Below are 144,179 nucleotides of genomic sequence, written 5' to 3' on the forward strand. Positions count from 1 at the left end.
CTTGCATATGCTCCATAAATAATTTAAGGTTTGAGGCTGTGCTTCCATTGTATCAAAGCTGGACACCTAGAATGCTTCCTACTGACCCATGTTTCTTAAACTCAGCATATTTATGGCTGGATTCCACCAATTTTAGCTGAAGTGCCAGAAAATGTCCAGTCACAACAGGATTGAGTTTAGCACTGGCAAATTTTCCTGGCCACTCATTAATTTACTCTGGGCATGAACTCTGTGCTAGAGCTCACTCTGATGTATTTCTGCAGCTCTCCTTGATCATGCACAGTAAAATATTGCTATGATACAACAGCATCATTGTAGTGCAGGCTAAGGACATAAAAGATCAGAACAGTGGCGCAGTTTCAGACTAAAATTTCACCTTGCCTGGTTGTCTGCAGCAGTGACCAGAAGTGGATGCCTAATGAATTTACAAATAGGGCAGGTACATGGGAATACTTTGCCCAAACCCTCTTGATAGCTTTTCAATAGCTTGCAGCTCAGAGGCAATCAAAGCTGAGATGACTTCTACTATTTAATTACCTTTTGGGGTTTCTCTTTCATTAGGTTGTACAGTCTCTCCTCAAACTTACATAAACTTTGGTATCTGCTGCATCCTTTGTCAGAGTACTCACATTTTTGGGCCCTCCTGAGTCTGACATGACTAATGTTTCTTTATATGGAAAGAACTGAGTATAGAGTCAATTTATGCATAGTATGGCTTTGTACATTTCTGGTGTCCTCAACTATGATGTATTTGAATGTTAATTATAGCTGTGATCAATAAATGATCAAATGCATTTAATGCATTAAAAAATGTGTGCTGTGTTTTTTTTTTTTATTCCTGTTCAACTACATCCTATTGGCCAATGACAGCACCAGAAAGCAATGAAAATAAATAGAAAATAACAGCAACTCAATTTGCTTAGTTATTTGGTCGCTTGTTGCATAGTGGCCAGAGAATTTTTCCTTTTCTGTTTAGGAGGGAAATAATGGTTAATATTTTAAATGACAATTAAAAAAATGAAAAATTTGTAATTGCTGAATGATAGTATCTGAAGTTCTGTCTGGTAGTAGTTGGAATGATGTAATGGGAGAGAGAGAGAGGGGAGTTTGTCTGTGTCTAAGCACAGCTCAGGCTTGAACAAGCTGAATTCATTTTTTCACATCTGAAAGTGACTGTTATTCTGGTTGTAAATTATGGGAGAAAGCCAAGAAACCTATTGCCGCTGTCAAAACCAATTGTGTGTGTTATTGTGGCCACTGTATTGGCAAAGTAAATATATTTACACATATAATGGAAAATATGATTGTGAGTCAGCATCAGGAGAACTATGTCGAGAATTTCTCAGCACAACTTTTTATTCAGTGCTTTTGTTTTGGTATTTGTGGCAGTTTCTCATTAGTCTGGCTCTATTTTATTTTTTGCATGCCTATCATTATGATTTTAGCTGTAATCAGTGTCAAAAGTGTCCAATAATAAATTATCAAATAGCATTTGTGTGCTTCTGATGTAAAAAGCTGGGATCAAAATGTCCACAGGCCAGTTTCTTTTTAGCATTCACAGGTTTTATTCCTGACTATTGTCCTCAAAGCTATTTGACGTATCACAGCACAGAATTGCACCTGCACACAAGGAACTGTCCTCAAGAGTAATCCCTTTTATGATTGCAAATCTGATGAAAGGAGATGGGTTGTGTTGCACATCAATCTTTTTCATTTTTAATTCCAGAATGAATGTGTAAATGTAAAAACAATTAAAATAGAGGAATGTTCCCTAGGTTTTTTGTTGCAGCTATAAGTTCATACCTGGAGCATGGAATTACAGAATGGTTTGTGTTGGAAGGAGCCTTGAAGACCACCTGGCTTCAATCCTGCTGCCATGGACAGGGACCTTTCACAAGGACAGTTTGCTCAAAGCTCCATCCAACCAAACCTTGGATATGTATCGATAATGAGGAGGTATTAAAGGATTTCTGGGATCTATTTAAATTTCTCACTCCAGATATATTTTCTGTTAGCAATTCATCCATGACTTTTTTGAGATTCCTTTAGAACTCCAAGAGTATTTCTAGATGCTGATTAGTTCAAAATTTCTGCTCTGATGGGATGATCTAGGTAAGCTTTTGCTACTGGATGACATTTTTATTCGATTCCCTGATGAGTTGCTTCATGTTGAGCTGTGTGGAGGGGTTGCAGCAAATTCTGGGATGCCAAGTGTAGTGAAATGGAGTGGCTTTTGCAGTGGGTCCATGACACCTTTGACTGTGTGCCCAAAGCTTGGCTGGCTCTTTGGGCTTGAGCTGTGAGCTCCGTGAGAAATGAAAGCTGGGGAAAAATAAAAATCGTAAGAAATGTTGTATAATGGGTGAAGAAGAGTAGGTAACTGGCTTGTCTGACATATCACAGCACTGAATATTTTGGATGTCATCTGAATTAGTCTTGCAGAGTAGTGAGCATTATAAAATCTGAAGGTATTTTTTTTCTGCAGTAGTGGAAGTACAAAGGTCATCTTGAGTGCATGTCAACTTGAATGTGGAGAGAGTGGCAAAACATGAGTTAAGCACTTAAATATGCAAATTACCAAGATGAGCTCAGCTTGATGTGCTGTTTTCCAGGTGCAGTTCAGGTTGACAAGATGCCTCCTTAGGTGAGTGTGAGATAATTTTTAAGATTTTCCCACTTTATTCCCTTTAGGCTTGGGAAAGGGCAAGAAACATCAATAAAGGGGCCACAGACACCTAGTCTGACTAGGGAAGGATTTTTCTAGTACCAGCAGTGTGAAATGCTTGTTTAAACATTCATAGGACAGCTTCATAGCAGACATTGGAGCATTCACCTGAAAGATGTAGATTCAAATTTATTCAGGCAGTAGGGGTTGTTTCACAGATGGGTTCAAGGCTCTGACTAATGTGTAACTTCATGAGAAAGATGGAGGAAGAAACAATACCATGGCAATATGGCCAGTATTTCCAAAAACTTACTGAAAAATAAATTCTCAAAAGTCTGTCCCTATATGTACAGATGATGTCTCCAAGACTAATTTCTATATTACTTGAGTATTGAATTTAGTTTGCAACACTTAAATACCCTATTAAGTAACGGTATAAAAATCAAACATTAGAAAAAGAATTAAATTCAATTCCCACTGTTCTTTCCTCTGCTGTGTGCCAAAGGGGTTCTCTGTTTGAAAGGTGAATATCAATCAGGGAGCAGAACAAATATTAGCTTCCTTTCTGCTTTGTTTTTGTGTGCTGGAAGAAATTGCCTTCTAAACTGCAGCATATAAACATGGTAGAGATGACTGTTCCTCAGGGATTCAATATAATACAGAATATACATAAAGAGGTAATATATAACACACTGTGCTTTGGCTGGTTATGTTCTTGTGGACTTTATGCCTTGCTAAATGATGGAATGTGCCAAGAGTGCTCAGACTGCTATGGCATTCACACAAGGTGCCTTTTCCAAATTGGCTGCTTCACTAGACTGGTAGACAGAGACTAACAAGGATTTTTTTAAATATAGGATGAGCATCTATAATTGAAACTTCTCTCCCATCCCTATACAGCTATTATGTCATAGTAGACTCCATGTAAGTCATTAAAAAAAGTAGTTGTATATACAAATGTTGTTTAAGAAAATCTTTGTTGGCTCAAAGACATGGTGCCAAAACAGTTGCTGCAGATGTATTGGGTGACTGAAGCTGTAGTTCATTTACGGTATTATGTCCCTTCACTTCTGTGTGGCCTTGGAAATGAGCCCACTCCATTTCAAGGGGTGCCCTTGGTAAATTATTCACTTATTCTGTTTCTATGTATTCACTCAGATCTATTATGAGAGGGAATGGAAAGTAATGTAGGCATTTAAGAGATGAAACATAACATGGAATTTACTGATTAGGCCCCTGTAATTACAGTTTATGCAGGAAGAAGCACTCCCAGGAGATTCCTGCAGATAAGCAGCAGGAGTGATGGTGCCTTTCCACTGCATTGCTGAAATGTGACTTTCCCCAGATGCTTCTGGGTTTCAGATAAAGAATCTGGAGGCTGCCTGTACCACCTGCACTGGCTGCTGCAGGGCAGCTCCAAGGGGCTCCCATTATCTCTCCTGTCTGTTAGCTGCTCTCCATTGCTGCAGTTCCCAAAGCTTCTGGCTTAGGCAGGAGCCCTGCTCTCATGGTGGGCAGCAGTATGGCATTTCAAAAGGGACTGTCCCGTGAATTTAAATGTGCTTGGCCTTGGTTTTTACCACTTTGACATAAGAATGACTCGGGTGAATTTGAAACAGGTGAATCAATGCCCATGTGCAGACCAGTTAATGTACAACTTCAACAGAAAATTACTGTGCTCATCACTCTGAAGTGTGATGTGCCAATCTCACCTGGGGAAAATGTCTTTAGTAGCTTTTTCTGTCTTTATTACTAACCCTGAAATCTGTAAAATTGGAGGGTGGAATGAAATCAGAGGTGAAATCCTGCTTCTTTGTGCTAATTTTTCCAGTGGTACATCAGCTGTGAAACCAATGGAGACTTACAGTGCAGTAGAGACCTGCCTGCCAGTGAGTAGGGGCTTCTCTGCTTAACCTCCTGAAAGAGTGGGGGATAATGGAAAATCCAAAGTCATTATGCCTTCACATGGGTCTTGGAATAGGTCTTGATTAATTTTAAAAAATTTCTCTAATTAATTTTTGCTGTTAGGTTAGACATTGTGGTAAATCACATTTTGCTGCTTACTCTGGGCAAAGGGCAACAATAATCCAAGAGTGGAAAATGCAAGAGTATTCCAGAATCTTTTTTGCTGCTCTCTGGATTTGATCTAACAAAATCATGACATTTGAAATATAAGGAGTAGTTTTGCTTGGGGGTATTATCTGATTCCTGTTGATCTTTCCCTGTATAATAATTCTCTCCAAAGATCCTTTTTACCATCATTTTTGAGACTTCTTTAATTTGGCACAGACAGGCAACTCTAGTTCAGCCCTGTCCATATAATGGCTGCTAGCTAAATCTTCCCTTTCCCCCTTACCTAATGAACATTTTTCATATTCTGCCATCACAAAATCAATTATACTTTCCTGTTACTTTGCAAGAAAAGATTTAATTTGTGAACTGATCTTCCACTGAACCAAAGGGAAAACAGCTGTGCTTATTTCATTTGGAATGACCGGCATATTGGGGGCAGAAGGTTTTACCTTTTCACCTGTAAGTGCTGTTTGGCATGCAGAAGCTGGAAGCCTTATCCAAAATCAGTGCTCATGCAGCAGTAATTAACCATCCAGCTGTTTTGTAGCTGTGATTTCCTCCCCCCACCTTCCAGGAAATTGAAAATTCATGTTGTAAAGGTTTGAATTTGCAGGCTTAGATCTTTAACTGAAGTGGTTGAAGTATATTTAGTTACTGGTATGGTCAGTGCAGTGTGTGTTCCATTTTTTTTAGAGACAATTTAGTTAGCCATGTGCTTGTGTTAGGCCTTAGAGCTGGAGTAGGACTGTGTAACAGTGCTAATTGTTTTGTTCCTGATGTTCCCAGCAGCTCTTCTGATGAGGAAGAAAAGTATTGGAATACAGAACCTTTGTGCTGGTACTAATGCCTGTCTCTGCCCAGGTCTTATTTATGGAAAATAAGAATAAAACCCCTTCTTAGTCTGCAGCATTTCCACTACACATACAGCAACACAAGTCTATTTATTTTTGTACTGGTTCCTGCCCCTCTTGTTGCCAGAAATAAATTAACAGTCTGTGCTGGGCCATCTGATGCTCACTGTGTATTACAGGCCATGAATCTGTTTTTTTCTTTATAACTACCAGTCCAAAATATTTATTCTTCAATGCTAATTGTACATTCATCATAGTTTACTGGTGGCTTTTTGTTAAATACTTCAATGCATTCTGTTGCCAGGGTTGAGACTTTTGCTTACTGCTCAGCTTAGTAAAGGTTCAAGGGAGGTGAGGTACAGTGAGATGGACTAGTGCAATTCAAAGTCATACTTTGGACCTCTTGAAATCATTCCTAGAGATTTGTGATCAAAACCCAATGCTCATCTCTTTTGGTTGGTCCCTGAAATTAATTTAGAGCAGGAGAATATTACAGATTAGAATTTTGGTGAACTTCTAAGATATGTTTAAATGTAAAATATGATTAAAGAACTATAAGAGAAAAGAAGTCTATGGAATGCACACTTACAATTGAAAGATAAGGAATATTCTGTAAAAATTAACTTAAAACTTAAGGAAGCCTTCAAAAATATAATGAAAAATTTAAATACATTGAAACAGTTTTATGGAAGAAAACAAAAAATATTTTGCATTTCAAAAGCCAATAAAATAAAAATTCTCTTTACAGATGCTCAGAGGGCTCTACAATAGGACCATGCATACCATACTACTAAAATTAAAACATTGCTGATCACACATTGATCAAGGCATTTAAATGCATGTGACTGTTACCAGACTACAGATAGAGGGAATGTGAAGTCAATGCTGAAATATATAGCCCAATGAACCAAATTCTTGGTGTTCTATGAGTGAAAAGCTATTAGATAGTGCAACTGCAGTGTTCACCTCTTTCCACTAAAATGTAATGTTTTTCCTGGAAGGGGAGGTATTGGAATAGATGTGAATGCCAACAGGCCAGTGATTTTGGCACTCTGATATAATTCCTAGAAGTACTGAGCTTTGGAACTTTTACTAGACTCTCTCATACCCATGTTTTTCTTCCCCTTTCTGGTGGCAGTGCTGCAGCAGGTGAAAACTCTCTCCTCTGTGATTCTCAATACCATCAGCTCTTGGGAATGAGGGGTGGATCCCAGTTCAGTCATTTCACTTGATCCCATGAAATGGACTGGGATTTGGCTGTGTCTCTGCTAACAGCTGTAGTCTCTAGCTACACACAGTGCCCAGAGTCCTTTAGTCAGACCCTTCATGATTTCTCTAGGTTACCTCAGAAATTAAACTGTATTCAAGTTGAAAATGACATCATAGGCTTTGGAGGAACTTCCTTCAATCCTTTTTTTTTTTTTGTATTTGGCTCCAGTGCTGCTGAGGGATGAGTGCAAGTGAGCATCTGTGAGCATTGTGCTCCCTGTGTTGTGTGCTGGGCACACAGCAGCAGCTCTGGGGCTGCCTGTCTGGCCGTGGCTTGTTGCCTGGTGGGCTCAGGCATGGGCAGCTCTCCATGTGCCTGCCCAGTGTGGGCAATCCAACTCTGCCTCTGCAGTCAAGGGAGTTGAGGCTGTCTGGCTTGTGATATTTTCCTGCTGTTTTGTGGTGGAGACCTCTGATCTGCTTTGTTAGAATTCTGGAAGATGTCCTCACTGCCCTTTCTGTTGGAGTTGCAAGTTTTCCCTTTCCTACTAAGAAGTTATCTCAGATTATCTTTATTTGTAAAGTAATGGTTTGTCAGCCAGGCCTTTTGGTTTTGTGTGAAAGGCTGTGTCTGGGATACCAGCAGCATACATTGTACAACTTAAGATCATCACACATTCTGAGTTAGTTTCAGAGCCTCCATGTGTTAAAGTATTTCAGTAGGAAGAGGATAAAAATGCTGTGGAATTGCCTTTGAATCAGTCTGTGACACTAGAGAAGGATTTCTCTTCTCTGTTTATTGTGACTCAATTGCTGTCTTGGGAGCCTTAGTAGACAGCACCTCTCTAGAGACCTTTAGAAGGTGGTAAAATGTGGAGTTGGGGTGAGTGTGGGTCATCAACCAGAGCAGACTGAATTGGAAAGCCTACCAAAGGAGCATTGAGAGGGAGTGTGGTGTCTGTACTTAGGACTAGAAAAAAGGGATTTTTTTTTTTTTTTCTTCTGGGGAATGTAACATTTATCAGGTATTTGAAAGATAAGGATATTTTTAGTGGATGAGCAACTAGAATTCAGATGCTATCTCATAGGGAAAGGTATTTCATTTTAGGTCTTAGAGTAACAAAATATAAAGTATTTCTTATCAACAATAACTAAGGGAAATAATAATGTTTAGGCTTATTCTGAGTTTTTAACAAATGGGTTTGGTGAACTGTCCCTCCCAGTGACCCCTTAGTTAGGGAACTGGAATCTATCTGCACTGTCCTCCCTCCATCTTACACTCCAGCCATGGAAAGGAGTTATTTAATTATACACGGGATTTTAAAAAAATCTCACTGCATGGCTTTGAAATGTTGCCCATAATGACATTCCTGAATAATATTATTACTGCTTTAGAGAGAATAAGTACTGGAGTGCCAGCAGATACCTTTTCATTTCTCTGACTGGCAGAAGCTGTTTCAACTAGGTAGAATGCAGTGAGAAATCAGTGTGCTGCATCTAAAATGCTTTTTTTGACCTGAATAACACTCTGTTGGTAAACAACAAAACATTGCATCTGGAATTGCCTGTGGCACTTCAAGTAGCCATAATCTTGCTTCTGTTGGTATCTGTTGTGCATCCCCCAGGTCCTGTGTTTGGGGACAGTGATACAGTACCACTGGCATAGTAATTCTTTTAGTGACTAGCTCTCCAGGCACAGAGGAGCAGGTGCAAGCAGGATTTTGGTACCTGATACAGACAGAAGGTATCCTGTGTGACCAAGTTCCTTGAATGTTCCCCTCTGCACCATCATGTTTGGTATGGGTTATTCTATCCTAAAATCTCTTATCCATAGAAGAAATCCTCTGTTATTCCAGTAATGTTGCTTCTGAATTGTGCCCATGGGTTTTATAAAATTACAGCTTTAGTTTCATAGTAGGTGATTCCCCCCTCCTCTTAATGTACTCATCAGAAAATAATCAGTGTTGGTTCACATAAAATTCTCCTTAGACTGTTCTAATCCAGGAAGGTGTTGCAGTTAAAGAAAAACAAGTCAGGACTGAGTGCTGATTAGAGAGCCAGCTCAGATGGGTATCAGTGAGATACTGCTAATGCATCCTTCCATCCCTAGGAACTGTAGACTCCTGGATGCAATACTGGAATATGGTGTAGGATACCTGGGCCTAGATTCTTCTGTGCTTGCTTGAGCATGGAACTGTGAGCTTGGATTTCCTGTGACAACTGTGATGGTTGCAACCAGTGGCAAATTGTTTTTTTTGAAGAGTTTAGCTCCTTAACTTTTATTAAAAATCCCCTGACTGCTGTAACTTCCATTCCTCTGTCCCTCCCCTCAATCCAACAAAAACCCCTAATCCCGAGTGAAACAAATTTTTATGTAGGAAAAGAGGTTGGGGTCTCTTAAGCTGAAAGAAATGTTCATCTTGCATGACATTTAGGATAAATGAAGTTAGGGTAAATGAAGGGACTGATGTGAAATACTTCTGGTTCTTCATCCGGTGAGCCATGACATCAATTATTCACACAGGGGTTTTTATTTGTGCTGTGTTAGAAGGCAAGCATTTTATGGGAAGTTTTATGTTAACTTTCAGCTTCTGAGAACTGTGGACAAGAATGGAGTCTACCTGATCTCTCTCTGGCAGAGACCAGAAACAATTTATGCACAATGAAAAGCCATAGAAGAGGTAAGTGCCTCTCCTTCCCAGCCTGTCTCTGCTGTGCCTGCCTGTCAGGAGATGTTGGTATGGATTGACTGAGGTTTGAGTGGGGAAGAGGGTCTTTCTTTTATGTTTGTACACAAGAGAGCAGGCGCTTTAGAGGATGTGAATGACCCCTAGGAATGGTAGTTGTGCATCCATCAATTTCCCAGGGTGAAAGGAGGAGGAAACACTTGAAAAACTTGGCAGTTGCAGCAGTCAGAGGGCAGCTGAGCTTTATTCCTTGAAGTGTATTTAAATTGTATCCAGAAAGCCCTTCCCTCACCCTGGTAGCTGTGCATATCTGGAGGAAAATTTGCTCATGTTTTAATCAACTTTAATCAAGACTCCCCTTTGTGTCCTTAGAAAGTGGATGTATGATTTCAGAACTAAAAAGAATTAATATCTTCTTCAATGTGTATATGGGATTAATTATGTGAATCTCAGATTTTTTTTTCCCAGATCTGAATAGAAAAAAATTTCAGTTTGGTCAGGTGGTAGTTTGGTCCTAGTGCTTGTGCAGTTTTCCATGCTGGATCCCATGATGTGACCTATGTTCTATTGTAACTACAGAGCAGGCAGGATCTCTGCCTCTGTTTTATAAACCTTTCTTCTTGTTCAGCTCCTCAGGTTGGCTAGGAAAGTGCCTGTTAATATGGTGATCTGATTCCCATGCCTCCTCAGTACATTTCCAGCAGCTCTGCAGCAAGCAGGAAACTTTAGCTGTGTACAGCCTTCCTGTCAAGGGGCCACTGAGGGGGGGAATGCCAAAACATTTTTTCTGCTTTCCATGTGAATGCAGGGTCTTTTACTGGATTCCACAGCAGTCTCGTGTGTTATTCTCCATGAAATCACTGAATTACAGGTCTGACAAAATACACTTCCATCTGTGACTGTGTGTTGAGAAACTGGATGACTTGCTGGATACTGTAACATAGGAAACACCCATATAAATGGACTTACTGACTGGTGAGAACATAGCAAATGCTGCCTTTTTAAAAAATATTTCACACTTAACTTTGCCATTCTAGATGCAGTTTATCTAATCCACAGAATTTTGCTAGAAGTCATTAAGTTGAGCGTTTGTGATGGTGATTGGTGATTTGCAATCAGTGATCAGCCCTGCTGAATTTTCCATGATATGTATGATGAATTTTTATACCATTCCCATTAATAATTTTCCAGTTAGCTTGTGTTCTTGTTGTGTTTATCTACATGTTTGGAAAGTTATGCATAATTTATAATTGTTATACTAAGAGAAATAAGCTTAGTGGGCTTTGAAAAAGGGTTAAGCATTTACAAGTGTAATAAGATAACCTAGAGTTAAGTTAGAAAGGATGAGATATAAATCCCTATGCCTCAGGGTATAATTGATGGAGTTTAAAGAAGAATTTCCCTGATGGGTAAATTAGTCTATAATTGCCCCCATAGGGACTCCCTCCTTAAACATCTGATACTGGTGTCAGTCAATACCATGCTTGATGGGCCTTCAAACTAATTCAGGATGGCAATTCTCATAGTAACTGACACAGTACTGGGGTGTATATCATGTTCCTTCCTGGCTTTGTAAACCAGTATTAACTGTTTAGCAGTAGTGTGTTATAGTAATATGTTGCATCTCATGTGATATATCACAGTAATAAATGGTAAATGTAATTGCTGGTACTATGTATTGACTCTGATTTGCCCTTCACAAGAAGTGAAGTCTCTCTCCTACAGTGGAATTAAGTGACATTTCAGAAGAAAATTCTTTCTATTTTAGAGTTTTAAGCAATAGTAAAGGGGCTCTGAGTCCTAACCACCTGTGGAGTCCATGAAAAGACAAACTAAGGACAGCATTCCTCTTGTTCCCACTCTGACTCACATGAAATTTCCATGGGTTTTGTGACAGGGCCTCAGGCTAAAAAGCAACTTAAATATGTAGGTAGGTAGGGCCTGAACCCCTCACTCATTTCTGAGGCATTTTGGATATGTTGGAGAAAAGGGATCACAGGTCTGAGACTCCATGGATTAGACCCAAGCCATTTCTCAGGAGACTTGTGTAACTCCAGAAGAGTGACAGTGGCAGCTGAGTAAAATATTTAGAGAACAGAAGAGGTTTTTCCTTTGTGTTCAGTGATCTGAGAAGTCATCTGCTAGAAGCTCCTCCTGCTGCTTTTGAGAAATGACTGTCAGTGTGGAAAAACTGTTGTCTTTTGAGTATGTGGTATTCTTAGTGAGAGTTATGGTACTGCACTGGAGCTACTCATAAGTAATAAATCCTCAGATTTGATGTGTGTTAATGACAAACCAACACTACCACTAAAAGACCACAAAACAGCCTACCACATACACCAATAACAAAAAAAAGTCACTCAGACTTCCCCTGCCTGCAGATTCAGTTCCCCATACAGTGCATGGAATCATGTTATTGCTGGAGTTTTGACCAATTCTCATGCTAATTGTGTATTGCACATTTAGGAGTCAAATTCTCTGTGGGCAGAGGACCGTTAGATGTGAACTGGCAGGGGCTGTGGCTTGAGGCCCCTGCTTCACAGCCCCTCTGCTGTGGAGAGGCAATAGAGACCATGTTTTAGAGCATTTACATCTTTTGTAAATGATGTCAAATCCATACCTTGATTTTTTTACTTTTAGTTTAGCTACATCTGATATTTTTAAGGAATGGACTTGGTTAATTCCCATGTATGTGATCACTGTAGGCTTGAGCACAGTCAGGTAGAACTGTGCTCTTGCAGCCTTTAATTACAGGCTAGATGGTGTTTTGGGCTGCTTGACTAAATATTCATACCCAGATTCAACAATGATGTAAAAAATGAGAGTAGAAGCCTTGCTCTAGTAGAAGCCTGGGTTAAGATAGGTAAGTAAAAACACTGCTCCTAAAAACATCCCAATTTCATGCTAAGCAGTTCCCTTTGCTCCGAGGGAGTAATTGAAGAGACATTTGGATTCATTCTTCAGAACAGATTAATTCTACTAAAAAAAAATAAAAGCACTATAGTGGAATGAATAGGCACTTCAGAAGCAGCACTAGCTGTTGTTTGGACCATGACAGTGTGTGGTGGCAGGACACACACCTCTATTGCTCTGCTGGGCAAATACCAGATGGGGCAAGTAGGAGAATATCATTGCCTTGGATGATGGAGCCCCAGCCAGGTGGTGCAAGAAGCTTGAAGGTGAAAGGAGATAAAAGGAATGAGGATTAGGCATCAGGGGATGGGTGAGTAGCTTGGATGGATGGTGGAAGAACCCTGGAGACTAAGATAGCTCAGAACATAATCAGAACCAAATATGTATAGTTCCTGTAAAAACAGTGGCTTTTGTATCCTCTTATTTTCAGCATTCGTGGTTCTTGTTTAATATTTACATAATAATGCTTGCTTTTGCATTCACTTAATAAACTATTGTCCTATGGGAATTTTGTATATGAATTTTCTTTCCAATTAACAAACTGCACAATATATTTGCTCCTCAAGTTTTTAGATACGAAAATGATGCAACAATCTCTGAAAGTTCTCACAAGTGCATTTTCACATTCACACATGAATTCATGGAAGTGTGAAATGTGTGCTACTGAGTTTTTGCTACAGACATGAGAAACAAAAGCCAGGTTTGAGTGGCCTGCCAGGGTTCAGGAACTTTGTTTATTCTGTGAGTTGCCTTTGTCAGCCAACAGTCTGCACAGGGACAATCATTGAGTCAGGTATTGTTGAATGCTGGTTGTACCTGGCTCAAAGCATAAGACTTGCTGAGTGCCAGAGGAAAACTCATTGGTGGTGTCAAGCAACTTTTGTCTCTGGACATGAATTCTCATGAATATAGAATTCTGAGAAGCAGGAAAAAGTCTTTTTTTTACCTAGATTTTTGAGTCTGACAGCTGGAAGATAACATAGAGTCAGTTGAAATGAAGAGAATGGGTGTATCTACAGCTGGTCTGGTGCTTTCTGCTTTTGGTGTTTCCTCCTTTCACTGCTTCCATTGATCATGACTTTATATAAGAGTGGTGTTGGTTTCTCAGGCTACTGTTACTCATCAACTTGTCAGCCTGACAAACTGTGTCATCTGCCAGATTCACTTCTGAATTCTCCTGGACTTGCTGGTCTTGTCAAACTTCTGTGCCTATGCAAGACCCCTTGGATTGGTCTGGTTGTCTTGAAATGAGAAAAATTTCTTGCTGATTTCACTGATAAAAAAGGATCAAACTTTATTTTTGTAACTCTTGACTGAAGTGTTAATTAAGTCTTTAAGAAGTAAACATAAGTTGCTATACTGGCATGTTTGGGGAAACAAAAAGTTGAAAATAAGCTCAATTATTTAGTTTGTCTGGTAGATTTCACATCTGGCACCTAAACAGTTCTTTTGGCTGCAGTCATGTTTTTAGTAGATATGAAAGCTGTCTCTGACGTAGTCAGTAATTTTGAGCAGATTATTTAGGGTTTGACATGGTAACAGTGGTGTCAGGCAGAACTTTAATCTTATTTCTGATATGAAAATCCCCCAGTGGGCTCTGTAATGAACACCAATGAAAAGACTATCATTGTCTTCTGCTTCAGTGCTATCTTAAATACTTTCACTGTGATTATCTCGTGACCTTGCCAAGTATTGGAGAATTTCTACTTACAGTATTTCACTGGAGGAAAAAAACCCCTCAACTGAAACAAAATCAGCTTTCTCTAATTGATATGCTTTTAGCATGTAGCTTCTCAATGCTGTGTGGCCCTCAGTGCAGCATGTTAGTCTGTGTGTTGTTTTCTACAGGTCAGAATGTCTTTTGAGAGATCTTTTTTGCTTCTAAGTTAAGATTGGTTTAATTCTTCTACCCAACTATTTTTAAACCTTTTAAAAAAATATTTGTTGTTTATTCTGAATCCTATATTGTTCTGTGAAAGGCAATCAGGAGATTGATCTTTCCAACTGGTGTAGGAACACCTGTAAGTTCTCTGTAGGAACACCTGTTTAAATGCTATAGTATAAACCCAGAAAAAATCAATAATTCATGCTACCTGTAGCCTCTAGAGATTGGTCAACCATTTACCAATTTACAAATTCATTTAATTTCCTTACAACGATCTTCACTCCTTTTTAGGCCATGATCTTGTTGATTTGATGAGTGTTTTATAGGCTGTGTGTCTTTGATAGTACAATGGTATGCTGGATGTGTGTAGTAACATATTGCTTGAGTGAGATTCACTTCTTCTGTGCCCTGACTCTCCCACAACTCTCCATGTGTTTTAATTCCCCTCTTCCCTCAAATGTTAGTAAAATTTTGTTGTTGACAAGAAGGTTTCCTGAAATAATGGCCAGCTCATTCTCTGGCCCCAGTTTGCCCTTTCAAGGTTTGCTTTATAACTTCTAGGTTTACCACCTCATAGAACTTTTTTCTTTTGCTAAGAAAATAGTTTTCTCCATTCTAGCTTATGTTTTTTGCATATGAGTTTAGAGGTGATTTTTTGTAAGCTGAACTTGTTGCAGTTCTTTTTTTTTAAATCTTTAATTTTCCATAGTTGCTTATCCCCTTTGTCATCCAGCCTTCCCTGGGCCTGTGCATTCCTCTTGTCTGGGGCATTACATGAGCACAAGTGAAGCGTGAATTTGGTACCTTATGTGAGTTGTATTTGACTCACTAAGTATCTAGGTGGGAATTTATGCAGCATCAAACCAGCTGTGCTCTTGATCAAGTAAATCAAAGAGTTTTCTGGTTAGGACAGTCTGGTGTAGAGCCTTATAAAGAAGGGTGTGATAAGGTTTGAGTATTTACTTTTCACAGGGTAAATTAGTATTTTTTTAAAGTGGGTTACTTTACCAATATTATAAAGGAAGCTCAAACACAGGCTGCTTGGTCTTGATGAGAATGTAAATTGACTTGTTCTGCTTGGTGGAAAAGCCCCCTGACCCAAAACATGTCATTCCATCTGTCAGCATGTAGGCACCAGAGGAAAAGAAAAATGAATGCTGTGGCTTTAGAGGAGTTACTTTTTGAATCATTTATGTAGCACTTAATCTGTACCATGGTTTAAAAGATAAACAGATTTTTACTTTGCATCAGAGGTAAATATTTTCTTAAGTCAAAAGTAGGTCAATAAAATGTTATAGAAAACTACCTTGATTCTATTTTTATTTCTATTCTGTAAATTATCAAAGGCAGAATAACAAAATAGTATTATACTTTGATTCATTATACATCATTGTCTTTCATCTTTCAATGGAGCTAAAATGGATCAGCTTTACACTGCTGGTTCCAGAGTGACACTGGTGGTGTTCAGTGTTGACTGTTTACCTGATGCATCCTACCATTTGTTCCAGGGATTTTATTTCCTTTTAAATAAAGGCATGGAATAAATCAGAAAAAAAGCCATTTAGGAAATACCTCGAATATATTCTACTGCACTTAGTGAAAACATTGAACAAACACTTGGATGAAATATCACCTCTGTCATGAAGAATTTATTTGTACAGAAATGAGAATTTAAATATATTATTTATAAAATGTATAAATAACATTTTTCTTGCTTTTTTTGTGACAAACTTCCACAGAAGAGAGAGAAATGTGTTCAGTTCTGGTGCAGTTTCTCAAAACAGCTGAATCTCAATGTGCACAATTTCCTCTATTAATTCCTGTTATTACACAAAAATAGTCATCCAAAATGGTTTAACTTAACCACTTTGTACAAACATTTATCTTGGTGAGATTTTGTCCTGCAGGTTATGTAATGTCATAGGCATTCATGGCCATTTACAGGACAAACATGGTGTCATTCTATCCTTGGAGGCTAAACCCTAATATTTACACAAACTGTGCTGGAATAATGAACATAGGTATAGCTCATTTTAGAGGAGAATAGCATACCAGCTGTGGCTTTGAGATTTACAGCTTAATCCTGCCATCTTCTTACAGTTCAACTCCAGTTTAAAACACAGTGTATCTTCTAAAGGGTTGTTTGGAAGGAGATTCAGGTTTGAATTATCAAGCTACAAGCCTAGAAGAATGTTGGTGGGTCGATTGTGGAGGTTTTCTTAGCACGTGTTCAGAACTAGGCTAAAATATTCAACAGTAATTTTGCAGCCTTGGCAGAACTTTTGTTTTGGCCTGCCTGCAGCTACATAAAACTTTGTTACAGAGTTCTATCTTACAAGACCTACAAGCTGCATCTTCAGGTATACTTCAGGGTAGCACTTTGGTGTGGAGATTTTGTTTAACAACTTAGCTGGCTTTTGACAGTTGTTTAGTGGCTTTCAATAGAAGTATTGATGCTTCCTTACACTTAACTCAATATTACAGTTTTTGCATCACCTGGTAGAGAGATATTATGAAAACAGTTCAAGGGAGGAAGTGTAGCTGCTGGTTTAACAGGCAGTTCTAAGAGGAAAAACATGTAACTCTATAATCTATGTTCATATGCTATGAGCTGTGCAACAAAGACATGTTATTGGAGTTGGATGGATGGATTTTACTGTTGTCTCTAAAAGGGTCTGAACAAGACTCTTATTCCAGAGCTTTTGAAGCAGTTATAGGAGCTTCTGTTACTTGTTATACCTCTTGCAAAGACTTCAAGCATCTTATTCCAAGTGATAATAGAACCATTCACTAATATGCCTTTGCAAATGAGTAAAAAAGTTAACTGGATATTTGTGAAAAATATTATAGTTTAGAGGGCTTCACGGTCAATTTTAATATTCCTTTAGTTCTTCTCTTAATGTATCAAGCTTGCAGAATTTCTGAAATACAATCACCTGCTTTCTGAAGTATTTTCTCAACTCTTTCTAATACCTTTTTGCATTTAAATATGTTCATGTATATGAATTAATTGAAAGTTTTATACCCTCATATTGCTAAGTTTCCATTCCTCCAATGAATAAACTTCAGAATTTGCCTGGATAACTTCACAGATTATATTCAGGAAAATTTGATTTAAAATCTTAGTCTAAGCTAGAAATTTGAAAATAATCTGTACAGTTCTTCTCTTGCTGCATGCTTACATTTACTTTCATCACTTGTGCAGGTCTTTGCTATTCAGTGAAGCATGTTGAGCATGCTAGAGGTTAACCCCAGGAATAAATGTGTTGCTGAATAAGGGAGATGATCTGAACTGCTGCCAGAACTTTGTAATTTGCAAATCCACCCTTTACCTGTAGTACTGATTTTATCATATGATAGAACTAAAAATATCTCCCTCAGAAGGGAATATCTACTCTTTCATCTGCTCTAATGTAATTGCTTCAAGAACAAGTGCTGCTTCCTGCAAGCTGATGACCATCCCACAGGTAATTGATAGTGACTTCAATCCCTACTGGGCACCTAAGGCTTCCACAGAAGAACCACAGGATATTCTAATGGGCACCCAGAGGCCACTATTCACTGGGCACTAAAACTCTGAAATGGTTTGATCCTTTCTCTCCATGTTTGTAAGCAGCTTGTGATGACTGTGCTCCTTTTGTCGTCAAGTAGCATTTCTTGTCATAGGAGTTTGGAGTTTAAACTTGTTATTAAAAGGATAGAGAAGAAAACATGACTTATAAGGCCACAGTTATTCCCTGTCTATCACAGCAAACTAATGAGCATATTTCCATCCCTTTCAGAATGTGCTGTTCAGGTGATTTTTTTTGCCTTGTGAAATAATTATTTTCATGAATATGCAGGGTTTGGTCTGTAACTCCTGAGGCCCCATTACAAAGTTCAGATACCTTTTCAGTCTAAATATCCATTTTGCTTATCAACATCTCATATGCAATTTGTCAGTTCATACTATTCATCAACCAAATTTGCATATGATATTAGTTCAAAAAGCCTGCAACAAGAATTCTCCTAGGATTCTCACCTGAATATTAAAGCAAATGTAATGCATCTAAGAGGATGCATTTTGAAGTGGTAAAGGCTAATTTTAATTAGAGTAAGTGTATCCTGATATTTTTTCCCGCTTGGACTTGATATGTGTTTATAAAATGTGAAATAGTGGTTTAAAGTAGGCACATAGGTTTCTACCTTGACAAAATAAGGGTAAATGTAGTTATTCCATGTATGCAGATACCTCTAGTAAATAGGAATTTTCTTCCTTGTGCTCTGAAATTGACTTAGATTATTTCTGATATGTGCTGGGAATTCTCTTCGGAAGATGGAGCAAAACCAGAGCTGCCTTGGTGACCCAGCAACATTTTAAGCAAGACAATGGAAAGAGCCTATCCTAGACCCCCTACAGGCTGCAGCCTGGTTCTTGAAATTTTCTCTGTGAGTAGTGAGATCAAAGATTATTCATGACCTTCCACAGAGACCAAAAAGCAGTCTGTGTCTGGCAACATCAGTGTCAAACAGGCTCAAACTGAAGTTCAAAAGCTAAGATGGCACCCTATCTGCAGTGTTTTCTGCTTTAGCTAGAAGAGAAAGAAGCTGAAAAATTGTGCTTCTCTTGCTTCCTGTGTAGGAAACCTAGGGGGACAACTTGGGGAGGAGTTTTCCTTTGTCACAAATAGCAGAAAAAAAGGACTAAATATCTTTCTAACCTCTGCAGTCAGTGACCTCAAGGTTTATTTTACATTATATCATAGGTTCATGGTGAATTCTGTCCATGCCAGGTGTATCTTTCCAGTGCTGTCTTTGTGATATTGGGTTTTGTTTGGTCTAGAATCTTTACTAACAAAGGAATAGTGTAACAAATACTTAGAATTTTTGCCCCTGCTGTTTACTAGATTATTTTTTTATTGAGTCTCCAGACACATCCCTCTAGCTCTGCTAAAGTGCAGTGTTTATAGTAGGGCTGCAATTCTCATATTCTTGTGGCTTCTGTTTTGCAAATAGGGTGACACTGGTAGCTCATATGCAGTTTTCAAGTAATAATGTTACTCTGTGTGCATTCCAGCAAGTCTGGCCAAGTGTATTTCCTCTGTGAGATCACAGACTACTGTGCACAGCCTTCACTTCCTCACTCAAATTGCTTTTCTTTCTTTCTTTGTCACTCCTATTTTTAAAATTACTTTGTGAATTGTATTTTAGTTTCTTAATTACTGATGATCACCACTTTTTTTTCTGCTGCAGACAAAACTAAATATCAATTGCTGCAGATGTTGCTTCCTTCTGGAATAACTTTGAGTAGTGACTGTCTCTTTACTGCCCTAGATGTATGAGCCAAAAACTGACAGTTCTGAAAAATGCTTTTTTTTTCCCCCTTCCCCTGGATAAAAGTACTAGAATCAAACTGAAAAGCAAAAGTGCTTGATCAACATTTTATTTTGTTGATCAGTGAAATTTCCATAGTGTTTTATTCTTCTGGTTTTGGAAAAAAAACATTTGACTTCTATTTTTTGATAGCCAGATACTTTTTTTTTTCTGTGTGTGTTTTTTCTCTCATTTCACTTAAGCAGTGTGTGTTGGGAGAGAAACAGTGGCATATTATCATTATTCAGGAGAATTCCTAATATGTCATGCTTTCAATTTTGCAAAAATATTTTTCATTTTGGATGTTTTTCTCTGAAAGCCAATTTGCTCTATGTCTGAAAGCACAGTAAAGTGTCCTTGTTGTGTGAAGTTAACAAAGGAATTGTTTTTACCTACATTGAAAAATACTATGGTTTATGCAAGATCTTAGATGTATGGCCTAGTGTTTAAGAACTGGCTGAAGATTTGAGATAAGGTGGATCAATTTACCTCTTGAGTGTGGATTTCCTGTTTGGATGAGGGCTGCTTCTGGTTCATTTCCTTACTGCAATGTGTTTACAGTTACACAGGGTGCTGTGATTAATGTTTGCCAGGTGCTCTAATACTGCTCTGAAGGGAGACATCTAAATATTAGCAGTATCCAACAGAGTACCAGTGTACCACATTTGATAAACTTACTCCCTCAAAAATGAGATTTCATCGTATTTAAAAGGTGATGGCAACTGTGCTTATCTACATCATCTCTGTCTTCATAATTCCCAATAATCTCTTGGTCTGAAGTTAATCTGCAGATGGCAAACAAAGATACACCTCAGTCTAGGTGAACACTGGCCATGAGACTTGAGCAAAAGGAGCCTGTATCCTTCATTCTTATTTGTGCCCCTGTCACATCTTCTGCTCCTTTGTGTGGTCCCCAGCTGTATATAGGGCCTGGTGATATTGGCCTCAGGTAAGTGATGAAGTGAAGGTCATTCTCCTGCTCCTGTCTCAGAGTCCTCTATGTACAGATACCAGTAGAATATAGGAGACCCTTTTCCCAACCTAGAACATGTCATTGCTCTAGAACACAGGTTTGCTTAGGTTTGTTATATGTTGTAGAAATTATTGGAGTGCATTTCTTATAAAAAATGCAATTTTTCTATGTAAGGTCTGCCTTCTGGACCAGGAAATCATTACAACTTTGAGGAAGCAAAATGGGCTCCTAGTATGTGTTTAAAAGAAACCAAAAGATACATTGATAGCTCTGGCAACACCTGTGTCTTAGTAATTAGCTCAAAATATTCCTGTGAATATTAACTGTAGCAGAGACTTGCCAGATTAAATCTGAATTGTTAAAATGCCCTGGAAAACAGAGGGGGGGAAAAGGCTGTTGTTTTAACATGCCCTTGGATGGATTTAACAGCTTCTACTGTTGTGAATTGCTTCTAGAAGGCCAAATGACAGGCCCAGGTATTTCTTTAAGAACTTCTTCAGTTTCCTGAGTCTGGTATTTTAGAGTAGCACTGCTCCAAGCATTTAATTGGTCTCCATTGTATATCTGGCAATTGTGTCTGTAAGTTCAAACTTTTTGTTTGCATTACCTCACACTCTCAGTAACAGGAGATGTATACCTGCAAATGCTTTTATTTTTTAATTTTATTTTTGTTTTTACTCCATTCTTGCATGTTAAACTACTTGTGAAACTCCCAGAGCCAGTCAGGCCTTTTCTATGCCCTGGTGCTAGCTAATCTTGTGCTCTTTGGCTGTGAAAACTTCACGTTTGGGCAGAATAATTTGGCAGAATTTTCAAGCATTTTTCCTGTGCTCATATTCAACTGTGGAATTAATCTCACACGGGGAGCATGGTTTCATGTCTGCTCTGGGACCTGGAACTATCAGCACCTGTTTATACCTATGGAAAAACTTGTTATGGTCTGCTCTGTTCTTCATGGGCTCAGTGTTAAATCCTGTGGTGGCAATGCCCAAAACTGCAACTTTGAACACAACCTTTTCTCTGAAAATGCTTCTCAGATTTGTTCCTCATTAATGTCTTCAAAGTTTAAGTTTGTCAGTTTCTCAGTGAGCTTGTTTTGCTTGAGTCTGCCGCTTAGCTCAGTAACATTAAACGCTGCTGTCAAAAGCTGATTGATTGCTGCTTTCCATGAAGTTGGATACAGGCCACCCAGTGGGTGATACTTTTGCATTTGGTGCACTTTTCCATGTTGCTCTATTTCTGGCTCCTTGATGATAATTTCTTGCTTTCTTGTCTACTTCTCTAGGTCTGTGTGGAGCTACACAGATTAAACCCTCATTAGATTGCCTCCCTTATATTCCTCACCTCTGGATCCTTCTAAACTTTTTTGTACTCTGCATTTCCTAAAGGTTTGTTTTTCTCCTTTTTATTTTAGCCACAGTATTTTGCAAATTTGTACAGCAGAAAAGAAATATGATGCCAACTGGAATGCAATGCTATGTAAATGCACAGAGAAAGTGGGAACTGGGGGGTCTCACATGCCTTTCTGCAAAACAGCAGCAGCAATCAGGGATGTCCTGCAGCTTCTTCCAGCTTCTCTGGGGATGGTCTATGAGCTTTCCATCTAAAAGGCTTTTTTTCCAAACTTTCTGTTACAATTTTTTCTCAAACAGTATGTCTGTACGATAAAAAGGAGGATGGATTGTCTTTACCTGTCATGGAGCTGTTTATAAAGGAACAACTTTCTGCCTGTAAGGGAGAAGTTCCATATGGATGGTGGGATCAGTTAGAGATTGTTTATTTGCATGCTAGAAATCAGTTTCACTGACTATTTTACTGTCCATCTTTTTATTCCAGCAAGAATAGGAGATTTATAAAGGTTCTGTCTCTTAGTGTGTGAACAAGCAGGATGCCACATGGATGTTGATTTAAAAATATCTGCACAGACTTCAAACAAAAACTTAGATTCTTTACCCTGAGTTCCAAAGACCATGTCTTTTATTAGAAGGCCCAGAGGACACTCCTATCAGTAGAGGCTGTAAACTTAACAAATTTATTCAGATGTGCATAGGAACAAAACAGCACCAGAAAGCTGTAAATTCATGAGTTTAGAGAACTCACTACATTGAGGGTGGAAGTGATCAGTGATCCTGGTAAACTACATCTGAGTGCAGTATTCTGTTTCTACTCCTTTAAATTGACTTGGCAAAGATATGTGATATTCACTATTAGGATAAAATTATGTGAAGCAGCTGCACTGACAGAAGATTAATTATCCTTTACACTGCTGACATTAACCCTACCTGTCATCAGGGCAATGGGAAGAGTTGCCTGCTCATCAGGTCATTTTGTGAACACATTTACTACCACTATGTTATTTTAAATTATCATAAAACATGAGTGAAAATAGAGACTGTCAGTTGTGGTTTTCTATCAACACCTTATGATAAAATCTCTTAGATTTTTAAAACACAGAGGGAAAAGGCTAGCAGTCATTAGGTAGACTTTGGGGTTCCCACAGGGCATGTACACCTTTGATACCCTTGTAAGTGACTTACTGTGGTGAATCTGAGATTGTGTCATAAAAAAATCCCCAAGACCAGAAAGGTAATTCTGCTTTCTATAGAAAGAAATAACTGGTGTGCCTTAAAGGAACAGGATGTCTTGCTGGTTTCATTGAAAAGGCTACTCTAGTTTTGTTTTTCTATATATCTGTTCTGATAATTATGATGAGGCAAATACTTACCCCCAGGGCTGGACTGCAGTGACAGAAACCAGGACCTGGCCCAAGGTGAGGCTGCCCAGTGGGTCTGTTGTCATGCACCCAGGTGAGATGAGTGTCTGTCACTCTCTGGCTGTGCTGTCTGGCTCCAGAGCTCTGAGAAAGATGTGTGGGTTGAGGGAGCTCTGCTAGTGAAAGGTGTCATGCTGGCAGCCTGGGGGTGGAGAGCCCTGGGCCTCTGCCAGCCTGGTGACATAATATATTGAGGAATGTTACTCTGATTCTTTGACTCTCCAGGGCATATCTCCAGATACAGGGAGTGAGGAGGCCAAAGAGGGCTCTCTAGGCTTTGTTGAGACCTCCATTGCAGGTCACAGTCTTTGCTTTGAGAAGTGAACACAAATTTCTAGAGCTCAACACACTGGAAGGGTGGAATTCCATCCTGGGGCACTTAAGCTTGATTGGTGGGTCTGTGCAAACCTCCTGAAGTTCAACAAGGCCCAGGGCAAGGTCTGGCAACCGGGTGGAGGCAGTCTTAAGCACCAATAGAGGCTGGGTAGAGCAGGGATTGAGAGCAGCCCTGGGGGAAGAACTTGAGAGTGTTGATTGATGAGAAAGTCAAGATGACCTGGCAATGTGTCCTTGCAGCCCACAAAGCCAACAAAACAGTCTTACCAGCAGATCAAGGGAGGAGATTCTGCTGCTCTTGTCTTGTGAGCCCCAACCTGGAGTTCTGCATCCAGATCTGGCAGGGAGAAGCTGGGTTACAAGGATGGGGACCTGTTAGAATGGGGTCCCCACTCTAACTCCTGGAGAGGAGGATCAGGAAGGTGCTCAGAGTGCTGGAACACCTCTTCTATGAAGGCAGGCTGGGGGAGTCAAAATTGTTCAGCCTGGAGAAGATGAGGCTCTTAGAGAACCTTCCAGTATCTAAAAGGGCTTCCAAAAGAGCTGGAGAGGGACTTTTCATATGGCCACTTAGTGACAGGACTTAAGCTGATAGAGGGTAGATTTAGGTTAGATATTAGCTAGAAACCTCTACTGTGAGGATAGAGACACTGGCACAAGTTACCCAGAGGAGCTGTGGGTACCCCATCCCAAGAAGTGTTCAAGGCCAGATTGGATGGGGCTTTGAACAGCTTGGCCTTCTGCAAGTTGCCCCTTCCATTAACAAGGGGCTTGGAACTAGCTGATCTTTGAATCCTCTTCCAACTCAAACCATTCTACGAACTTTTTGTAATCCCATAGGATTCCCAATAGGAAGTGGGAAAATGGCAGTATTTAATATGACATTAACCCATAAGCTCTCTATATAAAAGTAATGCTAAATTTTCACCTCTTCTACAAATTCTAACATGAGTTTGGGGTATTTTTTACTGTTAAGTCTTCATGTTTAGGGATGTTAGAAAAGTCGTGGGCTTTCAAATTTGTGCGCTGAAGCTTTTCCCTGTAAATAGATGTTAATGTTTGTAGAGGAGTAGCATTTGTAACTTCTTATAGGCTGGAGTAGCCCATTCCCTAGTTTGCAACAGTGAGCTAATTAGAATATGGAAACCATGAAGAAATATAAAGTGTTAACTTGATTAAATTGGAAATGGGGCTGCCCACCTGTTCATCTAAATATAAATGACTCTGCAACATGACCCGACAGTCGTCAGAGGTGGGTAAAGCCAGCAGGAGCTTCCACTGAGCCCTGGCTTGGGCTGGGCTCTCTGTCCATGAATGAGGGCAAGCCAAGCAAAGGAGAAGCCTGAAAGAATGTCTTGGCACTGCTTCCTGGCTCCCACAGTGACCTTAGATACATATCACTTTATGTAATATTTTTTTCAAATGTGTGTAGTCAGCTCTAACAGCTTGTTGATCCCAGCTAAGCTCTTTGGCTTGGCTCTGCTGTCAAGTGTTCTTGTTTGCCTGGGTCTGCTAAGCTGTGTGGCTTGAAGCTAAGGGAGCTTCCTAAATATTATGGAAATAAACTCAAAAGCTCCATTGTGATCACTTGTTGAAACAGTGCTCTTAGTGCACCAGGATTCCCTGATGCTGAGGAGCTCAATGGCTTTGACTTGGTGCAAAACCTTGCCAAACAAATCTGCCTCCAGATCTTAGTGAGAAGGAGGTGTCTTAGAGAAGTTCCTTTAAACAACTTGACACCATCCTTCTCAACAGAATTGCATCTGCATAATCTTGAATCTTTTGACTTGGACATTGAGTCTCGGTGCTTCTCTTCTTAGTGGGTGACAGTCACCATCCCAGTACTACTAATTAGCTCTTTATTTAGATGAGTCTGGACACTAAACTTCTGTGGATGACATATCTGCCAATTGCATCTCAAAGCAAAGCTTTGAAGTGCTCTTGCTAATTCCACACATTCCTCTCAGCCACATTTACTGCACTGCTGTCCTGCAGGTAGCTTCCTCTGCTCTGCTGCTTGTTCCCTGAAATTCAGGCTTATTTGTTCTTCTGCCTAACACATGCATTTTTTTTGTAGGGCTACCCAGTGTTAAATATCTGCTTTGGTGAATTAATGTTATGTTCCTGCTGTAACTCTGCCTCACTGCAGTGATCCTCCTTTGGTTGATCTTAAGCCCATTGGGGTGCACTGGCCAGCAGCTTCTTTTCTGAGTATGCGTTATTTCCTTTCCCAGGAGTACTAATTTGAAGAAGCAGCCCACCTTCTAATGATAATATAGAGCTTGACTGCTGCTTGCAATTTGTGTGTTGACATTGAAAATCTGTCTTCACTCCAATTTTATGCATTTTATTTATACACATTGTATATTGCATTTGTTGCTGAATTAAAAACTGTATTCCTAATGACTTCCATGGCAATTTTGAAATAGCTGCCTATATTGCATAAATAACGAGCTTTTCAGCTCAGAAGTGATTTACATCTTCCCAAGTTGCATGATTTCTTTGTTAGGCTTATTAGAAATTCTCAAAGGGCACTTTATTTTTACCTCCCTTCCCTTTCCCTGCCATTGTATCTGTAATTCAGTGCTCTCAGAAGCCACAGGGGAATGGCAACCCTTCACAAGCAGCCAGGCTCACAATAAGTAGTGCTGGCTCCAAGTCCTACTCCTGTGCCTTTGCCACAATTGCACCTTGCCTCTGCTCTTGCTTGTTTGTTCCTGGACCTCTTCTAAACAGGAATTGAGGGCATAAACATGAATTGTGCAAGAACTCTCATTTATGGTGATTTTATGCTGTGGGGAATTCTATTACAGATTAGCTTTTTGGGCCATAAAACTTTCAAATATCTTTTAAGCTGGATGTGAATTCCAGTTTCCTGAGGTAAATAAATACAACTTTCCAATCCTGGTCTGTCCACCTGCCAAAATCGGGTCTATAAGGGCAGCCAAAATCTATTATTGGTTTACACTGGTGTGAATCTTCTGACGTTAAAGGTTGAATCTGTGTAACTGAGAGTGGAATTTGGCTTGTGGCCTTGGTATCTTACATGGCATGGGTGAAAGCATACAGTTCAGAGCAGATATAACAAGGGGGGGCTGGTGGGGGCAAATGATGGTAAAAAAAGGGTACTAAAAAAGTCTCTATACAGGCATGTGAGCATAGGAGTTTGTGTAAATGCTCTGATTGCTTATTTCTCCTTTGTTTATTAATAAACCTGCATGAACACCTTATATTAAATAAAATAAATATGTATTTTTAGGTTTTGAGTTATCAATTCCTTCCATCAGGATAACAACACTTTTTTGGAAGTCTTTGTCATTATCTGCATGAAAATCGGTGTGTTAATATTTTTCTGTAACGTGGTGAATGTTTAGTTGTCAACTTTGCCAGATTGTGCAGCAGGTATCCCCATTTGGTAGTGATTAGAACTGAGGTTCTGCTATAATATAGAATTGTGAGAAGTTTCTTTTATTTTTTGCTAGATTTTGTTTCTATGTTCCCTTTTTTATTTTTACTATGAGATCTTTAGATGCTGTCATCTTTTCAGTAGAAAAGATGTTCCACTAAGAAAATCTGGTAGCTTTTTTTTTTTCAGGTAGCTTTACATGATGTTAGATGCTATAAGCTTGAAAAAATCAATTAAGCAAAAATTATTTTGGCTATGGGAAGGACACTTGTATATAGAAACAATTAAAAAAAGTAATACTGCTTTATTCTGGAAAAAATAGAGAATAATAAGAATGGCCACCTAATGATAATTTTAGAGCAGTAAATTCACTTTCCACTTGCACTATTTCAAGTATGATGCAACTCCAAATTGAACCAAAATTGAGGTTTATATGCTGACAGTCTCTTTGCTGTTGCCTTTCTTTACATGTGTTGACTGGTGATTTTGTCAGAAAGGTCAGCAATTTTAAATGAAGTCCATGGGAAGAGAGGGTTCTTCTAAACTTTGAGAATATCAGAGGGCATCCAGGGCCAAAGTGGTTATCTGTGTGTTGAGTACTGTCTGTCCGAGCACCAAAGTTCCATGATAGGCAGGAGAGTGATAGCTAATATAGTAACTGGAGCAGGCTCCTGCCCAGGGGAGGAAGGGCTGCATTGTGCATGTGGAAGTCACTTGAAATCTGTGGAGTCTTTCACAAATGCAACTGAAAACCATTTCTCTCACCCTCTTTGTCCAGTATTGAAGATTAGTCAGTCTCAAGGTGTTAAAAATATGAATAGTGATTTCACATGGTGTCTTGGTGTGATTAAATGTCAGTGGATCAACGCATGCTTTTGTTTTGGCCCTGAATTTTTGTTGTTTGGTATTTGAAAAGTAAATGCTTTCATTAAGGTTATTTTCTGAATCTTGTGCCTGGTACCAAAATGTATCTTTAAGTCTGAAATTCATTTCCTCAAAAATGTTATCAGGGTGTTTCTGGATTTGTGGGTGTTTAGGTTAGATTGTTAATAAATTTGCCTTCGAGGCTGTTTTACATTCCTTTGGGACTTCAGAATTTGAGATTGTTATTAGATATTTCCTGTCTGACTTTGAAAGAGGGAAGGAAGCTGAAAACAGAAGGGTACTTCTTGAGGGAACAGCTGTCCTGATGGTCCCAGGGGATTCTCTGAAAACCTGGCTGTCCAGAGTCTGGGGTGGATGAACATCTTCTGTCATCTGAGCCTGCTTAACAAATATGGTAAGCTGTGTTGGGAAACAGCCAGAGCTGGATAATTTTGCTAGGAATGAGGAAGAAGAGAAAAAGGCCAGGTCAGAGCATCAAAGCTGGCTTCAACTCTGCTTTTCAGTGGCTACTGTGCAAAGACTTTCTAAAGTTCTGCTTCCAGTCCCTGGTGTGTTACAGGACATGTGAGAGAAGAGTGCCTTTTTCTGTTGGTTTGGTTTATTTTTTTTTTTGGTGTGAACTTTTCTGCAAATTTTATGCAGTGCCTAATCCTGTACTTTGTGAGGAGAAAGTTCACATTTCAATGGACACAAAGCTATAGGGTAGGCAAAGGCCTGACTGCATTAGAGATTAAACTATTGTGACCTTGATTTTATTTCTTGATAGACATAAAAAATTAAAAGAATACAAGAGTGACTTCTGCATGTGTTATCCCTCTCCTTATCTGTGAGGCTGATGTCAAGACCTAACCATTCTGTAATGTTGTATAGCATACTTGGACTTTTTTCCTTCTGTTTTTTCTTCAGCACGAGTTTTGTCTTAGGTGTGTGATGAGGTATGAAATAAGGAGATAGGAGGAATGATGTGCATTTGATCAGCACGTGGCAAATAATGAATCTGGCTTATGCTAGGGAGCAGGGTGACAAAATGGCCCTAACTGGCATGAGAAATCCTATCCTGGGAAAGCTGGTGTCTCTGCAGCCCCAGGCTCCAGCCCAGGGAAGGTGAGGGGCAGTGGGGTAAGAAGGGGATGAGGGAAGGTGCTGATCCCAGGCTAGGCTTGGGCTGGTGGCACACAGCAGTAACTTGATCTCTGGAGAGTGGGGCTTGTTTGAGAGCTGGCACTACTGAAAACTTGCTGCTTTAGCTGGAAAAATGTGATATCAAGACACTCATACAGTAATGATCACTAGAAAAACTTTACGTTCACCCACATGCTGGTTTATGCAGAAGATTTGGTGTTCCTAAAACAAAAAAAAATGTTTCTGGAGATATGGGAGATCTTGTTTCAAAATCTACTGAATAATCATCACCCTATAACTTATTGTGGGAGTTTCAAGACCTATGTTTATGGACGAGATGAAGAGCAGCAGAGGTAGAACGAAGTGTTACCATGTTTTGAATTGTCTATCTAGTATAGATTTTTAGTTTTTATTCTTAAGTGATGATTTCTTTGGTATTAAGGCTCAATTTAAATATGGTGTATTGTCTAAGTCATTTAAGAAAATCAGGAGATTATATAACCTCTAAGTTTATATAGGAGGAAGTGCAAAACAATGAAGTATGACTGATTATACTCTGAAGATTCTGGTGTGTATTTAATGATGAGTAGGACAACATGGGAATCAGGAGAATGAACTCCAAGCAGCCGGTGATCTTAATGGAAAAACTGTGGGGCATGTGCAACATTACTCACAGGTTTCCTTTGTTATGCTTTGTATTGTAATGGATATCTGGTGCCAGGGAAACTGGTTACTGCTGCCTTCACACGATCAGCTCCCAGTAAATAAGGCCCCTTAATTTTCCTTCTGTGAGATTTTATTTATTTATTTTTTCTTCCAACTCTCTTCTATCTCCTTGTATTTTCCTCCTTTTTTTAGCTGTTGAGATAAATAAGAGTATGAAGTATGCAGAGTATACTGGAATAATTTTTTACAGGGTCAGGCTCTGCTTTCATGTACAACTCATACTCAGGTATGAAATGCTAAATGGCTTTGTGTAAGAATTCTACTATTTCTAAAATCAGGGAAAGCTTTGCTATGTCTTCTTTGGTTATAAAGTTGTCTTGTCTTTCTTCTCTACTTTCTGGTAAGTTCAGTGAAGTGTTCACCTGGTAACACAGCTGCAGGGAAAGCTCTCCTAAGCTTGTGAAGTTGATAATTTGTCTTTTAGAAAAGTATTATGACAAATGATAAGGTAAGATCCATGTCACTGCTTGCAAAATTTGAATTGCTGCAAGCAAAGCATACAGCAGAGCTGCTGAATTGGATGGTTGTAAGACTTGGCACTGTTTTTTGCAAGTTTTGCCAGGCTCTTTCGTGACTTTTCTTCCTACGATATGAATTTTGTCTTTTGCAACTGTTAGAAGTGAATAGGAAATTGGGAGGTGAGCAATGTTGTTTTAGCTGCCTTTAGACTGCTGAGCTGCAAAACAACAAAAAGACCTTTTGATGTAACCCCTTTAATATAATCTCAAATACCAAAACTTTTTTGTCTTGTTTTTGATTTAGGGATAAGGAAAGGAAGAAGAGAGAGACAGAATCTAAGCTGTTCTCACAACCCTATAATCTGCATTCATTTGTTACTTTCTTTTAAAATAAGGGGACTGTGGCACTACCTCGGACAAGATGTCTAAGTACCTGTGTGGGTAAGGATTTGGTGAGACTGGTATTTAATTCATTGCATAGAAGCAGTTACCACATGCCATAACCCATGAGCATAGTTCTGGTACTAGGCTTAAATCTCTTTTGCCAGAAGTCATCTTTTGAACAGGTATTTTTTCCTTTGTATTGGCATGACATAATTAAGCAATAAATCACAAATATTTTTAATTGAGTTGAAAAGTTTACTGTTGAAAAAGGGGATATGAATTTTTTTCGAATAGAAAAAGATGTTTGGATGTGTTTTGCAGTTGAGATTGAGTTTGTTAGTTGAGATCGAAAACTTTTAGTGGCAAATTGAGATTTATTACCCAGGGTTAATAAATTAATTATTCTTAAACAGATATACTTTAATTTTTCATAAACTTTTCACCATGAATGCCATTGCACATGGATGAATTTGTCATTCAGTAGAAGAGATTATGCTGCTGGCAAGGTAACTTTTCCCTGCAGCTGGAATACAATAAGGGTTTTTATTTGTTTGTGACATGAATTTTGACTGATTCCAGGGAACCAGTTTAATGACTGAATTCTAAACCTCTTGGTACTGTAAAGAGTGTCATCTGTAACAGCCCTTATAAAACAAAACAAAGGCTAAGAATAGGAAGCTTTCTATTACTCTTCTGTTTTAGGTCATTATCCTAAATATCTAGTTGGCTCAGGCAATTGTTAGTGAGCTGCTTTTATCTGTAAGTGACCAGTGTGAATATTACTGACCTTGGCAGCATCTAAAAACTGTTGGCATGTGTGGAGTAAGTTTGGGAATCTCGGCTTTTAATAGACAGATACGTGCGGTGCAGGAGCTGTTTCCACAGCTGGCAGTTCTGTTGCCACTTGTGGTGCACTGGGATGAAAATGAGCATCCTGCTGGCCTCTGAATGTCATTCTTTGAGTCAAGCCTTAAAGGCTTCAGTGAGGGAGTGTGGGCTCTCCCTGCTTTGTACACATTTGGGAATCTCCACCTCCAAAACCCTGCTTAGGCATATGTCACATGATACCAAAGCCAGGGATTCCCTTTCCCTGGTAGAGTATTCCAGTGAGGGAATCATGGATTCAGGAGGTCAAATACTTAAAGCAAATGCCAGAGTTTTTGGCAGGTTTGGTTGTTTTCAAAGGCAGCTGATTTTGTTTCCTTCCTGGTAGTTATGGTTGGCTGGCACCCCTCTTGTCTGTGAGCTAACAGGAACATGAAGTGGACACTCCTGTGCTTTTAGAGCCAGTGTCCATCGAAGACGGCAGCACCAGCTATTGAAGCACTTTGTTTGTCAGCCTGCTAGTATTTTTAGGAAGCTGATGGAATTTGGCTTGTCATCTAATGCCTTGATCCTCTGCCAAATGTCAGGTGCCCTGACCAGCCGCCCTGGTCCCTCTACCAACTGTCACCCTGCCCTGCAGAAAGTGGAATGCTGTGGAGTCGGCAACTCAGTGAGGGATTAACAGCCTCTGCCAGCGTGCTCTAATTAAACAGCTATATAGACAACAGCTGGGAAAAATTCATCAATCACAGAATGTTTATTTTTGGAATTAAAACACCTCATAACTAATGCATAGATTTGCATTGATTACCATCTCCTGGAAGGAACAAGTGGTGCCAGCTCCATGTGTCTGGGCATTTTGAATGTTTGTATCACTTGTACTGTCACCCATCTGCCTCTGGTTTGTTAACTGTAGTTAAAGGGTTGATCAGCTGCTTTGCAGCTAGTTAGGGTCAACATCTGTAGAACTGTGATGCTGAACACTACAAGGAATTCTCAATTCACTTTGTCACGTGGTGCATGACGTATTTGTGTTTGTCAATCTTCCTCATGTGGACAGGACTCTTGATTTATTTACACTTGATCAAATCAGTAGCAATGCAGCAAACACTAGATTAGTTGCATAGACTTATAACCATGGTTAGTTCATAAACAGGCTCAGGGTGAGTTGCTCAGTTTCTTTCTGCAAGCATTATGCTGTCCAATGTGGCAGTAGTGCAGTGGTATGTGTCCTTTTGTAATATGAGGTGGCTATGTGGCAGTCAAGCCACCAGAAAACTTCATATATGAAGCACTTTCTAAGCTTTTGAAAGTGCTGATATAAAAATGTTTGTGTGCACTCAAATTTGTATTTATTCAATGCCGTATTTTTTTTGTAAGAGCAACATTTTTGCCTGATTCAGAAGCAAACTTTTCTACTTGTCAACATTTACAAGGGCTTCAGTAATATGAGTACAGATAGAGTTTTGAAGCACTTCATCCATGGCTACTAAAAGGTCTGAGGTCTCACTTAAACCCTCAGATGTATGGTGTTCTTCCTAGAACCATTATATTCAAACTAAATGGAACAAACTATAATGTTAGGCTCTAATACAATATCCTTCTCCAAGGCATCAAACTGAAGATGCAAAAAAGAGCAAGCAAGAAGTTAGCCTCAAGGTTTGTACATCATGATCTTCAGTGCTCATTAAATGGTACTTACAGAGTCATGTGCTTGTCAAGCTGGTGATAATTGGTTTTCCTCATCTAAAAAGAAAAGCTTGAAAATATTGAGTGATACTGATAGTTTAAAAAATATATTGGTAGGTAGGCTGACAAAAATCAGGTTATTTGTGTGTGAGAAACTGTATTGCTTTAACGAAATGAAAGAAAAATTATATCCAATCCTGGGATGTTTATATGACACAGTAAGCACTGGCATTTGTATTAGTCTGTGGTAGAATCTTGTTTGGCCTTTTTAACATGGCAGAAATATGGTTATCATGGAGGAAGTTCACTGGATCTCTTTCAAATCATAAAATTAAAACCAAATGTAAGGTGCAGGGATCTGCACCTAAACATCTGACTCCTGAAAAGATTATCAACCAACACTTCATGGCTGTAGTAGGAGCTCTTTTGGTTGGTATTTTAAATTAACTTTTAGATCAAACCTTGAATATTGCCAGCAGTGAGCAGGCATTTGATGAGGGGTTGCAACAAATTCTCACTACTGTGTAATTGAGATAAATAACAGTTTTAATTAATAACTTTGACCTCTCATTCAAGATACAAAGACAATAGGTAGGTCTAGAGAAAAGCAAAGCAGAATTTATTCTTTCTTTCTTTTCTTTACTGACTTGGCATTCATGAGGGAATTCAGAAAGTTGAGGAACTCTTCCTCAGAGGGGCATGGGGTACAGAGCTCATTTACCATGTTGTTATCTTTCTTTTAACAGGTCCTTTGCTACCCTTTGAGCACAGCCCAGACCTTTGAGAATATTCTGTTTACCAAGATGAAGAAAAAGAATCATTCTAATGGTATTTCAGAGATTCTGCTGTCAGATGCTTTTCTGCTTTCACACAGACTCAATCCTGCCATGACTGTAGACTTCAGTAAAGGTGAGATGATATAATTATTACTTTGTTGTTTTTGTTTGTTGTGAACAAAATGGATGTGTCTTTAGATTTGCCCCAAAGTACTACTGGGATTGGCAGCAGCAAGACAAGGTTAAAAAAAAAAAATCCACAAAACAGTGAAATATTTATTGATGCACAATGTAAATACTTCATGTACTTTGTGACAGCTGATGGAGACTGTAGTTCTAGCCAAGCTGAATTTCCACTCCCATGTACAGATGGGCTGGGACAATGTGCCCTGATATTTAGATATATTGACTTCCTTGCCTTGGACCAGGAGGGGCTGATTATGGGCAAGGCAGGTCTAATAATTGCTGCACTTAGATTTTGTGCTCAAACTATGGTAATATATTTTTGACATTTCCTCTTTAAGCTGCTCCATCTCATGTTCATGCATAGTGGAGGGTGTCAGTACTGAACCTGGTGCATGAAGCTCCAAAAGCTCCATGTGTTTTAGAGGATGAGAGGTTTTAAAATGTGTCAGCCTTTACTGCACTGAGGGCTTGACTTTAATGCCATACTTGCAATATTTCTTCTAATTAAGAAGAGTGAGGAATACTACTAATTCGGCAGTAAAGTTAATTAGCACAGACTATAAATGTTTATTTGTTTTTTAATAGCAACAAATGCATTATAAATTACTCCTGTGTTCATCTATTGTAAAATCCTGCTGTTAGAGTAATTTGTAACAGAGCTTTTTCTTATAATAGCTGTTAGCATGAATATGATTTTGGTATTGATTGTGGAATAAACATGTTAAGTGTTAAACCTGCTAAGTTTTTAGCTAGGACTTGCAATATGAAAAAGATGGAAATAAATTCCATGCATATTGATGGATATTGAACTGCTTAATGTAATCTTTATTTACAATCAGAACCTGCTTTTGCAGGCATTTCAAATCTGAAATAGATATGTTTATCCTAAACACAAATTTACTACATCTAAACTCTAAGAGCTTTATGATAATTCTTGGCTTTTGAAATAAGTGTGGAAGTAGAACTTCTAGTTTTTTCTGTTGGATTGACTGGAATTTCACAGATGCTTGTGAAAACTTGATAGCAAACTTAAATCCTTAAATAACTAATATGCTTTTATAATTGTTTTTGGTAGCAAGTACTGTTTTTATAGCATTGTAGGTGTATCTAATAGTTTCCAAGAGAATATTTGTCAGCATTTGAACTAAAATATTGAAATATTTTAATTTACCCCATAATGCAATTCTGAAGTTCTTACTTTCTGTAATAGCAAAACTGGAATGAAAAGATGCCTTATAGTTCTGCTTCAGTCAGGACAAGCACTTAAGAGATTCAGGTTTAAAACATATGTAATGAAGAGGAAAAACAGTAAGGTGCAGTTTCTGCTGTAAGGTGATTTCCTTAGAGAAGTATCTTTTAGAGGAAGATTGAGAACTGAGACCTGGTTTGGATTTCTAGAGTGGGAACCTTCAGTAGGTGTGGAAGACTAAGTATTTTGAAAATGACTAAAAGAGGGCTGGTTTGGGGCAATGGAGGTGTTATGGCCAAGTTATACAGGCACAATTCAGCCAACACTAGAAAACTGAGAAATTGCCATCTCACATTGTCTTTATTTTCCCCTTTTGTTTTAAGTAAACTTTGCCCTTGGGTGTTATGAGAGAGAAATCTTGCCTCTTAATACCTTAATCAATGCTATCATCTTTTCTGCAATTCCAGTCTTTTTGTAGCCTTTTCAGTCTGGATGCTGGTCAAACTTTATTGAGCCACTTAAATTGATTCAGGTTTTTCCAATTTTGCAACATCATCTCTAATGCAATCAGGTTTTTCCAATTTTGCAACATCATCTCTAATGCAATGAATCCAGTGACCTAGCCATCTTCTCAGTGTCATTTCTAACTCAAGGGGAGAAGTTTGAAAGATTATCCAGCTGTTGATATGGTGGCTTTAGTATTGATGATATTCCCATGGAGAAGCAGATAACGTATGGGAAATAGTGAACTCTTTTTGGGAACAAGAGGAGTAAAAACCTTATATGCACACTCAGATATACTGTTGGAGATACAAAAATGTCACTATAAAGGCTGAATATGATTTACTTAGCAAAAGCTCCACTTTTGGAAAGTTGTGACTTTGATATGAAAATCAGAGCATTTACAGCACGTTTTCCAGGATATTCTCTGCATAAAGCATGTATTTTCTGAGGATTTCTGAGTAAATATTTTTTTTCTTTAATAAGTGTGTTTCTAATATATAAGATTATTTTTGAACTTTAATCTTGGCTTCTGAATGCACCATCTATAACTTTGGTTTCTGCAATAGTTCCTAGAAGGCAGTTACTTGGTTGCTGAGGAAATAGCATCTTAGTGAGGTTCTCTTTTATTAGCCATTGCCTGCTTTATACTTTTCACAAAGACATTTGCAAATGTCACATTAAAAAAACAGATCTAAAAGAGTGGAAATGTGGTGATCTAACCCTCAGTGAAAAACCATGGACTGCACAGACTCATTATGAATTCCTATTAGTGTAGAATAACCTGTAAATCAATGGGTTATGTTTTCTTAGATTTAGAAGACTAGATGCAGATCTGACAAAGTTACTTCACATTTTCTTGGATGTTAAAAAAAGAAAAAAATATCCCTGGAGTTTGAGCTGCATTTAATTTGAATATTGATATTGGGCTGGTGAAGGGGATTAGAGGAAGAGGAGCAGAGCATAGTGAAAGGCAATTTTATCCTGGCTTTCAGACCCCTACCCAAAGACTGATTTACTTTTTTCCAGCCTTAAATGAATATCTGGGTCCTTGGGCTTAATTTCATGAAGAAACCATATTCACTGATTTTCCATGTCCTGGTCTGTTTGTGTTGCTGGTACCTAAACAGTTCTTGCAGAAATATTGTTTTTCTTTCATGTAGAATGTTTGGCTCTCAAGTCTGCTCACCATTCACAGAATTAGAATGATGGCTAATAATCATCATATGATACCTTGGGTATAAGATGTGTGCATCCAGATATTTCTGTCTTACTGTTAGATTCTGTTGCCTTTAGCTGTGGTTCCCTTGAAATCAGTTGGTCATCAAAATTTATTCAATCTATTGTGAATTTTCTTCAAAAATTCCATTCTAAAATTTTAATTTTATAAATTGATAAGGTTGAATTATTTGCTATGCAAATTGGAAATACTGTTTTAAATAGTAGCATAAGGTCATTACTCAGTGTATTATTACCTGCCTTTAAGCTTAGAAAAACAGATATTTGGCACAGGTGAGAATAATTATAAACCTATTGTTATTAAAATTCCTTAATACATTTTCAGAGGGGATTGCCCATTCATGTGTAGGTGTGGTTGTACCTTTCCAAGTTTGATAAAGACACCATTGAAAGCTGAAGTATTTTAGCACTCTTATAAAGGGGAATATGTTAGGAAAACTTTGAGTGCATGTGTCTTGCTATTTTAGACACACACATCTCACTCAGTGCAGCTGGTCTGAATACTCATTCTTTGGTTGTATTTAAGGTCAGCATTGCTGTGAGTTAAAATGAAGGAATAACACTGCTCAGGCTGAAAATGCCAAAGACTGGAGATTTTCACCTATGGAAATGTTTATATTTCATTTCTGCTTTAATTCAAAATGGAAAAACTTAAATATGTTGTTCAAAAATTGAGAACTGAATCAGTGAAGCCCTGCTGAGCAGGAGATGGTTGAGCACCTGGTGGCAAGTGAAAGGCAAAGTGCTATCTGCCTTCAGTGGAAAAAAGTTTTATCTCCTCTTTAAGGACTCTATAGCCATATCCATCAAGTGGTCTGACAGGGAAATAAATTGGGTTACAGCACTGCAAGAAGTCCAGATTATGTTCCTGCTGAGCAGTAACAAATTGTGGTGAACTTTTTATAAAGTTTCTTTGGTTTTCACAAAATAATGCAGTATAGAGGCAGTTAGTGGTCACAGGAAACACTGGGGAAACCTCTGGAAAACTTTGCTATTCTTTAATAAGCAAAAGATATGAAATTATAGATGTGGCTTTCTTTTTCCATAGAACCACTTGTGTTCCCTGCTCCTTTACAAGCACACTAAATCTACCTAAGTTGAAATTTGCTTTCTTTGTTGCAAAATGAAAAAAAATTAGTCTCCTGACCATGAGATAATATACTTGGTTCACCATTAACTTCCACTGACCATGGTTAGAGATGCAGCTAATTCTGCTGGGGCTCGCTAGGGAGCCCTCATTTTCCTCCAATAATAGTATAGAATATTTTCATTTCACTCATCTCATGTATGGATTTCAACTAGATAAAGTTCAGTAGGCTTTCTTATATTTGGTTTATTTAAAAAGGAGCTCTTGTACACTGTTGGCATCCAGGTGCTTTTGAATGCAGCTGTATTCACGTTTAGAACCTCAATGTATTGCTGGCCTTCTCTTTTATCATTCCATCCTGGGCTGAATATCCTTCAACCTGAAGAAACTTCAGACTCATCTCTAATGCCAATGGCAAACTATGTATGTTTGAAAACAGGTCCAGAGTTGTTTTCAAGTTTTGAACTTCAAAATGTGAACTTCAGCCAGCCATTCCATTAAGGTGTCATGTTCTTCAACCAAATCTGAGAGAGAGAAGGGTTTCTGGTGTCAGGTTTTTTTGTATCCTTCTGAAAATCTTTGCATTCATATGGAAAATTAACATCCTTCATATCTTTCCATGTATCTAGGTATAGACAAATAAAACCTTTAGCATGTATGAGATCTTGGATGTTTTAACAAGCAAGAATGAATTTCTTCTACTGATTCTTTAGTGTCTCTTTCAAACCAGTTGCAATTAACTATACAGCCTGGACTATATTTGAATAATATCCATGCATTCTTAGTCTCAAAAGAAAAATAAAAAAGGGAGTAATATTTCCTTCCAGCTGGATGTTTCTCTTACAGTGTAAGCATTAAGAGCCATTGGACACCTAATTTATTGTTTATATGGAGGCTAAGCTTCCTTTTAAAAACAGATTCAAATGACTGCAATAGGGAAATAAAGGACAAAGTTTATTAGACAAGGAAGGCTGATGTTGTTTAATGAAGTGTGGCATTCTGATCTGTTTTTAAATGCCTTCTTCCTTCTTGGTAAGCAGTAGGGGCAAAATGTTTCTTATTGGCTTCTGCTTTACACATTTCGTGCTTGCCTTGAGGGATTAGAAACCTAAATAAACCTTAACTCACAAAAGATGTAAGTATGAGACATCTCATCCTTTTTCTGGAATGGCTTGAGGGCTGATTGTTTATTTAACAAGCTGGTGCCCTGATTTTGCTACTGACACATTTCAACAAAAATCCCCTCACAGGCATTTAAAGTTGCAAAAAGGAAGAAAATTGAAAAGAAAGATGTGAGTCAACACACGAAGCCACAAAAGTCAGCTGACCTAGGTGTTTTCAATATTTGCTAACTATATCCAAATTGCAGCAGTAGAATGGTCTCAGAGAGAAAGAAGTCAGTGATGTTCTGCTATAATCAGAGCAAACGAGATCTTATGAGCTGTTGATTGCTTGAGTTGTGTGCAGGAGCTCGCTCGGAAAGAGGGAAATCACGTCTGTGGAAAGACCCAGAAGAGTCCTTGCAAAAATCCTAACAGACTATAAAGTGAAATTTAACTAGTGCACAGGCTTTGTGCCAGCTCATAAAAGGTGAATGTGTTTTATCCTTAGATGTCATGATTCTTGAGTAGCTGAATTTGGGAATTGGCTTTTGTTCTCTTCACTGAAGCAGCTGGGAGTTGTTGCAAAATGCAGGTGCAGATGCAAATGTAACATCCCAAAAATTAGCACTTCCCACAGATTGTGAAGTGCCAAACTCAGCTATGAGAACCAGGGCAAAAGTTGGTGATAGCTGGTGGATTTTGGTGGTCTTTGGTTGTTAGTGGTTGTTGTGTGTTTTTAAGCTTTGTTTGTTGTTGATTTTTGTTTGTGTGTGTGTGTTGGTTTTTTGTTTGTTTCTGGTGGTCTTTTTTTGGTCGGAAAAATACTTCTGAATGCTTTGAAACATTGATACAGAACTATTTTCCTAGCTGCAAGATTCTCTTCCCACTAACTGGATTTTTTTTGGATGCAAACTTTATTCCCTTTTAAAACCTTTCCCTAACCAAGAAGCATTGACTATTCATCAGGGAAGAGGGGTTTTTTTTCACTTGTCTGGTTCCTTTCTCTTTGTTATTTCCACTTTTTATACCAAGATGCAAGAAGAGGGTATATGACATGAAATGAGTGGAAAAACCCCTATTTTGTATCATTTGGAACTGAATAGGGAAGAGTGAAAATAGTGGTTTTCCCACTAATTTACACTACTGTACAGTTGGATGGAAAGGGCAAAAACAACGATAAAAGCTTCCTTTCATGTCATGGACATTCTAGTTTTTATGAGTTTCTTGAACTGTTTCTACAGGACTAAACTATCACATTTCCCCAGATGAGATTTCCTGTGGTTGCTTCATTCCAAGTCACAACAGGCTCTTCAGTGATCATTTCTGGAGTTCCTGTTTTTGACATTGTAAAATTTGGATTCTACTATAATTATTATATAAAAATGCAAACCAAAAAACTTATATGCAAAATTTAAAATTTCTTTTCATGTACTTGGGGTATTTATGGGTTTTAGGAAGCACTGTTACAATGTGATTTCACCTGGTGACCAGACAGATCATTGAAGTTTCTCAGTGACAGGGTTAGAAAACTTACTGATCAAAAGGAATTTGAGCATGATTCTGAAATTTGCAAGCAGATTATATTGGTAATTGGTATGCATCTCATCTTAAATAGTTCATTCAACCCTTTTAATATTAAGAAATTATTTATTCATGGAAATACACATTTAAAGCAAAGTTTAGTACTAAGATTCATCATGAAAGTGGCATACAGGTATATTTGACTTTAATATTTTTAGAACAAATAGTAGTATCTTCTTTTTTCCATTCAAGTAGTTTTGACTGGAAAAATAAAATAGGGTATCAAGTGGTATCACTATTCTTAGATAAGTGTTTATGAACAGCTTTTTTACTAGCCTTTCTCTAATTTGCTTAGGGAGCTGGGAGGGCATTAAGGAGGAGAATAGGGCAGGTACTTGTTTTAATGAAAGCTTTCCAACCAGTTCTTTTCTGTATGTACTCTTTTCTAGATTTTTTTTTTCCTCACTAAATAAGGGATTCTTCCTTATTATCTGCATTTGTAATTTTATTATGTTTGACCTATTAAATCCTGCATACAGCAAATCTTTAGTTTTCAATACTAGGTGGCTAAAGATGAAAATGGGTCTCATAGACTAACTGCAAAATGAGCTTTAATTCTAATTAAAAATCATCAATACTACATTTCACATTGTATAGTTATGGATCTGATATTTTCTGAATTGGTTACACCAGATTGCATTATAGTACATTGTGATTGAGAGGGAGCATGACTTTTTGGAACAATTTTTACACGACAGGGTGACTTAAATTTGTGTGACTGACATCTTCCTAATATGCTTACAAATCTTTGGAACAATTGATTTGAAACTTGAGCATTTTTGTTCTGAGTGGATAACAGCACAGGGAAAGAAGTTGAATATGCAAGCAAATTCACAGAACTGTTTCTCTTAAATTCCAGTCCAAGGTAGGTCTAAGAACATGTGTAAACTTAGCTTATGAATGTTGCTAAAGCAAGTGGAAAAACTCAGGCCCAGAAAAAACTGTCACACCTCACAGGAACAAAAACGAAGCCAGGATTTTACCAATGAGTAAATTTATAAAATGCAGGTGCTTATATGTTTGAGAGAAATACATAAAAGAAGTGAGGAGAAAAATATTGTTGTGTTTGAAATTCTCCCAGGTGAAGGATGTAGCATATGTAAAAATCCCCATTAACGTCAAAGATGCTTTCTGTGGACTAGAACCTGAGAATTTCCCCAGACTAATACTTTAAAAATTATTTTCCTTAGCCATGTTGCTGTTAATCTCCAACATGTAATACATTGTTTACTTGAGCAGTAATTCCCTTGTATGGAATACCACTGCTATCTCCCTCTCTGGTGTCAGGCATTAATTAAATTCCTGAATGTGTTTTGTGTGAAATTTTTGCTTAAAGATCTTATCATCTGTCCTTTGTATCTGGCCAGTAAGGTAGTGTTATAATTTTGAAAGAAAATTTGGAAAATAGCCAACATTCAAAGCATCAATCCAACACAAATTGCTAATCCTTGTACAGAGTCGTGTCCTTCCTGCTGCTGAGTGTGTACCTGTGCTCAGAGCCAGTTCACCTGCAGCATGGGGGAGGATTTGTATGGGATTAGGACTGCAGAACAAGCTGTCCAGAACTGTCAAGCACTCATGGGGATGAGCATGTCCTGAACTCCAAAAACTGGCACTATCTGCGAACTGTACAGCAGTTTATACAATATTTTGCTTTTTAAAGGTACTATCAAGGGTAATAGAAATAAATTTTGAGTGGAAACATACACATGCATCCTATAAAATACCAGTGTGACCAGTGGTGTGGTCAGTCTCAAATAGTCACCAAGCTTTGTATTTATCTGTCTGGGAAGTGAGCATGGTGCTAATAACACCCAGGTCACAGGTTCAGTCCCTCTATGGGCCATTCACTTAAAGCTGGGCTGATGATCCTTGTAGGTCCCTTCCAATGTAGAATATTCTGCGAATCTCTGATTCTGCTCTCAGGGCTAATTGTTGTTGTTATAGTGAAATTTATTCTAGGCAGTTATTAGACTTGCTCAACAGCATTCCTTTAAGATCTTACATTGCTCTCTGAGTGTACTTGTTTTGTCTTGAGATATCTTGGAGCTTTTAAATTTAGGAATAGATCATCCCTATGAATAAGTAGCTTTTCCTTGTTACTCAGAAAGTACCATTGTGTATGGAATGTTTGAAGTAAGATCCACTATTGTAGCTGAAACATTTTCTAGTGACAGCATGAGCTTCTCTGAAGAAGTAATACTGAGTCTTGCATCTGACTTAGCAGATTAGGAATGCTTTTGCATTGACTCTCATGGTATCAATGTGGCAGTGCTAAAGAAACATACAGTTCTTCTTCCTTAATCTACTTGTCTTGCCTTTTCCTCCTGTGACACAAAAGCTGTCTAGCTGTAACTAATGTAGGTTGAAGGGGAAGTCATGTTAGCAAAAGTTTGTAAGTTGACTGAGCATGTGCCTGTCCTTTGGTACCCCCCAATCTGTTGTGGGGTTGCTCGGTCAGCTGAGAACAGAGGTCTGGAGTTCAGTTGGCATTTAGCACAAGTGATGTCATCACCCCACAGGGTGCACTCACAGGGCAGAGCTCAAGAGTGCTGCTGATCACAAATTGACATGTAGTTTGTTATGCCATGCATTAAGCTCGTGCATGGTTACTGGTAGGCTTGCTAACAATGCATTTTGCATCAGTTACTGTATTGCATCTTGGTTTAAGATATTTAGGGATATCTAAGGTGGTGGATTTCCAAAAGACCTAGAGTTGAGTGTATGAGTGCACTTTTTGTGGCATTCTTCTCTGAGATTCTCACCTGCTAATTCTCCATTTGTACAAAATGGAGAAAAACTCTGCATGTGCCTGGATGGTGCTGCCTGTGCTCCTCTAAGTACCAAGTTGGGCTGGAGGGTGCAATAACTGCTATTCCTTAAGGACAGTCAGTAGTGATATCAACATCACGATCATGTAGCACCCACTCACACTGAGGCATTGAACCAGAGCAGCCAAGGGCCATCTCTTGCAACTAGAACGTTCATGTGGCTCCAAACAGTAGCTCAGTTGATTTGCTTTTTCCTTCAGTTTCTGTGTTTATGGCCTCTTTCATTTTTCAATATGCTCACAAAACAATACTCAGAAGGTAAGGTAGGTGTGCCAAACTCCAGTTTCTAGAAAGCATGGTACACAAAGGTCTGACCCAGCCCTGGAATCTAAGGAGGGTAAAAATTGCAGTGCGTAGGTTTATACAGGATGGAGTTGAAAAGCATACCCTGATGCTACCTTGGAGCAGTTAGCACTTTAAAGGTCAAAAATGTGCCATCTTCAAACTGGATCCCTGGAACAGCTACAAACCTGTAGTTCCTCTGAGCCTGTGGCATGTTTGTGGTATCCAGGAATCCCTGGCAGTGGCTAGAGAGTATGTGCACCCATTTTCTAGGTGTTGTGGGTTTGTTTCTTTTTGGTCTCTGTGTGATTGGAAGCTGTGTCTTTCCCCCCAGCACTCAGTTATTTGGGATCAATCTTTTGAGATTTAAGTGCAAAGTTTCCTGTTCTTTAATGTATATGTTTATTGCAGGGAGGATGAGATCTTTTGGGCTGGTTCCTATACAGAACCCTGACTGCCAGGTTTAGCATGTTAATCCACTGTACTGATACTTGAAGTCCTGCTCAGTTTTCATCTAGTCCTGGAGCCATTGCTTTTCATTTCACCTGCACATTCTGTACTTGCATGGTGTGGGGCTGGAGGGGTGCATTGTGCCTCTTTCAGCAGGTATTTCTGCAGCACACCTTATGGCTACAGGCAGCCTAATCCTCCTCTCTTACACTAAACCCCCAGCTGCTTGGTATGTTCATACTATGTTAGATATCTTATTTCACAAAAGCTACAGCAGCCTAACTGGCCACTAAAAGTAAACCAATCCAACCTTTCCAGTTTTACAAAAAAATGTCTTGAAGTATGAAAAATTTGCCATCTAATAAAATAATGCTGAATCATGTGAATACGGTGCAGTCTGTGAAGGATTGGAACTGTGATGCTGACAGCTCTGAAGCTTATTTTAAAAGTTGGTAACAGTTCAAATCTCGTCAGCTTCTGAGATTTCATCTGTTTCTTTGGGAGGGTGGGATAAATGTCTCTGGACATGATGCCAAGATTGAATCTTTTGGAGGAAGACTTGGATGAAAACTCCTTTCTTCTGACCTGATCTCTTCTCACCCATTGTGATATTATACAAATTGAATTTCAGGGCTAGTGAGCTAAGGATTCTGCAGTGGTCGGCAGAAGTGTCTTTCCATCTGATTACCCTTGAGGTCAGAAGCATGTAATATATTCAGGGGGGTTTCTAATCGAACGAAATTCAGAATATGTGAGGGTTGTAGACAGCAGCTGGCCCCAGCAGAGACTAACAGATTTGCTGAGAACCTGCAAAGATCTTGGCAGGATGTCAACAAAGATACTGCAGGGTTGCTAGATGCCAGGAAAAAAAGATCTTTGGTTTGCAGCAAGGAAAATGGTATTTAGGGAGGATGGAATGTAATAAATTACAATAATAGCACTGCAAACAAGTCTCATCCAAAAGTATCAGACTGACTATAGCTGGAAAGCTGTGTACTCATTTTCATTGATGAAGAAGCTGAAGTGGATGCAGGTGAAAAGATATGCTTTCTTGTAGTGGCTGAATATTATTATTAGAGCTATGGAAAATAGTAGCTGGATTCTATTTTGGAATTGGTTTTTAAATTTAGGGAAGGATGACAGGAACAAAAGAAGTGATGGAGAACGGGATTTAACTGATTTAAAACAAAGGGAAATAGAAGAATGGAATGTGGATGGATAAAGTAGAGATATTTGTGAAGAAGATCATAGAAGAATTTGCGAGGACCTTACTGTCTGTCTGGGATGACAGGAAGTTGAATCTCTACAGCATCAGGACTTTCTAGCTTTTGGTATCCAACTATACATTTAAGTTTACTCTGCATTTCCTTAGTGAATTGCTCTGGAAAAATATGTAGGTATTTTTTTGAAAGCTTTGGGAGCTGTAAATATTGGCTGGCCATTTACCTGACTGAATGTAACAGTGCATGCTACTCCCACACCTGACCTTTAGATGGTTTCAGAGGACTTTTAGGTCAGACTGCAGGAATTTTTTTGGATCTGTTGTGCTAAGGTGTTCTCCATGCTTCTTCAGGAGGATTTTAATGAGAAAGGTGCTCTCCAAAGAGCCTGTCCAGGATAAACATTTTACTTGAATCAAAATTCTGGCTTTTTAAAAGGCAGCTTCACAAGGAGAAAAAAGAAAACAGTTTCTCATCTAATTGGCACATTGAACATGGCACAGAGAATAGCAGCTCTAGGGGAGTGGCTACATGGAAAATTTCTGCCCTACAGAATAAGTTTTTCTCAGAGTTTCAGAAATTTGATTTATATTATTTCAGGGGGATTTCCTCTTCGTTTACCCTGTAAAGCAATCTCTTTTACTTACCATTGTTCTTAGGACTTGATTTGGTGATTACCTCACCAGGTTAAAGTCTGTTACTGACAATCTGTCTTAAGTAGATGGCTTTGTTTTCCTGGCAGGATGTCAGCAGAGGGGGGAAAGCAGCTGTTTCTTGAGATGGGAATAATAAAAAAATGCCAACTGGTAAAATCTTCCTGACTTTTTCTGAACTGAAAAACCCATTAACAGCTCTTGGAATTCCTTGGTTCCTTGCATCCTTGAGTTCCGATAGAAATAATGTGGCAGGCAGGATACCGTTGAAAAAGTAGTGCAAGTGGTACTGGACTGAAATCTGTACACTGAAAATACCAGATGGTGGGGGGGCTCAGGAGAGGTGCAGACTGCAGACTATTGGAAAAATGCAAGGATGACAATTCTTTACCTACACATGGGTCTATTTCAAAGTAGGAGGAAATGTGGGCTGGTTTTAAAACTATTGAATGAACCAAATCCAACTTCCTACCATGCTATCAGCCTGTTCAGAAAATAGTCTTCAAACAGCAGTATAGAATTCATTAGCTTTGTGATTGTGATAGCTATCCAAGCCTTACAGAAACGTACAACTACTTCTTCCTTTAGCACAAGTATTAAACAGGTAATAGAGCAGAGGATGTGTTGAGGATTTCTGTTGACAGTCTCTGTGTAAGCAGTCAGATGTAGAAAGAGAAAACCCTGCAAAGTCTCTGAGCCCTTGGGGTAAACTTCTGTTTTTGCAGATCCTGTTAGAGCAGGGAGGCCGTGGCAGTGGCATGGTCAGTGTGGGGAGCTGTCGACAGCAGCTGCTGTGTGTCACAAGTCTATAAATTGACTTCCTGCCACAGGGGGCCTCCAGCAACTTCATCTGGAGAGTTACTGGGGGAAATCCTCCCCTTTCATCTTACCAACAGAGCAAATCTATCCAGGGCCATGCCTAGGGCTGGGAAGGGGCTTGAGCTGGTACAATCCTTGTGCCAGCCAACATGATATTGATGAATAAAACTGCTGTGGGTGTTTTATTGAGGGAGAGAATACACTGTCCTTTGAGTAGTATGTATATATGTCCATCACATTCTTTGTTTTTAAAACTCTCATATGAGAGCACCCTTCTTTCATCATGTCTCAGATAACATCCAACAATATATTTTCTTTTCCCCTACCTCTTTCTTTGCCTTCAAGGCAGTTATGTGCTATCCCTTCTCTTCAGGGTAGATGCATGTTCCCTTTCCAATGTTCAATTCCCTTTACAATAATCCTTATCTAACAGTTTTGGAACTGTCCTTCTTCAACAGGATTTAATTTCCTTTAAAATTTCACTGTCACTGAATCAATAATCCAACAAGAATCTCTGGCAAAGGATAGGTTTTGGTGTGGTAGGAGTCTCAAGGCTTAGTAACTAATATCTTTGTTGGACCTCACTGTTTAATTGGAGTTTAACCCCTGAGCTGCTGAGTTCAAGCTTCTTGAATTTCTTTCTGTCCCTGAGAAATCAGCCTGTTTTCTGCAAAGCAGAAAGTGTATACTCTCATATATATATATCTTCTGTATCACTAAAGATTTTTTTTACTCATTTAGCATATTAAATAGGCTTGAACCCCATTAGGTTGAAAACTGAACCTGAATGTGCTGTTTCATACCAAGAAGAGTAATTCTTTTACATATCTGTGGTTTTCAAACACAGTCATGAATACTGAAATGAGGAGGAAAAATCCACAATGAGATATTCTGGAAGTTTATCCTGGCCTATATCCATCCTTGATTCCTTTGGTGTGCAGGATAAGGCTATGTTTATAGTGAAATGTGAAATACAAAGATAACTAAATGTCCAAAAGCTTGGAGATGTTTTGAGCCTTGTGGAAGTTAGTAAAGTGGAGGAAGTGTAACTTGATTTAGAAAAGCGAAGTGCAATGCCTGTGTTCTCAAAAGTTTGTTAGGCTTAGATTGTTTCAACATAATAGATTCTGGAAATTGCATTTAAATACAGTTTAGAAAACCTATTCAAAAAAGTGTTCTGAACTTGTTGACTTTTGAGGTTGGAAGGATGAGGCATAAACGATAGCAGGGGGAGGGGAGGGAGCACAGAAAAGGAAACCAGGAGTTGTAGTAATTCTTAAACCATTCTTATTAGTATTGTGATCAGTTTTGGTCACTGAAGTGTAAGAAAGATATATAAAGCTGTTAGAGAGCATCCAAAGGAGGAAAATGAGGGTGGTGAGGGGCCTTGGGAGAAAGGCACTTGAGGAGCAGCTGAGGGCATTTAGTCTGTTCAGCCTGGAGAGGAGGAGGATTAGGGGAGACCTCACTGCAGTTACGTCTTTGTGAGGGGAAGAGGAGGGGCAGGCACTGATCTCCTCTCTGTGGTGACAGTGACAGGACTCGAGGCAATGGCCTGAAGCTGTCAGATGAGGTTTAGGCTGGATATTAAAAAAGGTTCTTCACCCAGAGGGTGTTTGGGCACTGAACAAGCTCCCCAGAAAAGTGGTCATAGCACCAAGCCTGGCAGAGTTCAAGAAGCATTTAGCCAATACTCTGATACATGGTGTGATTCTTTGGGTGTCATATGCAGTGCTGGCACTTGAACTCCACTGTTGTGGGTCCCTTCCAAGTCAGAATATTCTATAATCCTGAAATTTAGACACCCCTGGATTTAGCTGCTTACTGGAGCACTCTCTAAAGCACTGAAAACTGCTTTCCCACTGAGTTAAAATCCCATATGTGTGTATGTTGGTGCAAATACCCCAAGTTATAGACACCAGATATGAACAGTACAGATGTTTGTCCTGTCTCAGTGTTTTACCACGTGTGGCTGTGTGGGTAATGAAAACTACTGCAGTAATAGAGTTCTACTCTGCAAAGGCAATTCTCATATCTCAGTATGGGGTTTGTTCTGCCCTTTTCTGCTTAACACAGTGGGGTCTAAAAACAGTCTGCCTCACTTGTCAGCAAATCAGCCAGCAGTCAAATAACACTACTAAGGAAAAAAACCTCCCATGAAATTCTACCCCTCTTCAGCTAATTTCATTTCAGAGTATGGCAGAAGATAGGCAGAGCTTAATTATAAAACTCCTGTGACATGCTGTGGCAATTTGGTCTGTGAGACTTAATTGTCTGTCTGTGCATGCATATTTTGGAGTGCTAATATTGGGGAAGGGCCCTGAATCCATCAGGTAAACAGTTTGGGGTTCATGCACAAACTCTTAGAACTCCCTTGTGCTTTCTGCACCATTACCTGATCCATACATCAGAGGGGTTTGTGCATACGTAAACACAGAGCACTCATAGGAAGTGTATGGATATCATTTAGAAAGCACTGTTGGATTTTTGGCTTATGTAGGCACATTCTGTGGCCTGACAAGATTACTCCCGTTGGAGTAATAACTAGAAGTTTTGCTTATTTAGGGCCTGTTCCTACTCCCTTTGAAGCCAATGGCATAATTCCCAGTAATGTTTAATGGTGCTGGGTCAAGTCTTTAAGGATGACAGAGTTTGATGTTGGAGGCCTCAGCCAGTGCTTACTGGAGTACACAGGGGTTTCCTCAGTTATTTCAATGAGCAAATTGCCATTATTTAAGGAAAAGAGTTATTTTTAAAAGCAACATATGCAGAGATGGTGTTAGTGTTAAGCTTGAAAAAGAAGAAAGTAAATTAAGAGATTTTATTCTGGCTGATACCACACACTTTTTACAATACTGAAACATTCAGTTCAAGTAAGTTCCCAGAAGCTGGAACAGCTGTATCCAAAAGGAATGAACTTGTTAAATTGAAAAGGACCTGTTGTGTTGCTGCCACATCTCTTGTGACTTCTGAATGCATTTCACTACTCCTGTTGCAAGAACAGCCGTTCTCATGGTATCTCAGCCTTCATGCTTCTGGTCTCAGCTGCTCTGACACCGTATCATCTGCAGGGAAAGGGAGATGATGAAGAGAAATGTTGCAGCTGCTTGAGAAAAATCTGGCTCTTGCTAATAAAAAAGGCCAGTACCAGTGCAGGTACTAAAAAAAAAGATAAAAAAATTCCTTCCTCTTTCAATGTGTTTTAAATACACACTTTGGAATAGACTTTGGAATTTCAGGCTTATTAAACTAGATCTTTAAAGGGATTGAAGTGAAAATACAGCAGACCACGGAGAAACACAGAAAGCTGCTGGAGGGTGTTGGCATTTTCTTTCTTTGGTTCAACAAATCTATTGACCTACAGGGTGTGCAGGAGTGTCCATCTGTTTTCCTAGAGGTCTAAAAGGAAAGCAGAGAAGAACACAGAATTTACTGTGTGTATTAATATTTAGGCACTGCTGATCTACTGGGTTGCTTTAACTGAAGGACAGAAAACACTTTTCCTGTGTTGTTTTCTTCTGTTTAGATCTGCTCACATGCAGTTACAATGGACCTAAGTACATGGAGCAATCTAAATCACCAGCTAGACTGCCACAGGGCTTGGCTGGATGCTGCTCTTCTTAATGTGCATGTATGTGATTTAAATTTCTTTAGGTCCATATATCTGCAGCACTTTTTATCACCTGGAATATCTGCTAACCTTTCACAGAAGTCAGGCCCAAGGAACCAGATGTGCTTTCCCTTCCCACAGCAGCATCAGCACTTCAGAATTTCCTGTGTTTTAAAGGCACATCCCAGAGCCCCAGAATTTGGTGTGGCCACCCATTGTAGGGGAGGCACGAGATTCCACTTTAGATACTATGAAAAACACTGAGCTCTTGAAGTTAATGAGCCAAATAAATGTTTCCCTATCTCTTGTTCATTACTGCCCTTAAGAGTGCTCTAGGGTAAGGACTGTAGGGTGGCTACTGACTGGGTGATCTAGCACATTAAAGAAAATACAGCAATGTGAAACCAATGTGGTTTTTAATACTTGTCACTGGAAGTGGAGAATTCTGGCTGTTACTATTATACTAAGGACCTGTGCTTATGATTCATGATACTTCCTGCTCTTTTCCTTATGTTTAGTCTCTCATGCAATTGCAAATTTTACAGCTGTTTGAATGGTTGTCTTGTCTGCTGCAGAAGACACTCATATATTTTAATGAGCCACTCTGCACCAGTTCAACAAGACCCAGGTGAATGTCTTTTTGTATAATGCTTGCTGAAGTTCAGCTCAGCAGCTTTTTGGTTGTGGTGTTTACAGACAGTATGTGTGAACACACCAGGGAGCTCTTGGTAATCTGAATGCTTGGCTTTGGAAAGAGGTGAACCAGGGAGAGTTATTGAGATGATCAGTGTTGCTGGGTTGTTCTGGTTCTGAGCTGTGTGCATCCCACCACCACCCTGCAGTGATATGATGGATCTGGGAAATCTTCAAACCACTCCTGCAGCTCCTCATCTTCTTATCTCTGAGGCACTCCTCATCTTCTTATCTCTGAGGCACTGCCATGTGTGTGTGGCTTTTGAATGTGGGGTTTGCAGAGTTAGGAGGACTGGGTCCTGTTTCAGACTCTGCTTAGAAAAGGATTAATTTGATTTTCATGTGTGTATTTGATTACAAATATGAAAGTGTATTAGTAATGCAGGTATGTACATCCATAAAGAGTGTGTGTTAGTATTTAAGTCTGTAGCAGAATCTCAATTAAGTGGAGGAAATAGAGTGTAGACATTATTGCAGAAAAGGTTACAAAAAAACGCATGGTGTGTATTTATAAAAGAAAGTTCTTTGTCCAGATGTCCCCCTGCACTCCTTAGGGAATGTTTCTGATTGCTCTCTGAAATTTATATTGCTTCAAATGAAATATATGATACAAACACCCCCAGGGCCAGGAAAATTAGCGAAGGCACTTGAACTGTACAACAACATCACTTAACTGTTCTTGTTGAATTATATTATAAGTGAGCCATCACAGAAGCCTCTAGGGAGCTTCTGGTTGAATGCTTCAATGTGAGAGAAAGCTGCTTTTCTAGGTGTTGTTTTTAAATTTATATTTGCACCAAGAAGAGAGGAAGCAAAAACCTAATACAACGTTAGTTACAGAAATCTGCACCAATGATGGATGTTGAATTTTGGTGTTATTCTGAAAGTTCATAGTGTTCACCAAAACTAGTGGGGCTGATTTTCTTTGTGGGTTTTTGCTTGAATTTTGCCACCTTATATCTGTAAAATATTTCCAAGGAATGTAAGCTCTAATTTGTTAAAGCTTTATATTCCCACTTTGCACAGGCATGAATAGCTTTAAAGGGAAAGAAATGGCAAATCAAGCCAAATTGAAACATGAAGAGTTCCACATTTCCTAGGCATCAGAAAAAAAAGGCAAAATATTTTAAATAAATGTTATAATCTAGGATTTCAACATGAGTGAGTCTCCCTGTTACTAATGTTTGTTGATGGTCAGATTTGTGGGCAGGAACAAATCAGAATTGTTTTTACCTCCCTCTGACCTCGGGCTGCTCAAAGACATTGCGTGCAGGAGATGCCCTTGAGTTGTTAACTCAGGGTAGCTTGCAGGAAGCAATTCCCTGAGCTCAAATAGTAGCAGCTCTTTCATAACCTTGTAAAATTTTCATGTTGTTTTTTGGAATCCCTTGGAAACACTCTACCTGTCATACAGCAAAATATAAGTGTTACCTGTAATTTTTCAAACTTTTAAATTACTGTCTAACACAACATCATAAGATCACTTCCTATAGACATACTCCTTATGTACTTGCAATACCTGGAAAAAACTATTGAGTGCTATACAGCACAGACATAGAACTTGAGTGGATAAAAAACAAATTCATTTTTGACTTAATCTCACAATTGGTCTCTTAATGGCAGAGTTTAATTCAGACATTGTTGACACCAAATAATGTTGAGTTTTAGGACAGACCCAAACTGATGTGGGAAAGAGGAATATCTCCTTGGTGCAAAATTTTCCCTCAACTGGAGTGAAAAAACAGGAAGAATGGAAGTTTGAGGTAGTCATACCATGAGAGTATTAGTAGTTCAGTGAATTTTTCAAGGGCAGAAATGCACAAGAGATTCTTCAAGGAATAAGTGAAACACATATTTGCTGTTTCTTGCAAATTGCTTTGTTTTGCACTGCTATGGTGTCTGTTTCATACTGATGCCCCTTTTTCAGTGGCCTGGCTTCAGCAGTTCTTCACAGGTGCATATTTTAGTTTTTATTTGGTGGATACTGGGTTTCCTCTTTCTTTCCTTCATTTTAATGAAAAATAGCATCTATCTCTCTCATCTATTGCCAAAGAGGAGAGAACAGAAGTTAAATAAGAACATCCTCAAACTTCCTGTTGCAACAACAGCCATGCTTCAGTCTGTGAGACTGTGTGTAAGAATTTCTAGTTTTCCATAGGACAACATTACAGAGACCTTGGATTCCTTTTTTTTCAAAATATAAGCTAATGTTATTGTCTTGAACACAGAATTGCATCAGAGATGAAGATTGATTTATTATCATACTGTACTATAAAATTTTATAGACCAAAAAATGAATTACATCAAGTAACCAATGGGAAGCTGATCCAATCTAAGCAAAAGGGAAAAAAAAATCAGTGTCATGAAAACAATCAACCACATTTTTCATTGATTAATGTAATTCATTGCCTTTGACAGTTGTCCAGGAAATGCTGCAGAAATTTGCATCAGGCAAGTACTCATTTACAAGGAAAGATCTCAAGCATTTGCTTGGTATCTAAAATCTCCACTATTTTCTCCATTCCTGCTACTGACTGGGAATCTGAGGTTAATTCAGAAGGAGCTGAGGCCTGAGAATCTTGCTGTTACCTTGAGTTGTAAAACTTATATATAGGTTGTTTTCTTTGTATGTATGTATATCTTCTAGTAGCAGAATGCAGATGCAGGCACACTCACAAATATATACACAGGAGTTCTTGCCTTTGCAAAGGTAATTAACTTGCATTTTTAAGATTTTTCAAAATACTGCTATTCGAGTTTTGTGAATGGTGCATATCAATCTTACAGGCATGTTACAAAGTTGATAGCTTTAAGCTGTAAAGTAAAATAGCTAAATCTTAACCAATTAACATTGGTTACAAAAGTTGATTGCATTTGTGTTATAATTAATGCTGCATTTTTCTTATGCCACGATATTTATTAACAAATATGTCAGGAAAACAGAAAATACTGTTATTCAAAAAAGAACACTGTCACATTTATGAAAGCAGCCTGTTGCTGTGGTTCTCCAGATGTGCCTGGACACTGCACAAGTCAAATGAATAGGCATCAGTATGCCTACTCGTTTCTCATTTGCATACAATTTATAAACAGTAACATGATTATAAAAGTCTGCTGGAAAAAGTAATTTAATTTTTCCTTATGATTTTTCTGTCTAAAGTTGAAGAACACCCCTGAGGAGTATAAATTTACTCATCTAACACTGTTTCCCCCCCAGGCACTCTTCTCCCGTATCAACATCGATTCTAATAATTGTAGCTGTTCCCAAGACCACAGTAGTATGTTTTCCTTGCTATTGGGAGTAGTAGAAAAACCCAGCAAACCTCAGGTTTTAGATCCCTTTTGAACACCATGGACACAAACCAGCCACAGACAGGATTGAGAAACCTCTATGGTGACATTGTTTCAGAGGCCTCTTGTGTGAGCAGAATTCAGAAATTTAATTGGTTATGCAACCTATTACTGCAGCACTTCACATTGAGTGGCACTAAGTAATTACACTGTAACTGCTGCACAACTGTTGTAATTTTTCATGCAGCTCTGTTACATGATAACACGATAACGCTGATGCTAATGCTAGCGTTGGGTTAGGCAGCTAAAGAGGGGATTACAACCCAGAAGTGCTAATAGCATGTTGTTAGGAAACAGGATGCCAAGGAGGCATTATAAATGAGAGTAAAAGAATAAAATGAAAACTATGGTGGGAAGTCAGAAAAAATATATTTAAGGCAATCTGCAGGCAGAGGGTGTTGTGTTGTTTTTTAGTGTATTTAAATCCTTGTTAAAGGGTATAGACTCAGAGGTCAAAAAATCATGATGATGTGAAAAGGAGTGGGAAGTGATGGGCTTTAGAGTAGTCACCTCATTTAATGACTGCAAGGTGTTTTCAAATAGTGCATCTGCTGGGTTTGTGGAGTGTTTCTTTGGCATACTTCCATAGATATTTTTCTGAAAAAGAGTAAATTGATATTCCTAAAAATACCAGAGGGTCTCCTGAGTAACATGAAAAGAAGAAAAGGGCTCCAGATGGTGGTGACAGGGATGAGATAGCAGACTCTTGCAGTTTTGTATCATCTGAGGCAAAGAAGGTCAAAAAGTGGTGCAGTTCTGCATGGACAAAGGGCCTCTGTACCCACAGCACTGTGACCTCTCCTTGGTAATTAAACTAGCTTCCTTGAAATGTTATACATACAAATGCCAGCATGCAGAGATTGGGATTTTCACAAGTACATTCCGAATGTGATAAGTTTCCTGCCACACTATCATCACAGTGACACACACACAAGTGTCAGCAAGCTTGCTTTATTCTGCACCCATATGCAGCAATGGGAGCAGCACACAGATCCAGGGGCAGAGCACAGGCAGGGGGGACTGCTCCCTGCAGACCCCCAGGCTGAGCCAGAGACACCCAGGGCTGATGAGCACACAGGAGACCTGAGACACTTAGAGAACAAAGAGCCCCTTGGAGAGCAGTGCCTGTTCATGTGGTGTGTGTGGCCGGAGGTATTGGAGGGGAAGGATGAAGCCATACTTGCAGTCTAGCTCCTCTCTTGTACACTGACTGAACTATTGCTGCCTTTGCATGTCTTCCCTCCCTTCAGAATAAAAAATATTTCTGTATAAAATATCTAGATCTCTTCAATGAGCTGTTACACCAGTAGTGGTTGCTGACTTTGTTGTACCAACCACTTGCCTGTATTTGAGGACTGAAAATGAGGATTTTAGTGTTAGCTACTCGTGCAAAGGAGTTTTGTGCACACCAGTATATGGGCATTAGACTGTCTGGCCCTTTCTAGGTTAAATTATAAGAAATGTAATAAGAACTATTGCCACGCTTTGACAGCTCCAATTTGGACGGCTTCTCAGTCCAAATTTCTGCTTATGGGCAGAAAAACCTAAAGGAACAAGCCATTTTAAAAACTAAACCAAGCATTTGGGAAGATTTGCTCCCACAAATTGTGATATGTGGGTGGGAGGCAAGTGGCTCGAGTAAATTTTGGGCTAATTATTGCACAGTAAATAGGTGTTTCAAATACAGAGGCATGAATAGCTTTCTTATGAACAAGCAAAACAAAAAGTCTCTGATTAGAAAATAATTTTTCAAACACAACAGTGTACTCAATGTTTAGTTATTTTCCCTCCTGGAAGGAGGAAAATAACATCTGGTTCCCATTCATTTTGTCTGAAAAACATCAGGAATATTAAGCCTGCTTTTTGCTAGTGAGGGTTTAGGTCTCGTAACACACCTATTATGATTTTTTACACCTCAGCTAAATCTTTAATGAGTGTTTTCTCTCTGAAATACTAATTAATTGTTTTAAATGAGTTCAATGTTGATATAAGTGTATCTGATTTCTTCTCAGCTTTTTTTCCATGATCACACCTTAGGGGTTTTCACCTTTCCACTAATTTTACAAGATCTCTGCTCTTTTAATACCTAACATTTGGGCACAGCCTATCTCCAGGAAACACTGAGCCATTTGTCAGACATAAAGAGGCAATGGACAAACCCAGTGGTTTTCTTTTGAACCTGACCCTTTCCAAGCAGTGAGGCAGTTATGACCAAGTATCATTTATTTGGCCTAAGGGTAAGAAAACCCTTCAGGTTTGTTCCCATCTTGGTCTCTTGTCTTGTACTGCTCAAAAAGCATTGATGATCATATGTAGTATCTGTTTCCATTCTTTCTTGCATTTGCAGCTTTCCCTTTTGTATCTTATTTGTCAGACCTGATGGCAAGAGTGGTATTTGAGATTGTTTAACATTCTTTCACAGCTGTCTCTTACAAATAGATTATTAAATTATGAAGGTAAAATTTTTTATGCTGCGTGTTTGCCTTATATTGAATATCATGGAAAAAAAAAAGGGCATCAAATTTGATTTCTGGGCAAAACCATTTGGCAAAGTGCATCCTAAAATTCTTTATTCCAAGATGTGGGGAGCTTGGGGGACCTTATAACAACTTAGGAAGTTGTTCTTAAAACTGCTTCTCTGAGAGGAAATCTCTGATTCTGACATAAATGTATTCTTTACAAGTTAATAATGTGAGTGTGAAGAATGTCCCTTTTCTGTATTGTATTTCAGGTGAAATGCCTTCCTAATATTTACTCCCTTCAGTAAAAGGAATTTTCCCACTTCCTGTTGATATGCTTTTGTGTTTCCAGGAGAACTTCAAGTCAGAGGTTGTTCTGGGATTGCTTTTGCTGTTCTTTCAAGACATTGACCTAAGATGGATTTGATTAAAGCCAGATATCAAAATTTTGGTTCAGAATTGTGCAGTAGAAGCAGATAACTTCACCTAGGTTTGAGTGCTGCTCTAAGCATCACCCCAGGGCATCCAGGTGCTCTGCGGGTTCTCCTTGTGATCACCTCTGCTGGCTGTGCAGATGTGGGACAATCAGAAAAGAGATGAGATAATAAAAAATTAGGAGAACTTAGGACAAGGCAGGAGAAAGCTGAGACTGATTCATGAGGCAAGTTTTCTTCTGATGAAGTGAGGCTGCAAATGGGAACCAGTGAGGGTGGGGTGGTAAACTGGAAGAAAAGAACATGGTCAGCAGGACTGTGAATGAGGGAAAAGTGAGAACTAGCAAGGAGCTAGAGAGCTGGGGTAGAAGTTTCTAAGCTGAAAACAGTGGAGTAATACAAGACTTTGGATAAATGGAGCAGTACTTGGGTCAAGAAGAGACCAGGAACAATGACAAGATACTGGGAGTCATCCTACAGAAGTCATGTCTTGCAAGGCGACACCCACTGTTCGTGAACGTTAAATTTGTTCTTGTCACAAAAGTGTTGAGATCCATTGTCAAAGCCCTTGATGTCTTCCCTTCAGTGGCTGGTGAATAGAGATGACAGCCCATGCACTGTTTCTGTGGCCATGCTCTCTCTGCACTGGGCTCAGTTTAGAGCTCCTGTGTTTCCATCCCCTGTCCTTTGGAACCGTGTGGTTTATTTTTGAACTGTTGCTATTTGCTAAAACTACTCTGTACAACAAAAAGGGACCTCACACCTCTGAGAGTGGAGGACTCGGTAACTAAGTCTAAATTAAGTATAACTTTAGATTCAAAGTGTAAATTAATTGCTGGAAATGAGCCTGAGCTGGCTCCTTTTGCATGAAAGTGGAAGTGGAGAAGGACAGGTGGGGTGGTTGAAGTTCCAGGTCAGGCTGTGCTGCATTCCAGCATTTAACTACAGGCATTGCTGAGGTGAGTTTGATGGGTTAGGCTAATCCCAACTGGGTTGGACCAGTGCTTTTAAATCTTCCTGATATGACAGATTGTGTTGTGTGGTGTGGGTTCACTAGTGGGAGTCTATGCAATTTCAGACAGCTTGGCACTATGCTCTCTTTCTCTGTATTAACATATATTTAAGTATGCAGCCCAAATCCTGCTTTTAATGTCAGCTCAACTTAGAGCAAGTTAACTGAGTGAATAGAAGCAGCTTTTTTTGTAACTGTCTTAGAATTTGGCTTCATAATGCTAACACTGTTTTCCTCCAAAGTACTTATTATATTAGAAAACACTTTAAGTATGTCAGCCAGCCCAAAGGCTGCAGCTGCAGTCTGATAATAAATACAAGCTAATGAACAGAATTTCACTATCTGTAGCACATCTCTTTATTCCAATAGAACATAAACACATATCAAATATGGCATAGATCTCATTTTCTACACCAAGTGCTCCAATTTATTGGCTTCCTGAAGAGCTAGCAAAAATTCTCCAAGACCACAGGGAACTTCTGCTGCTTTGGAAGCATCTTGGAAAACACTAATGTGAGTAGTAGAATTCCACAAAAAATTGATAAAATTGCTGTTTAAGTGAATAAGTAGCACCATAACATCCTTTAGGAGAAGTGGTTTTAGTGTTCAATTATGAAGGACTTTTAATGGTCTTTGGGATGTTGCCCTTAATGGAGAATGAGCATTTCACTTCTCATAAAAGGACACTTCTGAAAGCAAAAGCATCCTTGGTGTTTCTGAAAGTCAGTTGTCAGAAACAGAAAGTAAATAAATGTAGTTGCCAAGAGCCAGGCTTAGTGACCTTTAATATTCCACGTTTTAGAATAATTAGATTTATAATAATTGTTTTGGTCTTGGCTAATATTATTACGTGGTTCAAAAGTACTTGCACAACATGTCAACAGACAATTCTTTCAGCAATAAAATATTACAGCGAAGTTATTAAATCTGTCCAACTTGCTGAATAATATAATTAAAAATATCATATGGTGTTCCACCAGGTCTGATTGTCACCCAAATTTTGAATTCACAGTTTGATTGTATCATTTTTGCTACTGCAGCTGTATGTCTGGCTTGACAAAACAGTGACAATCCAAGGCTTAAATTGTACATTCTTTAAGGACTCGAGCTGCTCTTATGTGTGTAAAATACTAAGGAGCAAAAATACTTTGTACACTACATTCTGCTCTTGGGAAAGTCTTCATGAAAGTTTTGCTGTTCTCCCCCTTCATTCAAAACCTTTGCTGTGACACTGACACTGTGTTTGAAGGTGTCTTTCAAACAGGGATGAGTGCTTGTGTGTTGCCAAAAATGAGCTGCAGCTGAGCCCAAAGCTGTTCTGACTGTGGCTCTGGGATGGACTTGTTGATTAGTGATAAGTAATCCTCCGAGGCTTCTGTGGTGCAGACAGCTATGTGTATTTCTCTGTACAGTGCTAGAAAATTTGCTTGTGTTTCCTATGGGATATTGGAGGTTCAGCTGCAGTCTAACTTGTGGCACACTGACTTCAGCTTCACTGGCTGCACTGCTGCCAGGATCCCTGGAGAAGGAGCCTGTGCTGACTCAGAGGGGCAGTGGCTGTGCTCTGTTTCTCCTTGTGAGCACAGAGTGGGCCAAAGCACCTCTCAGCTTGCTACTGTGTCTATACTCCTGCTAAACCCTGGAGCTAGTAGCCTGCAATGCATCTGAATCAGCTGAAAAGCTAAAATTGGAAGGCTTCCAAAGATCAACAGAAACATCCTATTTCTGCTTCCCCTTCTTCATCCCCAAAGACTTTTCAGGTGTTATTTGAGGCAGAGGAGCTCATGAGCTCATTGTCTCTCAATGTCTGCTCTTTGCCTCCTGCAGGTTGACTCTCACAATTTCCCAGTGCAAGGGAACCCCTGTGGTTTCCTCCCCTGAAAATAGCGTGTGTGAATGTTAAAGAATTGAATGGCAAACAGAAATTACAGCTAATAGCTCTTGTATTTGATAGAGCATAGTCCAGTGAACTGTTCATGTTTCTCAGAAGTCCTGAAAGATGTAAGGCCGAGAATGTATAACTATTCTAGGAATGGATATCAATGAAGTGAAGCAGAGTGCCCAAAGACATCATGGCCATATCCTTCTCAGGATATCATTCTTGGGTGATGCTCACGTAGAGGGTACTGCACCTTACCTGGCCTCTGTCTTCACCTTAGTCTGTGTGATCCAATTGCCCAGAGAACAAATAGCAGCTCTAAGTTCATTGCTAAAGAAATACTGTAGAGAGAACCACTCAAAACAGCTCATAGGAAAGTATGGCCACTGCATTCCTTAACCATGTCTCTGGTCTCAATGCAATCTTGACTGCTGGTGCATACCAAAACGAATTTGAGTCTCATTCATCACTTCCTATTTGTCTTAAAGTGAATGCTGTAGATGGGATCCGATTACCATGGCACAAAACCCTTTTGTGTTATTTTGCAGTGACACAGTTTTGCACCAAGATTTTATGGATCCTGTTTTCCCAAGAGCAGCCTGTGGCAGCTGGGATTTTAAAAGCTTTAGGATGCTTTCCAGCACAAATGGCATGTTCCTCAGCAGCCCTGCAGCTCCCATAATCTAGGGAGCAGTGGGAAACCAGAGGCAGCTGTGGAAAAGCCCCTCCTCAGCTGAGACAGCAGGGCATGCCCTGATAGTGGGGAGAGGTGGCAGAGCTAATTCCTCTGTGCTTCTTGTTCTTCAACCAAGGTGGCTGAAGAAATGTTAGTAGAGAGTTTAGAAGATACTTTTCACTATTTTTCTGTACATCCAACTTCTTGTAACTTGGTCATTTGACTATTTACAGATCAGTTTTGGGAAATAAGTGCCCAGATTGTTTCTTAGACTGGCTTCATTCCCTGTTCATCATGTGTAGTGTATAGTTGGTCATGGAAATCATAGGCTGTTAAAATTGCTTGATAAAATTGTTTTCCGAGAAGAATAATGATAGATTGGTTTGAGTTGGAAAAGACCTAAAAGATAATCTCATTCCAACCCCCCCTGCTATGGGCAGAGACACCTCCCACTAGTCCAGATTACACAGAGCCCCATCCTACCTGGCCCTGAACACTTCCAGGGATGGGGCATCCACAGTTCCTGAGGGCAGCCCATGACAGGGTTTCACCACCCTCATAGTAAAGAATCTAATCTAGACCTACCATTTTCCAGTTTAAGGCCATTATCCCTTATTCTCTCCTTGTGAAAATCCTGCTCCAATATTTTTGCAGGTCCCCTTTATGTACTTTAAGCTGCTATAAGATGTCCCCAGAGCTTATCTTCTCCAGCCTGAGCAACCCCAGCTCTCTCACCCTGTCTTCATAGGAGAGGAGCTCCAACCCTCTGAGCATTTTTATGGGCTCCTCTGGACTTGCTTCAGTAGATCCACATCCCCCTTATGCCAGGGATCTTGGGGCTGGGTGCAACACTCAAGGTGGGGTCACACTGTGGGTGTGACTGCCCAGCCAATTCCTTACCCACCACCAGTAATCCATCCACCACATCTGTGTCTCCAGTTTGGAGACAAGGATGTTGTGCAGAACAATGTCAAATGCTCTGCACACATCTAGGTAGATGATGTCAGTTGCTCTTCCCTTACTCACCAACACCTAAATGAACACCAAGTAACAAACAATGAATAGCCATAAATGCTCTTATTTTTGCATGAATGGTCTTTCCAGCATTCTAATATTAGTATTTGTATGAAGGAGAGTAATTCCCACAATATTGTGAAAACAAACTTTTGAACAGATAATTGTGTGTTGAATATGATGAGAATATTTAAACATCTGGTATTTGACTGAATATAAAGTAAAAACACGCACTTGCTTTTATGATTTCATCAGGGAGAACTCAGGGGATGATTTTCAAAGGCACTGAAGACAGAAGAACCAGCTGAGACTCTGAAGTTTTATGATGGGGAGCTGTGCTTGAGGAACATGAATTCCAGTGTGTTTTTGTACTGAATTGGAACAAAAAGTGCGATTTCAACATTTTCCACTCAAAGGAAAATGAGAAAACTAAGTTCAGGAAAATGGGAAAATGTGGTTTGTTTTCCTAAATTAAAGAAGTGTCTTAACTTTTGACTCCTGGCTCTCCCCTGCTTCCTTGGGGCACTCTGGGAAGCTCCCAGCCTTTTGGGAGCAGCTCAGCAATCTCCCTGGAGTGCCAAGGGTAGCTCAGGTCTTGTGTGGAGCCATGGTGGCTGTCAGGCTCCAAAATGATGGCAGGAAATCAGGAAGCTGTGAACATGTCAGCGGTGGTTTGGGGGTTTCCAAGCAGTGTCCTGCTGGTTTGCTCTGGCTGTCATTGTGGCAAGGTTGTTGTCCAGGGCAGGGTCTGGGAAGGTGGGTTTGCAGCAGTGAATCAGGCTCAGTGGAAGCAAACACAGCTGTGCTTCCAACAGGGATCTGCCTGTCTTGGGAAGATGTCACAACCTTTCTGTGAGGTGTTCATACACCCCTCTTCCACATAAGCTGTCTCACCAAAAAATTTACCAAGTGCAAAGACAATGAGATTTGGATACCAAATTGTTACAGAGTTTTGGAAATTTTCTCTTGATGTTAATAACAACTCTATTAAAATCATTTCAGGTAAGCAGCTTTCCCCTCCTTGCCCCATTAGCTGACTGGGAAGTGAAGCAATTTGGCTTGATGCAGTTTGTGGTTTTGCTTTGTAGATTATCTGTTCTCACTCTCACTAATGTACCCCAAAACTTTAAGATATTATAGCTTTTACTTGTGAAAAAATTTGGAAAATTATTTTTAAAAAGCTATGCCAGTTTGCACCAAAATGGTGTCTGTTTTTTGAGGATAAATACAGCTTTGTGAAGTGTTGGCAGTGTTAAAGGGTAACTAAAGGAAGCATGATAGGCATAATTTGGATAACCTGTAATCTAATTTATTTTTTCAAATGAATAGGGAAAATTAATTTATGCTGTTGGGTGACATTGGGAACCAACCTGTCTATTGGGCAACGGTGTAAAAAGTAGCAATCCAGGCTCCTGTATTGAAACAGGGAAGAGGTATCCATTATAGAAAAATTACAAGGGCATGTAAGGGTTAAGCTGAAGAATGTACCAGCACAGTTCAGTAGAAAAAGGAGTCCAGAAAAGGGAAAGCTACTGACATTTATTTATTTCTTTCAAGTATTTTACCTTGAAAACTAGAGCTATTTTTCATTTTTATTTTCTCATAAAATAGGCCAAGCATTCAATGGAGAAGGAGAGTTGGTGGACTTGTTGTTTTAATAATGAACATATGCCTGCATGTGTGTGATTTCTTTTTTATGCTTTATAATTGGCATAAACTCCTCATGTGACAAGTCTTCAACTTTAACTACTGAACTTGTGCAGACATCAAAAGTCATTGTGGAATTTCAGACCTTTGATGTTTGTTTTAACAGCAGAGCTGATGGCTGAGAAGGAGTAGCTACCTGGAACAAACAGATTTTCTAGGTCTTGTCACACACAACTTATTTTCTCCCCATTTCTGACATTTTTTGAAGTTGCACAAATATTCATGGTGCCTAGTTGTATGTACTTCTGTGTTTCTGATGTTTTGACCTAGGGAAAAAGAAATCTGATATTAAAACAAGCCAGTCCCACCCTCCCTCCCCAAGATTTTACAATATTGTGTAGTTACTTTTCTGTAGGTTCTTATGAATGTGTATTCACTTGCTTTCACCAATATTAAGCCCAGCCCTTCCCTGCAAAAAAGAAACCCAAACCTAAACCAAAATCCAAACCCAACAAACAAACTGTATTTATTATCGGAAGTCTTGCAGACAGGTTTTGTCTCACTTTTTCTTCTCATTATATCTCAGTACTCCTGACTGCTATTTTAGTGCAAGTGCAAGCAGATTCTACCACCTAAGAGCCTCCAATTTATGTGGCATTAACTACACAGCTCTGTAGTGTGCATAAACTGTTCTTGAGTAGCACTGTTTGGGAAGAGGAACTACAGATGTCAGTGGAGGTGAAATTGCAAGAAGGAGGAAAAAAGTAATGGGCAAAGAATAAGTGTGAAAGATAAAAGGAGAACAAGAGAGGCAAGAAAAGGAAAAGAATGGGAGAGAAGGAGCCAGAGGTACAGAGCTGTGCTTTTTGTCCTTGTTTAGGCTGCTGTTTATGTTGCTCTGGAAAACAGTGATGTATTGGGTGAATCCAGCTGCTTTTGTATAGCACAGACTACAAACAGAAATTCTGCTGAGTTCAGACAACCCTTTTGAGAAACAGAATGAAGGAATAAAAGACAGCTTCCTGTTAGTTTAGAATCTACTTCATAGGATGATCTCCTTCCACACTGTCCCCCTTGAGTGGGTTTGCTGCAAAGGCCAACCCAGCACTGCACACAAGACCCCAGTACCCCGGGGGATCTGGAATCTGGGCTGTGTATGAGCCTTCTGAAGCATGTCCAGCCCTCCTGTCAGAAAGCAGGATGCCTGTGACCCTGTGCTGGTCTGCTCTGTGCCTGCAGTCTGCTGACCAGGCCATGAACTTTCCCTGCTCATGACTGCAGGCATGTCTGCTCAGTTCCTTTCCCTTACCTCTGCACAGGCTTGGATTGTTTCTGTCAAATACAGCACTAAGCACCTTAGGAGATTTCTGTGCTTGTGCGTATTTAAGTAAGAGGATTAAAAACAATAGTTCAGTGTCTGGGACACTCCCAAAACAGTGTCCTCATTTGGCTTCTTGCTGAGGTGTGAATACTTTTTTGATGATGGAAAGTAATTTCCATCAGTGTTTCTAAGAGGTTTTCAGGCTGAGACACGATTGTCAGACTTTTCTGGAATATGAGGACATGTTCCTGCAGCTTAATATATGAGCACCATGCACATACAGGTTCATTTCTGTAGCAAGTAGCCATCACTGCAGAGTGCCTTGAAGGGTTTTTTTTTTTTCCAAGAAGCATCTGCAGTCTGCTGGGTTCAACTGACTGCTGGTACTTGTGTTTGGCTTTAATAGATCTATAAGGGCATGAACCTTCCTGTGTGTCCAGCAGCAACTGCTGATGATCATTCTATCTGCAGAGACTACTGAGCAGCACTTAATGGAGCTGATGTAAATTTTCTGCTGTAGATAGATAGAGCCCTGACTTCATAGCTGTTACAGTGATGTGTCTGTATCAGCAGTGTGATGGTATGAAGAGACTCCCCTGCAAGCAGCCCACGTCTTTCCATGAAGAACTAACAAATGCAGATATGTAGCTCTTCATGAGAGACACAGAAACATGTGAACAGCATCTACCTCACCAGTTTCAGAAAAAATGGTTTATTCTTTGCTTAGCTCATCCCCTGAGTATCATAGACCCATGAAGCCTTCTGTCTGAATCCAAGTTATTCTCTGGAACAAGAGGCAGCATTTTCAATTGACTGGACAATAAACTCAGCAATACAGATGTTTTAGACAATATGTAGCTCCCTAAGGACAAAACTCCACAGAAGAATTAAAAAAGGTCTGTAACCACCATGTAGGGGTTAGGATCAGCTTCAAGTGGGGTTTTCTTCAAAGAGCCACCCTAGAACAGGTGGCACATCCCAGCTAACACAACCCAGAGCAATGATTTGTGGTCACCTGTAATAACCAGGTATCAACTGGGATTAGCCTTTCAGGTGAAAAAACCTTTAGCAGAGATTGAATCAAAGCTTTTGGGACCACAGCAGGATGCTTTGCCTCTCTGTCACAGAGCATGATGTCTCTAATTTAGTCTGAGTGGTGGGTGGAAATGCTTGCACAGCAGCTTCGGGAGAAGGAGGTGGAAGAGACACAACAAATCCTTAAGCCTGGTGGTAAAGATGCCTGCTTGCCAGGAAAAATAGATGGGTGCGAATTCTTTTTGGGATAAGATGCAAATTGGCTCAGGTGGAGTAAGTGTGACATAGTGGCTAGGTCACTTCTGGTTTGTTGGGGATTGTGTCACAAGGTCAGGGCCTAAGTTTCCATTAGCTTGAAGGGAATGCATCCATTTGAACACATTTAAGTTTCTAGACCAAAAAATGCAATTTTCCAATCTCCATGCTAGTTCCAGGGCATCAGGGAGGTGCATGACTCTTTTCTGTCTGATGTTCAGAAGCATCTCTGACACTCACTGCTCTGCTGTGCCACCACATTGAGCTCTGCTGCTGCCAGGTACCAGAAACTTGTCTGGTGCTTCCACTTTGACAGAAGCAAAATACTGGTGATGTGCAAGAGCCCAGCTCAGCTGCCTGCTAAAAATCCAGCAAACTGAAGGCTCTGCACAAATCACAGTGCATCTGTAAATCCCCCCCTGCAATCAGTTACCCCTCTAATTGCAATGCATCCTCATTGCACACATGTGAGGGGGAACAAACTGCACAGCTGCTGCAAGCTCCAGAGGCAAGAGAGGAAAGTGGTAGTAAGGAGATCACCTGTTTAGTTTTACCCATGTAAATCTGTGCTGGATGGAGGCCTTGCCCTGTGCTGCAAACTGTGAAATTGGATCCCAAGAGGGTTCAAAGTGTGTTGGCTCAGCTGCTCTGTCCAGCAGGGTCAAACCTATTTTGGTACAGGGAGGTTGAGGATCAGCAGTCTCTTTCCTCCCTTCTTTTCAGAACTCTCCTGCTTCATACTCCTTAGGTCAGAGAGAAATAATGACTCTCCTCCAGATATTTTGTGTACTTATATAGGAAGAGGGAGATCTGTTGCTCCAAAATAAATACGAGCATTTTTTGCACAAAAATGCAGAAAATTATTTGCAGAATACAAAAAAAGCACCATTTAAACCATTAATTGAAATGTGGAGATTCCACCAAACTAGAGGCTGCTTACCCTAGTGTGCTCCTTGCATCTCTTGAGACATAGAGAGGCTGTGATATTGTACTGGTTTCCTTTTCTGGGAATAATACGGCTTTGTGACCATCCACAATGGTGCAAGTACTACCCCAGTCAGCTAAGTCATTATTCATAAAATGTACCTAAAGTAGGCCTTCCATTTTATTGGCTTTAAAGGGCAGAATTTGAGCTCCTGAACTTTTTCACAAAGAGTAATTAATACTTTTACCTGCTGTTCAGTTCTTTTATGGACTAAATAAACAGCTGGTTTAAATCATCACTATTCTGTTAAGCCTGGCAGAATGATGCCAGTGTAAACCATTGAACAACTTGGCCCCATTTGACTTTTTCATGTATTCAAAAAAATTTTATTACACTTGCTGAAAAATAAATTAACAAGAAGCATAGTGCATATCCTCGAGGAGTCTACCCATAACAAATCAGGTTCCTAAACAAGTGAGATGTGGAGCAGAACAGAAAATTTTGCAGGAAACAGATTTTACTCCAAACTGACAACTGCTCATATGGCAAACTGTAGAAAATATCATTACAAAAAATATATACCAGGTGTATGGATCCTTTAGCAAGTAGGAGACAGTACTCTTGATGGAATAATATGAACATGCTCATTACACAGCACAGGAAATAATTTAGATTTGCTAAGATCCTTTCTGCAGGAAAAAAATCACCAAAAGAAATGTACGCATATAGAATGTTACCTCAGCAGGAATGATAAATTCTAGAACTAGAATCTAGAATTTCAGCTGCTAAAGACATTGCTTTGCTTGTGGCAAGGAATTCCTTTCCAGCCAGCCAAAGGCAGCAACAGCTGTGCATGGCAAGAGGGAAGCTTGTACTGTGGGGTACAATCCACTTTAGTACCCAGGCCATGAATGTCCGTGGTCCCAGACACTCCAGACCCATTGTAACATTATGTGCTTACTGTAACTGGCTTATTTAAAAAACATTCACTCTAAGTAAAAATAACACCTTGCTAAAACAGACTGATTGCTTTCATATTCCTGATCTTTCATATTTCACTTATCTGAATCTCAAAAAGCTTGTGCCTTCCTTTGTAGATAATGTTTATTTACCTTTAGCACAGTGTACAGTGCAGCCAGTAATCCGTATCTTCAGTGCTGCAATTAATGGATCATGACAGAAGGGGTTTTCAGTGAGTTAGGATTCAGCCAATATCATCATAATCCTTTCTTTCTTAAGCACTTAGGGTTTTGAGTCTTGAAGTTGTATTTGAATGTGTGTAAGCAAATAAAGATGGAGGAGAAGTTACACGTCTTTAATTTTTACATCAGTAAATGGATGGGACTTATAAGTTGAATACAACAGTGAGCATGTAACTGTTGTGCTTAAATAGTTAGAAAGCAATTTACACTACTGAAACAATCTCAAGTATGCCAGCCTTCATATTTATCACTCTCTCTCCATCTCTCTTCTTCCATGCAAGTAAAAGCTTATCTGCCAGTGATATTAGTGATGGTACTTTTCTTTACAAGACAAAGACTTAAAGTTGTGATAGAAATACACAAATATCACAGTTCATGCATTTATCAAAGGAGGATCCTCATCATCACATACTATTGATAGAGTGCACACTATCTCCTACATGTTTATCACAAGACTGTTAATTTGAACAGAAAAGTGACCTGCACTATTTCATTGATGTCTGTTGATCATTGCCATGTGCCCAGTTTCTCATTTTAATGGTGTTTAAGGTGTAAATCACACCCTCTAAACAGGTATGCAGGTATTATTTCAGTGTGATCTCATTTCAGAAGTGTGGTGATTTTGAAGGCCATGGCTTTCCAGAAAGCCAACTCTTTAAGCTTTTTATATTTTTGAATGTCTGTTTTTACTAATGAAAATTTCTTTGATTAAGTTTGACTTTATTCGCCATCCTCCTCCCTCTGTAAACACAGAAAAGGTGACAGTAATTTATTTTCTATGATAATTTGAGACATAGTAGCTCATTGCACCAGCTGTTCTAGTGCAGCTGTAGAAAATCCCAATATCTTTTATCTTTCTGCTTCCTAACTTTGGATCCCCTTTGATCTATAGAAGCTTCTGGGGCAAATGGGTGAGGTTAGGCTATAAACTGTTTCCCACATTTGTACGTGTGGGTGCTGATGAACTAAAGACCACCAAAGCTTTCTGTGTTTATGCAGCATAGATGCAAACATGTCATCATTCCTTGCCTTGGTTCCAATTCTCAGATTTATTTCTGAATGGCTTCTGCATGAGCTTTTCTGTCACGTATTTCAGTTTCACAGATTACCGGCACCATCGGAGCAAATCATCTGAGCACTGAATGTGTAAGCAAAACTGAGATAGCCAACACTTGTATAAAGGAAAATACATTTAAAAAAAATAAAAATGAACAAATCCCTAAGCAAAACTATTGAGTTGATAGCCTCGAAGAAAAAAAGGCACAAATCTAAAATAGTTGTGAATTTGCAATGTAGGAATGGCACCAATCCAGAAATATATTGGGATATTTTGGTACAGGAGTTTTTAGTGCTGTCATTTCAAATATTTGCTTTGTTTCACAGTGCTGTGTTTTTATTGGCATTAATGAAACTCTGAATATTCTGAGTTTGTGATGTGATCAAAACCCCACGCCCCTGGTTTTGAGGTGAATATTCCTATGCCTATGTTGTCAGGAATGAGCTGAGAAGCCTGACACGAATGGGGTGAGAATTTCAAAGCAGGTGAATCAAGACACTTTGTCATCTGATTTCCTAGAGAAATATGGCTTGCATGATTGTACTTTGGTTAATTTCAGTTTCACAGGTATGAGTTATCAGAAAGACATTATTCTCTCAAAATTTTGGGTAATAAATGAGAGGAGTATATATAAAGGAAATCCCATAATTCTGTTCTGTATGTTTTCTACCAATGCAGAAGGCTACATGCTGAGTTCATATGTTATTTGGCATTGGTGTCTACATGGAAGGAGTACTTTATAAATGCCCCAAACTCTGAAAAATCTTCCAGAGTTTGTAGGAGCCTGATTTTAGTAGTTATGATGTCACGGTACTGTTTGCTTTTTCTCTTTGTCCCTCATTTGTGGAGAGTGTCCACTGAGTAGATATCAGTCTCAAACAGGGCCAACCTGTCAAGAGAAACCATCATGGTATAACTTGTTTTGTTAATCAACTCAGCAGGTGTGAGGCATGATAAATGGCACATTGGCTAGTATCAGCTGACCAAATTTCAACCAGGTCTTCTAGCTATCATCCTTCCTTGCAGTCTGCTCTGGGGGTAGAAATTCTAAACACAATTGCTGGCCTCAGCTATAGGATTTTTGTTCTTATTTTTAAAATGCTATCGATCCATAATGTCTGTAACAGTCACTGGGGCCATTGAAGAAGCCATGGAGTTCTAGAATTGTTTCTGTTGGAAAAGACCTCTAAGATAATAGAGTCTAACATGCACTGTTTGTGGATTTAATGTATATTTCTTTTGATAAGGATTTCTATTTTCTATACCCTTTTTAGCCAAAGTGTTGTCTCTTTTTTTGCAGGCCAGTGATTGTCTTAGATACTGGTTGGACAGACAGGTGATGATACAATTACTTACAATTAAAAGACAAGATCTAATTTCATTATGCAATTCAGCTACTTGTCTTTTCTTAATTAATTGTATTTCAGGGTAGACACACTATAAACTAATCAGTCTATTGTCACATGCCTGCTAATTTTGTAATTAATTATTATTGTTAGAGTTGAGTGAATAATTTCTGAAAAATAACTTACTTGATGACTTTTGCCTTTTTTCTATTCATTAATCTTGTACAAACATAACAATTTTCTGGAATTGGATTGTTATTTTACTGTTATTCACTGCGTTATTCTTCACCAGTACCCAACACACAGTTCATCACAACCTTTAAAGACTGAAATAAGTTTCATTTTGACAAGGATCAAATGCACAGGTTGCTTATCAACCCCCTTTTGTAATAGTATATTCCTTGCAGTTCTGGTTTTGATGTTGTTGTGTGGGTTTTTTTCAGGTTTTTTTAATGGATATAATTGCTAAGCTGACGTTTACTTTGTATCAGTATTCTTCCAACATTTAATTATTGTTCTTTTTTTTATTGGGAACATTCTTGCCTGCTAAGTTGTTTGGTAGCACATCAAAAGGTGAAAGACAAATGAAGCAAGAAGCTGGAGAGGTTTGTTTTGGAAGACTGTAAGATCTGCAGTTTTGCTGCTGGTACTATTCCTTATTAAACAGTTTGTGGAAGCAGTCAATGCAAATCCAGCTCTGCTATATCCAACATGAATGGTATCTCTGCACCCAACCAGTGTTTGATGATTTGAGGAGTTTTTGTAGGTTGCCTCAGTACTACCTCCATTATGGCAGTAATGGTGTGTTGTAGACAAGTCCTTTTGTTTAGCTGTGCTTTTCTACTGTCAGTTCATCCCTCTGTAATTTCTGCTCTGCTTTCTTGGCAGAGTAAAATAACTGGTAAGCTGGGCCCCACTCAGGCCAGGTTTGCATTCTGTGTTTGACTTGGGCCTGAATCAATGTTTATGTCGCCATTTACCAACCATCCACACTGTTAAATAAACAGTGCCATTGACCTCAGCCGGGGCAGTGACACTGAGGTTTCTCTTCTGAGAAGCAGAGATCCAGCTTTCCTGGACTTGAGGTGTGCTCAGATGCTTTGATGCAATGTCAACACAGGAGTCTGTGCTAATAACAGAAAGCAGCAGCTGAGAGTGGCACAGCCCAGCTCCCCAGTGCCTCTCAGCTCCAGGGCAGTGGAAGGAAAGCACTCCCTGTGCCCTGCCATGGGCCACAGGGCTTTGGGCTGCCTCATCCTGAGGAGCACTCATGCTCTTGGGCTCCAAACTCAGCAGACAAATGGCTTAAGAAGTTTCCCTTCTCTGCCTCTGGGCTCCCAGTTACCTTCTCTCAGCAGGATGGTGTGCTGGTTGTGTGCTAGTTTGGACTCTAGCAGCAGTCAGGAGACTGGCCAGGCCAAAACCCCTGAGCACAGACTTCAGGCCAAATGCACAATGTAGACAGGTCCTAAGAAATGGGGATGAAACTGTGAGCCTGGAATTCACTGGCAGAACCTGCAGAGTCATTCTAGCCCCTTGTGTGCAATAACTCATTTTGGACAAAGCTGCTGCTCCGTTGGACTGTGTGTGTTGTCCAGTGTGACATTCCTGGTGAGGCCCCAGTCAGCCCCTGGGCTCTGTTGCCATAGCTCTGTTTTACTGCTGTTTGGTGTTCCTAGCTCGATAACCTTCTGAGGTTCCCATTACTTCACACTCTCAGTGGGTGCCTAGAATCCAGTTCAATGGTTTCCCATCTTTTTTGGTATGTGCTTCCAGCCCCTGAGCTCTCCTGCTGCCTTGTCAGATAACACTCCACCTCAGCAGGTCCCCTGAGGCTCCACAGTTTCCAGGCTACCTATGGTTTGTTTTTCTTGGTCTCCTCATTCCCAGGCAGCAGAACTATTATGGACTTGTCTCATGGAAGAGACTAAACCAGTTAAATTTTGCTTTTCTTATATCTAATGAACTTTTCAGGGGTGAAATCAGATTGTTGTGTTAGGGCACAGAGTTTCTTGCAAATGTCTTCAGCAACCATCCAGTGGCAACAAATGTGTTCACTACTGTGTTTTACAATTTATTTTGGAGAATGAAGTTTTTTTTTCTGACAAAATGGCTGTTGTTTCCAGCAAGGAGCATCCAACACAACTGCTTTGGATGTAGCTAGGAAAGGCATGAAATGAGGAGCCTCTGCTCCCTCCTGATGTGGAACTGAGTATCACAGCAACTCTGCATGAGCATTAGGGTAGGTTTGGATAAACATGACAGGGATCTGAAAATTTTTTAGATGGAAGACTGCAGGTGAAACCCTTGTTTCTATGGCTCTAATTTAGCTAGGTATTGCTAAACTAGAGCCCTTTATATGTGTTCTTTCTTTAATTCTTTCTTTGTTATGATAGGAGAGTGCTTCTTCAATATTGTGAAATAAAGGCTTCCCTCTCAGAGGCACAAGGCCAGATGTTTCCTCCTGTGTTTCACCTCCCAGCTGTCCATGTTCTATCCTGTGCCTCCAATCAGTCCCTCTCTTGCTTCAGGGTCCTTCCTGCAGCTACTACTGACAGCTTGGTACTTTCCCTCAAAGATTCTCAGCATTTTTCATCTCTTTGTATTGGACAGCAGCACGTAGGTTTTGACTGGATTTGATGTTGTTTTATACCCCTCCATACAGTTTTTCCAAGTGCAATGATAGCTTCTGGGACTAAATATTAGGAGTATTTTGCTTTGTGAGTAGCTGGTAGTAGTAACACTTCTCACTAATAGTCCAGAGTAAAGCAGTAACAAACCAGTCAGAATTATCATTTAGGTTCATCATAAACAATTAGTCTTATTCTGCTTTAAAAATATTTTTCTGAAACTCAGGTTTGACTCTTTTATTTTTGTGTTATGCTATAATAAGTTTTTCAAATACTTCAATGGAAAGTTGCCTTAGACTTGAGCCAAATTACAGTCTGGATAGAACACAAATGCAGATTTACAGTTTGTAAATCAAGATAATGGATGTGGGATAGTATGGTGTCACATTTTAGAAATTAATTAATATTTATAACCCATACCTATTTTGGTATTATTTGTAAGTTTTATGGAACTACAGGACATTTCTGTTTGGTTTCTGGCCTGGAAATATTTCTGGGTTAACTTGAAACATTTAATTTGTCATGAAACTAAATGTTTCATTCCATCTTCCTATTACCTTGCCCTTTAAATTTTTTTTTTTGTTAGAAAGGTCATTTGAAACAAAAAGCCTAAATGGTTTATTTTGTATTCCCTTTTTTACAGTTGGAAAAATTTACTAAATTGAGTTTGCAGTTAAAAACTATTTTTTGCAGCATACTATTTGCCAAAATAACCACCCTACTCATCTTGGAATAATCTTTTACTGACATTGGTATCTATGAAAATTATTAATGGAAAATTTGCCACATGCCCTTTGCAATTAAAATAAGTGATACACTGTCTTAAAAAACACCAAACAAACAACCCTCACAATCCAATAAGTTTAACCCCCCCAAATCAACAAACAAAATCCCCAGGCTTCAATATGTTCTTTAATGTTTCAAATATTCAGGAACTACTATTGATATGTGTGTAATAAATTTTAAGTCTGCTCTGTGGTAGGTGTTGATGATCCTCAGAAACCTGACTGTGGCATGCTGACAAGCAAAACCTAGGTTGACTTTGTGGCACTTGGAGTAAAATTTGCTCTGTAAATAATGAACAACAAAAAGTTATTTACATTGATGTGCTAAATTCAGAGAAACTGCTCTGGACTGTGTCAGCAATCCAAACTTTTCCTTATTATGAAAACAGCAATAAAAGGAAGTGGTTAAATGCCAACAAAAAAGTCTGAGAGGGCTGTAGGGCTGACAGAAATGAACAAAAGCTGATGGCTAGAATGTCATCATGCTGCAGGTTTGCTCCTGGGCTAGAATTCAGCTGTTATTTCCTGCATGGTTGTTATTCCTCCTGGAAGCAGGATGAACTGAGCTGGAGGCACAATAGCTGTCTCCAGTGTGCTAGGCCTGGCTTTAGTCACATTTATCTTTAGTATTTTGCTTCTTGGTAATTTAGGTTTAGTTATCTGATTTCACTTCTTTAGGATTTCTTATGTGTCTGGTAACCCGCACCAGAGGGTTTTCCCATTCATGGTACATGGTATGCATACGCATGTTTTATAATAAAAAGAAAGTGGTGAAGGACTGTATCAAAAAGTCTGCTCTTTGAAAAATGTGTTGAGTTACCACTTTTATCAAAGCAGGTCTGGTGAGAAAGCCTCAATCTTATAGTGATCACACAGATTTATCCTTGAAGGTGGAGGTTAGGATCCAGGTTTGCTTTCTTTAGCAGGAGCTTTTCATTTGTCACCAGTCAGGGGATTGTGCCCTGGAGGTGTTTATTTGGATGTGACAAACTGCACCAAAGAGCTCCCTGTGGTGTAATAGACATACATACATATAAATATATGTATATGTGTGTGTGTATGTATGAATATATGTATAAACACATACAAACACATATATCTCTATCCATATATCATATATATCTCTATATATCTGCATTTCTATGTCTGCTGGCCCAAGCTGAACGAGCACCTCTGCCCAAGGTAAAGAAACAGGGATGTGATGTAGAGAGGAAATGGGTGGATTTATGGACACCAGGAAATTCATATTAAGACTTAGAAATGCCTCAGTGTGTGCCTCTCAAAATGTGGCAGCATCAGCTGGCTGAGTTGCACCTGGGTGATAACGTGTAACAAAACCAGACTGTAGTGCTCAGCTGGCACAGCCCTGTGACTTGAGCCAGGATTTGTTGTCGAGCTTGAGCCCCACGTCTGTGGGACTGGAGGTGCCACCCCTAGGAACATGCACACTGAAATGGAGTTGTTTTGTTTTCTGGAAGTGTATGGAAAATGTTTGATTGGGTGTTGCAAATGCTTCCTCCTTTACCAGGGACTCAACTGTCTACAAACAGATACAGAAGCACATTCTTGCAAACACATTTCTCTTCATAATGCAGGCTGCAGAAAATAATGTTTTCTATCACTAAAACTGTTTATTTGCTACCTTTTCACAGCTGGAAGATTTAAGAAAGGAATATGAAATACCTTTAAAAACACACACTGACTGAGAACTCTGTTTTTTAGCTGAAGCTGAAAATACTTCTGTGTTAGGGTTCATGTGGTATCAGATATACAGGTGAACTCAAATCCCTGATGCTGACCAACTGATGATTAAAAAGAATAGTTTCAAAATTATTTCACCCTCCCAGGGTTGGAAGTGGGGCTGCCTTTATCTGTGCCTGAGACATGAATCAGGTACAATAGCTTAAGAGGAGAGCACAGACAGCTAAAGGTAGAGAATTAAAAAAGCAGTATTTACTTCTGGTCTGTGTAAGCTTTTCTTATGTATGTATTTATATATTCACTAAGATATACAAACATATGTCTATGAACACATTTATTTTTGCATGAAATACAAAGTGGTAGCTTTTTGAGAAATGGTTCAGATGTAAGGTGTAATTTTTCCCTTAAGTGTTCCTGGATGAGTCTGTATAATTGGCTTGTACATGTTTCTGAACTGGATGAAGCCTTTGGAGGTTAACAAGCTAAATACTAAGGAGCAACAAGAGATGCACAGCCATGCTCTGTTGTATGTGATAGTGTTCTTTGTTTGTGTAAGAGGTTTCTCTATCAAATAACAGGATTAAAAAGATCTGGTATATCATCAGTTGTTCAGGATCACAGAGTTAATTGGTTCTGAGCCATTTATCATGAAACTCAGTGGGAATAAGACTGAACCTGATGAGAAGCATGATGAGCAGCATTTTGAAATCTGCACAGCTAATTTGCAAGGTCTGAGTCTAACCAAGTAATCTGATTTTCAGAGCTAAGCAGCAGTGTCAGTTCACAGCAAATGTAATGGGATCTCCAAATGAACTGGTACTTAACATATCTTCAACGACCAAACAGAGAGCTGGGTGTTTAACAATAGCAGCCCTGAAGTTTGAAAATGATATGCAGTGTGTATCAGTTTGGGATTCACACGTGTTTGCTGCCTGATGACATTAGTGGGGTTATGAGGAAGATGTCTGATAATCATCAGGATATCTTAGTAGTAGAGACATTAAGGGAGATTTTAACATTTCTAATATTCTTAGGTTGCTGTTTTGCTTGGCTAGAACTGCCCCAGCCTGGCTGAGGAGTCACAGCTTTCAACACTTATCCATTTCCACTGTGGGGGCTCTTTCAGTGCATGTGCCTCTGCATGTGCATCTTCACTTAAAGTCTGTTGGCCTGAGCACTCTGTGAGGTAGCAAATATGGATTTCTCCCTCCTTGGCTGAATTGAATGGCAGAAGTCAGTGGTAGAAAGGAGGCTCTGAATAAAGAAGGTTTGACTTCTTCCAAAGCAGAAGATTGTGTTAAAGTAGGGCTACAGTTTTCTTATAAGTTATCTGTAAGGACTGATGGTAGCACACCAGAGCAAATCTTCAGTCTGGGGATCCTGGTAAAAGACAATTGTTTCCTGTATAGTCTGGAGTCAAGTGCATCAGCTTTTGAAAGGAATAGTTGTATCCTAATTAGTGCAGGGGATTATTTTGTCATTTTCTCACTTCTTCCATGCACAGTTTAGGGATTGTGGACGCCCTGTGCAGCAGACTTGATTGAATTTTGGACTAGGGCCTGACATGTAATGGGTGACAACTGACATGGAGGCATTGATTGCTATTGTCAGTTCTAGCCCTTCACATACACATCTTGGCACATCATTATAGCTGCATTGCAGTCTCACAGACTTACACCTCTGATGTAAAATGTTGGAGGTTTTATTAATATTTTAGCTGTTTGCATTTATATAGCATAGCTCTGCTAGCTGTAATTGATCACCTATCTAACCTTATAGGTTTTTTTAGAGACACCCTTTGGAATCATGCATCTCCATAGGACAGGGTAGTGCATGCTCACTTGGATAATTGAGAAATAAGGAAAAGGCTGAGCACACAAAGTGCTAGTCTGGTGTGGGAGTTCTGGCACAGGCTTTGTGCTGCAGCCACTCAGTGCCCTGGCATGGAATCAGCACTTGAGCTCATGTCAGAGAGGCTGGCAAGTGATAAAGAAAAGGCTAATGTGAGGAACAGATGCACCTCAGATCCAGATTTGGGAGGCAAGCATTTGTATTGAGCTTACTTAGAATCAAATGCTTTTGAAGCAGGTTTAGTTGACTCACACCCCCCAAATATCCATTCAGCTACAGCACTCTGCACATGCTTCAGAGAACTCAGAAACCCACCAGTTACTGATATGCAGTTTATCCTGCTCAGTCTAAATAGCTGAGGCTGTCTGAAGTGCATTTGCTCAGGAAAAAGTGTTTGTTAGGCTTGGGCTTCTAGGTCTGTTGTTAGAAATGTGACCATTAGGAAATAATGGGAATGGCAACTTAATCTCATTGCATTGTTGAAACTCTGAGTTTTTTTCAAGTTTATTTGGAATCTGAAGATCCCCTCCTGGCACTTTCTCCTCACAATTTCCAGTCCATTATTCTGTCCATGCTGCCCATTTAAAACACATTATGTAATCTTGAAAACAGTAATACATTCTAGTCTACCAAATTCTTCTGCATGAAAATGGACCCCATGGAATAGAGGTCTATGTGGTCTCCAAGCCAAGATTATTCATTCTTCTTTCCATTTTATTTTTAGTTGTTGCATTTCCTAATTAAAATGCTGTACATCTGGTTACAAAACTAGGGAAGGAAGAAGACCCAGACAAAGTCAGCCAATTCATTAAAGTAGTAGAAGTTATAATTATTTACAGTAAGCACATTTTTTAATAGATTTTATGAGTTATTGTACCTCCAAGGGACTTGAGGCACTGGAAATAGTCAATCCACTTCCAGTCACAACCTTAAGCACTTGGATTTGTAATACCTCTGTTGTGAGTCAAAAGGAAGAGTTTATAACTTTTAGAAGACATATTTTCCTCACCTCTGCAAAGAAAAATTGGTTCATGTGCTGAAAGTTTATAATGTAAAGTTATAAGTGTAGTCCAGCAGGACTACATTCTAGGATATACTTCGATATACTAGGATTCTGTGTAGAATCTCCAGCTTAGTCTTTTGCAAGTATCCCAAGAAAAACTAATTGCTGGTCCTGTTCAGGGACATTTCAGCACCTGATAATGGAAAAAAATATTTCCCTCCACAGTTAAACATATTGTAAAGCTAGAAGAAATAAAAAGTTATCTCTTCCCTCTTGGCAAGATATTTTTGTTTTAGTTTTCAGAATTTACTCAAGCTCATATTCATAGGAACAATCTGTAGCCTTGTTGACAGGTCTGCCAGGAAACACCTTTATGGCACTAATGGAATGGGAAGCATGTGCTGCTTTGGTTTAAGAAAGACTGCTATTGTAAAAGTCCTGACTTTACACTCCAGTATTTTTGTCAGTTGTGTTTGAAGTGATGGGGTCTGGAGAGTAATGTTAACATGATTCAGAGAAAATTAATCATTAGTCAGCACTTGTCTCTCATGTACTTGGGGTCATGGCCCGTTCTAAACTAACTTACTTTCTTCTTATTCAGTGATGCAGGAAGGAAGATTTAAAACCAGCAGGAGGGTAATAATAGTATGACAGGAAGGAAAAGGTCACTGGGAACAATATGAAAGCTGATTAATGGGATCATCATCATAGGTGAATTAGAATTCTGCAAATGACTTTTCTATTTCTCATTCTCTCCCTACTCTATTTCTGGAGCAATGCACCTGAACAGATGCATCTGAAAAATAAGCCTTAAAAGCTGTAAGAATTTTTATTCCATTGAATTTCCTTTGTATTTTTCTTTGAGCATTGGAGTGCACTAAACCAAATAGAGTTTCAAGCTGTGCACAGATTTTGAAGAAGAAACCGACAAAATATCCTGACAGCAAAAATCCCCCAAACCCTCATGTCCATCAAAGTGTGCTTGATCCATTGCAAGAAAAACTGTTCCAGCTGTTCAAAGGCCATGAAAAATGCTTCTCAATATCAAGCAACACCATTTCTTATGTCATGCTGTTCATGAGATACTTGATCTTAGTTATGTGAGGTTTAAGATGCAGTTTTATCATAGTATGTCTAGGGGAGAATAAAATACTAGTAAGGAAATGGATAAAAACCATGAACCTGTGATGTGGTGTTGCTGCAAATAAGGTCTTTAGAAGTTTCTGAAGGTGGGATTTCTCTTCCTCACCTTTAACTATCTAAAAGCTGGTGTTCCAGGCTGTTTTTACACAAGGTTGAAACAGAAAAACACCTACAAGATGCATCTGCATTAGTTGCCATCTTGAGGTGCAAGTCTGCTGGCTTTAGAGATACAGCTTGAATGCAAGCTTCCACTACAGGCTGGGCAATGGGAAAGTCTTCAGCATCCTGCTCTGATCCCACATTCTTCTGGCAGTGCAGAGCCAGAGCTGCTCACTTTCTGGTGAACCTGCAATCTTGGCTGCACTTCCCATCAGTTTTCAATGTGCTGTTCAGCCATAGCTTTTGATTTGAACTCTTCATGTACTGTGAAAATGTATTGTGAAAGTGACTTCAGCTGTAAACTGGAGGACTAAGATCATAGAACACTTCTTTGGTATTTTAGTTCCCTTTTGCTGATTGCTCTAAGGAAGTGAAATATGCACTGAGATATATTGCTGAGATATTTAAATTTTCAGTCAATCTCTTTTCATGCCATATTTGATTAGTTGCCTTTATTGTGTCTTTTGTCTGCTCCTTGACTGCTACCTCCCAAACAGGCTGAGGGCTCACAAGATTTCTACAGGTAGATATATACAGTGTCCATGGCAGGTACATCACTGTCTGAGCACAGACTTAAATGTTCAAATAGGGTTTTCAAGTCTTCTTTGTTTTTGTTTGTTTGTTTGTTTTAGTGGGCAAGTTGTACTTTAGACTGTGAAGTGAACATAAAGGCTGATATCACTTAGGCTATATTATTGTTTTGTCCCATTATTATTCAGTAATTGCCAGGGTATAAATCATGTTTGGTGACATATGCTTGATAGTTTTTTTCCAGTAGTGCTCTATAAGGAACTGCAAATATAAAGTTCCATTGAAATGCCAAGTTTGAGTTAGAATGGATTTTATTCAAGTAATTTTAGAAGTACTATAACCAGACCCTTGAGGACAAGGCAAGGGAAGAAACTTTGCTCTTTCATGCTCTAATTCCATGTTCTGACCTTCATACACATAAGTTTGGTTCTGACATGTCTTTTCAATATTTATCCCATTCACTGGCTCACTTTGAATCAGGTATATCAGGCCTAGCAATTTGCATGGGATCTTGAGGTTCTTGTCCTGTGAAAATCTCTCCTACACTAGAAATATTTACTGTTTATGACAACTGCCATCCACTGCTGTGAAGAGCTGAAATGTGATATGATCTGAGGTTTCAAAATCTGAGGTTTCCTTTTTCTTGGTGGCAATAAATTAATTAGCCTTAGCAGAACAAATCAACTAATTGGATTTGTTTAGGTAACTTCTAGTTATTGAAGGAAAAACTGATGAAATCCAGTACATGAAGATGATGCATTATATCAGTGAACAGAGATGTCTGTATTCATTAGGAGGAGGCACTCGTACTGTCAAAATGGTGAATGAGTTTCTGAACAGTTAATCCAGAACAACATTATTGGTGGGGTAGGAAGAAAAGACAAACACACAGTGAGACAACACTTCTCTTTAAATGATATAAAGAAGGAGATGGAGGGATGAAATCCTCATTCCATGAACTGAACTTGGAGCAGGCCTGCTGCAGGGCTTCTCTGTGGTTTAGTGGGACTGGGAATTGATACCAGAGCTTGAACCAGCATCAGAATATCATCATCACTTATCCAGAGCCAGTCCCCATCTGGTTCACCCCTTGGGACAACCAACCAGGCAGTGGGCTGAGAATGTGACTGTGAGGATTGGGTTGATCTGTCCTGTAGCTTTTCTGCATGGGGTGTCTCTGACTGCACTTGGAGTGAATCTCAACACAAATCAATTAACTCTGAATTTAAACAAAGAAAAATGGAAATAATAATCAGCATTGGCACAGAGATCACAGTGGCAGAAAACTGAGCCTAAAGATACTTATTCAAATACTTTTTGAAAAACGTATTGCTCTACTTTACAGCTTCATTTCCCTCTCCCTCTCTTTTATGACTTTTCACAGCTAATAATTTAATTTTAATTTTGAGATTTGCAAAATTTCCAGTTTTCCCTTTCCACAGTTCAATGGAAAATGCTTATTTTAAATGCACATTAGAAGAGCTTGGTTGTGTGTTAAGGTATTAATTATCTTTGGTGCTCTCCACCTCCTTGTAGCAAGAGAATAAGTCACCAAGGCAGCTTGCCATAGAACCAGAGACAACAAGGAACTACTTAATCTAAAAGGCAGCATTGGCACAGGAACAAGTCTATGGATTGATCATAAATGCATTTAGGCTGCCAATGAGAAAAATTATTTCTATGCATGCTTGAACACTTTTATGGGGGACGAAAATGTAATTGTCCATAAAAGGTAAATTTCTGTTTTTGTGAGAAAATCGTAAGATGTGTTGTGTGAAGACAATTGGAAGTGGCGACCCTCAGAAGGTTTTTAGATCATCTCTGGGGACATAGGCATGCCTAAAACCAACAAATGACACATTTGTTTCAAATACAAACTCACATCTCTCACTGTCCCCATTTCCCCAACCCACCTGCCTGAGACTGGAGTGAGATCTGTGGCAGTCCAGCTACCATGTCATAGCAAAGTGCACCATCTGTTAGCCAGAGAAAAATTATCCTGGCTTCCCATAAAATACACATAGCAATTAACTGCTACTACCTTGATTTCCACTGGGGCTCTGCAGAAGCATAGGGTGCCCCCAGCAACCCTATGTTGCTCTGCAGTTTGTGAATGCCCCTGCACACAGTTCATCTGTGTGAGGAGCACTGGGTGGAGCTTTGGTCTGCATGGTGAGTTTATGCATACAGAACTAAATACTTCAATCTGCTGTGATGCTCCTTTTTGCTACTTCTTCCAGCTGTGGTGGGTGACATGCAGAGGGGCCTTGACAAAAGTTTCTCAAATATATAGTTCTAAGCTAATGATCAGACCTCAGAATTGTACCCAGCTCTGCAGGAAATAAATGAGAGTTGTAAAAGTCAATGTGAATTTCACTTTGCCAATATACTAAGGAGGAGACACTCAGGTATAGCTATAATGCCTAGGAAGGCGTGTGAAGAAAACATCTGGGAAAAAAAGGTGTGGAAAGGGCCTCTAGAAATTAGGAAGAAGCATTCTGAGAATTGGCTCTTTTAACAGGAGGCTGCAGTAGGGTCTGGGTACCCTGAATTGTGCCTGGATTCGGAGTTTGGTCTCCATGGAAAGGTAGCAGCACAGCTAAACTCTTTTGAGATAACTGGGAAATCTGAGTGTTCTATATTCCCAGCTAACAGCTTGATCTGTGACACTTAATCCAGAGAAGACTGGAAAGTTGTATATCAGGCTAGAAAAGATGTGGTGAGTGAGTGACTGTATATACTTTTAGGTGTGTGTATGTAGGAGTTTGTTACATATGTGTTTGCAAAGGTTTGCTTCAGAAGTTTTAATAGACCTGTAACATACATAGAAACAGGACCTGTTTCTGAAAAACCACCTGTTTTCTGAAATTAACTGTGTAATTGTCCCTTAGATTCAGAACCTGGATTGAATTTTTTTAAGATCGGTTTTCAATTCATCAGAGCCTTTTTACCCAGACTGTTCTTATGACTTCTGATATCTTGGTGTAAAGTCAAAGCACACAAGGATGTTGTGCACTTGGTCAGCTGTAATATTGTATATGTAAAATTCTTTACTGGTATTTGGGCTGTTATAGAGGGTGAAATTTCATCACCCATGCCTCTCTGCAAAGCTATAAATAGCATAAGTCTCATAGAAGGAACTGTGGAACTATTTTGAAAAACTGAAGGAAGGCACAATGGTGTCCACTGAAGTTCTTGAGCAGGGTGTAGGGCTGTCATTTTGGTTATCTCTGAAATGCAATCTGTGTGCAGCACTAAGTGACCATGAGAACTTCCTTTGCTGCAGAAAAGTCATGTATGGGTACATATTTTTACAAGATGAGAGCGTTTTCTTAAGTGCATTTCCTGATTGTTTTGGTTAGAAGGAACAAGGCTGTCAAATCCACGTAGACAATTTCTTTTTTTCTGCTACAGCATAAAAAATGGTGTGATACCTCTGGCAAACCCTGCAAGAGCTGGTGAAGAAAATCTAACAGCTTTCCATTATGGTTAGGACAGCAGTTTGCTGCCTATCCCTGCTCTTTAATGATGTGGAGGGGCTTGTCACAAGGCTGGATGTCCTGTCTGAAGTCATTCTTCTAATTAATGGTAAATGATTCTGGAACAACATTTCTCCGGGGGTGGTTGAGTAGTGGCAATATTGCGCTTCCTGAGCTTGCTCTTTGTTCCTTGGGGACTAGTTAAGGGATAATTTTAAACTATTTCTAAATGCCTAAATATCATATTCTTGCGAGGAGGGACAAAGTGTTGTTGCAGGAACTGCCCTTTGATAAGGGAACACGCTCTGCATAAAGCATTCACTCCCTAACATAGAGTGCAGACTAATTATGACTCCTTTTCTATGTAAACATAATACAACCTAGGCTTTGTCTGAGCCCATGCCAATCCTGTATCTAGAATCAAAACACTCAGGATTTTTGTGTTTGCAATTTTTGTGTTGGGGAAACATGCTGAAATTGTTACAAAAAGGAGGTTTCAGCTAAAATATTTTTTAGGAAATTGTACATTCCAGCTAATAATTCACATGGGATGGATTGGACACTGGGTATGACCAAGTTTCATCAGGAAGGCCTGAGAGTACCCTGGGAGAACTGAATGTCCTGTGAGGAGTCTTGTCTTTACCATGTCTGTAGGATGGCAAAAGATGAAATTTACAGTTCTCTTGCAGAGCAGTTTTCTATTTGTCATCTGGATCCTGCCTGAGCATATAGACTCTGAAGTTAAAAGTAGTGATGATAAATAAGAAAGGAACACAGTTTCAGCCATGTCAAAGCTACAAGACTCGGATTATGGATAGAGGCAGTTAGTGTTCACAAGAAAATTAGGTGCTTTCAGGATGAGGTAGTAGATGAATAGAATATATTAGGTTCTGAAACTTGAACTGAGTTTTTAGACTTACTAAAAGGTACATCCTTAGTACTTGAGAGTGCTATTGTCTGGCTCATTACCTTTTTAGTCCCAAGTCTGACTGCCTCCAGGAAAAGATTAAGGAGCAGTGCATGCATAGGGGTCTCATGAAAGACTGTTGTAGAATAAAAGTCTTGTGTGCAGCCTGTCATTGGGAAAATGCAACTTGTAGCCTGCTTCTACTGTTTTAAATGGATATGAAGGGAAATGGGTTGTAATAATGTAGAAAAATACCTAGCAGTATTTTACTTGGTGATTTATTATATTTTTAAAATGTTCTTTTTATGATGTATTTTTAAGATGTAAAAGTTCTGACTCTCTTTAATCTGATTGGATGGACATTTCCTGGCTGAACAGATTTTAGAGGAAAGGCAAAGCCATCCTGTAGTTTTTCAACAGTGGGCAAACTTTTGGAAAATTGAGAAAAGTTTACAAAAAGGAAAATTTCTATGTAGTGTTTGGAACCGCTGTTGCCTTTGAAATTGAAGCTAATAGCAGTAAAAAACAATAATGAAAAACCTTCACACCTTCAATACTTAAATGAAGTGTTTTCAAACTTGAACTGCAAATGTTTTGATTGACCCAAATGAAATATTTTTGTTTGAGGATTGAATAGTGAGGATTTTCATAGAAATGAAAAGTATTTCAGTTAGAGTTTGATGTTGTAACTCTTTTGCACAATCTCCTTGGTAAAACTTTTGTGAAAACCCAAAAATCCTGCCTGATCTGAATTCAGTTTCTAATTCCTAATCTTTATGAAAACTTAATCAGAAAAACCCTTTATTTTAATAAATTGTGGTGTGAAACTCTAATTGTTACTAAAACTCAAAACACATTGGTTTTACCAAAACCTTTTGGTCAGCTCCACAAACTTCTCCTGTAGTTTAATGTCTCAAAGAATGCTGATATAAAATATTCAGCAGCTGCTGCTGTTTTTGTTTATCTGTTAAAGATGTTGAGGGGTCTGCTTTGATATAAAATTCTTAGCTCACTGACAGTGAAAACTCTTCATCTTTACACTGCACTGTGGAGTATTTGTTCCTAGGGCCCATTCAAGGAATCAGTTAAAAATGGCTAAAAATCAAGTAGAAAGCAAAACTCTGTGATCACCTCTTCAGAATCTGCAGAACAGATCCCCAGTTAAATTAACTTTTTGTATCTCCATGGAAGCCCTGTAGGTCAAGATGATTTTCATGGAAAAAGCCACACTATACAGGGATGCATCTCATTGTTTCCTGCTGATCATTATCTACATTAGCTGATAATTATCTTTCCATAGACCTAAAGATTTGGCAAATGTTAATGTAGCCAAATATACACTGAAATACACAGCTGAGAAAATTACTGCTGCAATCCAGAGGATCAAATTGGGAAAGAAAGAATGTGGATGACTGGATTAAAACTATGTAGGACATGAATTGAAGGCTGGAAAAGTGTGCAATTCTGACCATTGTTTTTTTTCTGGTAATTGCAACATTTTCTTTCCCCTCACATCCTTAATGAGAATAATTTATCTTGTAAATATTTTAAAGTTTTCTACCCTGTTTTTTTTTGCCTCTTTTTAATACTATAATATCATATTGTATGCAATTTTTCCTGTTTACTCCATGCATTGTTATGTGAAGACTTTCTAGTCCTCTTCTATTCACTTCCATGATTTTTAGGCTTTCTGCTGCTGGTGTGAAACCTTTTCAAGTATGTTAAGAATTCTTTATACTTTGACTTTTATGCACTGCTTCACTTGTCTCCAAGCCTCTCCAAGTTATCTTCATTTAAATGAAATCCAGTCCTAAGACTTGACAAAGTAAAGTGTGTTTCTCTTTTTATGTGAGCACATGTCAATTATTAATGTTAATGGAAATTAGATGTATGCTGAGACTAGTGGAGACCATTTTGAATATTAACAGAAGAAGAGATATTTTGACTGAAGAAAGATAAAGATATATCATCCTTTTTTTGGTCATATTACTTCCCCTTCCTTTCCTGTTTTTACTTCCCCTAAAAAGTAACCACATCTTTGTGGAACTCAAGAAGTTCTGGAAATACTGACATTAAGAGAAAACAGTGAAAAGGATAAATTAATGGAGCTTAACTTCTCTCCTTTATATAATTGTTTTTCCTGTACTTTTTTTCAATAACAACATAAAAAAATGGGATATTTTAATTTTTTTATATTAGTTTCCATTATATTCCTTAAAGAACAGTAGAAGGAGAGATCATCATAGACCAAGATTTCTCAGGATGACTTTTTTGAGTAATTTTTTTTGTGTGCAGTAATTTCTGGGGTAAATAGCAATAGATTACTTAGTAAATATGGACATTACTATCTTTTTGCTGTTCACCAGTGATCAGTTTGGCTCCAAAGATTGCATAACTAATTTCTTAAAAGCTAAAAATTATTGGTTTGCTCTCAAATATCAGGCCATGTGTTTTAGGCTGTAGAAATTTTGTCTCATTTCTTTGGTACCAGAATGGTTTCACTGAGATTTATCAGTAAATTTTCTTAATGTTGCATTATCAGCTCTGTTTTGAAACAAGGACTTTGTGTAATAAGAATTTTTACATTTATATGTGCAGACTCCTTTTGTGGTTAAAATGTGGAAGTTTTTGGTGGTTAGGGATATGTCTATTTGGTTTATGTCTAAATCCATTCCCTGATTGTCCTGCAGAGTGCTGAGCATGCCCCCTTCAAAAATCAGGCCCACGTCTCAAAAGGTGTGCTCAAAGGAAGATACTTTTTAATGTTATGATAGCAGAAGAAAAAAAAGTAGCATGCTTAGAGAATTGGCTTTAAAGCAGAAGAAATCTGAGACTCACATGTTATCATTTAGTGTATGGTCCTCACTCTGAGGCAAAGTTCTTTCTGTCCTAAGAGCCATCTTCAAGTTCATCTTGTCCTTCATCCCTCAGATTCAGCTGCCTGTACAAATACCCTTGCCCTCCTGAAGGCAGTGAGAGAGAGGCTCTGGTCTTGAGCTCAGGATGGGGAGCATTGCACACAGGCTTTGCTGTTTTTATCTGCAGAGGACATTCCCACTCAGAGCCCTGCTGTTCTGGCTGGTGCCAAGCTCTGCTCAAGGGTCCAGCACTGGGCAGGAAAGGCTCAGATCTTTAGTGCCATTGGTGAAGTTGGGGAGATGTGGCTGAAGATCTAATTTTAGTGCCTATTGCATGGCAGAAGACTTTGAAATGCTGATGTTCTTGAATCCCAGGCTAACTAATAGCCCAGGGTGCTTTTTGTTATGGGGCTGTTCACTGTTTATTGCCACTGGAGAAATTATAGTGATTTTCTGTAGCCAAGGAGCCCTGATTTCGTTGCAGCTGCTGTGGAAAGGAAAAAGGATTTTGTCACAGGCTGGCCATGTGTCTGTACAGCTTGTGCTTCCTCTGACTGTTGAGATGTGATCATACCTTCAGCTTCTACTTTGGTGGAGCTACAGAGTGTCAGGCAATGGTTCTGGTTTTTGCATCTGTGATGGATCTTTTGTGACCTGCAGTCAGTGATTGTTTGGAGGACTTGCTGATAAAAATATCAGCAGTGGATCTTCATAGTAGGGAGGCAAACAAATCATCCTGGTGGAACACCATTGCAAAGTAAGTTCATTTAAAATGATGTTATGTGCTTTGCTTACTCCCGTCTCTTTTAAAATATATGCTTAGTAGAAGGAGGGAAGCAGGAAGTGATACAGTAAATGAAGCCAAGATATTGCACTTAGACAAATAGATGTCACATTTTAGGGCAGATATTGACTTAGATATATTATGCTTCACTGTACTAGCTCCTTGATCACACAATCTGTGCTCATTGACATAAATATATTTCCTGTAAGTTAACTCAGAAAGCATTTGTCATGGCTAAGTTCATGGTAACACACAACAGTTGGTAAGAGTAGCAGCCTAATGATTTCCACTTTCAGAATGCAGTGACATTGCATGTATATTTAATAATAGAATTTTGGTTCCTATCAAAAATAAATTTAACAGATTTATTAGTTTGAAGAAGGATGCTAAATAATTTTCTTAGACTGCTCAGTACAAATCACTTGCAGGCTATGTAGAAGTCTCTCCTAGCACTGATAGCAACATGAAGAATCACACATTGTTTTGAAAAAGTGTTAAAATTCCCAGAAAATTCTGTGAATCTTTGGGTGAAGCAGTAAAAATATCTCGTATCTGTTAATCTTGTTCCCTCACTTACCCTGCTGTAGCGAACTGTCGAAGGTTATGTAAGAACAAGGCAACTTTCCTTAAAAAAACAGAACTTTCCACGAACATACTGGAGATCAGAGCTTGCCTACTGAACCGTCTCTACTGTTCAGGTTTCACAGCCTGTGCTTTTTTCTTCTTATTTATTGGCTTCATGGGGAAATAAGATGAAGAGAAAGCAGCATCACCTTCTTTGTGCTGTGCTGTTTCTGTCCTGCCCATTTCTGGACAGTTTGGGTTTATTTTCGGGTTGCTCCTGCACCAGCTTTGCAAATGAAAGGTTTATTAAAACCGCTGGTGTAAACCTTCAGGGCAAACAGCCGAAGTGCAAATATGTTGCTACATTTTGACATCCCAAAGGTTTCTAATCACAACAGAATTGTGTTTTTTCTGGTTTAGTAGCACACCTCTGCACAGCCCACCAGTGGGGTCAGTCAGGGGGAAAAACTGGATTTATTTGTACTGTTGCACTTGTAAAAAATCCACTGAACTAGAAACTACCACTGTATTTCCACTTGCCTGAGTTACATTATTCCAGAAAAGAGCAAGAGACAAGGGGGCTTTTGTGTGTGTAAAATGTGGCAGGTTACAGTCATGTTTTCCTTGTAGGCATTTGCACTGAGATGAGCTGAGATTATCCACAAATCTCATTTCCCCTTGTCTCGGGCGATATCAAGAGCCTCCTAACAGGATTACAAGGACTTTGATCTGTCTCCTGTGCTGACTGCTGACCATGTGGCACTGCTGCATGGCAAGAGGGATAAAGGAAGCTGCTGTGCCTGGCACAGCACAGGCTCTGGCCTTTCTGTCTCACAGTGTTGCTTTTATTTATCTTAGATAACACTCCATGGACAGAAAGTTTGTGTGCTGACCTTTTTGTTGGCCAAACTCTTTCTTTCCCTATAAAAACCAATTTCCAAAATTTTCCAGAAGGACACCAGAGGAAACCCTCCAGCTTTAAGTGTCAGTTGAGCAGTCCAGATCAAGATGGTAAAATCTTCATCTAGCAAAAGCTGTGGTAGTTGCATTGAATGTCTGGAACCTCTGGAACAACAAAATCCCTTTAATCCCCAGTAGACTTTAACTTGCCCCTGTAAAAATCAGATTTTCTTCTCTTCATAAAACCTTTAACAAGCTTTATTAAGTGTCTGATAATAAAAGTGTCCTGTCACCAGAACTGCACATCCTTGTCCAGACCAGAACCCATTTCCTTCCTGTCAATGGATATAAGAAGAAGGAGAGGCAGTCCTGGAGATCCACAACAGCACGTGAAAGATAACTGAGCATTTTCACTGTAGAACATGAGCAAAAATAGGTGTGAGTACTTGAGAAAAGTATTAATGAATAGTATATGTGTGAGAAATAAAAGGAAATAAGGGGAAATTGCCTGACAGCTATCAGTGTCTAGTATCTTATCTTGGGAGTGAAATGATGTGGAGAAATACTGTGGAGAGGATCTTTAGGCAATGCAGACAGATTATCAAGCTTTAGCCAAAGCAGCCATTGCTTCTGCAGCACTACCACAGATTTGGGATATGATAAGACTCAGGCCCCTGCTTGAGCAGAGCACAGCCCTAGGTCCCATTACCAGACATAGGGAGATGATGTGGTGGCTCCAAGATGTGTGTGTTGGTGCATTCACATTCTAGTCTTCAACTCATTCTTTAATTGATTTTCTTCTTGTGTTATCTCAGTTAGTTCTGGGGTCTGCAATACCCCAGCCTGGATGCTCCTGGGGAGACAACACCATACTCAGATCTTTATGGTGCTACAGCCCAGTGTCCCACCAGCCCCCACGATGCTGCTTCTCCCACCCAGGGGTTCTGTGATGAGCTAGGGAGGAGTAGGGGTGGGAAGAGAACCCTAACATCCATGCTGGGGATTTCTTCTCTAGAGGGGCTGTGAGCTTTAGGACTTTCTTCTATATTTCTGAGCTTCCATAACTTGGAATGAGCCAGAAGATGGTAGCAGTTCTCAGTTAGATCGTGCCAATAAATTAAAGATTTTTATAAGCAACAATCATATGTAGCATTTCAACCTTCTTGAAAAAAGAAGGGAGAAATGATAACATCCCTTGTTATCAAGTGTCAGTCATTTTATTTAGCTAGTACTGTTCAGTAATTCTTTAAATTTTCCTTTACAATGCTACAAAACTGCAAATTTTTAGTTATTTTTATTCACCTGACTTCTGGCTAAGGACATCAGGCAGTTTCAAGACATTGACCTTACGAATATTTCTCCAACTCACCCTGTAAGTGAAGATAATTTCCAGAACTGATGTTAGATTCGTCCAGTAGAAATCTTGGAAGTGTTTTACTCTTTGCAAGTAATGCAGTGGTGAGTAAAAGGAGAGTTTAGCAGGCAATATATATAGAATTTGTAATTTTTCATTGATGCAAATTAGATATTCACTTTCCCCATTGAAACTTCACTGCAGAAGGGGATCTGGAAATAAGTTTTTAAAAGGCCCCACTATAAAATTTTAGTTTGTGGCTGATTTTGAAAGACTTTATTTGAATTTGATTTTTTTTTCACCTTTTACGTGATTCTGTGGTAGAGAAAATATTGTCCACATCCAAATACATTAAATTATGGTAGTCCTGCCTTTATGTACTCTGTTGATCCCACTATTCCTGTGTTTTTATGTACAAACCATAACTTTTAACTTTTAGCAGCTTAAAAAGTTCAGCTGTTTTCTAAAATTCAGCTCAAAATTTAGCACAAAAAAATCTAGCACTAAACAGGCAGGCTGCACTGTCACTTGGAATGCTTTAAAATGCAGTATAGTTTAAAAGTTTCAAATATTATGCTCTTATGCTTCTACTTCACTGCATTTCTTGAGGAATTGAATGTGAAAACTAGCCTTTAAGAATGTGAAAAGTTAATATTTCTGCTAAAAGGATGTTTTGTTAGGCTGTGCTGTTTTGCTCATTGTTCCATTAGCACATTAATAGCTATGTATTTTAAGAACAGTAAAATGCATGTCCCTGTATGGCACAAGATAATGTGAGAAATTAAAAACAGTGGATCCTCTGTCTTCCTAGCTCTAGGTAGCTGTAGCATGTGACCTAATTTTTGGTCCATGGCTATAAAAATACCCCCTCCTTAAAACATAGAGGTTACCTCAAATAACCCATCCCTACACAGAGTTATATTGCTGGCTTTCCAAATCATACAAATTACTCTGAAGTGAAAACCGCAATGGAAACAGTCCAAAATCACATTCCTGGCTCAGCTCATCGTACCCTATGTTATTTGCCAGTTCCCTTTTCCACGAGCTTTTAGGATCATTTACAGCAATGTTTCTGTGTGTCACACTGAACACTCAAACCAACGTTATCTTGTCCACATTCATTAATTTCTGCTATCAAGATACTGTATCAAAAAGGAAAAAAAAATTGTCAATCGAATGGCACATATATAGTTTGAGCTTCTTTATTATGTTAAAAAGATGGCAGGTTTTATTGTGTTTATATGCTCCTTGTAGTAAACATTGTAATTCAATACTTGGAAAATAAATAGGGTAATCAAAAGATGGAAAACATCTTTGTGATATGCTACAAGCTGTTGTCTTGTTGTTCAGAGTTTCAACCAATCGCTCATGAATTTCTGGGTTGTTAAAGTGCTTTTTGAGAGGGGGGGGTGTTTCTCAAAAAGGGATTTCAATGCAAGACAACATATAAATAATCAGAATATCTGATCTACACTGGGCATGTTCCAGGCAGGAGAAGGAATTTCAAGGAAAAAGAGATGTAGTCTAAAATGTCCACATGCATGTGGCACTGGTGGGTGGTAATTCTGCAAGGTGCATTCTGCAGTTTATGTTGTTCTGGTCAGTGCCCCATTAAAAAAGTTGATTGCTCCAGGTTGACTTGGTTAGAAGAATCTAGGCTCAGCACCCACTACTGGATAGGTGAAGGCCAAGGTGGACAAAAATTACTCTATAAAGAGGAGAGGAAGGCAACATATGAAAACATGCCTCAATATCAAGGAAAAAAAGGAGAAACTTTCTGATATGTTCAGTTGAGGGGATCCATACTGCTTAACACACTTAGGAGAAGCCAAGGATCAGATTATGATGCTATACCTGACATGTCCCATGTGTCTTCCAACAAAACTATTAAAATCCAGTTGGATTAGGAAAAGAGGATGTTATTCTGTAAAGGTAAGTGTATCATAATCTCACTATTAAATGGTAAATCCTCTGAAGAATTTTTCCTAGAGTACTTTGGAACAGATATGTTATACTATTGTTCACTATACCCAGACAAAGTTGACTGAATTATAAAGACAATTACTTCCTCCTGTAGAGACAAGCAATATAATTCCAGATCCTGAAAAATGAAGCAGCTGCATGTTTAATCCCAGTGTTTGGGCTCCTCTTTATTTGTGGAAAGACAGATTCAGTTGGTGATTTCAGCCCGGAGTGAGTGTATCAGCTTGCAGTGCAGTTTGTTCTGAGACTGCTCCTGCTTCAGACTAATGATCCATCAGTAACTTCATGAATGGACCAGAACTATGCTGGCAAGTGCTGCCATGGCTCATCCCAGGCTTACTGCAGCCTTTTGGTATCAGCCACTCACAGATTTTTGTACTGCCACAAACATTTGGATGATGACTGCTCTTCAAAATTTTTTAGTCTTGTGTGAATATGGTTATTCATTCAGATGTAAAACTTACTTGCTATTAAATTATTAATTGAAGGATTTCAGATATGTAGTCTGGAAGAGAAAAAAAAAAACCCCAAAAGAAATCTATGATGTGAGTGATCAGTTATACAGCATAAATAAAAAGTGGGAAAGCGTCCAAGAGAATATTTCACAAATTCTTTGCATAAAGTTTGTTCCTCTACAGCCCTTTCCCATAGCCCAGTAAAGTCAATGAGAATTTGGGGCTTTGGCTCAGGCACTTCAATTGTCTGTCCTACAATTACAATAACAAACACAGCAGTAGTCTGTTTGCAAACAGCTGGTAATTGGAAAAAGGACTGAAGTTGTCAGCAAATGTATTTGTCAGCACTGATTTGACCAGTTGTACACATTACCTTAAATGACATTTCTTCTCTTCCATGAGGAATGTGGAGTCTGTGTCCAATGAGTTTCCTTGGTGGCTGTCATGCAGTGAGCATGGCAATCTGTGGTGTGTACCCTTTGCATGTTAAATACCCTCCAGCACTTGCTGTTTATTATACAGGGTGAATAGGCTGGTTTCCAATTCATTTGTCAAAAAGCAGTCCTGGTAACACAGTAGACATATTTGTGACAAGTGGATTTAGGCAGTTCTGTTCAACTTCAGATTTGCCTATTGATAACAGTTAAATGTTGTCTTTTGGCAGGAGAATGGTGACACTTCTAGAAGAAAAATATACCTTCATCCAAGCTATGGTTTTGTTTGGGTTTTTTGGGTTTTGGTTTTTTTTTTTGTTTGTTTGTTTGTTTTTTTTCAGGTTAAGAAACATCCTAGTGCACAGTTCTCTAAAACAAATCAAGCCTGTGTAGTAGTCACCAATGCACACAGAGGAGTTGATTGAATTCTCCTACTTTATGTCCTTTTTAGAGGCTCATATCTCCCTGAACTTATCTTCATTTCTAAAGATCCCTTTACCTGAGAACTGTGCTGAATCCCTGGCTACAGCAGAACCCTCCAGTGTGATAGAGACAGCTCTTTTGCCTGTGTGATGTAACTGCTGCTATTCTTGCACTTTCTCACGTTTCCCTTTCATGTTTGCAAGAGCCAGCAGCTATCACACATCAGCTCATGGCCATTCTCCTGTTTCCCACACTCTCTGTAGATATGTGGATACCTTCCTTTTCTTTTTTTTTTTTTTTTTTTAGTTTTTTGTAAGAAGGTAGATGTCAAACTCCAGTCACATTTGTCAGCTGAGACGGGGTAATTGTTCTGGTCTAAAGTTTGTACACTCTTTCTTATTTATGGTTTGTGGTTGGTACACAGGTACTGATAACAAATATTCATGGATGACTTGTTAATAATCTCTTGGGTTTTGTGGTTTGTTTGTTGTTTTGGGGTTTTCCCCTCCCTATATTGCCATCTGCCCCTGTCCATGTTGTCTTCTGTTCTTTTTGACTGCTTGCTGTATTCATCTCTGAGCAGGTGCCTCTACAGCCTGGACATTCTGTATTAAAAAATATGTTGGTATGCTATTCCTTGTAAAATTGCCTGTTTCTTTCTGGCCTACAGGCAGGAGTGAAGGCAGGAGTCAAGGTGCCTCAGCCCTGCCTGTGTGTCTCATGCTTCTGTTACTCAGGAGTTGTAAAATCAGGAAATACTATTGGTGCTGTCATTCACATATGAAGAAAAAGCAAAGCATAAAAGTGAATTAATAGTTTTTTTGTGAAACTAAAAAAAGCAAAAAATGGACGATACAAGAGCAGTTTTGTTGAAAGTTATTTTTGTTCCCTGTAGCAGAGGGCAATGCAGAGAGCAAATGACTCTTATTTCTTCTAATCTCAGACAGACACAGATTGGGATACCTTTGGTTAGGTAGGAAAAGAATGGGATGGAGAGAAGTTATGAATCATGCTACTCTCCACTGCACTGATAGTCTGAGAACATAACAGGCCTCATGGGAGTGAATCCTCTCCTGCATTTCATACTTATTCTATTGTCACTTCTTGACTGTAGCAGCTCCCATGGTTTATTGCACATCCTCTTTGCTATAGGTCCATTTCCCTGGCTTTTCAGATTGTGGCCATGCAGGTTGATAGGGAATTTTGCCTTTACAGCATTCCCATAATGGACTGAATAATTTGCAAGCACTCAGTGTCCTGCATTAATGTATAGGCAAGGTGTCTGTAAAAACATTACTGGTTTTGCAAGCATGAATTTTGCAGTTATCAGATTAATCAGCAGTTGATGAAATTAAATGGTGAAGTGCAGATATATCAGCAATTCATTATGATGCTTAACAATTAGGAAAATAGCCCATGGGATGCATATTTGATCAGTTGGTGTGATGGCACTGTTGATGATACATTACCAGGCTAGTGGAAGGGAACTCTGTCTCCTGTGTGTCTTTTTCTTTGCCCTAACACTGTGTGTGCTTTCCTTCATGCTCTTTGCTTGCTGTTTGTAGGCTTCTCTTTGGGCTGTTAAAGGTGATGCTTTACATTGGCATTTACATTTTCATTATCTTCTGCCACCTCCCCCTGATCCAGAGCACAGCCTGGCTCACCACAAACACCCTTACCAGGGTCCTTAAAAGCCAAATCCTAAAGTGGGAAATGGAAAACCTGGAGTCAAAATTCTCTCGTCTCTACATGTCCTATTATCACAAATGGAAGATGGTTGAATATTATTCTACCAGTAATCATCATGTCAAGGCTAGAGATACTCTATCCACAGGGGGCCAGTGGATACTATGCTTTTCAAAATATTCTATATGCATGATAAGACTTTCTTCTCTGTTGGCTTGCTAATCGTTTTGACTATTTCTTTTGAAGGAAGAAACAGATGGCAGCATTCACTGTAATAAGTGCAGCAAAACACGCCAGCCAATTAGGGATGTTTCAACTGACTGAAAACCTGGATCCCTTTCCAATATTTCGTTGATTTTTTCCCTCCCTCTGTATGTCTAGAGGAAATTTTTATTTATCATTTGTTTAATAGAATAATAAAATTAGAGATTAGAGCAATCTTACATCATTAAATCTCTAGTAATGAACCTAAGAACAAAGAGCTGAAATACAATTTATAGATTCTTTTGTTTTCCAAAGGTTTTTTATCTGCCAGAAGATAAAAAAAGCCCCAAATCAAATACCCTTGTTAATGTGAACACCATCTCTCACTTGAAGGGCCAGTATGAAATGTATCTGTATATGATCCTGAAATATTTACTATTTTTTCAAACTCTGCTTCATTCAAGAAATTGATTTTCAAATATTTTAGCATTTAAATACCTCTTTCATCAATCTCTAATGTTATGTTCCTGAAATAGTGTAATTGTAATTCCAGCAGTTCATTCCTCAGCAAAATTTTGCAGGCAGCATATGCCCTTCTCACTTCCTGATCAGGGAGGGTTACTGTCCTCTTATTTCCTACCAAAATCAGGCAGAGTTTAAGATATTTTAGATCCCTCAGAAAAGGAGATTCTTCTTTATCTTGTGCTATGAAACTAAAATTAGAGGTCACTGCTGAAAATGCAGGTCACTACTGATCTGCTCCTTAAGCACCTGTTAATGCCTTTATCCCTTTATAGCAGTCAGTATTATTGAGACTATAGAAAAAAGAGCATTTTGGCTTCTAATGTATTTTAGTCCCTGGTATGTAGTACTTTGATCATTTTTTGTTAGATACTTTGCAGTCCTGTCCTCACTTTTCCACTGTTTCAGTTCAGGAGTAAACCCATGCAGATTTCACTGCTTCAGGATTTTCAGTACAACTTTTTTTTTTTTTTTTTTTTCCTCTACATTTTATTCTATTGCTTTCTGTTACAACATTTCTATTCTTCAGATTATACCCTCTAAATGTCTACTTTAATACCATTATGTATATTTTTCTACTAATCTTTTGGAATCACTGTTCTTAAATGACTTCTCAATTGTAGTCAATGAGCTTCTAAGGATGTAACTTAAAGCAAAACTGGTGCCACTTATTAGGGTCGATTTAGCCTATGAAAGATGAAATTCTGCTTCAGGCAGTAAAGCAATTTTCAAAGTAGCATATTGGCTTTTATCAGGCTTGGTCTGCTCTTCCTAAATGAAGACATTCAGTCAGTTTATGGGTGACTATGGTCACTCTGGGAAGCATTTGGTGGTAGTTAAGGGTAAAATACTGATTGTTCTTCAAAATTAGAAACAACTGGTAGCTCTGCAGTGATGATTTAAATTTCTTTTTTAAATTCTTTCAAACCACAAAGCCGTGTGTTGTTCAGTGATTGAATGCATTTGAACTTATGGAACTTTTCATTTAATGCTGCTCTCCATTGTTTTTGGCTAAAGCCCAAGCCTCACATCTTCTAGTTGCAGGATTCCTTTCTGCAAACTCCATCCTTTGCTGAAGCCTCAGTGTAACATGAGACCATCACAGTTTCCCAGCAGGCAGCACATTAAAGGTCTGCCTGGTGACCAGCTGCAAAGACAGGTGTTTTCTGCTCTTATTTTTCCTTCTCCCTTTATTTGGTCTTATAACTTCCCTAACACACTGTCAAGTCCTGAGTGAAATGAATGATTAAACTTTATAAGCTTGGAAAAAGCTCTGATTCAAACAGTGTGGAGCTGGGGATTTTGGTCTAACATTGAGTGTTCTTAATTGCTTGTTCACCACATTTGCTTTGGGCCAGCAAGAGGCTGAGCCAGACTGGAAATTCAGCTCATAAGGATAACTGCAGGGATCACAGGCATTGAGCATTTATCCTTGCAAGGCACTTAGCCCTTGCAGCACCGAAGTGCAGATGCTGCAGGAGCCTCAAGGTTTGGAGGTGGCACACTCATACTCTGCACACAAGAGTTTCCATGTCAAAACCTGTGTGAGCCCCCAGTGCAGCCCTGGCTGGTTTGGATCCCCACCCACGTGGGTCTGTGCCACTGCAGCCACAGGCTGTGACAGCCACAGACCACCTCTGCAGTGTCCACAGACCTTCAAGAAGAAGTAAGGCCTGAGAATGATGTGAAGTGGATCAAGTCCAGAACTCAGTCCAGTTGCCTGCCCCATTATTGATGAGATGTAACTCTTCTTCCTGCTTTTGCTGCTATTGTGCGCTCCCAATATTCTGTTTAAAATCCAATTTAAACTATAGTCACCTCTGCCACAGTCCATTTCTCATGCTTGCCTGCATGGTACCATGTACACCTCTGGTGTTCTGCTGGTAACACATAATAACACATTTTAGGAGCAGATTGTTTCTCAGATGACAGCAACTGCTCTACCAACAAAGAAATGGCACCTGGAATTCAAACCAATCCACAGCTTTAACTTTTTTCTTACCAGTGAGATCAGTTCAATCCAGAAATGCTCTATCCATCACTTAACATATTTCTGGGTGGATTTAACACTCTACATCAGCTTTGTGGGCCTGTCTCAGCCACCATATCTGGTACTGCAGCCTGGATGACTCACTATAGCCCTTGAAATTATTGCAGGTAAAACTAATACTAAGGTCTTTGGAAAGATATTTTCTTTATTTTTGCAGTGGTCATGACAGAGCAGCCCAACCTTCTTATGTGCTACAAGAGTTTGTTGCTGTCTATTAGTAGTTAATGATCATCAGCACAGGGTGGAAAAGCTACACAGATGTTTTTAAAATCTTTCTCTGACTCATGATTTTTTAAAAAGCATTAGCAAATCAGAGAACTGATACTCTGTAACTTCTGTGGAATTACAGTTTAGTGATTGATATAATCTTTCTATTATTACTTTGGTTACCATAGTAAACACTTAATATTAGCTTTGAGGACATTTTGTAGTTATAATTTTGAGTGAAACAAATTACGGCAATATTTAAAATTCTGGTTAGTTAGAACATGTAGAAATGCTGATAGTTCTAGGTTTTATGTATTTTTCCTTTGCCTATCTTAGGTAAAACCCAAATGATTCTCACAGGGATTTTCCTTAGGAATTGAGTAGCTTTGAGTCAGACTTTATTCTAGATATTTAAGGCAAATACCCATGCTCACAAAACTATATCAGGATATTCCATGTGGTGAACATGGACAGTGGTAATGTTGTTGTGGCCAATCTGCTCAGATATTTCTACTACCACTGACCAAAATGTTGTCCTTGACTTAAGAAAATACATCATTTGCTGCCTGAAATTGTATCAACCCTTAGATTTTAGTCAATGACATGAGTCCTGCTGGTGTCACTGGAAAAAAGTGCAGTAGTTGTTGAAAGTTGCTTTAGATGCATCATATTATTTGCTTTTAAACCAGAAGTGTGTCTGGAACCTCTGTTGCTTCAGGCAAAATATATTTCTTGGAGATTACTCTTACAGAAGGCAGGGATTGACAAGTTTACGTTTTTGAGTGTACCAATCAAGATATCACTGGACAGAAATATTTCTTTAAATCTTTCCAGATTATTTACCTTTGGTAATGTGTAAAATAGTATGGCCTAACAGATCCTGTTTACTGGAAATGGTTTTCACAAGGAAAGTGTGACTTTGCAACAAAACCCTATTTTCCCTTGCTCTCACATGGGGTGTAACTGAATTTCCATAACAACACTAGCAGAGCTCAGGGATATCTGACAGTAGAGCTGTGGTGCTCCCTGCTTTCAGTTCAAATACCTTGTTTTAAATGAACCACTGCTCTTGTATTTCCATCTCAGTCTGCTTGGGCAAAGCAGGTTAGGAGCTGTTCTTGTGAGAAACGTGTCCACACTGCCCAGATAAATGAGAACATAGTGCTCAAGGCCCAGAAGAATCAGACCCAAGTCTGGTTCAATGGTCTCCAGTTGTGTAGCAGCCACTGTGCTGTCTTGGCACAAAAAGAGTTCAGAGCTTCCCCACTCTCTACCTTCACCCCAGCCAGCCAGTGGCTCCAGGTACACTAATGTAGGAAATTCCTTGCCTTGGCATGTCCTTGAAATAGTATTTGCAAATATTACTGCCACCAATGCAGTTTTTAAAAGTACTTGTAAGAAAAAAAGTCAGTGATTGTGTTCAGTCAAAATCATGTTAAAGCATCAGTAAAAGATGGAGTGAAACTTTTAAAGCAACAAGCATTTTTTGTTTTTGTTTTTTTTTTTTAGACTTAATACATGCTTTAAAGTGGTCCTACTACAGCTAAGTATTGCAAAGGTCTGAACTGTGGTGTTCTTAGATGAATATTTCCCACTGAGTTGAAATAACTTGTTCAGAATTCCTACATGTCCATATTTTTCCAAGTCATGTAACAAACCCCTTTGAAAAGTAGAGATGGATCTGCTGACAGCTGTGGAGTTGATTGTTCACAGCTGCTAATTATAGCATGGTTGAGTTCTGCAATAGGGCAACACACAAAATATTTGTCTTATCTGGACAAGTCTGCTAATGTGGAGAGGAGTAATTATTTTCTCCCCTGCTTATAAAGATACCAGGAAAAAAGCAAACCTAGTGGGGGTAAGTGACTTCTAGCATTTTTGAAGATCTCTCTGAAGGGCTCCCTCAGATGATTTGCTGTCCTTTTGTAGTTCTGAGGAAACCTTTCTCCTTCCCCTCAAAGAGCAGGGAAATGGGATGGGCATTAAACAACAAGTCCTTCTGGTTCTGAAAGAGATTGGTTGAGCTTGAAGAACTGTAGAATTTGTCTAAGCATTGGTTAACCCCATTACGGTGGGTTGTTAATTTAGTGGGATACAAAAAAAATGCATGAATAAATGCATGCTTTGTTCTATATTCCTTTCAAATCAAGTGTTTAGTTCTGAGATTTTGTCCATGGCTATGGCTTGAGACTTCTTTGTCTCGGTTTGATTCAGGGTCTGGAAGTATCATGGCAATGTTGATGCTGACTTTGGGATGAGTTGCTGTACCACAGGAAGAAAGTCAAGGACCTCTCCCTGGCCATGTACTAAGGTGACCCACAGAAGGGTATCTTAAGTCCAAACAGTCACCATTCATCTTAGGCTTCATGTACAGGAATGTGCTCTTGCACAGTAAGATTTAATTTTGACTCTCTTGTGTTGATAAGCTGCTGGTTACAGTGATGTTTCATCCCATACGCCTTTGCCTGTTACATGCAGAATTCAGTTCTGATAGACATGGAAAGATCCTAACCTGTAGGGCCTGACATACTTGACTGAAGAACAGACAGAGAGAAGGTGAAACTTTTGAGAGATAGCTGATAATGTCTGCACCTTTCTTCTTCCCCTGGAAGTCCATGAAGAGTGTACTAGGCTGTAGAATAAGCCCATGTAGCCTTTAATGGACTGGAAGAAATTTATATAAACAGATTTGCCAGAAGGGTTGAAAGTTGTTTCATAGTTGGTGACTTTGAAACATATGGAAAACACCACAAAATTTCAAGTTTATGTGGCCACACTCTCTATACAACAAACCCTGTGAACCTCCTACCTGCTGTGTTGAGAATTGAGGGCAATGCCAATCTTAAGGATCAATTTTCAGCTACTGCCTCCTTTTGAGCCTCTGATAGCATGAGAACATGGCATGATCAGAAAGCACTGAGGCTGGTATGTTCATGTGCTCCCTGTAGGCACATCTTGACTGCACCTTCTGTAATCCAAAGTTCTGCACTTAAAAAGGCCTGGTTTTGTTACAGATGCAAAGGTATTTACAGGTAAATCAGAACAGCCTCATCTCTGAGAGGCACAAATCTTTGTGAGTGAAACCCCTAAAAAAAAAAAGAAATAAGCAATCTTTTCTAAAGTACCATCACAGAATGCATTAGCTAGCAAAGGCATCAATGTCAGAAATAGTGATAAAAAATAGATAGCTTCCAAGAAAGAGCAATGTGTTTAAGATTTTTCAAGTAAAAAGGGATTTGCTTTCAGCTCTGTGGGAAATATAAGATTTGTTAAACATCAGATATGAGCTGAAGCTACAGTAGAATCTGTTTGCATTTCCTATTTGGATTTCAAACAAAATCCCAGGGAGTTTGTAACTAGGGACTTCTATCAACTTGTTGTTAATGTGTGACACCTATATAAAAACACAGGATCAGAAATGGAACTAAAAACCAAATTTAGGTTCTGCAGGTTGACAAGATACTGAGTTACAATATTTACATCATCCAAGTTACGATATTTATTTCTGTGTGTTTTACATAGTAGCAGCAAAGGCAAGAGAATAAAAATTTGGATAACCCTCTTAGTAGCAGGCTAAGTTAAATTGAATTAAACTTGCAGTAGACTGGTGAATATATCCAGACAGTAACTATGGCTCAGTCAATTTTCAGCTTGAATTCCTTGCATCATCTGGCATGTGCAACTGTTTTGTTTTGGGTGGCAGGAAGATGTTGGCTGCACAAATCTCAGATATCTCAGTTTCCACAGACTAATTGTATTTCTGGACTCCTCTCTATAAAAGAGAGAATGTGATATTCCTTCATGGAGGTTTTAGTTTATAAAGATACAGCTGTAGAAGTAACACTTATACTTTCAGCTTAAAAGGACCCAATTCTGCCAATCATGTTCTGTTAGTACTTTTCCAGGATAGCTCATTGACATTTCTAGTGTTTTTCCACACAAACGATGCTACTCCGAATCTCAACCCTGTACTGCACGAAAGATGTGCACTGAGCTGGCACCTCTTTCTTTTGAAAGCATTTGTCATTTCATTTTTGGACTGTAAGGTACCCTGCTGATATGAAAAACACCAGTTTCTCCAAATGTAGTTCTCACCACAGCATAATGACTATAATCCCATCATCAGATTCATCATGTTTTAATTTGACCAGATATGTCAGTAGTTTAGAGGATGTTGTTCTAATAAATTGCTTTAGGTTAATGTGAAGTACCTTCAAATCATTAGATATTTCATTGTGGAAAATATTTTGCAAAGCTGCATGTCCTAAATGGCTGCACTCCAGAGTCTGGAATTCAAATCTCATTTACTGTAAATGACTGGCAACCAGAAGATGTAGAAGTTTTTTTTCAACATACTTAATAGAATACAGGGGAAAGGGGGCTGATTTTTCAATTCCTATGTAATGCAAATGGGTTTATTCCAGAAATTAGCTGTAAATAAAGGAAATGCTTGTCAGATAGTAGCTGGGATAATGTGTATAATATTTGAAAGCAATATTGTGAGATTTGATAAGTTCTCAAAGAGGGGATATAGAGCTCATTTTGTTGCTTCTGTGTCATTTGGCAATTCCTTTCAGGTGTGATTGCTCAGTGCTGGGCTGAAACCTCAAGTTACAGAAGCCCAGTGGGGAGAGAGAAAGAGTTAAGTGGGTGGTGAGTGCTTTTCAGAGCCCCACATATGGGGCCCTAAGGGGAGTTATGTGGATGTGGGTGGGCTCTAACCTAGGAGTCTAATGTTCAGCTGACAAATTAATGCTTGCTATCCATGGTCCTCCCTACCCAAAGCCACCACCTGGGAATCTAGCAAGTGCCTGAAAAAAGAAATTTGGAGTCTAAATATGGGCTCTTATTTTCAAAACTATGTATTGACTTAGATAACATCTGTTTGACTGGACTAATAGGCATTGTTTAGCTCTACACACTTTCAGTATGCAATTAAAAATACAAGTAGCTTCCATCCTAATTTTGGTAACTGACAGTTACAATTATGAGCATTGAGAGGAATAATATTTTGCAATAAGGAAGTTTTTCTTTATTGCTTTGGGGGGAGTTATGTATCCATCTGCTTCATCCCATAGCAGTCATTACTTCCCTCATTCATACAAAGGAGCTTCTTCCAGTTTCCTCCAAAGAAAAAAGTTTCTATTTTGAGGAGAAAGAAAGAAAGCAAAATAGAGCAGAGAACAAATGATGTCTCTAAATATTAATGAAGGACTTGTAGTAGGCCTTGCCAAATACTGTGGACTAATCAGGCTCTTGATGGGCCACATAGTTCCCATTGCCACAAGCAGTACACTAAGAAACTTGGATTCTATTTCTGTCTTTGCCATTGACTGGCTGGTGTAACCCTTGGCCAGACATTTAATTCCCTTGTGGTTTTGTTTTCCCTATTACACACAGCCTGTTTTGTCTGTTTGGTTTGTAAGCATGCCTGGACAAGGATTGTCCCTGGTGATATTTGTATAATGCCAAGCTGACAGGGCTTCAGTCTTGGCTAGACCTTTGATGTGCTACCTGGGTATAAAATTATTATCATGTTACTACAGATATCAGTTATCTCAGTTTATGCTGCACTGACAGTTTGCTTCTCTTGGTAGTGTACATGAAATCAGAGTGGGTGGGTCTCTGTGTATTCCCACAGTGGGCATTGTTGAGCTATAGAAGTAAAATAATCTCAACAAAGAATTTGTTGGCACCTTCTGTGCAATCCTGGCACCATTCAGGTTGTTGTAACAACTCCTCCTTTCTTTGGGCTGAATCAGTTTGGGGATAGAGATTGTCATGCTTTGAATGGAAGCCACAGTCTCTGCAAGACACCGAGTGACTGTGGCAGTCACATCCCTTGGGTTCAGCACCTCCTTTCAGAGCCATGGCACTTGCTGGCTCCACAGGGGTGTCACAGGCTGGGTGTGCTCAGACACTGAATTACCCTGGGTCTCACCCAGTGCCCCTCTGAGCACGAGAGGAACTCCACTCCCTTTGCATGGGAATGGAAAGGGGGTGGAGATAAACTAGATGTCACACTGTTCTATTGCCTACAGATAAAAACTGTACATCTTTTAGAGCAAAGACACTCATGGCAATTTTAAGAATACAAATAAAGTCAGAGGAATGTTGCTAGAAAGATTATCACCCAGTGTGCTTAATTGTGTTCTAAATAGCTTTGTCAATGTGTCTCTCAACTTTTCAAATGTTGCCCTCCACGTGCTGCTCTTGTAGGCCCTCTGAAACCAGCCCTGCTGGTGCTCACTTGTACAGTGTTGCTGTGTTGTGTGGCACTTTTCAACGAAGGTGAGTGGTGAGCTGTGCCAGCTGTAGAAGAAGCAGTTTCACCATACTCATGGAATAGGAATAGGAGTAGCACCAGAGGGAATAGTGTAGCAGGTAAGACAAATTGCCTTTGTTTTTAAGTAAGTCTCACTTTGATAAATATATTCTTGAGCAGCTCAGACCTTATACATTAAATAAATTGTCATGATCAGTTTGGCATGTTCCAGCAAACAGGTACTACACGCTGTTGATAACAACAGTTGTAATCTGGGGAGTAATGAATCATGTCTGAGTAAGATTATTATTATGGTCATCTCTTGGGAATATGTAAAATCAGGAAATTTGAGAAATGCTCGTTTGTTCATACTGTTAGAAATGATGGCTTTTGCTAAGTATGAAACAATTCCTGTTGCTGAAATGTATATTTATACTTGAAGTTTTTCCACAACAGCATGGAAAATTAAATCCCTTATGTGTTATGTTGATTTCAATTGCATGAATTTAGGTGAAAAAAGATAGGTCTTTACTTGTTCCATAAAGTTTTGAAGCCCCCTGTATCACTCCATGAAACCCAGCACCTACTCATGATACTTAGCCCTTTAATTCAGCAGTGTGTGATTGCTGAGGACCTGAATCTATGATCACCTGTTTCCTTATGGTGATCTCTGTTTTGATTCTTCTTGGAGGTGTGTACAAAATGTCTCTTTTAGCTGAGATTGCCATGGTGTCCCATGTTTGTACAGCACCCATAACAGTTGTTTCATGGCTGGGCTTCTGAGGATCTTGTACTATTCAAAAAAGAGGGTGCAGTAAAGAAAGAAATTGTTTTGTTGACGGATTTAGTGTGGCTTTCAGTGCAAACATAGACTAAATGAAGTCTGGGCAGAAGTTTGGTTCTTTGGTCTTGCTGTGAATTTCCAAACGTGCCAAAAAAAAAAAACTGATTAGGGCTTGACCTTGCAAGGTGCTGAGCACATTTGGGAACTCCAGATGTTGCTCAACACTGAACACAGGTTCTTTTCTGTCAAAAGAAACTGTTGCTCTTTGGACAGAGGCAGCTTGGAGTTCTCTGAAATGGCAAGTGTTTTTGGAGACACATAAATTACTGTTGGATTTTGCAACAGTGGGCTCTTAGGAAACATTCCCCTAGAATTATATGAAAAGCAAATCCAGCTTCTGTAATTTAGCTCATCAATATGCATCATCAGCATCAATAAAAAAAAAACCATTTACAGATTCCAGGCTCACCAGGACCTTTCCGAGAGCTGGCATATTCAGAGCCAAGTAACTTATAAACAATGACTATTGATGTCAACAAGTGTGCATGTCCTTGCAGGGTGTTTGTATGTGCTGAAGTGGCACCAGAGGTGAAGAGCTTTACTTGCTGCCATTATACTTGCATTGATACCTGTCAGAATCACTACCAAATTTGCACTGGCAGATAAAATCATGCAGTGTCTGAGAGGTCACCCAGGCTGAACTATTAAGATGTAATTGTGCAGGAATTATATTGCATTTTAGCTTAAGGGTTGAAAAGGTACTAAGAGTTTCAATTGTTGTATTCTTTTGGCCTCTTTGTGCACCATGTTTTGTAGTGTACTGTATACCCTTACAAGAATTGCCTCTGTGTTACCCTACATGCCAGAAGATTTGGGTTTGAGGAGAAGGATAGTTTTCTAAGAGCCCCAAGCTTTGCTGTGTTTCCATAGCAGTAACTCGTGTACTGTGGCAGTGGCAGGAGTGAAAGGCAAAGTCCTCAGCTGATAAAACTATGCACAACCAAACAGCTTTGATGGTGTCCTGCACTGTTGTTTTTGTACCTCCAATTCAGCTGAGTCACCTTCCCATATTCCTCTTTTATTTAGCCAAAGTAGCAGACCTGAGCCATGCTTGTACAAGGGTAACAAGCCCCTTATTTTATAAGGTATTACCTATATGCAACACAGTTCCTACTGTGGTCTGATCTCAACTGCCTCTTGTACTCTCACTAAATTTCCGTGTTCCTATGGCAGACTTCCTAGGCCATTTTTCAATCCTCATACTATTCCAAAATATGTTCTGCCTGCCTCCCAACAGTGTATGAGATGATGTCTTTAGTTTCCCTGTTGGGATGGAGGATACACCTCAGACACTGTACAAAGACTGCCTCTTTCTTATCTACTCCTGGTGTTTTTTCATTCACATAATTGAGACCTGTTGGCTTTTGTACCAGTGGCCAACTTAAAAATATTAAATGTGCCATCTGCTTTGAGGCTGATAGCACGTTCCTCTTCTACAGCAGAGCTGTCCCCTGGCCCTGTGTGTGTGCTGGCAGGTACAAACTCTGCAAGTGGCACTGTTCCCAGTCTGGCCTTGGCCTGGGCTCTGCTCCTGTTTGCTCCTGCAGTCTGACTGCCTGCCTGGAGGGCTGTCCTTATTCCCCTCTGTCCTGTGTATTCTTTAATGACCCTTGTCACATCCTTGGTGGCATGGTCATGTCCACTCTTCATGGCTTTCACTCAGGCTGCAGGACAAGTGTCTGTCAAATTGAAATAGCATATAAAGAGTTATTGTGAGATCCTTTTGTGCTTTTTTTCCTAGATCCAAGTCACCTGCTCATCCCAACAAACACTGGACCTTGCTGCTCAACTTCAGCTGAGAATGCCTCTTCTGCTCCCCTGTGCTTTTTGTTTATTTAGAGCTTTGTTTATTAGAGTTGTTGTTGTTGTTATTTCATTTCTGTGCAGTATGCAATACTCAGATGGCTGCAATCCCACTGCCTAATTAACAGCAAAATACCAAGAACATTGCAGTGCTTCTGAATCAACCATTTCTCTGCATTGTTCTATCATGTGGCTGGTTTCTCTTTGCAGACACCTATCACTCCCAGGTAGCAGATGAACATCAATCAGTTGTCTGAATTAAGGGCATGAAGAGCTTAAGGGATAATGGGAGACATTAGAGAGATATGTAAATACCCTTAAGATGTAAACTTAAAGTAATTTTCTCCTTTTCTGAAAGCTGCAGCTTCTATGAAGCTTCAGAATCTCTGTTTTCCCAGGGAGAAGACAACAAATAAATTTTTTACACTGAGCACCATGTGCTGTATTCACTGATGGTGGTGCAAGGCTAAAAGCCTCTTGCAAGAGGTCTGTTGCACTGTCTAAAATCACAGAGCTTTGTGTAAAAAAAACTTCCCTGTATCCTTACTAGATTCCTAGAGTCTGGGAAATTTCTTCCTTAAGGACAGAACTAGGAGAAAAAACAACTTCTGCAACTATGTAGAAGGAAAACAAAGGTATACAGACTTTGTAATACCCATATAATGTGAATTCATCCTGCCTCAAAAGGGTAAAAAAAAATGAGAGTGAGAGGAGAGCAAAGATGCTTGTTCTGGGCTTTTAAGTTGATATTTGCCCTTTATGCATGTTTGCAGGATCACCATCTACATAATTGAATTGGCAAATGCATAAAGCTGTAGTCAAAGCCTTTGTTTTGTATTGCACAATGAGATATTGTATTTCCTTTCTCCTGTAAGATGCTTTATTCTGTTTCAGAGTGTTTTGGCCAGCTTTTTCTGGCTTGAAGCAAATACTTTTAATAACTGAGACTGACCAAAAGGATGTTGTCTTCTTCTGTAGTTTAGGCATGAGGTATGATAGATCACTTTGTTACTGTCAAAAAATGGATTTTTTCACTCCATTGGCAACATGTTTAATTCTGGATCTTATTCTGCTCTGCTTCTGCTGCCATTTGCCAGGACAGAAAGAGGAGAGAGAAGAGGAATTTGCCTTTGAATATTCTGCTGAAGTCACTCATTTTTATTGAGAGGCAAAAAGTGTTTTATCCTATTTGGAAATTAGCTCTGCAAATTGACTGACACATTGCTGGAAGAATAAATAGTAGAATACAGGGCTCCTTGTCTATATCTGACAATGTGGATTTCTTGTGAAAAATTTAAGTACTGGATAGCACCCAAATGTAAAATCTTCTGCTGGCTAAAAACTCAATTGTTCTTAAAACCAGCTTCATCTGATTTTGGCTGAAGGGGTCTGAGGTTCAGGCTCTTTCCAACAATGACTTGGTGAGATTGCAACTCTTCACCTTTCTAGTGAAACCATCCTGTTTGATTAGGGCCTGATTATCTTTTCAAATCAGTTTTATGTGAGGAAAATACCACTGATTTCATCCAGTGCTTCACCCAGGGGAACGTCCTGATTCTCCTCTTTCTCCTGCTCCTGCAGGCAGGTTTTATGTGAGCAGCTTTTAGAAGGGCCCATGCTGAGAGTCCCTGCAGTGTGTAATCCACAGGCCTGGAGGATTCTGTCAGTGGGTCCTGCTTTCCCAAAGTACCTGTTGGGAGCAGCATGTGGATGGCTGATCCTTGTGCTGCCCTTCCTGCCCTGCTCCACACTGCCCTGCCCTGCCAGGCCCTCGCTGCAGGGCTGTCACTGCACCACTGGGGTCCTGCCTTCTCATTCAGGGGCTTGTTCATTTACATTCTGGCTGAAATGTCCTGAGTGATGTCTTTGGGAACATGGGGCTTGGAGTGGTCATGGCTTTTCACCCGAGGTTTGTTTTTTGGGGTGTGTTTCCCCTGTGGCTAACAATGTGATGGCAGCTGTGGGGGAGGAGCAGAGCTGCTCTGACCCGTCTGGGGGTGATGACAGGGGTGTATTCCAGGGCACACAGGGATCCCTGGGATTCTGCTGGTGTGGGACTCTGTTAGACCCTCAGCTAGGGCTCTTGGACCCTGCCAGCTTCTGTGCTGTCACAGCTACAGTGTGATACATGCCTGTGCTGGCTGGATGTGCTCCTGTTCCTGGGAGGACTGCAGCACCTGAGCCATCACAGCTCCCACCTGGAGATGTGGCTCTCAGACCAGCAAGGTGGTGCTCACACGAGCAGGGCAGCACCCAGTACCTTTGGATAGGCTGCTGATTACCAAAATCCCACTGCCAAGAAAGCTGAATGAGATTTTAGTCATGCATTTTATTTGGGAGTAATGCAGTGCTCCCTTTTGGTAGCAATAGTTCATGTAACTGTTTGGGAACAATGGACTTGTCCTGATGGCAGATGCCACCAATTCCAGGGGCACTTGGACTCCAAAGCCAGGCTTGGACTACATCCCTCAAGTTGCTGAAAAGGTCTCAGATCCAAACATAGAGCAGGAGTTGCTATACATTTTTTCAGATTCTGCTCAGACTGTATGCTTAGACTTCAGTGTGTCACTTTACTAAATGGGAAGTCTACGATTTCACAATTTTTGGCTGAGTAAGCTGCCTCCAGCTCTGTGCAACAGGATGGTGGGCTCTCTTTGGTGTGTCAATATGCACATATGGTACATAGGCAGTTGGAGAATTCCAAAGGAATGACCTTCAGGACTGACATTCTTCTATATTTTCATGTTTTTGTCATGCTGTGGTGGGTTTGTTCATTCCTCTTTCATCTCCTCTGAGTGAAAAACTTTGCAGTCTTCCAGACAACGTCTCTCTCTCTCTCTTTCTCTCACTCACTCAGACCATCTGTTCCCAGATTACAGATTTCTCTGCATGAGTACCAGGTAACAGACGTGACTGCGCCCAATAACTACAGCAAAAAAGGCTTTCACACACTCTCCACAATCTGTGAACATATGATCAGTCTAGGATAACATGTCGTGCCAAACACACACCAGAGACATTTATATGCAGTAACAGAATGAACCCTGAAATCAGGTACTTGGCAACCCCAAACCTGTGTTTTGAAAAGAGGCCTCTGTGCCTCAGGAAAGTCTGTGTTCCTGCCCTGGTGCCTTTTACTCAGGGGTGGAAGAATAAAATCCTTCTCTCAGGCTTTGCTTAAAGGGAAGCTGGTAATATCTCACTGCCCCATGTCAGTCCTCAAGGCTGGTGTGGGAATGAGGTCTCTGTTCACTAGTGGCAGCTCCATAATGAGCATTTCCCAAGTGATAGGATACATCAGAAATGGCATTTTATCCATCTCTTGTCATATTCACTGGATTCTTGCTCATTTTGGGAGTAGGATATAAAGACAGACTGATATCCTATATGTGTGTGCATGAAATAAATCTTCAGTTGTATATCTGAGCTCTTTTATCCCCTCTCCCATTGTCACATCAGCCCTCAAAGGACCCTAATGAGACTGAGTATTAAAGCAGGATTTTTTTGACCTGTGTAAGCTGCTGCTCACTTACCCAATAGTTATTGAGCACTTGCCTAACCCTGTACTGCTCTTTTAAAAAATTATTTTCTGTAATGGTTGGAAAGTTAGGGAGCTGACTTGAAGCTGAGGAACCATGTCTGGGTACCAAAGATAAGTTAAGTACAAAGCAATGGTTTGTTGAGCTATCACATGGTCCGTGGGCCAAGGTTAGTCTTTATCTCTGCTGCGGGGTATGTACTGCAACAGATTCCAACAAACTGGTAATATATTTATTTTTTGATAAGTAGATGTGTATGTTAAATGTCTCATGTTAGTCTTGTCTACTCCAGTGACTTGAAATAAGAAAAATAAATTAGCACACAAGAGAAACTGGTATAGAAGCTGGAAGAGAATTGCTAGTAAATATTATTTTAAAATATATTTTACAATATTATTTACTATTCCTTGTATTTCTGATGAGAAAAATACTTTGTCATCTACTACACAGCACTACATGAAAAAATACTCAACAACTCAAGACCTGAATGCAAAGATTTTTCCCAAGAGTGAGAGAACTTAAGTAGATTGTATCTATGTGCGCTAGCAACCACAGAAACAAAACTATAAAATAATGCTCAGAGAGTTGGGATGCACATTATATACTCATTTATTACTAACTTGCCTCATATGGTCCTGCCCAAGTCTTGTTTCCCAACATCCACTGTCACAGTGAGAATATGGAAAACAAGAGTGATAGAACAGTATTTTGACAAGTCTCAGCTGGAAAAAAAATGCTCTCTCCTAAATGTGGGCAAACACAGGGCACAGAGATGCTGTGAGTGTCTGATGGGTGGGATCCTGGACAAGAGACAGTGAGTGTACAGTTTTCAAGCTGTGTTGAGCTATTGTGTGTGCTTACCTGGGACCCCATACTCACAGCTCTGTGCTTAATTGAGGGATGTGCTGCTGCTGGGATGGGCATGCATGTCTTCTGAATGACTACAAATGATTATACTTATTTAACAGATATCATCATTTACTGTGCTTCTGTATGTTTCAAATACACAAATCTAATGAGGAATTGGTGTAAAAGCCTTATTTTATGTTCCATAGTACAGGTGACTTTTACATTTGGTACATAAATTACGAGCAAGCTCCCAGTTAAAATGTGACCTTGGTCTGGTTCTTGAGACACTTGCCACACTGAAACAGTTTCTCTTCTGTTTACTGAGCACTGTTTTTTTGAGCTAACAGCTCCTGTTGGGCCCTAAAGAGGATTTCATACATGTAGGAGAGCAGTGGAAGATGCAGTAGGGTGATTAAGTGGAGGTTGACCTCACATTTCCTCATGCTGTTATAATATTTTAGCCAGTCAGTGCTGCTTGGGTTTCACTGAGAAATTGGAGAAGGGTCTTCTCAGAGCTGGGCAGAGGCCCTGGGCTGTGTCAGTGTGGGATGAGGTGTGTGACTGGGTGTGCTGGGCTGAGCCTGGCACACACTGGAGCCCTGTCTCTCCCTGGGGTTCACCACACAAAGGGCTTCCTCCACTTCCCCACTTCAAAGCAGGGATCATTTTCCTAGGGAGTTTAGAATTGTTTCTAGAGCCTTGGGGTAACAGTGCAGTGTGTTTCTGGTACAGAGCACAGGTAAACTTGTCTATCCCAGTTTTCAGCCAAGGCAATTCTCTTGTGCAATCAGAGCCACAACAGTTGCTGAGCATGAAGACACGCTCAAATATTTGAGAATGAAATGTAGTTATAGACTAATACAAAAGAGAAGATTTCCACTGTAAACAATCATTCATTGCTATTCTTTCCTGGAAGATTAGCTCTCAATTTGGAAGAAATCTCCATTTATCCAAGGCACCCTCCTGTCTCTGCTTTGGAGAAAACAGGAAAAGCTGTTATTTAACCTATGGAATGGTAGTATCTTTGTCAGAAGAATTGCTATGTTCTGAAAATCAAACTGATCTGGGTGTGATTACCTCTGTGAAGAGATTTATGTTTTCAGCATTAGGCAGAAGGTGTTAAATAAGTGTTGACTCAGGCTTCTGCCTTTTCTCTCTAATTTCCAATATCTTAATTCTTTACTTTGGGCAACTGCTTCTGAAACTTGGAAGTAAATCTTCATTTTAATGTTCTCTTTTATGCTTTTTTCACTGCTTCATCCACATCTTTTTGCTTTAATGCTACAATAGTGTGTAGGAGGATTAGTTACACTGATTAAAAAAAATAAAAAATAGAGCAAGAATGAATTAATCTACAAGCCAGACACCTTCATTAAGCAAAGTAGGGAGAATAATATATATAATTAGCAAGACTTCTGCTTACTGTATGTTCTAATGTCATATATTAGCCATCTCATTATTTTAAAATATTAATTGCCTTGAAATTGGTAGCTACTGTCCTTAATAGCCAATTAGGGCTACTCTTAAAAGGGAGCTATTTACTGATAATAATTAAATCTTAGAAAATTGGAGTACTTAGCCACATTTGCTTTCATACTTTTTGTTTATTCCTTTTCAGAATCTATAATTTGTTTTTCCCTTAAAACAGAAGGGCAAGGAGAGACAAACCCATGTTCTATAAAAGATATTTACACTGGTAAAAAATAGAGAAAAAGATTTTTTTATTTTCCCCCTTTTTGTTAATACAAGTGTCTAAATACTCAGTAAAACATGTGGTGGAATGGAAGCCCATCTGTTTACTGCTCTCTGCAGTGGTCTTTGCATTGTACCTGTGCTCCACAGCAACATGATGGATACCAGCACAGCCTCTGCTTATTCCTGGAAGCATTTTTCTCATTTAATGTTAATGTTCTCAGAACAGAGATCAAATTCCTGTTCACCAAGCTCCCATTCTGCAAAATCTGTTCTGTTTCACTCAAAACTTTTGCATCCATTTCCTTCTGTGTTATAATAAATAGTAATTTGTTATAAAATAAAAATATATGTTATACATGCTGCTAATAACAATATATGTTATTACATGCAGCTTGTTGCATGGTGACTGGAGAGAAGGGCTAGAAAAAACTAATTTATTTTTTTCATTTACTTCTGCATAGAGAAAGGGGTATACAAAAACGCCCAGCTGTGACTGAAAGCTCTGGCAGCTATGAAGGCTGTAGATAATTTCCTTTTCTGCTGTGATAGCTGGACATTTACAGAACCTACAGAGAGAACAGTGGCAAATATTCTATGAATAACAGAAATATGGGTTGTTCTGTCGTTTTTCCCTTGCTGGTGTGCTTGTTCTGAGCAGCAGGATGTGACATCTCCCTGAAACAGGGACATGATGGATACAGGAAATTCAGCACTTCCCCAGTCCTCCATGTCAGTGGGATCCTAATTTAGTATCTCCTATCTATAACTGGTGTGGCTGAGATTTCTAAGGAAACCTAGGGAATTAGGGGCTGCTAATGAGCTTCTAACCTTCTGCAGGCCTTTTCCAGCCCCCTCGCTCCCATTTCCAGTGGCAGTCACTGTCACACAGCCAGCAGTGGCTCTCAGTGAGCAAACCAGACTCACAAGAAACCCATCAGCAGCTGGCACTTCAGGGGCCCAGTTATGCCTTGGGTGAAATAAACCCAATCTGTTAAACAAGCAGAGATGCTTCCACTTACTTTTAATCTGGTTGTGATCTATTGACTGTGATCTGATTTTGACTAAAATGAAAAGGAAAACTCTTCATACCAGGGCAGACTTTGATGGAACATGAACTGTGCTTTACAAATCTATCACAGGCCAATAAGAAAGTGAATAAGGGTGAGCTGCTTGTTTTACCTGTATTTCTGAAAAGATTTTCATGAAGTCCTGTGCCAAAGACTTTTAAGAGAAACCAAGAAAATATTAAATGGATCTCAATAATGGAGTTCTGCATAACCTGTGCTGGTAAACACACCATAAACTTCTGGGAAAGGAAGGTGAACAGGGAGGTGAGACAGTTTGAGGATGACAGGAAATCAGCTATTCAGAGTAGTGAATATGAAGGCCACCTATCAGAAAGCACAGAAGTACCTCAGAACTATTACATTGCAGAAACTGAAGCCACTCAGAGAATCCCTACAGCTAAAAATAGTTGTTCTGTGGGGCAGCCTATGAGAACTGCCATACATACATGCCCTCTTCCTGCTTTTCCCAGCCCAGCTTCTTGGAAACCCTGCTGGAGACAAACCCTGGGCTCAGTGGGCATTTGATGTGATCCACTGTGGCTCTCAGCATTCTAACAAGACTGGTCTTGTGGCTCGGTGGTGTCAGGAGATGTTTGGGCTGTGTACGAATGGCTGGGGTAGTGAGACACTTTTCTTCCTTTCCCATTATTGTGTGCTGTGATAGATATCTGTTGTTTAGCCAGCAGATGATCACCTGGTCCTTAACTGACCAAACCTGCCTTGCCAGAAAAAGCACAATTTTAAACTAGGCAAGTTAACTCTGATTTATGCTGAAACAAGTGATTTCTCCTCTTCATGGTGTGCTGAGCTTGAATTTAATTTGCAGTGAGGCAAAAGTCTGTTCAGTAAGTCAGTCTTGCCTAGAAGAGAATATGTATTAGCTTTTGTGCTTTTGTCACAAAACTGAATTTCCTAAACCATTATAGGGAAGAAAATACTGTTTGTAAAAATTCAGCACTTGACATCTTTCAATTAAGAACTGACAGATCTCTTACCTACATGTTTCATATTCACTCCAAAGTCAGTCCTGTTTTGCTTTGTATTTTCATTTAGAGAGGGAAATCAGATGAAATCTGTGCATGTTATACATCTAGAAACATTCCCACAGAGAGAAATGTAAGTCCTTGAGCTCACCCAAAAGTAAGAACCTTTCTGAAGTCCTGATGCAGTGCTGTTGGCTGTCTGGTATGGGTCACTGAGGAAGTGCTCCTGGGCATGGCCCTGTTACACCTCTGCTGCTCTTAGCAGTAATTTCAGATTAGCTGGGAGCTGTGTGTAGGGAGTGCTGGTGTTTGAGAGTCAGACTTGAAGTATCAAGCACTGCATTTTTGAGCCAGTTTCTGGGTTTTGTTGGGAAGGAATGGTACAACTTGCTGCATGTGTTGTCCACCCACAGGTCACTGTGTAGCTGGAGCTGAATATTTAAGTGGGTTACATGTATTGTTGCTTCATCCTGTGGCAGCTGTTGCTGCAGTGAGAGGCTGTGATGCCTTTGCTGGGAATGGAGGGATGAACCTCTGCACAGGCTGCATTCAAGAGAGGATGTACTACCTGCTTCCAAAGGCACACCTTCTTTTCCTGACACTTAAGACTGGTTAAACCCAAGTCCAAGTGTGCTATTTATTATCTAAAATTATATTCTAAGTGGCTTCTAAGCCTGTTACCATGCTTAAAATTATAAATGATCTTGGCACCTGCTGCATTATTACAATGTTTTTGTCTGTGAACAAAGCAAGCAGGTTTCAAGTTAGTATCAAAGACGTGTGATTTTCAGCTATCAAACAGTTTTTTCATGTTCTGCTGATGAAATGGATCACATTTAGCCTGTGGAGAGATTAATATCTATATCTTGTGACATCTTCTCTATGACCACTATTAAAGCACAGTGTTTTGTTGTGTCATCCCTCACCCATTTGTCAACCATACCCAATTGATTAGGCTACTGTAACATTTTTATTCTGCACGTGAAGCTCACTCCTCAGCAATCTCTCTCTCCCAAAATGTACATTCATCATTAATTGCAAAATCAATGGGAGAGATGGTCTGGATATATACAATTGATAGCTTCCCTCTTCAGATTAGCATAACCTCCCAATTCATTACGTGGAGTGAATAATGCAGTTGCTGCCAGCATGAAAACAGGCAGGTCACCTGCTGTAAATTTCTTAACAAAATGTGGTGTCATGAGTCTTTTCATTTGTTGAGTGTTTACTCTGTGTTTGGAGGAGTCCATCTTCTTTCTGAGCCTCTGTCTTGGCAAAGAAACAATCATAAATTTAGACAAATAAATGCTTCAATGTTGAAAGACTGAGAAGTTCCATCTGAAAGCTCCAGTGCTTAAAGTGAATCCTGCAGAGTGCTGACACTGCAACTGTGAATAAGATATTAAAAAACATGAACAGATCAAAAAATTTGGTCCCTATAAACCCAGTGCTGTTTCTTGCATGAGAAAGGTGATGGGAATTTAGGCCACAATGTGCATACTTTCCTGTGTTTTAGCATATTAAAACATTGAAATCTCCCAGATATTTTTTAAATTTTTTACTCTGTACTATATTTGGATTAGAATCTAAGAAAATATGCTTTCCATCACATTTTCCAAAATAGCTTCTTTGTGCTCTTTTAGTAGCTACCCACTTACAACTTTACAAGTCAGGTCAATTATGAAATAGATGCAACATTTCCTGGCAGAGTCAGAACTGTAACCAACATTAATAATAGGAGGATAGAGGAATACTATTTTTTTTTTTTAAATGACAATTGAGGATCAGGTTCTGATACTGTTCTCCATGTTGTACCTTACTCCAGCAGCTTCACTAAAATTAATTGGACACCTTGGGGAATAAGGAGGTGGACAACAGAGTCCTCCTGTCATTGCCAGGACGCTGGAACCTTTATGCTGAATAAAACTTATCACAAGATAGACACATATATGAAGGATATACATTTTAAATTATAAGATAGGAAAGATGATTTAGCCATTTAAGTAAAGGGAATGTATGCTTGCAATGCCCATAAACATTAACAGAGATTTTATTGGGGTTTTAGAGCGAGTAAAACATCATTCCAAATTAAACTGCAAGAGAGCCCTTCACCTCAGCAGGATTTGGACCAGGTTTCAAGTGATTTAATGACTTCCATAGACTTTATTCTAGAGATTATAAAATCATGCCTTGTAATGTTTAAATTTGGGTTAAAAAACAAAAGGTAGGAACTGAAGCAGTACTAGAAACTTGTAATCTGTAATAAATAAAGTACAATACCTGAAGCAAAGCTAATACTAGTATTTACAACAAAATTCAAGCCAGACTATGAATAAAAGTATTGATAACTAGTCTTTTTTGTTATTAAATTGTAATGTAATTCTCTGTGTGCTAGAGGTTAATGGAATATACAGATAGTTACAAACGTGTCTAGTTCAGTATGAGCAGAAATTTATGATCTGATTTCATTAGCACTTCTGGGTTGTCCCTTGAACTGATTTTGCAAAACTCCCAATATGATTGCCGTCCATGGGTTTTATTTAGATCTCAGTGAGGAAAATGACTGCCATCCCTTGCTTTTCAAATGTGCATTCTGACTCAGATATTCCTTTCCCAAAAACTTTCCAATGGGATTCACTGGTGAAAATCCAATTGCAAAATCAAAGTCTTTGTCTATTGAAATAGTGATGTCTTTCAGCACACAAAATAAGGGCAGAGTGCAAGTAATGATTGAAACCATACTTCTAGTGTTACTTCCCTGTCAAATATATATTTCTGTTATTTGTTTCAGTATCATTTCTCATGTTCCAAATCATGGGGCTTTCCTGTATTTGTCAGCTCCTCAATCATCTGGCAGGTTTTCCTAGCTGTTGTCTTTTTCCAGTAACCAGAATTACATGACATTACCAAAATCCTTGCCAGAACCCTTTTGTCTCACTTCAAATAATTCTTGCACAGCTTTCTGGGGTGCTGTGCAAACCTCAGCAGCCACATGTGGCACCTTTCCTGCCTTACCCAAACTGGATATCCAGCTCTGTCACTGCAGCAGCACATGGAGAAGGGAAAGATGGATGAACCCTATCTGATTATTTCTGCATGAATAATGTTTTCTTAGCTAAATTGAGACCCTTTGCATGTCAAAAAATCCCTTTCAGACTATTGGCCTGTATAACTGTATATATGAAGTTTTCTAAAAGCATGCTATTGTCTTGTTTGTGATGCATTTGTTTGTTACTACATTTTATTATATAAATATATACTTAGGATCCTTTATAAAATGCAGATTATTGACCCAGTCCTATAAATATTTACTCAAACTTTTAAAACTCCAGTTATTTGACCTGATTGTATGGATATTCGTTCTTAAAAAAACAAAAACTAAAAAAACCCTGTGGTATATATATATATTGGGAATTAAAACAAAATAATAGTTTAGAATTACTTCAAAAAGCTGTTAATAGTACTTTTGGAGTAATTTCAAACTTCACACATTGTGTGTTTTTCTTACAGTCTAATGGCTTGCAAAATTTCCTGTTTAAGTTATGAATTTTTTTGTTGTTTTTTGGGTGTATTTTTTTTTGTTTATTTTGTTTCCTTTTTTGTTTGTTTGTTTCTTTTTTAGTTTGTTTTGTTTTGTTTTGTTTTGTTTTGTTTTAAACAACAACAAGAAAAAAAAATTAAATATGTTTCAGTTCCAGAACTTGTTTCCTAAATTTCAGCCCAGAGCAAAATTTTTTCTGGTTGAGTTACAAACCTCTGAAAATAGGGGTTTACAATGGAAACACTGACACCACGTTAACTATGGCAGCACTGGCAGAGCAGTGTAAGATACACTAGAAATAGAAAGCAAGATTAGAGATGACATTTAGGACATGAGGCCTTCTCCAGGCTGTGGGAAAAAGGCCCATGTTCTATTTTTTTCCACAGCCTGAAAAAGGCCTCCTGGTCTAAGTGTCATCTCTGATCTTATTTCCCATTCATACTGTGCATTTAACTAACTCTTTTTATGATTATTATTGGCAGCAATTTGTTGCAGTTTTAAGCACCCATGTCCAAATCACAGCATCCCTGGCTAGCCATGCCCAGGTGGTGGGGAGGGTACCAAGGAGACAAATGCTTTGCTCATGTTGCTGCTCAGAGCAGCCCAGTGCACATCTGGCTGCTGTGGCTGTGGGTCAGGCAGGGCAGAGCCCCTCCCAGCTGTGCCAGAGCAGCACTGAGCACACCAAGAGGTAGCTAAGCTCAGGGGATAAGTTTTAGATTTCTCCATGTTAAACCTTTTTTCCACACTTAGGCATCCTCTCACTGATGGCTGCTTCATTTTCGTATTCACTGCATTAAATGATAATTCCCTGTATACATTTATGGCCTTTTAATGCCTACTGTGCCACAGCAGAACTTTGCAGGGATCTTGCAATTTCCATTCTCAGTGTGGGGTAAAAAGGAGCAATAAGGAAAGAAAATGCCACTGCAGAACAAATGCAATTGTAATTACTTCTTGCTCCCAGCAGAAAAATGCCAGTAGGAGATCCATATCCTGAGGGTTATCAGGCAGACAGAATGCACCTATCCTATGTTGCTTGAACAGGCAAGGTAGAAACTTATTCTACATTTGAACTGCATTTTCAGTACTCATCTGATCAATTCTTTTTATTGCTGTACTTACAGTAGACAAAGACACTGGTAGCTACTGCCCATTCTCAAAGAAATGTATCCTGGGAAGTCAATAATAGAGGCAAATTTATTGCTGAAGCAATTGCCTAGTGAATGTGCTTCATTCCAGTACTGTGAAAGCTGGTTTTAATGTAGGGATAAACACGACCTGTTATGTGTGTACATGTAAGTAGGTGTATAATTTTGTTTGTAAGCACAGTGTCTTCTTGTCAGGTGCTTTGCAGCCAGCAAGTGCCAGCTGCTAAATGTTCAAAGAAACATGATTTGAATTTTTCTCCACATTGGGAGAGTGGCCAGAAAAATTCATTTAATATAATCAGTGGAGTCAATTCTGACAGCAGAGATGTAGAAAAATTTGCTTACCTGTGAACATTGTTTGGATTTTAATTTTCAGAAAAAGCAGTTAATAATAACAACTATTCTTTCTTGCACAAATTATATGTCATGAAGCCAGAAAAATTGAAATATGAATTATTTGGTAAAGTTGAGCTTTCATGTTCATTTTTCTACAAGATTTTGACATTGTTATTGGCACAATACTTCATTCTAGTTCATGTTGTTTATAGATCCAGGAAAATGTCATATACTTTCTTTAATCCTTACAAAATATAAACACTCTTTTAAAAATGTTCTTTTCTGTGGTTAGATCTCTGACTGAACAGTGCTTTTTGCCAATGCCAAATGCATGATATAGTCATTTGTCAAAAAGTAGCATGAAGATTTGAAATGCCATTAATTACTGAAGCTGCTGTAAAAGGCTGGTAACCACAGTACTTGTGCACAGCCACTGGGACACAGAATGTTCTTCCAAAAGCACCTTCTTGGTCATATAGGGCTTGTGAGTGTGGGACATGAAGAAGGGTGGATCAGAAGTTTCTGTTGGGAAACCAAAGCCTGCACTTGAGGCTATAGCTGTGCTAATCCCTGAACATGGAGTGCTGTTCCTGTCAGAACACTGTGTTACACCAACCACTCTGTCTCACTTGTGACAGCCCCATATCATATTTTTGGCCAGGAGAGCCAGACTAGAAGTTTCTGAGACAAGATTCTCTATCCACAGCAGCTGTGAGGAGTTGACTTGAAAGAATTCTGTTACAACAATGTAGTGGAGTGAGCTGGCACTGATGATAATCTCACCTGGTCCAGCCCAGTGTGAACCAGCATAACTCTGGTTTAAATGATTACATGAGTTTCCATGCAAAAAACAATTAACTAAGCACACAGTATTGAACCTTCTGTTACCCTGGCACAGCCCTATATCCTGGTGATTCTGTCCCACCCAACCTGAAACAAAAATTGGGGCCTGCTATTTCCTACAGGGAAAAAATGTATTTACAAAACAAAGATGATGGCTGGCAGGCATGGATCTGCAGCTTTCAAGATCATACCAGCCATGCAAGTCCTTGACCCAGAAAAAAACCCCTTACATTCCTTTTCTAGGGACAGCAAGTGACCTTGGAAGGACTGTGGCAATGGGTCATATCAAGTCATATTAGGTCTTTTCTTCTGTTTGCTCTTGAAACATTTTGTGTGATGATTCTGAACTTACATGGTACTAGTGTTCCTCCCCATTATCAGAGACAGCATATTAACTCTGAGCTGATAACATGCAAGGGGAAAGAGAACATGGCAAAATTTGCCTAGGTTTAGCACTAGCTCTGATTTTCCAGCACACAAAAATTTAAAATTCATTGTTGGGAAATTGAGCAAAGCAAACTAACCTCCTGGGGCAATTTGCTGAAGCAAAAGTAAACTAGAGTTCAGAGCTTCACACAACTCTTTGTCCAGCTTATCCAATTCCAACAACACTGCATGGTTCCATGCTGCATTTGTTCCTCTGAGAGTCTGTTGGTATTTCTTGGTGGTTTATTTCCTTCTTGTGTACGATAGAGATGTGACAATAAAGGCTTAGTAGCAGTGTGCATGCACAGCACAGGAGTTATCTCCTCCCAACAGCAGGTCCTGTTCTTCATCACTTTGTTCATAGAAAGCATTAGGAAGAACGTTAAAATGCTAAATTCTGAAGATTTACAGCAGCATTTTTCTGTGATAACCTTATATTTATGCTAATTGGAAGCTACTTGCAGTATCCTGCTGGTCTTACAGTACTACTACACATAATCCATTTTTATCTTACAGTTTGGGAAGCACGCTGGATGGAGTTGAATGAAGAGATTTTACTAGATATGAAGATGAAGATATCTTCCTCTAGACTCCCCTTGGTTGCTTCCCCTCCTTGATTAATCTTTTCCTTTAAGTCATTTTAGGAAGCAGAACTCTTGGTAAGCAGCAGGAATCCTCCTGCAAGAGATGAGGATGTCCTGAGGATTCATGTCAGGATGACACTGTACATCAACACAGGTAACACTGTCTTTTTATTGTGTGGTTCCTTTGGATCAGTTCCAAAGCTGACCATCAGCTCTCACTTCTAGATGTCCTGACTCCAGTCTGAAGCTCCTGAGTGGCAGGAGTTGGCTCCTCACTCTTTTACTTCATGGTCATTTTCTGTGCCCTACACATTCTCTACTCCACTCTGGAACAGGGATTTGAATCACCATTTCCCAGATGCCAGAGTGTGCCTTAGCCACTACCAAATAGGTTTGCAGTGCTCCTTTGTTGGTTCAGGGACTGTTTTGCTAATCAGGCTGAAATGCCCTGGCAGATGGAGAGCCTGGCTCTCAGTCCAGGACTGCCTGTTACCAAGTGATCTGCACACTCATCTGGTGAGGATGTTCTTGCTCTGACTGAGAAGATATCTGCCAATCATTCTGAAATCTTCTCTCATTGCAACAGATGTGTTACTTTGTGGGAAAGTTCACATCTGAGAAGCCTCTCAGAAAAATACTGATGAGCCTAAAGCCCTTCTCCATCCACTGACATCTCATTTCTTTCTACTCTCTTTGGTATCCTTTTCTGGAATCTAATCCTCTGCACGTGTTCTTGGGGAAACCTGCCTTTGGCAAAGACATTTATTGATCCAGAGTTTCTGATGTTGACCCTAAATCAGTTTTTGCAAATATTGTTGATAAGCTTTCTTATCTTCTCTTGGTGCTGCTTATTGCTAACAGGAAAGATTTTCTCTTTGGTTTGCCTCTGATTTGCAAGTTAAACTATTAAAAAATAAAACTAAAAGCCTTATACATAGTGTCTTACAAAACCCCTTAACTATATCATGATTTTGCAATACTTTTATCAGAATTAAGCTATAAATTCTTATATTGAAACTGCTGTATTACAGACAGAATATTGCCTAAAAAAGACACTGTTAATTATGGTAGCGAGTAATGCCAATTCCTGCAGTCTGGTCCTAGTCTTCCTTTGAACATTTGCTAGGGAAAATATGTAAAATTGATTAATTTCTGAAGTATAATAATAGCAGCAGTATTATACTGTAGTGAAGGTTATTTTGCATAACTTTAAAACATTTACAGAAGGCTCACCATTTGGTGCCTTAATACAGAATTCTGTTCCCAGTAACAATTAGTGGCTTGTGGTGCCCGCTGCAGTAGCTGCCACAGCCCTAGGGTCTCAGTCCATGTTTGCCATGCACAGGGCACCATGCAGTGCCCCCACCTTGGCTGGGATTGTCTCAGGCTGTTGGCTGAATAGCTCAGAGCTCAGCTGTGACAAGTGGACAAGCAGAGTGACAGTGTCCATGCTAATGTCTGCAGGAATTTGCACAGGGGGAACAGGGCAATGGTAAGAGCACAGAATAAATCAAAGTGTGAGCAACTGCAGTCAAATGTCACACCCAAGCACTCAGGGGCCTGGCATGCTGTTTGGAAATAGGTTGGGTTACCTGTCAACGTGGCATTTTCTTTCTGCTGGAGAATAATGTTATCTGAGGATAAAACCTAAGGAGCACAAATGGTTGTTATACAGACCTGACCCTCTAAAGCCTTGTCATAGCAAATTATTCCATTGACGTAAATGGAATTACTCCTATGTAAAAGATCTCAGTTATATTATCTAATTCTTCCATTATTGAAGTTCTGTTGAATACAGTTTTGTTCTTTTTGTGTGTGTGTATGTCCATGCATCTATAAATAAATAACATTATAACATTATCTGTGGGACACTCTGTCATAGCCCAACAGAACTTATGTAGGACTGTAGGGTATAAATTCTCACTTTATGAGAAATTAGACACTTTATTTAAGCACTTTCTAAAGAAAGAGACATAAACCCTCATTTGACTTTGGAATTTTCTTTGCTTGGGAACCATCAGTCCAAAGTCCAAGACCTGTCTAAAGTCTAATACTTCCTTTTGTGAAAACATATACATTGAGGATTTGTGGTTGTGGAGCAAGAAGAATTTAAACTGTAAGCAAGAGTAAAATATATTTGTTTTTACCTATTATAATTACTTTATGTATTATGATGCAAATCTCTCATTTATTGAAATATTGTTTAAATGTAAATAATGTTTTCAGCTGCTACTTCTGTTGTCAGACAAGACTCTATACTCTGTGAATCTGTCATGAACAGAGGACTTACCCCATTCATTGTTTTAGGAAACAGTTCTGCTGCCTTCAGAAACATCAAAATAAGGTAAATTGCCCTTGGATGGGAATCTTGCAGCCAAGAAATTGCCTCAATTGCTTAACTTTGCCATGTACCTCACGATTTCGCTGAGCAGTTTGGTTAGAAAACACTTCTTGCTTATTTTTGTCTAACTAGAACTGAAGCCAAATCCTTGGAAATCTCTTTTATTTAGGAAAAGATTAAGAGTAAATATTGAATCCCTGCCCTCCTTCAGTTTTGAGGGGGAAAATGATAAGTTTTGCATAAAAGCCATGCAGTTCAGCTCTGAGCCTGGCAACTTTGTGGTTGTAGTAGTTGGGTATTATTTAGACCTTCTCATTTATGATCTACTCAAATATTTTTAATTTGAGGATACCTTTTCCCTGGGAAAACCTGGGATGTTGGAGTAGAAACTAACCCTAACTTGGGGTTGGAAGTCCTGAATTACAGGACTACTCTTAAATTTTAAATCATGCTGGCATTACTGGGCCAGGTAGTGGCAGACTGGTTGCACAGAAACATGCCATGGTTTTTGAAAACTGAATTCCCTCTAATTAAAAACACATTGTGAATTCTCTGAAAGGAAAAAAACAAATCATAGCATGGCTGATTTTCATTATAGCTGTCACTGTCACACCATGGATTCAGCTAACTGAATAATTTTTTATGAATAACATTTAGTTTGAATTCTGGAACTTTTAATTGAGTGAGTATTTTTTCATTATATTACCAGAGATGGATTGCAATAAATCTGACCATAATGTTTCTGACCCAAATTTTTTTAAAAAAACAGAACCAGTGTGATGACCTGCAAATGTTTTACTTATTTTTGTTCTATTTACTCCAGAGTTCTCCTCTGGTAGGAAAATAATTCTTCACTGAAGGCTGAAAGACATAATGGTATTAGTCCTAAGCTCTCATACTCAAAAGCTATGAAGAAAAAAATTATGGAACCATTTTCACAAATAACAGACCAGCCCAGAGCTCTTCTTAAAAAACAATGCAAGGAGTCTTTATACAGCTGTCTATGAAGAAAACAGACAATTCATGTGGTTTAATTTTTTTTCACAGAAATATTTTTGCCTCTACTATAATGGAGCATTCATCACTGCTCTTTATCTGAAGCTAATCCATAGAAATTGTTTGGAGCTGATCTTCTGTAGTTCAACCTGAATCTCATTATGTGTCCATGTGACTTGTACTGTTTACAGACAGTAACTTGTCTGGTGACACCAGAGGAGAGCTCTGTGTGCTGAAATGAACAGGCCTGACACCATAAATGTTAATAATACAGTGCCAGTGAAGAACAGTGCAAGCTAGTTCTGGCATTCCTTTCGGAAGCTGTAATTTAATTCAGCCATAAATGAGCTTGGTACAAGTATTAATTTGAAGTCGCTTTTATTTCTCATCTGCTGGCTAAAGCTTGCAAACAATAGGGGAAAGGTCTTGCTATATTGCTACAAATAAGTAAACAATCTTTTCTGCCAAGAAGACTCCAGTGCAAATGCAGAGTCAGGGAATAATTTTTCGACTAATTTATCCTGCATATGGATACTTGGAACCTACAGATGCTACATAACGATCTCTATCTACAAGTATTTCCCAAAGGACAAGAGGACTTCAATTGCACCTAGCTTATAATAAATCATTGCCACGGGCTGCTGCTAGCCCACATTAGAGAAGCCCTGTGGACAGGGTGAGGTGTGGGTGAGCAGTGTGGCTCAGCCTTAGGAGCACAGTTCCCACCTAGGTCAAAGCAAGGCAAGGTCAGAAGTTGGGAAGAGGGCATAAAGAGGATAAAGAAGAGAATGAAAATCTGTCTATCAAAAAGCAGCTGCAAGAGCTTCTCCATAAATATTTTCCTGTCTTCCCTTCTCCCTTTCCCAGTACTTTCTCCCTCCATGCTTGACCTGTTCCTGGGGCTGTTTTCCTCCTCTTCCATTATTCTGTACATACCACCAACCCCTATCCCAGAGATAGCAGGAGTGCAGGGAAAACAAGGCTGCAAAATGAACTCTGTGTATTTACATTGGTTTCCAGATCCTTCTAAGAGCAGGCATATGGTGTTAATCGAAACTGCCCAACACGTTAGTGGGAGGGAATAGCACCCAGAGGATTATTACAACATTTTACCTGGCAGATGCCACCATATTTATTGATATGAAAATTTCCTCCCTCCATATCAACCACTGAAACCTCCCTCTGTGAAATTATTTTTATTTTAGGCATAGTTCTATTAAAATATTTTGCTAAACTCCTTAAGTTTTATTTTGTCTAGGATGTACATTCATTATTCAGGAGAAGTTATTGCTAAAGTCAATAGAATTTCAAAGTAATGAATGATGTGTTTATTGTAGTTGGCTGGTTGAACACATTGCATTTTTATGAGTAATTTCTGTGGGCTACATATATATGTGTCCATATGTATGCACAGGTAGATACATGTATGTATAAGTATATATATGTATATAGATTTTCATATTTGTATGTATATGTATTTTTGATTTTGATCTTCAAACCTATGATTTTATATAAAATATTGCTGAAGAATCTACTAAAATCAATCAACAATGGTACACCAAAATGCTAAAAAGGAGGGCCAAAGTATCATTGAATTAACTTTCAGAGAATCCTGAAATGTGTAATAGTGTCAAGCCAAATCTGGGAAGCATTTATAAAATAATGCAGGATATATTAAAAAAAAATAAAAAATAAAAGTTTTCTTATTTGTCTTTTAAAAATAATATTATGAAACAGATTTCCTACAGTTTTTTTTATCAAATAGCCAGACCAAATCTAAGTATGAAGAAAACAGGTAAAAGACAATTTTAAAGGCATCTTTTGAAAGGGCAAACACTTTCAGTTTGCTTTTATTTTCATGGAGAAAAACTATGTTCAATTCCAGCAAGACCTGTGTTTTCAAATATTTTGTGGTTCTGGCTTAATTCCAGAATGGGGAAAAACTTCAAAGTTGGGCATTAAACCTCCAATATGACAAAGCTGGGTAAAATTAAGGATGGAAACCTGCTGTGATAGACAGTAGGGAGGGAGTGATCTCTGACCCTGGATTTCCTTCCTTTTGCTCAAATCATAACAAACCTCAAACACAGATGAGTTTCTTTTGATATTGCAATAATATGTCTTTTTATTTTGGAAGCAAATAAAGTCTAGAATGTCTGCATATGTGAATTGGTAATAAAACACTTCATACCTCTAAGATAGCTACAAAACCTGACTCCCCTTTCCTGGGGAACTGTTCTGGGTTCTCTGTGTCCACAGGGCCTTGCAAACACCCTTTTCTTCCATGGCCAGCATGGGAACTTGATGATAATATCCAGTGACACACAGTACAGTAGCATGTTGTTCTACCTCTAATAGGACTGGTATTTGAGAAAAGTCAAGGTCCTCAAATGGAAATATCATTGATAAATCTATTGATAGAGCTTAAGAAGCTGGGCAATGGTTTGGGCTCAGAGCCAATCACCTTTAGTGGAATTTTCTATAGCAAGGAAACTCGGTGGACATGCAGAAAAATTGAAATGGGGGTGTGTGGAAACCACACATGTTGCTACATCTTATAAGTTAAAAATTTTCCATCTCCATCTGTTCTTTAAAAGGAAAGTTGGATTTTGTGAGCATATTTTTTCCAGAAAAAAAAAAAAAGTATCTGCTTTCTGTAGAAAATTAGAGCTATTCATTAGACAGCCAAACACCTGCAAGCCAAATATTTCTGGCTGGAAGTATTGATCCTCTCAGGAGGATGGGAGTTTGGGGCTTCATTTCCATGCTCTTTTTGAGGGGCTCACAAGTGCCACATTTCAGTGTCTGGTGTAGCTGAGCTCAAGTGGGGACAGGAGCACACGTGACAGCACTGCTGCTGTGGAAGAGAATTTGGGTGAGAGCTGATATCCCACTCCACTCCTGCACGACTAGGATCTGCCTGCAAGCAAGCCAGAGTAGAGGGGATGCTCAAGGACCTTGGGCTGGAAAAATCTTCAGGATCAGCTTAAGCAGACAGAGATTCTGATACAGCACTGCAGAGAACAATCATATCTTCAAGTACCTAAACCTATCATTTGCATGGTTAATGGTTTTTACTGTGAGTTTTCAGATGGAACCTTTGTTATTTTACTGTTATAAAAACAAATATTTTCAGCTTTTCCAATTAAAAACAAATCAATAAGCTCAAATAGTTTTGGGAAAGTAATAGGTCTCACTCTGCTCCATTAAACTCAGAGACATTAAATGGGCAGTAGATTATCTAAAATAGGAGCTTGGTAATGCTGGAGTTTAGATTAGATATAAGAAAGAAGATTTTTACAACAAAGTTGTTAAAACACGGGCATGGGTTGCCCAGAGAGATTCAACGGAGAGTGTTTCCCATCCCTGGAAACACTCAAGGTCAGGTTTATGGGGCTCTGAGCAGCCTGGTTTTTTGGAGAGGTCTCTGTGTATTGCAGGGGAATTGGAATAGATGGCCTTTAAAGGTCCCTCCCAGCCCAAACCACTCTCTGAGTCTATAGATATTTGTTAATTTGTTAATGTTAAACTATTAATAAATAGTCAAATAACTATTTAATTTTTCAGAATTGCATTTTAATTTTGGTCAAATTGAGTTTTGAAATACAGCTGGTGAAATAAAAAATAATCAAGAAAAATACATTTTTTTTCCCAACCCAAAATATTTAGTTTTGCTTCAAAAGAATGGCTTCATTTTTGGTTTTGGGTTCTTTCATGTGTTTAAAGGCTTTTTCTTTTTCCTTTTAAAATTTAGAGCAATTTAAAAATGGACAGATTAAAAGCTTGTTTTGAAAGTTTTTAAAAGTGTTTTGGCAGTTCTAAAATGAACCACTCCATTTTGAAAATACTAAAATGAAGTGCTTTGACATTTAAATTTTTTTTCTGCATTGTTTCATCTGGGACTATTTGCTAAATTCCATTCAAATTCATGAAGAGTCTCACTAACCCTGAAATTCATTTGTGTGGTGTATTTATTATTTGTCAGACAGCAGTGGTTCATTAAACTCTGCATCAGTTCAACCTTAAATAATGGGAGAGAATTCTTAATAGGGCCTTGTTCATATACAGCTACCATTCTCACTCTCCTTGTAATTACTGCCCTAAGGGCCACTCAGCTGTGCAGAGCCACTTTTACCCCTCTGGGAGAAGAGGTGGCAAGACAGACCTCAGCCCTCCGAGCTGGTGCTCCTTTCTCTCTCCACCCAAGAGAGAACTCCTCCTGGGGTACCCATATCACCCTTACAGCTCACACCAGTGAGCTCTGTAGCCTCTTGCTGAGCTCTGCCTTTCTGCCTCTGGCTGCTCCTGCCATTAAAGGAAGACACTTTGCTGTTCATGCCACTGTATTTGGTCACTGCACTTCTTATACTGCATTACCTTCTTTCTCACCTTTTTACCATTAGTGAAGATTGGCCTGTTTATTCTCCAACTGGTTTAAATGTTTCTAAAAGCCATTCACCTGCAGTAGCAGTCAACAGCTGGCATGCCAACATTTTTGTCTTTTTTGGCTGCTCAGCTTTACCAGGGCTATTCACAGCTTGCACTTTACTAAGGTCGTTGGTATCACCCTTACACATTTCCTGTATTACATGAGGATCGGGTTCCAGTAGTTAACAAGTCAAAAAATATTCCTGGGGGAGAAGAGGAACTAGGTAGATAAGTGTGTTCCACATGTGCACTTTATTTTGGGAGTTGCTGCCTTCATCCATGTGAGAAATAATTGTGATAAAGCACGGCTCTGAAATGTGGTACTCCAGATCACACAGAAATGCCTTTGTACTCTGAATATTCCAGTCCAGCAAGGCCAGAGTATGATAGGACGTCAACTGCTGGCCACTGCTCAGTGCCTGGATCTATAAATAGTCTCTGGGTCAAACTTTGCACTACTGTAATTGGGAATAGCTCCAGTAAAATCAGTATCTCCACATTTATTCTCTTGAAATTTAAAGCCAGGTTTGGCCCATTATGTGGACAGAGTCCAACTGGAAACTAGGGCCAGCCTGACTTATGGGAGAGATGAGAACTAACTTTCCTGCAGTTAGTTAGCCTCAATCCTCACGTGTCTCCCAGATTTAACTGTTCTGACCTCAGTGGAATTGATCCTAATTTATGCCACTGTAACTGAGATTGCAGCATGCATTGTTTGAATTCTGTTGGGTGCGCCTTCTTCCAGATGGAAACTATTTGCAAACTATAACAGCCTCTTTCCTAACGTTGGGGCTTGCCATATCTGAAATTTTTGGTGGGGCAGGGGTGTGGAGAAAAGGATATAATGCCAACTTGGTGCTTAGTGCTACCTAGTGACATAAAATTCTGCACTGTTCTATTAAATTATCAGTGCCTAATTAGGGGATTAGAAGACTCCTGTTCTCTCATCCTAATTACAGAATGTGTTCCAAGATCATCCAAAAGAAGGGAGGAGATAGCTTTAGGAAATTCAGGATGGCAATGTAGTGATTCTGTACAGGCCTTTTTTCTTATATGGGCGTTCCTGCTAATTGATTTTTGTTGCATCTGCAACTTCTGTTTTTTCCAGCTTTACATATTACATTGCTGGAGCGTTTGATGAATGGGATGCTGTGCAGCTGAAAGATCACACGTCTCAAATGGCTCACTTGGCGTTCTCAGACTGAACTGACTGGCAGATTTGCAGCTCTCTGAAAAGGGGAATGGCTGCTTTTCTCTCAGAAAAGCACTGTAACTCTTAAATGCAATATAAAGGCAAGATATTATACATATATATATATAAGTGTGTCTGTCTATATGCATATGTATATGTGTGTGGATATATGTGTTTTTGGAATGAAAAGCCATTCTGTCTTCCTGTAATTGCACTGGAAATGTTCAGTTTGTCAGCCTGACTTTTTTCCCTGTTAGCAATGAAATTTGGCCAGGAGTCCTAGCATGCCATAGGAAATCAAGCCGTGACCACATTAGCATGAATGGCAGGGCAAGGGTATAGCCTGTAACACTATGCTGGGGTGACCTGTAGAGGCTGAGGTGTGAGGCTGGGTCAGATAACTATTTGCAAGTGAAGCACAAAATGAAGCTCAAAGCTGCTTTGACTATTTACTCTTTCAAGAGGCATTTAGTGAGTATTTTTTTATTTTGAAAGATTATTTAGAAAACTTCAGCTGCAAGGCTTGTAGCCAATCTTCAGAAATCAAACCAGAATATTTCTTAATTTTACCTACAAGCACACTTATGGAATATTCCTACTTTACTTTTCAATGATTTGAAAAGTTTTTCTATAAACTCACGTACAATGTGGCTGCTGAGAAAGATGGAGATTTTCAGCTACAGTGAAGTAAAGCATGGGATCACCCAACCAGTAACAGGAGTAGGTGGGTGGATCTTTCTATGATCAGCTCTGGAGTTCTACTGAGCAGGAAGTTAGACATTCTCTTAAAGAAAAAAAAAAAAAAAAAAAAAAAAAAAGAAAAAAAAAAGAGAGGTGCCAGGGAATTGTTTGCACCACCCATAAACTTTATGCCCTAGATCTGTCTCCTGAAATATTGAATCGAATGCAGATGGAAAAAAATCCCAACCAAAAACAGAGACATGTTTAATTTTGAAGCCTTCTTATTAATTTGTCTTTGCCTTTTTTTTTTTTTTTCAAGTTTTGATTTATTTTGCTTAGTAGACCCTTTAGCCCAAGAGGTACACTTGAATGCAGCTTTGAAGGGAATTTGGCTCAGTGCTGTAAGGCAGGCTGGGGAAGAGCCTGATCTTTAAATAGACACAAAGCACAGTGCATGAATGGACATCCCAGATCCCTCTGCAGCACAACCTGAGCTTTGCTTTGGGGAAGACCAAACGAGAATTATCACCAGAATCAGGGGCTGCAAAATATCTGCTGTGTCCCACCCTTGTACTGCAGCAGACAGGCTGCTCTAAGGTCAGTCACCCACAACATCAGTTTTGTCTCTGTCTAAGACTGCACACCTTTGTGTGGAGTCACTTGTGAGATCTTTCTGTGAGGAGAGGACACTCTGACTTTTTCATACCTCAGTCAGTTAGGAAACTATTCAAACTTCATTGGATATCACTAAAGCTGATAAAAAAATAACATTTTGTATTTGTAAGTTTCTGTGTATACTGTTATCCCAAGTATCTCCTCTGCACATTAGATATCTCTAATCCTTCAATCTTACCTTTTTAGCTGTGTTTTCTAGATTTTTGGTTCTTCTCAGAGCTCCATCTAACAGCAGTCTATCCTGTCACTTAACAACTTTCTGGAAGTCATGTGCTCAGCACTGGACCTTGATACTCTAGCTGAAGCCTTGCCCTGGTTATGGGCTGCTTTCACCAGACATGCCCATGACTGCCTTCAACACTTAATTGTAAGTAGCTGAGGCTACTTGCAATTAAATTAATTACTTGATATAATTAAATAATTACTTGAGGCTGAACTGTTGCTAAGAGAAGCCAGACATTCATCTGGCATAAAGCTGATGCAGTGTCTCAATGTCTCTAAATAATACTGACTTACATTATCCAAGCACAGTGAACAGGTTTACAAATGCCCTGGCATGACAACACCTGAGTCTCCTGAGCTGTTTCACTACAGGAGCTGCTTCTGCCAACTGCATCTGTGTCCCAGTCTGAAGCTACTTCACTCCTGTGATGGACAGAAACCCCCAGTGCATGAATGATGCACGTTTGCATAATTAATACCAATTGTTTAACCAGAAGCATTTGCTGCATGAAGTGTTAAAATCGTATTACATCCAAATACTGCTGTGTTTTTCTGCTTTATGGATACTAGTGTTTAAAATTCTAATCAAGATATTACAATTAATGATTTAAATTCTGTTAAAATGCACAAGCAGTGTGTTATATTCATAATGCCATCAGCTCTGATCAACTCTAAAATTGAGAAACATGTTTGACTGATTTAAGGCATCACAAAATTATCATAATGTTATTGTAATTAACAATGTAATTAAGATTTACAGGTCGCACAATTCATTTCACATGTATAACAATTGAAGTTTAATTAATAAAATTTAAGTGTGCTCACTAGCAGTATTTTCAGAACCAAAAATGTTTCAACAATGAAATTTGGATAATATGTTTTTCCTTCTTACCAATCTTTGCTGGATTGTCATTCTCCTTCCATGTTTTCAGATTTCCAGATCTTCTTTTTGGTTGTACTTTACTGTAGGGGAAAGGAATGAAGTTTTTAAAAATTGCGAATCTTTAGCTGATAAACTATATTATTCCATTTTAAATTGTTCTTCTTTTACCCACAGTGGCCATTGTATTTGCTGCTGCATGTTCTTATCTACACCTTGGTCATGTATTCATTTAAGTCATTGTGTAGGAAATATTGTTATATTCAAGGATTTTTAAGATTGAATGGTTTTGAAGACTGATTGCTGTAGTTGCATGTATTACAGTATAACTTAGTTGGAGGCTTAGCTGAAGCCTTTTGAAATGGAGTGCATCAAGCAAAAAATATTATTAGAGAATGTTTTACTAAAATCATTTTCTGTTACTACAAATGTGTAGCAATAGCATGGAGCAGTAGAGCTCCATTGTTTTAATGATTTTCCAGTCTTATTTAAGTGTATTGGTAGATCCCTTACCTTGATGTTGTGATGGAAGAAAACAGCTTTGATACTTACTCACAAGGGAGATTAAAGGGCTTAAAATTTGGTCCCTGTCTGAAAGGTGACAGAGTAGATCATTCCATGTAAGCAAAACAGATGAGAGATGGCAGTGATTATTGTAACTGCTCCTACTGCTGTACCCAAAGTCCTTCAGTGGAATCATTCTTCTGAACACTCTTGCTACTTTGCACTGGCTTTGTTGCTAATACTCAATGCAAGAAAACAACACTGCAGATTCTTTCAATGTTGACATTTACTCATTGTCATGGAACTTCTGCTGGTCACACCTCACTGTGTGAGGAGCCACTGGAAAAATAGATTTTTTATTTTATTGTTGGAGAAGTCCTTCAACATAAAAGGACACAGCTTACAGGATTGGGCTGTCAGACAGCAGCTCATGACTTGCATTATGCTATATTGACAATGTCTTGGCAAATAAGACGCTGACAAATTGTTTTGCAATGAAAGCATGAACTATACAGAATATTGTGCAAGGCAGACAATATAGGGAGACACCCTCCAGTCTCCAAGGACTTGCATTATTTTATTGCTTACCGTATTTTTTCTAATATCTATGCTGATGCAGTGTCTCATTTGGGAAGTGGGGTTTTTTTCCCGTTCTGCCTCATGCAAAGCACCCACCAAGACTGAGCCCAGCACTTGTGTTTGTCAGGGGATGCAAAGGGAACCCAGACTGCTGTTACAGAGGCCAGAAGCTTTCACAGGGGCTGGCATCAGAGACTGAAAGATTCTAGGTGTTCCAAGAGGTAATGTCAAGGAAGATTCAGGTTGGAATTTAGGTCTCCAGAAGTGCAGGTGGATACATTTTATCTGCATGTTATGGAATACCCATCTTGGTTTTAACAAAAACCTAAAATTAATAAATAAATAAAATCTCCTGCAAAACCCCACCATCATTAAGTTAAAGGCAAAGGAAACTTGCAAATTTGATTCCCTGCTGAGAAGCCAGAGGGTCTCCTGCTGCCCCTTCCACTACTGCTTGTGGGGTCAGATCTTGAACTGTTACTGAATTCCTTACATTAGGTGGACTCAGCATGGTTCATTGGTACTGATTTGTGTTTGCATCTTTTTTATAGGGGTGGGGATTTAACTGCCTGACAGTCCTGGTACTCAACAATGTTCTGTCAATCTTGTGTTTATCAAAATTTCAGACAAAGTGATGTTTTTAAAATACATTTAGATTAAAAACAATAATTATTTGATGTGGCAAAGTTTCAGAGTTCAGCCATTCTGGAGAGATGTTTTTAAAGAGATTAAGTGTGTGGCACCAGTTTACTGTGCAGAGAAAGATGATTTTTTTTCTATGTCTGTCTTTCAAAAACAAGCAGAAAGTGGGGGAAAATATATTTTCTTTAGCTTGTTAAAATCTGTAGTTAAATAAGCTTTCCACTAAGATAACATATGGAAAACACTGATTGCAAAGAAAAAATAAATCTAGAAAGGCCTGAATTAGTGAAAAGGGAGATAAAGATTAAAGTAGTCTATAAATAAATGTTATAATAGAAGCCACAGTAACATAACACTGTCCTTTCTGTCATATTTTTATGCTCTAATGAAGCCCTGTTACATATTTCTGTGGCCCCCTCTTAGAGGAGTTCTTCAGTATTCCCTGCTGTAATGAGCAGTCATCTGAAATCCCTGTGGGACTGGCCTCTCCCAAGACACCCAGTGTGGATTGTTCCCTAACTACTGATTTCTACCATTTCAACGGCACACAGGATTCTGTGTTTTGACAGGGAAATCCTTATACCTCTAAAAATGAATTAAGTATTCGCCCAATCATAAAATGACATCATGAAAGCAGCTCTTTTGCTGATGTGGTGACTATAAAGTTGCTTGACATTATTCTGCTAACACAGTTTGACTGGATATATGTTTTGACATCCAGACAACAGGGACACTGATGGAAACTGATGGACCCAATGTCAAAAGAAGAAAAGCTGGCTGCAGGAGGACACCCAGAAAATTAATAGGTGGATTGCAAAAAACCTCTTTCCCAAAGGGCAAAGTCAATGAAGTGAGGACTGAATAAATTCCCCAAAAAACTGAAAAGAAAAACCAATTCTTATAAAAATAGCAGAGATAGTGAGGGGAGTTTTGGAGCTCAGTAGATGCAGGCTGAGGAATAGTTAATTTGAACCTGAATAATTGACATTCAATATTCATATTTTTGTTTCTGCCACAACCTTCAAAAATAACTGTGTTGATACTTAGAGAACCTCATTATTAAGCATCCTTTATCTTTTTCACACTTTTAGACTTTTCCTTAATTTTCTCCATAAATATGTTCCAGAATACTGTGAACAAAATGCCATTTACAGGAGAACTAGCATTTTTAGACATTTTTGGGGGGATATTTCAATTTAGAAGCCAAAACATTTTCTTACTTCCACCAGGAGCCTTTGTAAGCAGTTCTGCTTGCACATTTATAAAGTGTATTTATATATAATCTTCAAAATCTCTAAGATTAAAAAAAATCCAGTTTTGGAATCAGCCAGAAACATACTCCTTCATATATTTTGCCCATTCTGAACTGTGCATTTGTATCTATCATAGCTTGGTCAATTTTCCCTGTCATTGAGTGACATATGTCATAGGTGAAGGACTTGTGACAGGGCTCAAGGCAGGACATTGCTAAATAATGCAGTGCCAAAAATCCAGTATTTGCACAGTCAACAAACTCTTCTTCAATTAAATGATAGCATTTACATATTTTTCCACCTTCTGACATCATGTCTCCCTTTGCACTGACTCCAGTATCAGACTATTTCTAAAAACAGACAGAGAGACTTCATTATTCTGATTTTTTGGAGTAGTCTCTGAAGTCCCTGAGCAGCAAATTTTGTAAACTCTTGAGACTGGTATAGCTAATGTAATTATATATTAACTGTCTTGTTATATTCTCCTGTAGGCCTCCAGTGGTGGCCACTGTTTCATGCAGGACACATAGTTGCAAAATGGACCTTTGACTTGCTCCAGAATGGCCATTTCTGTTGTTCTGTGCAAAAAACCACCCCAAAACCCTATAAATAAACCTCAATGAGTCATCCAAAGTACTAAATAGCAAGAAACAATTCTATTACCAAGAAATTATTCTCAGATCAAAATACTGAAAATCAATAAAAAGGAAAAAATAAGTTTTGTATAACTAACTTGGCTTCATTTTCTGTAGTTCTTGGCTAGAGCATTTCCATTGATAGAGTTGCTAAGTGCATTCTATTTACAAATATAAACACTTGATTTTGATCAGCAAAAATGCATCAGCACACTTGAACTGTGTCAATGATGACATAATTGCACTCACAATTTCCTCTCTGTAATGATTTTTAAATGTCAGCAGTCATTTTTTGTCTAATTGTAGCCTGCATGTCAGCACTTCCCCTTAAAACAGCATGTTCCTCTCTGCTGGAATTTCACACCTCTCCACTCACTCACTCATTCACTCACTTCACCAGTGGAGATAATGAAGATGATAAAGGACTCTGGGATATTTTCACTCCTGTGCTGCTTCACCATTTAGCATCAAGCAGGCAGAAGGAGGATTTTTTTTTAAGTAGAGAGTTTGATCAGTTCAACTATTAATAATTATTTGATTTTAATGAACAAATCAAAAAGTAGTTTTCATTTTTCAGACCCCCTGCTGGTGCTTTGCTAATAACCTGTTAAAAAGGTGAGGCTTGTGATAGAAACATGCTCACAGGAGGAGACCTGAAGTCACTGGAGGAGAAGGCTGACCATGCAGTGCCAGCCCTTGATCAGCTCAGTGTGTGACACAGTGCAGAGCAGGTGGTGCTTGCTCTTCAAAGGCAGCCTGGTTAGAGATGCTATCACTGCCATCTCTTACTGTGACCTAGACAGTGACATTTCAAATGCTCCTGTGCACAGCCCCAGAGCCCACAGCAGAGCAAAGAGGTGCTCCTCAGAGCTCTCCTCCTCCTCCCACAGTTCACACACCACATCAAGTGTATGGAAGTGGATCTCCTGTGCAACGAGCTGGAAGCTCTGCACTGAGGTTGGCAGCAAACATTTTCCACTCACCTGAACAGACGCTGGAATTGGAAACAAGGGCAAGGAGAGCTCCTTCAATCCAATTTGCTTACAGCTCATCTTCAGCTCTCTGATGATGCTTAACTGTAGGGTTTAGGAAATAAAGCTTATAATTTACTGGCCCATTTAGATCAGAACGAGTGAAAAGCTAGAAAGGATTCACACAGTGAAATCAAATTATGAAATAAGGTGAGATGTCTGATATAAAAAGAAAATGATTGAGTATCTCTAATTACAAATACACACATACAATGACATATCAACTATTTATCTGAATAGGTCTCTGAAGACTAGAATAATGAAAAATTAATAAATTGAATAAACACAGGTGGGGGATGGAAGTGTGTTTTCTACAGCCCATGAGAACGTTCATTATGTCCCTCTGTGACACTGCCATCACATGTGTCTCCTACATACCCAAATGTCTGTGTACCCATGGACTGTGCACAGGTTTATACAACACAAATGCAGACCTGGATCTCTGTGGTTTATGCTGCATTTTGTGCCTTATACTTTGAACTGTCTTTAATGGCTAAATTGGTGCCTCAGAAATCTGGAGCTCTTGGAAAGGGCAGGTGTTTTTTTTAACAACTGCATCCTATGGACTTGTGAGATGTGTGGATGTGTAGGGTCAATCTGAAAAGAGATACTCCTGCACCCCACTGCAGAGGGATGCCCTCAAGAAAACAAAGCAAACCAAAGACACCTAGTCTTTGAGTACTTCTAGAAGAATATGAGTGCTCAAGACAGAGGAAGAGCTGCCATGGGGAATGTGATGTATGCAGCTAGCTTGCCTGTGCCCACTCTTGAGAGAACAGGAATCAAAATCTAAAAATACTAAAAGCTGAAAGGCGATATATGAGATGAACCTAGAACACAGATGCACTGCTCTAGAACTTTCTTTCTCCTCTACCTCTTTCTTTCCCAATTTTATGCCAAAGAGAAAAGTGGACAGTATTTAAATTAGTTTTAAATTGGGTGTAATATGCCCATAGGCATGTCAGCTATACTGGAGTGTTACCACAAAGCTACCTGTGAGCAGGCTCCACTTCTGTGCACAACACCACAGAAATGATCAACACTTCCTTGCCAGATTACTCAGCTAAAGGTAAACTGAGAAAAGGGAAATCAAGGTAAGAGCCATTTCTGGAACCTTCTGCAGATCCAGGTGGCTTGCTGGAGACAGTGAAAAGTTTTTTTAGAAGGCTAATAAGGTAAAAAGGCTGTTTGGAAGAGCAGGTTCTACTGTTATCATAGAAAAGCAAAAGGGACATTTACCTATCTGTTTGCCTCTTTGGGATTACTTCCAGAAGACAATCAAACCCCACATAGAGCTGAGATAATACTCAATTACTCTGGACAGGAGGTGGGGTTTTTTTGTTTTGTTGGGGTTTTTGTTTGTTTTTTTTTAATTTGTTTTGTTTGTTTTTCATTTTGTGTTTTGGGGCTGTTGTATGGTTTTTTTGTTTGTGCTTTTTTAAATGTTTTTTTTTTTTTTTTTAATTATTGCTGCGTCTCTCTTTCAGCTGGAGCTGAAACCCCAGCTTTTAATGAACTACCAGAGGCAAATTGCATATTACACCCACCCACTCCCAACATTAGAACATGAGGAAATTTGCAAAGGGAAAGGGGAAATGGAGTTTTCTGTTTCAATGGACCAAAGGTATTGGAATATTGATGTTACACATAGGAATTGAGCTTATGTTTTACATTACAGTCAAGCATTCCTGTAGCTTCAGACAAATAAATAAAGGCTGCTGAAAGAATGACACACTGTTCATTTAGTGTCCAACAGTGGTAAGTTCAGCATGTAGGAGCACAGAAATATTCCTTATACTACCTGAAACAGGTTTATAGCCTTGTAAAAGGAGACTGTCATGGATTGTGCAGTTTGGCAGATTATTCATGACTCAGTCACTGCATACAGAGCATTGGCTTCTACTGTGACTGAGGGTGCTTGACATCTCTTAAAGTCGTGCCAGAAGTATTGCAAGTTGGCCTCTCAGAAAATGAGGCACATTAAGTTAGAGACCACGTCTGAAAACTTCAGTTGATTTGCTTCACATGAACTTGAATTGAACCTCAACCTTACAAAACACGGCATAGTAAAACATAAAGACAGCTGAATGGTAACCATGACAACACTACTTCCAAAAAACCCAGAGGTATAGCCAACATTTATACATATATACTGTGAGGGATAATACATGCTTTTGTACACTTATTAATACCAGTTCATGCTGTGTGCATGACTTTTCATCGGCAGAACTGTACTTTACACAGGAATTTCCAGATATTAATTTACCTTTGATGTTTTTTGCTACTCTGATAAGGCCCATGCAAAATGAAATCAGTCAAAATGTTCCAAGTTTTAGGCTTGGGTGCAATATGGTCCCAAAATACTGCCTCAATTTTAAAAGTCTGTCTTGTGGCAAAATCTTTACTGCAACTATGCGTTGCTTTCCACTGAGCCATAATACCAGTTATAACGTTAATCTCTTTTTTTTTTTTAAATTGTGACAAAAACAGTGACTATTTTCATTGCTGTATTTTAGAAAGATGAATGCCCATTTAAAAAATAGATTATTATGTTAAATGAACCTTTATTCCATCTAGATATCTGCTATTTTTCAGTCTTTGTACTAAAGAACGATTCTTTAGTTTGGGTAAATGTAAAGTGCTTTATGTCTCATTTTTATAACCCATTTTGTCCCAACTGGGGTGCCTTTTTAATTCCCTTTTCTCTACCTAAATTGAGGAATACAGTTTGGAGAGGAATATGTTTAGTTTATTTTGAAATACCCTGCCAAGGGACATTTTCCTAAATGAGTATTTTCTAATCTTTAATTAGTATCACAAATACTTTTGCTGCCTGCACATTCTTCCAGTGAAAGGTTGTATAGAGCAGTCACTGCATTCTGCATGTCCTGTGGGACTCTGTGAGGAGCTACACACTCCCCTTTCACACAGTGAACAAAAGCTAAATTCTTGCTTTCTTTTATTTCTTTCTTTTCCTTAGGTCTGAAATGCTAAAACTATCAGTGCAATCCTGAGGGCTAAATACTGATGCTCAGACCTTCTTGGGTGGTACCAGGGTAGGGCTTGATGCAGGTCTGTGATTCATCTGCCATCTCTTCTTTTGCAATTACATTGCTTTTCTGACCTTTTACATATTTACTTCATAGCATAGATACAGTGTTTACTAATTCTTTGGGGACATAATGAATTGCAAACAACAATGTCCTTTCCCCCAAGAAGACTAGAACATAAGTAGTTCAGTTCCATCAACCAGGAGCACTACACATAGGTAAATCCTTATGCATTTTTAGATGTGTATATATTTTTATATATATAAGATGTAGAACATTGACAATGTGCCCATTAACAAGTTGGGTACGTGTCTTTGGCATCAGCCACTTCTATTACACAGCACACAGAGCCAATAGCAAAGGCAGTCTTAGAGTGCAAAAATCTCTACTCATGTACTATTATTGCATATCATTCTTAGCTCATCTGTGACAAGTTATGTTAAAGTTTTGTTAACTAGAACTGCAATCATACCTTTTAATCCACTCTATGCTTTGGAAACGAGACCTGTCTTGCATCTGGGTTGTCCTCAATAGCTGTGCCTGCAGTCTCAGAGCACTGATTTCAGTGAGGTTTATACCTCCTGTAGGAAGAAACCTTAAATATAACCCAGTGTTTAATTTATCTTGACTTTCCCTGTTGACTTCTCCCAGGCTAAAGCCAGAGTGTAAGCTGACACGAAAGGAGCATGGATAAAATGGGTGCCAGGATTTGACTGTAAACTGTGGCCCAAATTAGCACAATGGTATAGTTGCTATTAAAATAAATTGCTCAGTGTTGTAAAGAGACCTCCAAAAGTTGAATTTGTGAAGCTCTCATGGTCCTAAGCACAGGGATCTATTTCTTGCCTTTTCATAATACAGCATTTGACAATGATAACTTTCATTGCCCTTTCCACCTGCCTATTCCAGGTTTCATGTAGTTTAGATTTAATTAATTCTCAGATAAAAGGTCTGGTATGTAAGCACCAGTTATGAGTGACAGCTGCAGTGATGGTGGCATCCACCTCCTGTTGGGTTTTATTGGTCTAAGCTTTCCTTTCCTTATCGTGTGGAACCTTGTTCTCCTTTAGGGACAGCAGAAATAGGTAATCCAAAAAATCCCAACTCCATATCCTTTCTTCGTCCAGCATGAAGCTACTGTAAAAGTACCATGAGACAGTGCTAAGGGCACAAATGCAGCTCATTAATTGCTCTAGGAATGGGGAATGAAAGAGCAGTGACACTCTGGAGGCATTACAGGCAGAAGTATCATGGCATGAGCTGTCAATCCTCCTGCTGCAGCCTTCCCTTTGGCTTTTCATTCACCCAGGTGCTGCTTTCAGGACATGAGCTCCCACCATGGCAGCAGCCCATGCCTGCTGCTGGCACCATGTCCCCTGCCATCAGCTTCTGTGACCAATGCCCACTCAGGCTGCTGGGCAGGCAGAAGTCCAGCCTGGAATCAGCCATAGCACTGCTGCACCTTTGGGTGTCACCTGCCCTAAAT

General features: G+C 39.2%; 1 long non-coding RNA gene across 2 annotated transcripts; it reads left to right on the top strand.

Moving 5' to 3' along the window:
* Positions 1–9,990: 9,990 nt before the first annotated feature.
* Positions 9,991–73,642, top strand: LOC306806239. 2 transcript variants are annotated; one of them, XR_013775429.1, is made up of 3 exons: positions 9,991–10,054; positions 33,959–34,121; positions 73,442–73,642. It is a non-coding gene; the product is annotated as an uncharacterized lncRNA (long non-coding RNA). The 2 variants fall into 2 exon arrangements; XR_013775430.1 differs by lacking the exon at positions 9,991–10,054 and adding an exon at positions 21,913–21,996.
* The last annotated feature ends 70,537 nt before the right edge of the window (positions 73,643–144,179 follow it).

The sequence above is a fragment of the Erithacus rubecula genome (genome assembly GCF_903797595.1).
Source record: "Erithacus rubecula genome assembly, chromosome: 11".
Lineage (NCBI taxonomy): Eukaryota > Metazoa > Chordata > Aves > Passeriformes > Muscicapidae > Erithacus > Erithacus rubecula.